The sequence below is a fragment of the Dicentrarchus labrax genome, unplaced genomic scaffold (assembly GCF_905237075.1).
Source record: "Dicentrarchus labrax unplaced genomic scaffold, dlabrax2021, whole genome shotgun sequence".
Taxonomy (NCBI): domain Eukaryota; kingdom Metazoa; phylum Chordata; class Actinopteri; family Moronidae; genus Dicentrarchus; species Dicentrarchus labrax.
In genome coordinates, this window is record NW_026136710.1 from 5,560,162 (window position 1) to 5,674,086 (window position 113,925).

The window sequence follows — 113,925 nt, forward strand, 5'->3', positions numbered from 1 at the left end:
GGAACAATTTCTGCATCCTGCAAGCAATGAATGTGAAAAGGCTTGTGAACTAATGATATATTTGGATGCCATGTTATGCAATGCCTCACAAGTTGCAAGCAGTACTTTGTAATCAACACATTCGTTTATAGGGAGCCACTGGAGAGAGGCCCTAGCAGAGGTTATATGTTATTTTTTTATTAGCAGTCTACTGTGTCATCCAACGGTGTATAAATACAAAGTATTTTGACATTGCTTTACAGTCACTTCTACATTTAAGGCATTGTAGTAATCTTTTTACCACAGATTTTTTTTAAGAAATCTGACCAAATAGTGTTGTAGAAAAGTAATGCTATCAATGATTTGAATTCTAAAATCGACTTGGTTTCGTTTGCAAAGTTGTGCATCATCGACATATTAGTAAAAAAGTAGCAAGACTTAGATTCTATACAGCCATGTTAGCACACTGGGTCAGCATGCTAACATGCTCACAGTGGCAATGCTGAACACAATCACATGCTGGTGTTTTAATGGTATAATGTTTACTGTGGTACAGCTGATACTGATTGGAATATTAGTAGTTTTGCATCATACATTTTTATCATAAACCAAAAAGTACTGGACAAATTATAATGTTTTACCACGATGATGGCACTTTATGAAAAGGTAAGGGATTTTCAAAGTTGTTATAATTCATCCTCTGGAGACCATACGTTAATGTCTGTATAAAGTTTCATGGCAATCCATCCAAAAGCTGTCGGAACCAAATTGGTGGCGTGACCGACATTGCCAACCCTAATGCCACGCTGCTAGCATGGCTATAAATAAAATGAGACTCCGGTTAATATAATCAAGCTAGATGTCTGATGGAAAAAGGAAGGACCCGAAAGAAAATAATGAGGTCTGAGGGAGCCCTCATTCGTCATGCTGATAAGTCAATTATTACTTTGATTTGAGGTGTTTCAGTGCAGCTCTATGCTCTGGTGCACAGACAGTAGAAAGACTTCAGGTGAGCTGCCAGGCCTTAACCTTTTAGAGTGGAATAGAATGGAAAAAGGTCTGAAGAAATGAGTGTAATAGAAACTGGTCTACATTTTTCAGATTCTCCAGGGTTGACTTTGGCCTTCTCTAACAGAAATATGCTTATTTCCACTTTTAAAATGTAGGCACAAGCTTTCAGTTTCATAAACAGCTTGGAGTCTGGCTGGAGTCAAATTCACCATTTACTCTACTGGGTAAATATGTCTTTAAATAATTTTTCATGAGTTTTAAATGTTTACATTTTTCTCACATCTAAAGTAGACAATTACAATTTTTCAAGAGAGCATATATATATATATATATATATATATTTTTTTTTCTATTACACCTATAATAAAGTGAAGTCCAGTTCTAACCTCAGTGGACACAGACTAGCAGCTTGTTTGTGCAGCGTCACTCCTCAGACCTTTGCAATTATTTGACGAGCCGCCTTAAGCAGAGAGAGAAGAACATAACGAATGGGTCTTGTTAAAACAGATGGGTATGAACTGCCTTCCATAATTACAGACACCACTACAAACAGCCGACAGGGCGGAGCTGGGCTCGCAGGGGTGGGGAAGGAGACATGGTTAGTTAATTCTTTAGGCGACAGGCGACAACTGTGGCACTTTTATTCTTGCTGCTTTGGACGACAGATTTAATTTAAGGGACTGTTAGGTCTCTTCACCGGAGAGGGGAACCGGGTATAAACTAAAATCTGAACAGACAATATGTGAAACAGCAGTTTACAAAAAAAAAAACAATTTGCATTCAAAATGTACTACAATGATAGTTTGTACTGATGTTTGTATTCGAGGAAACCAATTATATGTGAAATTTCACCTCTTTACATTGTTCAAGTATAATTTAGTCAGCCGAGAACTAATGGACTTCATAGCATTCATTCACAATGCCAGAGAACCCTAAACTAATTAACATCAAAGCAAATGTAATGACTCAAAGTGTAATTTGTTCAAGTGTTCCCCTAACCCTTCAGAAGAAAACATGTATAGGCTTGCTCTTTTTTTCTCATCATCTTCTTGTTTTGGCAACACAATTACTTCTCTTGTTCATCCTTATGTACTCTATGTGTCAGCGCTCAAGGCTTTATTCATGTAGTTAAACAGTATTAGATTTTTACTTTCACTACTAAATAAACATTTAACACAACCTGGTAGTTCCCAACAATGTAGGAAGTTACCTGACATTCTAGTTATGTCTTTGACACAGTTCTGAAGAAAAATGTCGAATGTGAAGAAGACATGATGATGTCCACAAATCAGTCTCATTTGTGTGTTGTGTTGTGTTGTGGTGTGTCTTGCTAAGAATTACTCCATGCCTAACCGCAAGTATGTCATCGTAATTCATTCTTATATTACAATACAATGAAATTAATTCAAACTTGTCCATGTTACAATCAACAGTCTCTGCATGGAAATGACTGCAATAATTATCTCGTGCCCACGCGTTACTATCTCATGGCCATGCTTTAACGATTTTTTTTTTTATATATTTTTTTATCCAAAGTCAACAGGGGGGCTCCGTACATATCTGTATATCTACTGTATGTATTTTTTATTGTAATTCATATATAATTGACACATTATTATTTGAAACACTTCTTATTTGTACAGTGGTGGAAATTATAGAAAAATAAGGAAATGTTATTATTATCCATGTAATTTTTATTCATGTATTTTAGACATATAAAGTGCATTCAACATTCATTTGTATTTCACTCACCTCAGCACTCCAAAAACTATACAAAAAGTTACCTTCCTCCTTAGGAGATAAATGGATGCTGAATGAGTATCTGGGTTGAAGTACAATAAGGAACCATGAAGATCTGCCATGGACATAAAATGAGCCACAATGCTACAATAAAAAAATATCTAATATGAACTACCTTAACAGTGAGAAATAACTGGCTGACTATAGCATCAGTGAGTTCTCAGAAGCTAACACTTTCGAAGAGTATATGCAGATGTTCTGCATTTCTTGAATAGCACAAGTTGGATCAAGTTCAGCATTGTTAAAACAGGAAGATGGTTGCAGCTCTGTTAAACTCAAGGATCATGGAGGACACAACAGTTTGCCACATTTGTTATATAAAACTCTCCAACAAAATCGCACTGCAGTCTCTGGAACCTTTTGAGGATCAGAACAGTTAACTTTCAGGACAAAATAGGCTCTTTGATGCTATACCTGTTCCACACTCACATTCACAAGCATATTTATGCAGGGCATGCAGTACAAGGCCATGCATGCATGGTTGTCTTATGTGTTTAATTTAGTTAATACCTACAGTGATTGATTCAGGCCTGTCATCAATATTTTTGTTTATTTGTACAAGATGAAATGTAGGCTTGCAAACCTTTTCCAATACTACACATAGAAGAAGAGATGAGCTACAAGTGTGAACATGAGCAGACAGGTAAGACTGACTCATTAAACACCAGCATGTTTTTCTTCTCTGATGATAGACTTTTTTTTGGTCATCATCCCCAGTGTATATGTACTCTTAAGACTTTTTTCTTTCTAGACTTAACAGTGGAGTCTCTTAATGCTTCACAGTTTCCCTTGAGTGTGTTTAGGGAGGTTTGCCATGATACAATCTGGCACAGGATGGAGTCACACATTGTGGAATGGAAAATATGGTGTCCTGCCATGGTTCATCATGCCAAACAGGCCTTAACAATGCATAACAACACCGGCGTGCATCTGGAAGACAAGGCATCAGGTTTGTATTCTGTCAAATGGCTCTCCTGCTTTCTTCAAGATTACAAACACTTAAGCAACGTTTTTTATAGTTGTACAACAGCCTGTTCTGCAAAGCCTTGATAATTTAATAAAGACACCACAAATTGAAAAAACATTGGCAATTCGACCTGCACACATTTGTATTTCATTGCACATTTGTGTTTCATATGGATGTGATGTGAATGAATTTGATCGGAATATGAAAATATAAAACTGGTGTCTCATTCACATTGTCTTTTCTTTTTCTTAAAGAAAAATGTCAGTCCCTGGTTTTCCCACTCTCTGATAGTGCACTTGCCTCCTTTATATCCTGTTGGATTTCTGTGCCAGAAAACACACAGAATCGAGAAGGAAACATGCAAACTTGCACTGGGAAACTGTACTTCAAATACACACTCCTTTTGTTACTCCCAGATTCTTGATCTGCAGCGCAACATCCTACATTGCGTAAAAATCTAATCTGTGTTTGGAGCTGCCAGGAGTTTCTCAGTGCCAGGATCCACGATTTATCTGGTCTTTTGGTGTGCTGTATTTGAGTTTCCTCCTTCTGGCTCCCTAAGAATCTATCATTAAAGTGAAACCACAGAATCAACTCCATACTGTAATTCATCTCCATCACAACACTGGAGAGAGATGTTTTGTTGTAGGGTCTGTGAAAAATTATTGGGTGTCTGGGAAATGATTGAAAAGTTCTAAAAGTCAGGTTTAAATGTGTGTAATTCAGCTTGAACAAAGTTTACGAGTTCTTGACAAATGAAATGCTTTGGTTTACAGGGAACCTGAGGAGGAAGAAGGCGTGCAGATGCAAGCTCCTGTCTGTGTACAGTCTTCTTTACAGTCTTGTCCATACAGATAAAATCTTTTGTGTGTTTTAAGATGCTACCAGCAAAATAAAACTGAAGAACTGAAGAAGTCCATTCAACATTTTAAAATGCAGGTAGAAACTAAGTTTTTGTAAGTTAAAACCTTTAAACTTAAAATAGTTATGACATCAACCAAGTTATGTTGTGTCCTGTTTGATTTTGTCTGGCCTTCTCTCGTGGCTTTTCCAAATTGGGTTCCACTGTTTTTGCACCAATTTGTATGTAAAATCTGTCCTTAGGTCTGACATCTTGGTTTAATAAATCAGGCGACACCATTAAAACTTAATATCTTAGCCAGTAAAGACCAAATTGGTTGCTAGGGAACTAGTCTGACTTTGTCTGTATGTACAAAGGCTTTCTACACAGCTATCTCTATATGAAACTGAGCCTTAGTATGCCTAATGTAAAAAATATATACTGATAGGGCAACGTGAAAATATTTAATTTCTATTATCTTTTTTCTTTTAAAGATATTTTGGGGATACATGTTTTATTTTTTTACTACAGGCCCCATATTTTGGGGATGTAAACAGGAAGTAGGCTATATGTTGCCATGGAGACAGTAGTTGTTTTTTGTTTTTTTTCAGCCTATATTTATATTTTGGCAAATTGGTGCCATAAAAATATCTCAAATTAGCTATTAGCAGGTCCTGCTTGCAATCTACCCAGAGATACAGACATCTTAAAAAACGTGATGATTCTCTGGCAATTTCTGGAATTAACGTTAGTAAATTATGAAGCAATTTACGGCATTTCGGGCGCTAAGGGTTTTAAAGAAGCTAGTTAGCTAATTGTATTAGCTGTCAGAGGCTCTCAGTATACACTAACTAACTTTTCCTACTGTTTTTAGAAGACCCCCATATACCTGTGCCTTTCAATTTGTATTAAACAGCATTTTAATGTCAAACATAACCCCATTTCTTTTACTTTTTTACTGTTTCGTAGCAAGCTCACGTGAGCTTTGTCAGTCGGTTGGTTGCTAGCTAGCTAACTAACTGTCTAAAATGGCAGTTGGGTGTAAATATGTATCTACAACTAATATGGGCTGCACGGATAGCTCACCTGGTGGAGCCGGCGCCCCATGTGCCGGGGCCGGGTCCCTGCTGCAGCGGCCCAGGGTTCGGAACCGACCGGTGTAAATCTCAACAAGTAAACACTTGAAACTAGGCTAAGTTTGACGTGCGTACAGCTTTTGCAACCGAATATTGAAATAACTGTCAAGCAAGAGTTTGGAATTTCTATTGCTTCTGTTTGAGTCTTGCTTTAACGGTGCAGAACAATAAAAAGAGATGGATTGAATTAGGTTGTCTCTGGCTTTCATATCTGACTTAACACACAGTTATGTGGATGTGGAAAATAGGACAAAGAAAGGGGACTGAAGAGCTCTGGAGAGGAAAACTCAAGCACTTAATCACAATTTATTTCTCTGTTTTCAGACTGTATATCTTTTTTTTTTCACTGGGACATACTTTGTGAGGGATTATTCTGTCTGAAAGTCTTCTAATGACGCATAAATGCAAAGGTCCATGTTTTTGGTTAGAAGACACTTTAAGGGAGCAAGTGTAGGTCTTGTACAGGAGCAGTTTGAGAGCCTGGAAATTAGTGTGGTGTAGGTGTAGAGCCACCCTAAATACAGGGCTCAGGCCATAATTTGAACCATATATCTGACCACGTAACCATTATATGGCTAAGTGGTCAGTTTAGAAAGGCTAGGGTATTCCTGATGTAGGCTAAATATCCTCTCCCCTTTGCAGGACAAGCTGTTCATGTGATACAAATCAAAAGAAAGTATATGGCAATCTGGGTTACATGAGGTAAAACTGCTGTGAAGGACAATGATAGGTGATTCCAGGTGTGAATGTGAATGTGAATATGTTGGATTGTTACATAAGGGCCTTTTGAAATGCCTGTATGAACCAGTCATGTTACAGATGCTCTACAGTTGGTGTTCTTTAACTGTATCTTCCAAATTATTTTAACAGATTTAATAAACTAACTAAACAGCGGGATATTAAAGTCCAGGTGAAACGTAAATCGGATCTGCTTCTGCACATTTACATATTTCCTGTAAAACAGGCAGCTAGGGAGTGACTTGTTGCGGTAGCTAATAGCTGTAACGGACCCATTAGTGTACTGGGAGCTACCAGTGAAATGCACATCAGGCCAGAACCAAATACAGCATCTGATGCCGACATAGCTTAAAGTTCAAGATTGATGGTTGAAATCGGTTAGTTCAGGTTTACGTAAGCACACGTCACATTTTGTTTTACAGGAAGATAAAACGATTGGATTTTGATATAAAAATACAAAGAAATTGAGTTTTTGTAAAGTTTTTTTTTACATACATTGTTAAATAGGTGTAGAATATGAGAATGAAGGTTTTTCATTTCACCAGGACTTTAAGGCTTGAAAATAATTAGCATGTTTTAGAGACTTTACAATGACTTGTGTGTATCCACATTCAAACTCATCTTTCACACACCTCACAAAGTGACATAGTGTCAGATGTGGCCACAACCACCATGCTGTTTGTTTACTGTGCTTAAAACCAGCTTTTACTGGGCAGTTAATGGAAGTCTGCCCCCTCACTGGAGCAGCCATGACAGCGTATAAAACACAGCTGCCATTTTTGACTGTTCTTGAGACAACAGCAGCGAGAACTTGTGCTTGAATATCACTGTTGCTTTGAAAAAAGTATTGGTCTTCACTATGTGGGTAATGCACTAGCAATACGCTGTCTGTGATTAGGACACATGTTGGTTGATAAACTTTCCAAAGCTTCCCTTAAATCTTTATTATAGAAAAAGCACAGTGCTTCACGCCATCTCCTTAAGGTACAAAAAAAGTCAATCTGGGCTTATATTTTACATTCTCTAACAAAATAGAAAAAAGTTATTATATGAATATATAATAATAAATAATATTCTGTAGGGAGTAGCAAGTTCTTGGGAGGCCACAATCACAGTTACAGTTTTCTGGATAAAATACATCCTGTTACACCTGATTTGTAATAAAAACTAATTTGGTCTTAGTATCCCTTTACTAAATAGACTGAGGATTCAAATATTCTATGCCAGCCAGTGTTCATGGCATCTACGCATATGTATGTTTGTACTGCTTCTGCATTCCCTTTATAAGGTATAGCTAAACGTTGGATGATAATACAGGCAATGAGTCATGTGTCTCATTTTAAGAGCAAAATGAAAAGTTAGTAATTTTTAAAAATATATTTTGATCATCAGCCTGCCAATGTGGAATTATCAACCAATCATTAACTTACAGGAGCCCCTAGAGCGGTACTCTGATGTGGGTTAACTCAAGTAAAGTCATTTTTATAACTAAAGCCCAAAATCAAAGGGCTCTGCAGCCTGTACAGCGCACAACGCCCTCTATCTTTAAATCCTCCTCTGATTAATTTCAACCATGTGAGCACAATATCAGCTAACAAATGAGTCAAAATACCAAAAACCAATTGACATGCAGTGAACTTTGGACTTTTCCCACTTTTTTATTTTATTTTTAAAATATATAAACCTAATAATACAGTTAAAGTAGGTTATTTCATTAAAAAAAAAAAAAAAAAAACTTACGAAGGAACAGTGAAATAGTGAAGCCGGTCTGATTGGCTGCAACAAATATGAAATAATTGAAATAACTTTTCAGAGTAGGTAATCAAAAAACTGTTCAATGGGATACTGGCTCAAACCTGGTGTGGACTATGGAGTGGAAGTGGTGCCCACCTGTTGATTCATCATGATTTGAATCTCTAATATTCAGAACAAAGTCGTGCATATGAAAATACCATGCCTTTTGTCCACGATTTGTCCCTGCAGCGGTTTTGTTTTTCCCGCTCTGACCTCCTCTGGAAATAGCGGACTCCATGTAAAAGAATTCCGAGCGCAGGAGTTGGAGGCGTGAAACTTTCCCTCAACTTTTCCTCCCACCCACGTCCAATAACAGGGTTGGCTCTAATGAATGGACTCCTCTGATTTGCCCAAGTCTCCTGTCCGCGCAGTGACTGACAGCCTGGGGGGAAAGACCTTTTTTTGTGTGTGTGTGTGTGTGTGTGTGTGCGCGTTGCCCCGTTGGACTTGAAGGGGGCTTTACGTGACGACTGAAGAGGGGGCCACACTTCTGAACGGAGGCGCAGCGGTGCAGGACAGTTCAGAAGAGCAGAGAGGAGAGGAGCTGTGCGGGAGAGACGGGTGTCCATCCGTCAACTAGCTGGAGGAACGCACACTAACAAACCCTTATGGCTGCTTGAGAAATAACGATACACCCCCCCTCCCCCTTTTTTCTCTTTCTCTGGGACTTTTGGCTTTTTAGTATTGTCCTGACCAGAAGTTGTTGCAAGTTTAATTAGTTGCTGCAGGTTGAAAAGTGAATCCACTTGCCGTGGACGTCTCTGGCGGTCATGGATACCCATATAAGATGGAAAGTTAAACGGAGGATAAGGGACGCCCAAATCACTTTAGCGGTGATTCTGCTTTTTGTCACATCGCAAGCAAGTTCAGGTAAGACGCAGCACTGAGATTTGTGGATACAGTTTGGAGCTGCGCTGAAAACTTTTTTTTTTTTTCTCTTTGGTTATAGTGGATCACTGCGATGTCCGCCCCCTCCTCCCAAACTCATCTTTATGCCTTTTACTGGTGCCCTTATGTGTTCAGCGTGGTCTGCCCGAAACTATGGGACTTATCAAAGTATCAAAAGACTGAAAGTTTTTGTGTTTTTTTTTTTTTGAGAGAGAGAGAGAGAGAGAGAGAAAGCGTTTTCTTTTGAGAAAAGGCTGATCTGGAACTGGCCACTTATTCTGTCTGTGATGTGGATATGGAGGAGCTGGTCTGCAAAAAAACATCCAATAGCTGAGAAATATAGACGTAGGCCTGAATGTATAATCTTAATGGCTTGTTGTGGCAAAGCATATATGCATAAGGTAATAAAAGAATATGTCGCTGAAGTGCAAATAAAATGCATTTTTCAGATGTCACTTAATGAATATTATGTTTTGCAGACTTATTTGTTTGCAGTCGTGACTTCGCTGTGCAGTTCGAGAAAGTTAAAATATCATTTTTCTATAGCTTTTTGTCTTTATTGTTTTTTTTTTTTTTTTTACTAATGAGAGAGGGATGAGCATAATTTTCATATGAGGGAGGGGCTGTAGCTAGTCTGAAGTGGCAGGGTGGAGCCGTCTCAAGGACTCAGACATCAGGACGCACAGTTTCTTGAAGCACAGGGCCCTTTGCTGAGGCTCAAAACCCCACACATTTCACTAATGTTACTCTATAAATGATCCTCATACATGTTTGTAACCTCAGCTCAGCTCAGAGCATTAAAGAAAAAAGAAGGTCTTAGAGTTTGTTATGTCAGTCAATCAGTTAAACCCAGTCCTTAGAAGAAGAAGTGATTATCATTAGACACTCTTGTGTGGCACTGTTGTGTCCCATGGGTGTTCAGAGGTCATGCAGTGCTGTGGCATTGCAGCTGGGGACTGGCCTACATGTATTATTAGCCCCTTAAGGCTGCCTGGCATGGTTGGTGGTCTGCTGTGAGGCTCTGACACAGGACTTTGAGGTGAACAGGTGGCTTCTTCTGTCTGCTTCATGGACACTTAGAAAGTGCCCAAAATTGTGCTGATGGTATGAATGTGATGTACTGCCTGACTGAGCCAGACGCTCGATTTAAAGCTCAGTCCAATGTAGACATTTTAAATGATCGTAATAAAAAACAGATGCCATTGAAGTGGTTTTACAAGCTCATATAGGCTATACTGTTAAACATATAAAGGAATTACTGCAGCCTGTTTATTTTCATGTTGCCTATAAACACTGGTTGTTAACTGAGCATAACTGTATAACAGTTGGACCCAGAACTGGTCATTTTTGATGGCAAAGGAGGAGTTGGACTTGAGTTTTGCTTGGTTGTTAGAGAGCATGGGACTGAATCCATTTTGATGCAGCAGGCTGGATTTAATCAGCTCTTAATAACTGACAGTCTTGTAAGTTCTCCTCAAGGGGGCTGGTACAATTCCTGAAACGTGACACTTGACACATGCCGAATGAGCAAGACTGATTGCTAGTAACATGCCAACAACATGGGAGTTTTATGTAAACCAATTATCTTGTTCTTCACGTGTGATATGTTTACTTTTATTCATAATTTTGCTAATTTAAGTTCAGTTGAGCATTAGGTGTAGTATCGGATTATCAATTTTTAGTCACACTAATGTTGGATTATGATAAAATATTACATTTTTGCATGCATCTTCCCCATTATCATAGACAAATGGGAATTACAGACAATTACCCAGTTGGTGAGCCGTAAAAAAGATTCATCTTCACCCACACCTGATGACCTTTTAGCCTCAAGGGGGACCTGGATGTAAATTCATCTGAAAGCTTGCCCAGGCCTGCCCAGACACAATATCACTGGTTATCTATCTACACAGAAGTGCTTGCATAAAAATGCAGGCCTTACAGAAATACTTATACGTGTTAGGCTAAACTGTAAAATCAAAAGGTTGATTTTCCCAGATTGTGAGATTTTTAACATTCCACTGAACTTCAAACAAAAGTAATTGGGCACCTGTAATGACACACAACTGACTGTAAATGGATGGATTGTTGAGGTCCAATAACTAGTTCAACAGTGTATTTGATTCCAGATGCTGAGATCTGCTCATTTCAGAGTGTAACAAATCATATATGAAATAATTCATATAATTTCTAATCATTTAACTAATTAGCATAATTTACCTATGTTTTTTAAATGTAAAAAGTTATATTTAGTTTGAGTTTATAAAGCAGAATAAAGTTTTTCACCACATGGAGGCAGCAGAACAAGCTGAAAGTTATTGTGGCTAATGTGTTAGGCTACCAGTTTACACATCCAGCTAACACAGAGCCACATTCATTTGCATTAGCATTCATTTGGAGTTGTGTTTCTGTCCACCTCAGGTGCAAGGTTTAATATTCCCTTTTCTTTTAGCTCTGCTTTGATCTTCACTGTGGAAAATATTTTTAGCTTGCTAAACGTTCCACTGTGCTAACGAGCTAAGTTGCTAACTTTGTCTGTGTGCTGTTTGGTGCTTTGCTGCCGACAAACAGTACAGCTGGTGTATAGCTTTTCCACTGAAAACCGCTGCCTGCGATTGGCAAGGACAGTGCCAGCCAACATAAAGAATAAAGATGCACGCTGTAAAACTTATCGGAAAGATGCTAAGTGCTCCCTAGGGCTGAGGCAAAACTGCAGCAATGTCACACATAGTCCTTTGTTAACATGAAAAAAAAATGAGTGTAGCTTTAAGTTTGTACCGGTGCACTGAACCTCAAACAGATAAGCCTGCAGTTAAATGTAGCTTAGCTTCTAAGCCTGTTAAATAGTTAGCCTGTTAGCCCGAAATTTTGTTATGGAATAACATTTAATAATATCATGAAATAGTATTTTAGCTACCGACAAACCTATTAGTAAAGAGAGAAAATACTGAGATATGCCTTTAGGTTTGCAGCATATTCTCAAAGTATAGCCTATAAATTGATTTTTCTTTGCACACTACCCAATTGTTTGAAGTCAGCCGCAATCTGAGGTCACAGAGGATCAGTGCACTGAATGTAAGTCAAGCTTTATTAGAAAGAGTGAGTGAAGTCATAGTCCACCGTTCTTAAGAAAGGGCATCCTGCCTTGGCATTAATGAGGTAACCTTCCTTTAAACTCATGTGAAAATTGGTAATAACAGAAGGTCTATAAGACATAGAGGTTAAGAATGAGAAGAGGGGTCAGAGTTCAAAGGTGAAGGTCGGGACTTTGGGATTGCCACTGCTGTCAGGTTTACAGTTTCACTGCCTGAAGGAAGGAATTCTTGCTGTTGAATCTTCACGGCTCCTTATTTCAGTAAATTTTCCTTTGAGTCTTGGAGGTCAAAGAGAAAGAGTGTGTGGTAGCCTAATATATTCTAGGTCAACGTGTAATGCTGTCAGAGTTCAATTTGGACTTTGTGCTCCTTAACTGTCTGACTAAATAACATTCATTCAAATGTAACAGAACTTCCTGACTTCCTAGTGTCGTTTTATTGATGAGCATACCTGCTGTAGACCAAATCCAGAGTTTTCTCCAAATGGTTTCCTTTGTGTTTCTGCTTAGTTTCGTCAATCAATCTTTCAGACACTTTTCACAAGTTTTTGAAAAAACCTGTTTAGACTCTTTTCACTGCGGTTTGTTATCATTAATTAACTAAAAGGCTTTTTGGATGAGAATGCCGGTAACACACATTCACACAGGACCAGAACCTACTTGTGCAGAGTACTTTAGTCATCAAAAATACTGAAATAACATTCTTTGAATACCTTGTGCAAATGAAAACAAGGATGGATTTTGGCCAAAACCACTGATGGTAATAGACTACAGTACTGAAAGGACTAATGGATATGCTAAGGAATCAAGAAATATGGTCATTATTTAAGAATTATGCTATATATTAGGCGCTGATGTTTGTTTTATCCTGATGTACATTTGAAAGGGATAAACAGAAGAAGGCCTCGCTGTTTCACTGAGCGCCTTCACATCTGGAATCGATAAGTTCCATTGTGCTGTCTGCTAAGCCCTCCAAAAAGCCAGAAAAAATGTCTTCCAGATGTTTTCTTCCCATTCGTGGTGGAACAGGGGACCATGAAAAAAAAAAAAAATACTGTTGCATTTTTCAAAAGAAAATACACCATTCTGTGCTGGTTTTAGAGAAAATTCCTAATCGAATAACATCTGCAGCCTTATAGCTGAGTTTGTAAAAATAATAGCAGTGTGCCTTGCGTTTCAGCCAGGTTTGCACATACACATCCAGGGTCATTAAAAGGTTCTTTTTGTTTAAGCAAGCCAACTTTATGATGGGTTAAAGGTCGAATACAGCTGGTCTGCAGCTGTTTTTCATTCACAGTCTCTTTATATCTGGACAACTCCTCTTCTAAAGGAATTTATATGGATAAGTCCATTTTTCCTTTTTGTCACTGTGCATAAAGTTCTAAATGAGGCCAATCAGAAAAGTGCATAGAAGTGATTGAATACATCCAGAATTGGTTAATGGGCTTTATTTGTAAATCTTATACAAAGCTAACAGCCAGTTGCCCTGAAGGATGCTAATAACTAAGGTAATTTGCATTTTGGCAGTTATACCCATTTATATGACTGGAGAAAAGGACAAAGATACAGTTGTACACTTATTTTTCATTTAGAACAGTTGGTTTTGTTGAAATCTGTCAAATTCAAACTTGGTGAGAGGCAGACACAGATGTGCCTTTGCGTTAGCACCATGGCAACCATGAGGCTTTTAGAGTCCAGAGACACTTGCATCACTCGCTTCTGTTATTAATCATCTTCCAGTCAGACAAGTAACTGTAGTTTTTTCGTGGGTGGGTTTAGTGGGTTGTTCTTGCTCACCTTTAAGTGGCAGTCCTGAGGTCGTGTCCAACTCAATCAGATAAGTGGCGGTGAGAAAAAATGGCTTCTTGTGTGTGCTTATTGCCCTGGCGCAGAGGAAGGAATCTGAGTTAGTTGGACTGGAGCGAAGCAGTGACCCTGCAATTGCTTGTGCCACTTCAGTCTGTAAATGCAGGCTTTGTGAAAAGGACTCTGTAAATCAGCTCTAATGCCTGATAACAACATGGGAGATAAAACAAAATATGCAGGACAAGCCTTTGACCCCGTGTCAGAGTTTAGGAGATCCTTTGTGCAGCACAAATAGTGCATTATTTGCCATATTCTAGACAGTATACTGTCTATTCCTTTCCAGACTAATCAAGGGGCAAATAATTGTTGCCGCTCAATGGTCCTCTGTACTAATGACACAGCGTGCTTGATTTGAAGCCAGATACAGACGGTTTTCTCTAAAGGTGTTGTGACTAAAGCTAGTTTCAGCTAAAAACACGTTGACAAAGATGGATCCTTTTAGTTCCAATTGTAACTGAAAGGGACAATGTGTTCTCTACTCCCTGACAGACGAAAGGGAACAAAATGGAGGCAGTGGTGTTTGAAATGTCAACACAAACACATCAATGATGTAAAAGTTGGATGTGCTACCTCATGATGCAACTCCCACTCCTGTATTTGATTTTTAACAGTATGCTTTGTTGCAGCATGTAGTGCATGGCAGAGTGAAAAGTTAAGTCTGGTCCAAGCTCACAAGCTGAGTATTCACTTCAGCTGGGAAACAGTGCTTTTCTCTGTAATAGGGTATTATAATCATTGAGCATGGAAAGCAATGTATGACTCATCCTTTCCAACCCCATTCCCCCTTCCCCAGCCCAAGCTTAGCCACAGCCTGGGCAGTAGAAATACTGAGAGTAAGCATTTCTTTCCTACTAGGGGAAATACAATGGTTTCTGGTCACTCCAGAAACTTCACTGCCGTCAGATGTATTCTATTTTTACTTTATTAGGTGATGAAATTAGTAAGAACTGGAATGAAAGGCGGCATTAAAGTAAAGACAAGTTTTTGCTCATTCAGCAGTTTTTTTCTTTTAATTAAGCCTCAGGCTTAATTAATTTGGTTTTGTTGCAACAAGGGACCACACTAGAGTTTGACCACAAACACTATATGCTGAAGCAAGCTGGAGCACATGTGTTAAGACAAATAAAGAAACCACTCAATACCAACGGAAATAAGAGTTTGAGCAACACTGTCTGGATTATGTTTTCTAACAGCATAATGAGGAAACATTGTTAATGTATCGCAATAGTCGCAGTTTTAGTAAAATGTTCACTGGAAACATATTTTTGGTCTCTATTCAATCACATCATATAAAGCATGATACAACTTAATTATGGTTATGTGTATGCACTCACGCTTGGTTAACTTTAGGGAAATCTGTGGTGTTGGATACATATTGAAAAACAGTGACTTGTAGCATGGGTCACAAGAAGTTTTTGAGTGTATTAACATGTAACCGAAACCACAATCTTCCCCTAACCTTTGCCAAAATGCTTGTGTTGCACAAACCTAACCAAATATGTGTCTCCGGTGGCGAAGTCCTGCACAAAAAAGCAAAAGAAATGTTGCCAGGGAACATAATCCAGTCAATAATTATGATTCCAAGGGCCAAACAAAGTTACTAGTACATAGTTAGTAGTAACTAGTAATTATGGTAAGTTAGTAGTAATTTCTAGGAGACAGGGTTGGTTTGTTAACTCTACATCTGTTTTGTTTTTTCAATTTCCAAAAACATCTCACTTACAGGACCAGTGTGTAGGATTTAGTGGCATCTAGTGGTGAAGTTGCAGATTGCTGCTAACTGAACACAGCTCGCGTCTGTGTGTGATGACCCGGGAATGAGAATGAGCTGAAATATGTGTAGGAGAAACTGTGGTGGCTGTGAAACTCTCTACAGCCAGTGCTGGGATACTGTAGTAAGCTTACAAAAAGAAAATGATTCTTATATTCAGGTGATTATACACTAATAAAAACATACCTACGAATAGTATATTCCATTTCTGCCAGTAGATCCTCCGAAATGTTACACACTGGACCTTTAACTTGGTTCATGAAGTCCGAAGCTGATTTGGTTTATTCATAGTTGATGACTCGGATGAAGTAGCCTGCTGTCAGTCAGGCAGTTTAGTCTCTCAGCAACTTCTGTTCACCCACTTGGTTTTTGTTGCTCAAATATGACACTAGTTAAAGTGTCAGCAGGAGATTGATGGTTGATTTGGCTGTCGCTGCAACTCAGGCAGATTATTTGGCACTACAGATGGCAAATTTTCCTCACCCCAGGCTGCAGTTACATTGTGTGCGTGTTATAACTATAACAAGAACAAAGATTGATAACCTAAACGTTCCTACTGATTTTCCATTTTCCTGTTTCGTCAGTCTTTCCACACCTCACTGAAACTGTGCCCATCTTCTCTCTTTGATTTCCTTTCCCTTTAGAAATTATTGAGACAATTGCTTGTGCATACTGAAATGTCTGGGTTAAATGTATTACTATGTATTACATAGTTCCTCACAAATTGTCAGGATTCGGTAATTGCCCTATTCTAATAAAACATTATTATTCTAAAAGCAGAAACGTAATTGGGAATTTCAATACTTTTAGTTATACATAAAAAATACAAAATCTTATGTAAATCGTTTTCAAAGTTGTGATTTCATCTACTCTTGTTGCTTCATGTTGATGTCCGTATATTGATTATGTTGACTGGGTAAAAACAGTTCTTTGCAAATGTTCATGGGTCATTCAGTTCACACTGATGATAATAAAACTCTTCTTTGTGAGAAAGCACTGTGCATTTGGATCCCTAGCCCATCATTAGTTAAGAGGCACGGCACCTGAATGAAGCGTTGAAATATGTGCCACTTTGGTTTGATAGGCCTTATCTTGTGTGTCAGTGCTGGATAGTCCTTAACAAAGGGAAAAGCTTCACTATTGTGCAGAATTTCGTATTTATTAGATTCAGTTTCATTGTTTTTTGTCAGTGTGTTGGTGCTGGAATAATGGTTATCTGTGAGACTGGGTGAGAGGAAATGGTTCTGTAATGTCAGTGCTGCAGGGCCCTCTTTTATCATAAATTTCTCAGCAGTCAGCTATCAAAACTATATCTGCTGCGGGAGAGACAGAATGAGGAAAAGGCTACAATTCAGTAAAAAGATAAAATAGGCAGAGAGAAATAAAGTTGCTAATGGAGGTTAGAAAATAAAACTGAATGAAGATAATGCCCAAGGAGACAATACTACAGAGGGTGGAATAAGAAGAAGAGATAAAAAGACAGGGACAACTGCCATCGCAAGCCTCAGAAGTACCATTCCTGTAGTTTCTTGCTGTAAAATGAGCATTCAGAGGTGCACTGTGGAATCTTGACTCAGTTTTTCCATCTTAGACTGTGGTGGATGGCAGACAGTGATTTATCTTCACTGCTGTGAGCTGCAGCACGGAGACAGTGAAGTAAACCATCTGGTATTCCCCCTGTTAAAGCAATAAGAGTCCGGCTGAAGCACAGAGATTCAGAGTGCACAAGAGAAGCTCTGGTCAGAAAAACTGTACATTCTCTGGATCATCTTTCAGGTCTTTGTGCTTGCGTTTTTGTGTGTGTGACACTATGTCTGGGGTGAATATGCAGGACTGTGTCTGCCGATTCTGGGTCTGGGACTATGCATGTGTTTCTGTCAGACCTGCTTGTCATTACTTGTGTTCAAAACCCACCTTGTTTGGTGTTATTAGAGGCGGAGGTTAATCTTTGAGTAGCCTGTCTCATGATGAGTTCATCATGGCCAGGGGAATGAAGACATTAGGTGTATAAACAAAAAGATCTCACGCTTCTCATTTCCTCTCTGCCTCTTCCTCCCCGCTGCTGCTTTCACGTGCAGCTCTCAGCCCAGGTCACTGGGTCATTGTCCTGAAAATTCTGGATTAAAGCTGGCTGATGAAATGAAACTTAACTGATGCTGGCATTTGAGGTCATTTGCAGATTTCATTTGGCTCATGCCAATGTGAACACTGTCCTCAGTTGCCTTTGAGACTTGTCACCTAAAAAAAACCCACCTTGTTTTAGTGGCCTACTTTCACCTGACTGGCTGGCATTCATAGTTCATCTTTGTTCAAAACAAAGCAGCTGACAACATGATGATTGCTACTGCTAATGCTAATACGAAAGCATAAAAGTTGTAACTTTTGTTGAACTGCATCCATTGTGGTCAAGACAAGTGGTAACAGAAAAGCCAAAGTAGACACGAGTTGTAAGTTTAAGGCCTCATTCCTGTCAGTTGCACAGCAATATCTATCTAAAGTTTGCAAACATTAACCAACGTTAGCCACCGTAAACTACTGTGCCATACCAAGGAAGGCTGTAGCAGCAAAACCCATGTGTGTATAGAGCTGAGAATGAGTGTGTTTTGTCTTATAAGTTGATTTTTAAGAGGAAGAATCTCCTCACCATCTTGAATCATATTCTTGGTGAGCCTTATTTGCATTAGAATTTTTTCTTTATACTTTTTTTCGATTTATTGTCAATTTGTGTGGTTATGCAGAGAATGTGGTTGTGCCTGCAGTCGTGGTCCTGCATGGATAATATTATTATCATTATTGTTATTGCTGTTATCATTCTTATCATCATCATAATTATTATTATTAGTCATTTTTCTATTACTATAGTTGTAATTATTACTATTATTGTTGGCTTCCCACCTAGAGTTAGGGTCTGCTCGAGGTTTGCTTAAGTTTTTCCTTGCCACTGTCGCCAAGTGCTTGCTCATGGTGGGAATTGTTGGGTTTCTGTAAATAATTTTATAAGGAGTAAGGTCTAGACTTGCTCTATAGAAAGAGTCCTGAGATAATTTCTGTTTTATTCGGTGGTATATTAATACAATTAAATTAATTTGTCATTATTAAATTATTAATATGATATTATTTTTTTATAGCACATTCACATTTACGCCATTCTAGCTATGCTTTTATGTATGTATACTGTGTGTTGTACAAGTTGGTGCAACTTGAACCTTGATTTGAGGTTTTATTTAATATTAACTGCAACTCAACACAACAGTGGTTTGGTAGGTTCAACTAAGCTACGGTGCAGAGGCGAGTGTGATTGCTTGCCAACTTGTTACCTGACATCACCTTCAGGTTGGTGCAGGCATTAGTTTACTTGTGTGTTGCATGTCTGCAGTAGCGTGTGTTTTCTCGCAGGATGTCCATGCAGTGTATGTAATGCGTTCAATCTAGCAAGTGTAATGCCTGCAGTATGATTCCCAGGTCTGGTCACATGAAACCCAGAAGCAACAACTTAAGGTCAATGTTGATGGAAGTATGTCTTAAGGTTTTTTTGTTATCATATTCTTAGACATGATATCTTGATGCTTTAGTATTTGCAGGAGATGTGTGAGATAAAATGTAATTCACGCATAGAGACCATATATTGAATGAGTGTCAGTATTGATGAGCCCTTGTGTCAGGATGTAGGTGGCTTACCATCTCAGCATAACAATTCTGAAATGAGCAAAACCTTTGCAACTACTGTGGCCAAATATGGGTTAATGATTCTTTTTGCATAACAGTAGAAGAAATAAAGAAGAGTCAGTTACACTGTACTATCTGTCTGTAGTTTGCAAATATTGGCTAGCTTTACTCAGCATGAGGTACTGGTTATGTTAAACCAAGTAAATCTGTGGCTGAAAACCCCCTGAATATATTGAACTAAGCACTGTTTTATTGCTTAGGAATTCCACTTTTAATTTATGAGAGGAAGAATGTCTTACTTCTTCTAAACGTTTCATAGTCTCTCTTTAAGTAATTAAAGTCAGGGCCTTAATTGTAACCTGCTGTATTCACAGTGAGGCTCCATCTTCACAACAGTTGGCTTCAGTTAAGGTTTTATAACAGAATCAGGTGAAATAAAAAAAAACTCTTATACCCTCCATGTCTGTGATGCGCTCTAGGAGGGGGAAGTCTCTCATTGGGCTTTCTTGTTTTCGGCTGTGCTGGTTTCCAAGAGAGGCAGGGTCCTCTTTATGGTTGCTAATTACTCCTTGTCCTCAGCGCCAGGTCAAGCATGTGCCTGGAGAGTCAGGCCTCACTTCAAGAAGGGCTGGAGGAGGAGGAGGATAGGGGGCAGGGAAAGAGGGAAGAATGTTAATCCACCCCCCCCCCCCCCCCATGAAAAAGTCCTAATTCACTGGTCCAGCACCCCTCCTCCTGTCAAACGAAATGGTGCCGTCTGGAGTCACTAAGTGTTGTTCCAGAACGTGTGTGTTTATATGTATGTGTGTGTGTGTGCATTTGTGGAAATTGAGGATTGATGGATAGGTTAGGGGAATGGGATCCACCACAGTGTTGGCACTGAGCCGAGAGCAGGATTATGAATCTGGCATTCAAGCTACTGTTCAGAGAAAAAAGAGAGAAAAAAGGTAGAAAGAAAGTGTAGTGAGGTTGGGAGGGGAAGATATTTGCAAAACCACATCATACCCACTTTTCTATGTCACAGTCGGTTGTAATATAGTAAGTTTCACCACACATTTTAAAAATAATTCACACTTTATCTTTTACTGTGCTGCAACCTCATCCAACCCATGTCTGACAAACAAACCCGTAAAAGACGGAAAACAAAGTTGAGCGCTCCTCTTTTAGCACATCTCATCAAAGATACAGCACTGCTTAATAATTTGTACAAGTTTCCACTTACTGTGCGAGTAGAAGAAGATCCCATCCATCTATGAGTTTATCTTTCAGACTTGGACATGAGGGCAAGAAGTTTGAGCTGTTAAGTTAAGGAAGCCAAGTTTTTCAGTTTTCATCAACTAACTAACTAACTAACTTCTACATATACATTAATCCTGTGGGAATGTGTTGAGTTGTTAACCATATGAACAGTATTTCAAACCTCCTTTAACATGATTATATTGTAAATGCATTTACCTGTGGACAGCAGAGGCCCTGTGGCTGATCAGAGTGTTAAATAAATCTGGAACAGTTCCCCAGTGTGTTGACCGAGGCGGTGTATAGATAACACGAGAAGCAAAGGAAAGAAGCTGTTTTTATTTACACATGAAAAAGCTTCCAAAGAGTACTAAGGCTTAAAGGATGCACTGTATTTATAGTACTGCTTTTTATGTGCCATGCTCCTTTGCATGAAAGCAGCAGAAGAGGGTCAGCAGACTGGCAAAGAGCAAATGTACACAAGACCGTGTCATGTAAACAGTTCCTGTGTATGTACGGAGGACCTGCCTCTTGGATGTGAGGGGCTGTGGTCAGAGGGAGAAGTATTTTTAGCATCTAGTGCCAGAGGTGTTGGCCTCTCGGGGGATCTGCCACGCTAAGTGGGTAAACATCTCAGCTTAACAAGGTGGGACTGAGACCCATACCTGCGGCTTAGGATGTGGTCAGGACAGCTTCCGCTGGAAGGTCGACTGCCGGTGACAGAAATTCATGAATGAAGGTGTGTAAGAATATGTCTGACGAAACGGAGCGAAGGAAGTAGAGCTGATAATGTTTGTGATTGTAACAGTGTCTTACTGGCTTTTCTCACAGACTTTTTTGATCTTTTGTGGCATTGCTTTATTGGAAAAGACATTTGCTGTTTCTCGGATGGGTTTTCGATAGGTCTGTTATGTTGTTATTGGTGTTTGGACAGAGATATATTATGCTATCCTTTCACCGTCCTCCTCTTTTCCTGTAAGCTGCTAATTGGCCCCCACCACCTGGCTCACCTCCAGGTGACCCAGCAGAGGCCCTGTGGTTGCTTTTAGATCCATCAGGGAACCTAAAACCTTGGTTAAAAAAAGAATACAAAAGATGTTGCAGGAGGAAAAAGGAAATTTGAAAATGGAAAAGAGAAAGTGGAACAGTTTGATAATATAATGCACTGATTGATGGAAGGAAAAAGTGGTTAACAGGTATGGAATGGAGGGGGGGGGCATCCTGATGACAATTGTTTCCTTTCCAAAAAGCTGCTGATCTCCATGGGATTACTTTGTGTCAGTGTGGATTAGCAAAAGCAACAGCAGGGGTCGTGACATGGTTAGCATCGACTGGATGCTCCCCACAGACTTCCACCCCCTTTTGCTTCTTTCCCTGTGGTGCTGAGTTGGCTGTTGTTATGATGTTGTTATTGTTATTGTGACAGCCATATTGTTATGATGCATTGTGTAGGCTGCTGTTGCCTAAAGGAACTTCTTTGATTCATTGCTTGTGTGTTTTTGTCATATGGAAACTAATAAAATGGCTGTGGCTTGTTGGAAAGATCTGATAAATGGAGATAGCTCGGCATCAGCCACTGCTGATGTTTATCCGTTTGTGTTAAAAGCAAGACCGGCTTTTTCAGCACAAAGACACTGAAATGATAGCGAATGTATTGACAGGGTGATCTTGAGTACTCTGACACCTATATGAGTATTACAGGGAGGGAAATACACTCTTATATTAAAAATTTGAGGTAAAAATATGAAGTGAGTGTTTGTACCTGTCACCACCAGAGTCTCTAGCAGCAGGGCATGTGCAAGGTTATGTCCATTTAAGGAAGTGGGGAGACTTGTTTGTGGTAGGAAGAGGCTACATGAAGATGAAATCAAGAGGAGATGGAAAAGGGAGGCTACGGCTGGCTGGTTGTAACAGTCTGAGAATCACAGACTAACTTCACACGAACATCATCGACTGTTCCGCAGATCCTAAAACTGTAGCTCAGGTTTAATCTGACATGTAAACCCCATCATTCAGACAGTGGTCGCTGTGTTTAACCGTAGGACACTTAGGTTATTTCCATCCCTTGTTTGGACTTCTTCTGTGCAACCGTCAGTGATCGATTGATTTATCTCCCTAGGGATAATGTGCTCTCGGTTGTTGGCAGGTTCGAAGGAATTACTGTAGTGTCAAAGCAGACTGTTGTGGATTTTACAGAGAACATTTGTGGCTGTCTGAGAAAAATGCAAAGTGAGCTTTGCTTGGTAAACCCATGGTCCTTGTTAAAAACGGTATTAAATGAAAATGCTTCATGCACCAGTTTATGTGTCACTCTTATATTAGTGAAGAAACAGTAGCTATGTGTCTGTCTCACTAAAGCTGATTTTGAATTAAATCTAAAATCTGTTTTTAACAAGAAAGTTTGTCTGATAGATGCAAAATGCTAGAGTGCAAAGGTATAGTGAAAGATTTTCCAGTTATTTTTAAATGAACAATGCCCTGTATAATCTTCTGAAGAGTTAGACAGCCATTGTTGAAAACTGTATGGTTACATTGTTCTAACATGTAAGGATTGTTTTCTGTCTCTCAGCTAGAATCAGCCAACTTGACCAAATTATAAACAGGAGCCATAAACCTTTAGCAATTGTTTACAATAAAAAAATTCTAGTCTAGTCTAGTAAAGGTGTTTATTCTTTATTTTTTATTTTGACAGCTATTAACAGTTTATGTTTTGTTGCCATATTTGATGAACAGATTTAAACATTTTGCTAAAATGTAAACATAAATGCTGTAATGTAATCATCTTGCTTCCCTGTGTAAGTGTGCTTTAATGCTGTATCTTCTGACATCATGCTGACACCTTTACTCAACTTTTCAGACGTTTATTGTTGGCATTCTAAGCGCCTCAGTTGCTCAGCAACCAATGTAACAGATTAGCATCATGTGCATCACATTTTTAATATCATATTATCAGTCCCATAATCTCCCACTTCTGGACCAATAAGTGATAACGATGTCAAACACAGCTGACTGACGCATCAGAGCATTTGTAAAAGAACTACATTTCCCATCACATTCTGACACATTATTACACTGTGGCAGAGCGCTCAGAGACGAGCTCATTATATGAAGCTCTGTCATCAGGGTGAATGATAGACATCTTCTGGCTGATGGGTGAGGTTGTGTCTGTCTCTTCATTATGAGCTGATGACAGACAAAGCTGCCTTTTTGTTTAGACCCTTCACCTACTTAGAGGCTCAGTCTTTCGTGGTATGCACTTCCAGGAATATGAACGTAGTACTTTTTGACATGTATAAATGTTGGCCGAGGTGGGTTTTGAAACAGATGGGTGTGGCTCTAGGATTTATATATTTCTCTCAGATGAGCTGCTATTACAGATCCATGTGTGTCTGCCTAATATGCCCCCAAAGCAACGTTCCCTTCTACATATTCGCATGTGTAGAAATACAATTACAGCGTTGCGAATTGGATACTGGACTCCCACCAAGAGAGGAAGAACGGGGTAGCTTTGAAGAGAGATAGAAAGAGTGAGATGAGAGATGATGAGAACATCCGGATTAGGAAATCACTGAGCACCACATTTATCGGACTTGAATCCCACATTTTCTCCTCAAAATGGTCTACACAGACTTTAATGTGTATATTTGTTGGTATAAACAGGTAAAAACTGTTAGAAAGTGTCTTATTTCATTTGTCAACTCAACATCAACTGATGTTTTTGTGATTGCGTTTTGTATTTGTTGTCAGGCAGATGGTTTGTAAATCCAAGAACTTTTGACTAACTCTTGAATACTCTGATTAAGCTTTCTTAAGTTGGTTCTTTGTCTCGTTGATCATAAGATAATGTAGGCAACGTGCAATCAGAGTTATGCTGATGAGGAGGAAGGCTTTTTTGTCGCAATCACTGTACAGCTGCGGACGAACACATGCAGCCAAAGTGTAGTTAAATGGAGACGACTGTTTAAGAATGTTGAGTTTTTTTTTTTAATTGATCTGCCTGTGAGTCATGTGTAATGACAACCAGCTGGAAGTTGTTGCAGGGTAACAGAGAATGCACAAACAGTCTTGCTCTGCCCATTCCCCTTTCCACCTTTCCCAGCATCCCTTTCACTCTTAGATGGATGGGGCTATTGAAAGTTGTTTTTTTTTCCTGAACGGTGTGTGTGGTCTTTGTAGCCTGACACTAGGACTGCTGTACCTGTGTGTGGGTTGCTTTTGACTGTCCACATTCAAATATGCATCCACAGCTTGCTCGCTTTTCTCTTTGTGTTATTTCTTAAACTCCTGTGCAATAAAATCCTTCTGTTCTGTTTCGTTTGCTTCCTCACTTTAGTGTTTGCCCTTCCTTAAAACACCCTGACAGCCCTTGTCCTTATGCAAGTATAAGGTCCCTATAGACATGACCCAGTGTCCTTTTCTGTCCAGATCTTAGCTGGGACATGACTGGAGGCTAATGGGTGTCATTGTCTAGTTTGTTGTGTGTGCATCTGGCTGCAGGAACAGCTGTTTGTCCTGGGTGGTTTTGGCATGTGAGGGTGCGGTTTAGGGTCAAACCCCGTGTCACATTGTTCTGACCCAGTGTAGTTCTGTGGTGGCCTGGTTACAGTCGGGACGACCGGCCTGAAAGTGTGGAAATTGCACGGTTGTGGCCAAAGGGAGGCAGCGGTAGATTTAGCATTGCAGGGAAATGGATGGAAGGATGGGTTTTGCTGCTGTAACCCATGATCATGGTGATCTATAAATGGGCACATCTCTGTTTAGCGCCTAAATGGATAACAGAAATCTTCTCTGAACCACAACAGTGAGATCTCCTGCTGAGTAACTAGAGCTTCTGAGTCAGCAAAAGGCAGAAAATAGAGGCAATGGTCAAAAAATAAGCCATAATCAAGGCTTATTGATATACATAAATTCTGTGTCTTTTAAAAGGTTGTACCTATTTATGGGATTGTACAAACAATATGATATATGGGCTGTAAATTTAGCATGCGTGTGTTCTATGGAAGTCTTGACAAATGTCTAGACAGTCTAAGTGTTATTGCAACCCATTTTTAAATGAATCTAACATTCTTTTTTCTTCATGTTTCTCTTTTTCCTCTCTGTAGTGGAACCAGCAGACCTCTTGAAGATTTTAGATTTTCCCAATTTACCGGAGGGTGTTACAAGAACAACGGGTTTCTGTTCACATAGGCGGTCAACACAAGGACCCGATGTGGCTTACAGAGTATCCAAAGACGCCCAGCTTAGCGCCCCCACCAAACAGCTGTATCCAGGTGAGTATCTGACTCAACACACACAGTATCTCTCTACCTTCAAAGAGCGAATACCAATACAAATGTATCTCTTACATCAAACAAACTAGTTTTTCTTTTCACACTACACTCACAGATGTTGTGCCTTTTCCAAGATCTCATCTTAACTCATCCTAACTCATCTCACAAGTTGTCTCTGCTGCACAGTCTTGCCATCTGGTCAGCTTTATGACCTTTCACCCCACATCATTGTAAACTGGGATTATAACATTTAAATGTGCTGGAAAGCAATTTGCATTTGCTCCCACCTGGCCTGTTCCTTTCCTTCCCCCCAAGGTAGCAGTTTTACTGTCTCCTGTAACTTGATTATTTATGTCAACTCTATCTTTGGTTTATGAGATTTTAGGCAGGGTATGCCTGCTGTTTCTTCTTTCACCCCCTGTAAACTTGTTTACCCCTTACTAAAACAAATACTGCATGTCTGCAGCTTCTACTGTGAGTATTGTACGTGTAAAGAAATGAGAGATGTCTAGCACATCTGGACACTGCTTATTCATTCAAATGTCAAATAGAATCTAGGGATAAATAAAGATAATGCATGCAAATTCCCCCTTTTGAAAACACACACCAGATGCATGAGAAATCCAGCCCTGTAATATTTGATGTTGTAGGAGGAGCCGGACGATGGAAAAGCAGTGAAAATAGGGGTGGCTGAGGGGAGGGAAGTCTGGGGTTCCACTTTTGCCTTGTTCTATTGTGCTGACGTGGCTTTGGGTTACTGCTCTGGAGTAGTACTTTCCTCTCTCTCCTCCCTCTCCGGCAATCTTTCCTCGCTTTTCTCCCTCCTTCTCTCTCTTTATTTTCCCTCAAGCGCCATCATTTTTCCCTCTATCACTTCTCCTAGACTGCTGCTGCGTCGTAGTGTTTTCTCCCTTTGTGTTTCATCTAAACTCTGTCTGGTGAGACATGCTAGGCTCCCTTTTCTGTATACTTACAGGAACAGACTTTCAAAACCATAATTCTGTGACCAGACAACCAGTTTATGAAATGATTGTGATTGGTTTCTCTGCAGCTTAGGATATAAAAAGCCCCCCAAAAAAGAGCAGTCATGTGGTTTAAATGCAGAAAAGAGGGAGAAATAATAACCCTTCCTGTGAGCAAAGCTCCCACAAAGCTTAGATTGGATGACAGCCCCATTCATGGTCCTCTGAGATGTTGAATTGGCCTTAGTGGACCTTTGATCCATGCCATGGCTCTTCTTTGGGGCTTAAAGTAGAGCCACAGGGCTCCTATGGCCTGCATGCCCTATCATGCTCTCCAATCAAACAAATACTGTTCACTTTGAAGCTCTATGACAGCAGAGCCCGTATGAGTCTCTGTTTAGATACACATGCTATAATTATACACATGCTACTCTGGATCATCCAAAATAACAGTCCACATAAAACAAACCGACTTGGAGGAGTTCAGAACAGGCACCACATAGTCTTAAGGTGCAAACAGAATAACTAGCTGTCTGTGGCTTGAAGGCCTTAAAATCTAGTAGCGTCTGTGATGTGGTCCCTCTCTCGCCTTGACATTAAGAGAATATACAGCTAATATATTCCAGAAGGCAGCTAAACTTGTGAGATCATTTTATCCATCTCTTTTTTCCCTTTAAGCAAGTTTGCTACTGAGTTATGACTTTGGCCAGAAGCCTGGAGGTACAATTTGCCTAAATTATCAACACAGCATCCAACCACTTAAAGGTAAAACAACGCCACATATAGAAAACAAAAGCATGCAAACATGCTTGCTTTGTTATGACTGTAATGTTGGCAATAAAAAACCACAGTAGCTGTGATTCAGAACATGCTGCCCTGTGACCCCATAACCACAGACAGTCTGTGATGATGTGTTGGAAAAGAGCAAGTGCAGACATGCAATCATTAGGCAAACATGTGGAAGGGATGATTCATTTGAAACTACTGAGGCACTGAACAGAAGTTCTTTCTTACCTTTATTATGTGAATGAGAAGTGAAGAAACGGGGCAATGAAGCCGTCTGCCCTATTTAACTTTTATACCTCACACTTCCCATGTCTCAATAGTCTGACGTCGTCTAGTAACCCTTTATGTACCCGGATGAATGTATGAGAAATAAATAGAACCTCTGGGTGCATGCAGTATATACAAATTCAAATCGCCATACATCTCTGACTGCAGCTCATCACATTCTTTACCCCCGTCTGTGTTGTTTACCAGCATTAGCACATACAGCAAAGACAGACTGATGCAGTGGCTCTTACGTAGTCTCTGAATGGGGTGAGCTGTCACTTGGCGTTCGTACTTGTGGTCTGGACCGCTGTTGGCACTGGCCGTCCAGTGAGGGCCCTCTGCTGCGAGCCTGCGACAAGTTAAGATCACAAGATGTAAAAGCAAAAATGGTGCTGTTGTTGTTTGCTAACATGGCTCAAGAGTGACATATTCTATTAACTTCATAAAGCCTAGGGCAGTGTTGACTGTTATCTTAGGTGTTTCCCACATGCATAGTATCTTATAATTATATTTTTAAAAAACCTACCTCTATATGTGGTTTATTACTAATCTATTAAGATTGTATATATGAACAGCACCAAAAAGTAAAATGAGATAGGTGGTATTAGAAATCCAGATATTTTATTACAAAACACAAAATGAACAAAAACCCACTTTTACTGTCATTATAGCTGACACAGATGAGATAATAATTCCAGTAGTTTGCTCCTGATGTATAATTTTATATTAATTAAGTAGAGTCTGCACTTATCACTATTGAATTATATCCCATTGCCTCCAGGCAATGCATGGTGAGGACATGACCAGACGCAGAAGTAATCAGAGGTGGATCATAGAGAATAAGTTGCTTCTCATATTGATATTTTTTGCACATAATCCAAGTGAGCTGTTCACAAACAAAAAGGCATATGTATCTCTCCCTCTTTTTAAACCACAGAGCTTTAGTTGCATGATCTTATTCGGGCCTTGAACTTGGCACATTTGTGTCCTGAGTCGTACCTCAGCATTAGAGCCACGTATATTCAGGATCATACACGTCTTATCTTCCTCTCTTTTGCTATCTCTTTGTCCACGTTTCTCCCTTTTTTTTATTTTGCACGCCAACAGACAGGTACACTTGTTGTCCCGGCAGCAATGTGCAATCCCACTGGAATGCTGCTTGTCTCATACAGAAGGAGGGATTTGGACACGGTGATGACTGAATGACCAATTACAGGACACAAGACTTTCTACCCCATTTACCTGCTTGTATGCACACTGACAGATGGTAGAGAGGGTCAGTCAAAGTGCTGGCATAACTCCTGCCCCTCTCTGACTTTTGAGGTATTCTTAGTGATTCTGCAATTCTTTGTAGATGATGAATAATTGAGGTGTAGATGTCAAATGCCAACAGGGTGAAAGTGGAGACAGCAGGCAAACCACTGTCTGTCTCTTTTTACTTGTAAATAAGACCTCTCTTCATCAACTCTAATGCTGCAGTTCTCCCACCATCAAAATAAAAAGTAACTTTAATTGGTAATTTAATCTGGAGGAAATTGTTGGGTTGTGCCTGATTGGCTGGTTGAGATGTCTGGGTTCGTCTTTGAGTCTCCCAGACGTTTTTAGTCACTTGATGGTGGTGCTGCCAGTGTAAACTCCCAGGACTTCTGGCACCACAGCCTTTCCATTCCCACCATGTCCACACATAGACACACTAAATGAGGAATGAGGTATCTCTCATCTGGAGGCCTGAAGTAGCAGTTTGAAAGACACATTCCAGGGAAACCCGAGCTTTTCTGAATGCCCCCCCCACACACACACACACACACACACACACACACACACACACACACACACACACACACAGACACCCTTTTCTATGTCCTGAGGAGAGAGTGAGGATGAAGGGACACCGACACAAGAGAGTGCTCATTTAATCTTTTTCCTCTATTTTTGTTAACGTCCCTCTTTCACCCTCCTCTTCTCAGCGATATGATGGAAGTTCCCTGAGGGCATCTCAGTCCTTGCAGTGATGGCAGGGAGGACGGGACACACTGCATAAACATGAATCCGCAAATGAGGATTCTTTCTGTGTAAATGCTACTTCAGTTCTATTCAGGGACAGTTTAACTCGGCCCTTCAGAAAGAGTACCTTGAATTTGAAAATTAGTCATTCTCATTTTCTTTCATTCCCCACGCTCCCTCTTCGTCTGGTGTCCCTTTCACCCCTCAGCTGACCCTTGACCTGCACACAAACAGCCTGTCCTGAGCCAGCGCTGAGTCATTGTGACTGCGACAGACACGGCTCAAGCAACAGGATGAAGCGACAAACTCTCCTTAATCTGGTTTCTTTTCTTTTCTTTTCCACGTTGCTTTTTTGCATCATAACACCTTTATTCCATAATATTCTGCCCCCTACCGCCTTTTATGTATCTGTCACCAAACTCCTCCATACGAGGTTTTTGAAGGGTTGTCTGTCTCTTCTCTTTCTTTCTTATGTTCTCTCTCTCTCCTGCCGTCTGCTTTACACCATCCTGTCGAAGCATCTGTCAATTAAAGCAATGTTTCTCATATGATGCCAAGCTGAATTCCTGAGGGAGCACACTGCCAAGGCATGTGCTCTCCGCATGATGTGATTTGATGCCTGGCATTAAAGAAGGAATCATAGAAAAAGGCAGGAAGGCAAACAGACACTGAGTCAGATGCTGACTAGGTGAAAGACAATGTAAAAAGTAAAGAGTAGAGAATAAAGAATAAAGTGAATGCATGATGGTGGTAAATCTGGTCCTAGCGCTTCTCTTATATTCTCTTTTCTTCTTTCCTTTTCCACTATCTCTCCCCAACCTCAGGTTTCCACGCGACATTCCCACTGAGGCGTCTTTTTACTCGCAGCTTCTGATTGGCTATTTAAACCCTAGTCACTCGAATTTAGCATTTTCCAGCCTGTCTCCTATTATTCTGAAAATGGAATGGCAGAGTGAGGGGGTTTGATGGCTGCACGAGGTGCTACAAAACCACTGCGGCCACAAACCCTGCCTCTCTTTTCCGGTCGTCTGGAAATCTCCGCTCTGCGCATACTGAACAGCGAGGATCTGCTACTGGAATCCAAGTGGTTTCATTGCTTAAGTTAAAACATAATCCAGATAGCTGGTTACTCATAACAGTACTGGTTTCAATATAGTCGGATTTGCTCTGTTTCTTTCCAAAACTAATAGATCAAAAGTCTCTGTTTGCCTCAAGTGTAGTCCGACCTCTGCATTAGCAAGCTCCTTAGATGGTTGGAAAGGCTGCCCTCTTTCTGGGGTCCTGAGAACACCCCACTAAGGGGAATGTGTCTGACAGATGTGCCTCACACTTCAGCAAAATGGAGGAAATACTTGAGGCCGCACAGTGGAACCAAGCAGATGGAAGCAAACACGTCTTTTTTATGTCTGTTTCTACACCTTTTATGTGTTTGAATACCAAATTATGATTGGTATTTCCATTTCCACACTTATGTGTCTTTAACTCTTTCCCCTGTAAATTTTTTTTTACTCCTATTTCTCCCTTTCCAACCCTCTGCTGGAGCGTTTCAGCGTCTGTTAGATCGATCAGCTGTGGGAGAGGAGAGGAGCAGAGAGGAGGGGTTTGAAGGATAGTTCAACAAAGTCTCCCAGGATCACATGCTTTTGTCATTAAGCTTCTCATCCTGTGTTGCGCTGGAAACGCTCCACTTTGCACTTCTGCTTCTTACTTTTGTTTTTTCCTCTGACCGTCCTCTAGTCTGCCAGCCACCCATTTCAGATTAATCCTATCCTGTTACATTTTGGGCACTACACAAATTGCTGATGTTTCCTTTCAGCTCATCTTCCTAATTCTTCCCATCTAAACTGTCTTTTTCTATTTTTGTAACATTTCTCTGCACTAGGAGCAGCAATAATAACTTTTATATTCCCTCTTGACACAAAAGAGGACAGTCTCCTAAAATAATAATAAGATTACAACATCCTGAACACAAACACAGTCTTTCATTCCTCTTATGATGAATGGTTACTACTACTTATAACTCTCCAAAAACGTTTCTCTCTCTGTCCAACCCACCGTCCATCCTGCCAGGTGATGTGTTCCCGGAGGACTTTTCCATCTTGGCTACAGTGAAGCCGAAGAAGGGCAGCCAGTCCTTCCTGTTGTCTGTGTACAATGAACAGGGCATCCAGCAGCTCGGACTGGAAGTGGGCCGCTCTCCTGTCTTCCTGTACGAGGACCACACAGGCAAACCCAGCCCCGAGGACTACCCCCTCTTCAGAGGGGTCAACCTAGCTGACGGAAAGTAGGTGCACTTGTTGTTTGCTTGATGAACATCCATCAGTCTCTCTCACCAAAATTGTACGATACATTTATGTAAACCCCTATCAGACTCTGCTTTTTGTTTATGCATCTTCCCCTCTAATTAAAGTCCAGGTGGATGTAGGCTTTGATGGTAGTTTAGTTTGTTAAGCAGCACCTGGGCCAGGTGTACCTTTTGCAACGGAACAGTGGCCAGTGTTCATTTGTGATAGTCAACATTTAATCCGTTACACTTAATGTGGATTGCAGTGTCCTGAAATGTGGGTCTTCTGCCTGCGGACAGACTTCTGTTTGTATCACCAAAAAATGGGATTTGAGAAAGAGTAAAATGAGATTCTGTTTCACTCCAGAAAACAGAACGACATATATTTGAATTTGAACGAGAGGGCTAACACAAAAGGGGCTCTTAGCAGTGTGTTACTAGTGTGTAAATGGGCAGCATGTAACCCAGTACGTGTGTGAATTAACTTCACCTCCCCTTTCAGATGGCATCGAGTGGCCATCAGTGTGCACAGGCAGACCATCACCCTCATTCTGGACTGTAAAAAGAAGACCACCCAGAAGCTGCTCCGAAGCCCCAGCCCCATCATCGATACCAAGGGAATTGTAGTGTTTGGAACTAGAATACTTGATGAAGAAGTCTTTGAGGTAGGCACTATACTGTAACTCCTAACCTACATATTTTAAATTGTGTAATTCTATAATGTATTCAATTAGTGGACCATTTAGGTTTGCTCAGTGTCATTTTTACTAGATGCACACAAGTTTTCTACTCAACTGTGTCCATTTGGTACGTTTGTGACTCTGTGAATTGATTGAGGTGATTATAGGTTGGACAACTGACACAATTTTGCATCTCTCATTATATTCTATTTTCAAGGCTGTTCTCAACAAGTCTGCACACCACCAGTCACCAGGCCAACTTTATTTTGATTTAAAGTCCTTTAGCAAATTACATAAAAGCAGATGAGATTCTTCATTTTAACTGCAGTACAAACACATGTGGCTGTGGTGCAAATGATGGCCATCCCCAATCCCCATTCTGTGTGTCATGGTGCACTGATGGGGACTTTGGTAATGGCCACATCCTCTGTAAATGTGTGGATTCAGCTTTTGGAGCCCCCAGCATCTAATCCTTCAACCTCTGCCACCCACCCATGCACATGCACACAGTCGCAAATCAAATTTAATTTAAGGTGTCATATATTCCGCATCTTCCACACGAAAACATAATGTCCCTGAATGCTGTTCTGTTTCCAACTGTGTCACATCTGCTGTTGCTGTTTTGAAGTTTTGCCTCATTGTGGCTACTAAGCAGAACTCAAGTCAAACTGTGATATTTCTGTTTGTGGTTTCATGTCTACATTCTGAATTTGCTGCAACAGTTTTGTTTACAGAGGTTTTTAACAAGCGGTGACAGGTTTTCATAATTCGAATAAGGGCTTTACTTCTTCCTTCCTCCTCTTTTTATGTGTAGAAACTCTTTATGGCTGGAGATGAAAGATTAATGATAATCTGACTAGTGACAGGAAGCCTGTAGGGGTTTATTATACCCAAAGGTACCTGATATGCATCACAACATAAAATACACTTGCTTTCACCTAGTGTGAAGAATCAGAATTAGTTAGGATAGTGCCTAAAACACACACACACACACACACACACACACACACACACACACACACACACACACACACACACACACACACACACACACACACACACACACACACACACACACACACACACACACAAACACACACACAGTGAGGCACAAGGCACAAGGAATAGTGTTGTCTTTGTCTCGTCAGAGTTGTGCTTGTTTAAAGGGGGATTAGTCTGTGAGGCTGAGGCCCTCAATAATAATTAGTAACAGAGGCTGACTGATGTGACTGATGCTGAGCCAGCTGACCTTTAACCTCACTGCTGCTCAGTGAGAACAGACAAAAAGAATGAAATATGACATCACCCCCCCACAATCCCTAAAGTTAGTCTGCCAAGCCATAGGGGAGATAGATATATGATGGGATATAAAACTGAAACTGCACTTGCACTCATTCAAAACCATTCATCATAGCCTCACAACCAAAGCCAGATTATGTATATTTCAAGAAGGACATATAGTATGAACTGTACTGGATGTGTATGGATTTGTTTCCATAAGAATGTTAGATGTGGTATAGGGGAATACAACACTGTTTTACATTACATGGATTATGTTATTTCTAGTTTCTTGTGAAGTTGTTGACTTGAACTACTTAATGAGGCATAAATACAGATGTTTTTAGTGTATGTTCCAGTATGTGTGTTACAGCTATTATTTCCCCTAATGGGCCACTAGTAAATTCCTCCAGTTGCCAACACGATGACTACATTTATGCACTACAGTTGTAATTCTGCTGTAATTTTATTATTGCCCGTAGCATACTCATCATTAGATTAAGGTGATACAGGAACAATTAAAATCTTACCCAGCTATCAGAGTCACAGTAACAGTCCGATGGTTACCGTGGGAACAGACAGAGTTTTTGTGAGAGATGTTAAAAGCCCTCCTGCTGTGTGTCTGCCAGTTGGGAGACAGGACAGGCTCCAGTGCGTGCAGAAAATGGAAAATATGCCACATAGTTTCCAAATTATGCTCAGGCTGCACTCTTTTCCTCCTCTTACTCCCTTCTCCCCTCTGTAGTTTAGTCTGATCCTGTGTTGACTTTTGCCAGAGTCAGTTACCACCAAGAGGTGTTGAGCATGAAAACACAAAAAAACGTATTTGATTTCACCGGCAGGCCAATTAATTCAGTTGACTCCTGCAATTTCTAGTCAGTCACTTTAGAAGCATGTAAAAGCGGAAATAACCTGAAAGAGCAAAAGCACTTTTGTGCTGTCAGTTTGAGAGAGCTGTTTTTGACAGCATTGATTTGATTCCTCAGAAGTTTTCATTTAGAGTCACAGTAGATTTCCATGCATTTATAGGGAAGACTGTTAAGACAGAATTTTCCATTAAAAAAGAGACAATCACTGTTGTGAAGGATTAAAAAGTTTAAAGTTTAAACACATATTTAAATACAGAGTCGAGGAGGAACGGGTAATCTGACTTATAACACCTAATTACAGTGAATGGTTTCTTTTGCCTGCAGTTTTCTTTAGAAGAGTTTGTCTTTTCTGTACATACAGCCCTCAGGAGGCAAGTAGTACTTATGTATGCTGAGGTGGTTTGTGGTTTGGTTTCTGACATGGTTATTGTGGTCACAGAGAGTGTCTACCCTCTATAAGTACCATAATGTTATTTTTTTTCTTAGTAGCTTAGTAGCATAAGAGTGCTGTAGCGTGTGCCAGTAAAGACTATGAAGGCAATTAAGGTGATGATTATATAAGAAGACAGGTATTTTACCTGGTAATCAGTGCTCATCGGTTGCAAATGAAATAGTAATTACTCCTTCATAATGACTGTAATGTACATGGTAAAATCAGCCATTAAGAGCAAGTATCTTTAGCAAAGTCCAGCTGATGACTTTTAGTGGTATTGTTTTTCTTCAGGACTGTAGGGTTATGGATGTGGAGAGCTTGTGTGTATTTTAATCTGTTGTTCAGAAGGTAGGGCCTGCATGACATAGTCCATCTGCAGAATGTGTCCCCTGATTTCCGTGTTCACAGTTGTTTCCCAGTGAGCGGTGCCAAGAAAAACCAGAGATAATTTAATGCCCATCCCTTGGTTCTATGCAGCGTTCAGTGGAATAAATGGTGGTTTGAAGGAGCACAAACAGGACAGATGGACCACTTGGCCTCACTCAGAGGTAATCGGCAGGGGACCTCAAGTGAGTCGAAGTAGCCGAGGTGGAGCCGTGCAAACACAGCAGTTCTTGTCTGGCCTCCATTGTTACAGACAAAGCAAAGCTAAAGCATCCCTGTGCGGTATGAATGTGTGTGATCATACAGTGCTGTTTTTGTCACAGAAAGACGTGCATTTGTCATATTAGAGAGTAGATCAGAAGGAGGTTTTGGTGTCAAGAAAACAAGATGTTCAAAATTGAGAGAGTGTGGAGGAGTGGGGAAGCTGGAGCGGTAGGTTCGGGCAGCGGAGCCAAAACGTTTGGGTCATACTCTGGAAAGAATGAGGAGCTCTCTCCCCACTGATGTCAGTCTTGGAACAGCAACCATACCACATGACATCATCCAGAGGTTTCCTTGGTATCCGCTGATAGGCTGTCTCTGGCTGATGGTCTGAACAAGGGCAGAGAGGTGGGGGTGTATGTGCATGTGTGCGGGTCGGGGGGTGATAAGTTCGAGAGGATAGGTAAGAAAGCGTGATGGGCCTGCGAAGAAGAGGATTTGAGGTTAAGATATATTGAAATAAAGGATTAAAAATGGAATGAGTCAGGGGAGTCATAGGCAATATGAAGAGGAGCAGTGCAAAGGGTTGGGAGGCCTTTAATAAGGCTGGGATAAAGTGAGTTTTGGGGCTCCCATAGTGCAACCAGAGCCAGGAAAAAGTAGTAAAAACATGCGGCACATGAGCTTGATGCTCGTTAAGAGCTTTAATATTGTGATGACATGATGAGTTTTACACATCCTGTTTCCTCATCTTTACCTCAGGACTTTTTTTCGCTCAGCACCCCCTTATTTACAATGTTTGTTTTTTACACATGTTTCAGTCATCTAAGGTAAAGATGTATTTACTTGTAGAGGTGCTCCTGATTTACAACAAAGAGGCCGTGCTGCAGAGAAGTTGACAACGCTTTCCATATTTACAGTAGATTTTCCAAAATCAGAATCCAATTTAAGCCCACTTCGGCCCATTTTCTAAGGTAGTAGTAAAACTGGGTTGACTGATGTTGCCAGGCCTTGACTGGGCTTCTGTTTTTATTATTTATTATTAGCTACACTCAGTTGCTCTTGTAAAGTGTTTGAATCAGAGGCTCCATAGTTCAACACTTTACAAATGCACCTGGACTTTGATTTTTATTGGTGTCAAAAAGGAGTTACAGGTCTACCTTGGATGGTGAGTGGATGGATAATGGCTTCTCTCATGCACCCTTCTTATAGGAGACCTGGCAATTTGAAACCCTGCTTGGGTCTGATGCAGAAATATGAATGCCCTTTTATCTGATATATGAACACTAATGTGTATCTTATTGCAGTACATCTGATCTCAGTGGACAACTCTGAAAAGCGGTGTTAAGTGGTCTTCTGAATGAAGCTGCACATTGTTGAGCATGTATCGAGATTGGATCACTGAAGCCCTATTCAGAGGCGTTACCACAAATTAGTCCTCGACAGCATCGTCAGACCCTTACAACCACTCAAACATGGTTGATTTACATACAGAAAACATTTAGGAACAAGGTTTGGAAGTATGTACCTGAAGCTAGGTACCAAGAATCTATCTCAGTCATCTTACACTCAGTTGCAGGATTATTAGGTATGTAGGTCTATTAGAGGCTTTTCCTTTATTTAGCCTGCTGTCATTGATGCAAATGGAGTGAACAAAAAATGAAACGTCTCAGACTGTTTCAACAAAAACAGAACATTATAACCTTCATGAAGGTAGGATTCATTGCAGGCAACTGAGTGCATTTTGCTGCCTTGTTTTTCTGTCAAATCTAAGTTTTCCCAGAGATAAAATCAACTCAGTGGGGAAGAGATCCATCTGAGATTTATTTGAGAGGCATTCTGACTCCATGTGTGAAATGCAATCTTCCCCAGCTTGATTTTGTCATCCAGTAATCCAGATGTATCTGGGCACATAAGTTTTTGAAGCATTAGTCATCACAGATAATAAGGACTATTACAGATTTAAGTAGAGAATTTACTGTGTGTAGATCACTGTGTAATAATCCATAAACGGACTCTCTACACGGACATTGCTGTAGTCACGTGTGTCTGCATTATCTTGTCCAAGCTATATGTCATGCTTCACTGTCAGAGCACACTACTTCTATAGAATTTAGGAATAGGATGTAGACTTCAGTAGCCCCAGGGAAGATGGAGTTTCCACCATGGATAATTAAGAGAATTTCCCTAACTCATGTCAGATGTTTGTCTTTCGCCCCCTTATTCCCTCTGTTATTCCTCTACTGTGTCAGCAAGGTCTGAAGTGTGCCCTCAGCACTTTTTTTATGTAGATTTCAGCAAATGGCCAAGGCAAACACTCAGAATCTACGGCTATGAGGTGAGGCAAGCCTCTCTGGTTTCCACTACCCCAAAGGAACGGGAAATGGGAATATGGCTGCTCATAGTCCTTAGAGATGTGGAATTTAAATCTTATACAGAAGGGAGTGTGATGTGGGAGGCTGAGGGGTGAAATGATGGAGATGGGATCCAAAAAACAGGACAGCGGCGAGGAGGTGAGGGGATTGTTAAGGTGCTGTACAGTGGATAAGTGAAGAGGCAGACAGACCTGTTGCTCTTGGCAGCTGCTCTGAGCGCTGGGAGTGAGCTACAGTCTGGAGGGGAAAGTGTATGTGGGTGAAAATGTACTTGATGTCTGGTAACGGTTTCATTCTGTAAATTTGTTAGTGTGGAATTTCTCCGGAGGCATATGTGTGTCACGTACGTATGTATATACTATGTAGACAATGTGTGTCTAGTTTGTTTGTGTGTCCATGTGCATTTTTGTGTGTGTGTCCATGCTGATTTATGGCCTCTGTGCGGCGAGCTGACCTCTGCAATGTGTTGTTTGGTTTTTGTGGTCAGGTTGGAGTATGCCCAGGCTCTGGGACTGTCAGTGTGCCGGTGTGGGCTGGCAGTGGGACCCAAGGCCTGGCTCAGAGCTCAGGGCTGACTATGTAAATACGCTGTGAAAGTAGCTCGCCTTAAAATGCAGCCAGAGCTCGGACCTCCCAGAGTCTTATCCTGGTCTGTGGGGCCCTCCTATCCATTTGCCTTTGCTGACAAAAATGATGAGAAACTTGACCTGAGTTTTTCTTCTTCAAGCCGTTGTGTGAGGTGCAAAAAGGTAAACAGGGCCATTATCAGGTGTCCCCGGGGATATGACGATATAATGAGCATTGGTTTGCGCTGTTTATTTCATGCTATGTTGCTCTAAGCCAAGAAAGTGAACATTTCATGGGACGCTGAGCACAGCCTCCCTAAACTGATCAGCAGGGGGTCGCCTGACATCACCAAGACCTTACTCTAATCAAAATAAGTCTTTGTAGTCTTCCCTTCGCCTCATGCTTGAAGTTACGTGTGTATAGAGAAAAAGAAAGAGAAGAAAGGAGAATATATGCGTGCAGTTCATTTTGTTACGCTTTGTATAGCAATAATTGACCCCATTCATTAGCTGTCCGCTGTGATGTGATGATTTTGAAACCACACCAGTATTGCTTTCCATCCCATGCATCACATATTTTTATATAGAAGAGGGAGGGAACACAATGAACTCGGTCCACCCTGCATGATTGTGGGTCAGGTTCAGATGGAGACAAATGTTTGGCTTCATGCTCATTAGAGCACTCTCCTGCCCCCACCTGGACACAACCAGAACCTCCAGAAGGGATATATGTGTGAGGGTGAGGTTCAGGGATTAAAGCCAAAAAGTTGATGTGACATTTTAGTCAATAAAAACAGAAAGAATAGATGCATCTGAAAGCTTTCAAGCATGTTCTTCTTTGTTGTAAGCTGCAGTTCGTTATCACTCGTGGATTCATGTGCATGTTTTGTGTGCCCATGCAAGTGTTTTTTCAACAGTTTCTTTAACATGAAGTATGTGAAGTCAGCACAGCCTTTGCTCACAGCCAAAGGCAATGGCTTTTCCACCAGAGCTCGACATGCAGAGACCATTGGCCAGGAGAAGAGTCGTATTTCAGCTGAGTCCAGGGAGATGCTGACAGCGGCAGCCCTGTTATTGTCTGAAAATTCTGCCTTAAGCACCACTCTGATGTGCCACATGATGCTCCACAGTGAAAAATGTCACTGTCCCCTCTCAAACAGCAAAGATGATTGCATGTATTTTATGGTTCCCCCAGGGGTTTGGGTGTGATTGTATAATTCCAGGTTATTTTTTTCCTTTGGTGTGCTCTGTTTGGGTGTAGGATTGGTGGTGCATGTGTGTCTGTGTTGCTGTATATTAATCATTTTATATATGGCATACTTCAGTCTGCGTTTGTGTCACATATCAGCCTCCGTTGGTGTGACTTTAAGCTTTAATTTCCTGTTCTTTTTTAGTGTTTGGTTAACCAATCACGCTTATCGAATTTTGAATCCCTGACTCCGCACATAGAGTACTTGCAGTGCAGTTTCTTGACATCAAAATATAGAGAGGTGGTCCATATACAGTAATGGGGAAAATATCTCACGCATTAATGGGCTGCTGGACTGAGTTGACCATTCAGCGCCAGAATCCTAAATGAGAATTTTGGCATTAGCATACAGCTGGAGTACAGTATAGGAATATTTACTGCTTCCCTACATCTGTAAAACAGCAGCTTATATAACGTTTGGCAACAGAATCTGTTGAGCGACGTGCGGTGAAAAGAGCAGCTCTGGCTCAAAGAAAAGGAAATCAGAACCAGCTTTAGTGGTTGTCACGGTGGATCAAGACTTTGACAATAGTTTTACTGTGAAGGTGTACAGTTTTCATGGGAACGCGTGTACCGTATGCCTTTTATATCAAGGCAGAGAAAATTTATCCGTAAAGATGGAGGATGAAAAGGACATAAGCAAGCATCTTTTTGTGATGATTTGTCAAATACAAGACCTTTTTGCATGTCGTTGCATTTTAGTTTCCCATTATTCTGTATATCTGAAATAAAGTAAGAAGTTTGCACTTTCAAATAATTGTGTATACTTTAAAATTGTGACTAAAAATTAAAGGGGCACTGCACAGATTTTACACATCAGTCAATATACATGTCATGGAGCATACTACACAGCCTGTAAAAGATGTATATGTCTTCTGTAGTACTGGAGGAGCAAATAAGGAGAAAATGACCCCAGATGATGTCATAGCGATGTCATTAGGGTTGTCTCAGATGGGCTCAGAATTTATACATTTGTAACAGAAGTTTTGCATTACAACCTGGTGTGAGGTTTAATAGGCGGATTTATCAGGCAGAGAGAGTCTAATAAAGAGACGCTAGGAAATTGCATTTTGGGAATTGTAGGATTTTTGGCGCTTAACGTATACCAAGGACTAAAAGTGAGGATACCTCACTCTGCAGTATTGATTTTGGCTTTTCTTTTTTCTTTCGCCATTCTCTAGACTTATTCTAAGCGCAATCTATGTTTTGTTTCTAAAATGTTTGTTTCTAACTCCTCTTTGCCTATCCATCTGCATTTGGTTTAATGCAGTGCTCAGTGCCTGGCTTCTCATTTTATAGTCCAGAACTTTTAACACAGAATAAAACTTCAGATGGCTGGAACTGTTTGTGCTGAATGGTCCAACGCAACTGAGCACAGCTCAGCTCAGGTCCACACTCCCCATCCAGCTTCTTCTCATCCTTTTTTCCCCTCTCACATGCCTTTGGCTGTAGGGTTAGTACAATCGAATGCAGCCATCAGCTTTTCCAGCCTCAATAAAATCCCTATAACAGCACACGTTTCTCTCCAGTCATACACACAGCTCTTTCTTTCTCTGTGTACATGTCACACATCATTAAGCACATTCTGCCACAGTGCTCTCAGGGCTGTGAGGATGTTCTCATTAACACTTAGGTGTATGAATACTTATCATGGTGCAATTAGGATCACACCACTTGTGGTCGGGATCTACCCTGACATTCCTTTGGCAGCTCTGGGAGATGGAGAAAAAGAGAGCAGGGTAAAAAGAAAAAGGAAAGCTAAAGAATGGCATGTGAATAGGAAAGCAGTTGCAATGCTCCAGACGCCAGGGCTGTTTTGTCATACAGAGGGCTTATTCCTTATTGAATGTGACCTCATTTCAAACATTGAACTCCCATCATCCCCTTTCAGTGCAGCTGTGACACACAGTCTTGCCAGGATAAGGGAGAGACGGACTGTCAAATTGATAGCAAGTAAAGACTCCTTACAGATCCTGACTTTGGACAAAGAGCTCAGTAGTAGCCATTTGAAAGTTTCCTGGGAGCTCTGAGTTTATAGCTTAGGGAGCTGTTTAATGGCTCCAGTCTTTCTGTCTTAGAGGAAGTACTAGGATTTGTTTTCTTGCATCCACCATAAACCCCACTGATAGCATAAGCCAAGGACGGAGCAGGAAACATAATTTTGTGGGGTGTTTTGCAAGGGTTATTAAAGGACCCGAGACACGGAGTTCTGTGTGGTATGTTCGAGTGTAGTGGGGGGATTGGTGCTCCTCAGTGAACTGTCACTGGTTAGACCACAAAAGCAATCCATTTATGTTTGTCAGAAAAGAGAACTATCCATGAAGAATTTAAGTTGGAAAGACATGTTGAGGGATTTCAGATTTTTGGCAATCGAACATAATTAAAAACACTTTATCCTCTGTGCTGGTTTGTTCCCATAGTTGCATCGCTTCATGATTCTCATACCCCCTGAAAATATATTTGTTTCAGCAAAGTTGTGTTTGATTGATGTGGAATGACATCACTGGATTTGGAAGTGTGATTAGGACATGTTTGGATTGATACAATACAGCCTTTTGGTGCCATATGCATTCTGTTGAGAAACATGTGGCAAACACACACACACCCAGCTCCCTATGTAGCCTGGGGATCCTTTTGAGCCTTTTTCTTTTTTCCCTCTTGTTCTCTCTTGCTCTTTTTCTACCAATCTCCTCTCTTCTGTCTCTTTCTTGAGTTTTTTCTTTCTTGAAATCCCTGACTTCTGCTGCTGTTCCAACCCTGTTCACCTCAGTGTATGCACACACACCTTTAAGTCAAATGTCTCCCGTCAGATATCTGTAACTGCAGGTCTGCTCATGTTCTCCATGTCGCACATGCTAAGTTGATTCATTTCTTTTGCACAATCAGCTCAAAGGCAAAAATCACTCATGTCCCATTCAGATCTGGTGCAGGGCTTAGGTATGCTGTTCAAAAATCATTCATCTTGTTAAAGAGATTGTGTGTGTGTGTGTGTGTGTGTGTGTGTGTGTGTGTGTGTGTGTGTGTGTGTGTGTGTGTGTGTGTAAGAGAGACTGTGGTTGTGTGTGTTTGTTTGTGTCATCGTCCACAGCATGAAGTCAGTTGTTCCATGTTCTCTTGTAGCTCGGCTCTGTTTGCTGTAAGCTTTTTGTCTCACACTCGACTCTGATGTGAAACGACACTCTTGGACTCCGCACAAAGTTCTTCATCATTTAGTCACCCTTAGATTCCCCTGGCTTGACCTAGTTTCAGGACTGCCTGTTCTGCATGTGGTATTGCTGCACACAGATGTTCTCCCTCATCTTTATTTGTTTATATTCCTTCATTTTTCCTCCACAGGTCACAGAGTGTGAGACCAGCGTCTCTGTCACTGTTGATTGTTTGCTTGTTTATTTACATGCATGACTTGTGTCTGTGTCCAGTGAGTCTCATGACTTCCTGTTTCTTGTGGTTTCCAGGGAGACATCCAGCAGCTAATGATTGTAGCAGACCATCGCGCTGCCTATGACTACTGTGAGCACTACAGCCCCGATTGTGAAGTGCCAGTGCCCGACCAGCCTCAGAACCAGGACCCCAACACAGATGAATACGTGAGTGACAAGACATTTAGGTTTTTATCATATCATATGTTCCTTTTAACTCAGAGCTCACAGTGCAGCGTTGTGAACTCAAGGCCATTACATTGCCCATTACTAGTGGCAAGAGAAGTGTTCTCATGGCTTGACCTTACTCAAGGAAGTTCATTTTCCTTAATCCATAATTGTCTCTAATACTCAAATCAGATCTCGGCTGGATCCTGTGCTGAAAAGAGCCTCTTGGCTTAAGCAGGAGAACTGCACTCTGCCAGAGGAAAGTGCTGACTGGGAAGAACAGGGTTATCAGGCTATGCAGTTAGTTAATAATGTTCAGGAATGATGTGGTGCCTGCCTAAGCCTGCATCCCTGCACCGTGCCGTTTTCTGCAGTGAATACCAATACAGTATATGCATGCTAAATAAAGGTGTGTCAGTGAAGTGTAAAAAGATGGACAGGAAGCTCTTCCTCTCGATCTTTTCTTGGCCCTGGGGCCTGTCAGTATGCCCGCAAGGTATACATAAAATGTACCTGTTTTTTTCTAAGGGTGGGTGACGGATTCATTAGGAAAGCAGTGGAAAAGTAATTTGTCATTCAGTCGTAACAAGTTGCAACTTGGAGATACAGCATGAGGTGTCCGCGTGTAGAAAGCATTCCTGTGTGCTTCTGATCGATGGCCGGTCTGTCGCACATATATCAGCCAAGACCCAGCAGCAACAGAGCAGTAGATCATATTTAAAAATCACGTTTTTAATAATTGATAGTTTTTCTTTCTCTCTCAGCCACACTCTCTCAGTGTCAGTGTAATGTTTCTTTCCTTTTCCTTTCTCCTTTAGAACACAGAGGAGGACAGCTACTATTATGAATACCCTTACTATGAGGACGTGGATGGCAAGCCTTATCAGTCATCGTCTGATACTGAGACAGCCGAAAAAGAAGTCAAGGTAATCTGCCACAAATGGACTTCATATATGAATGTGAAAGTCGCATTCTTTTAAATGCACCTAAGTAAACATCAACTCTATCCTCTAGGTGACAGACGGAGACAGCGTGGTGACCACAGTGGAGAAGGTATTGGGAGGCACTGATCAAGTGTCCATCTCCACTAGCTCAGCTACTGGCACCGGCCAATCCAAACCGAGCTCTTCAGATACTGCCACTGGCGGAGGAGACGCCTACGGAGAGGAGACCAGCCCTTACGACGGCTACGACGGCTACGGTAACTATGAGACCTACTACGACGAGTCCACGGCATCACCTGATGGGGACTCCCCTCGACGCGTCACTATCACCAGCCCCAGCATGGGCATAGGGGGTGAGCTGGATCTGGAAGCAGCGGCAAAGATTCACTTGGATGCAGGGGCGGGAAAGACAGTCATCACCAGCGGAGGAGGAGGAGGAGGAGGAGGAGGAGGAGGAGGAGGAGGAGGAACTTCAATAACCATCACTAGCAATAAGACATCAGTAGGTTGACATTTGTAACACTTACATCCTCGCTTAATCGTTGCTGTGACCTGTAGGTCTAATAGGTATTGCTGAACTGTTAAAAGACATTTTAAATTGAGATAAAAATATAGAGACAAATGCAATGTTATGTGGTTATTTTTCAAGGTTTTTTTGTTTATACAGGAAAGACTTTATTGACAGTTACCTCTAACTGAAACAAGCAATGCTGCAAATTCCAGACCTTAGTTTTGGAGAATGCGAGAAACACTCTTTGCATTACCCCTTGTGTTGTTCCTTACATATACCTAACATTACCTAACTATATATGTGTGTTTTTACAGGTAGGAAGTTCCTATGATGACTACGGTGATGGATACGATTATGGCGTGGACAGCCATTACACCACTGGTGGAGGCGGTGGCAGCAGCAGCAATACAGTTCACATTGGTGGTGGCGGAGGCGGCGGCAGCAGCACTACAGTCCAGATTGGAGTCGGAGGAGGCAGCAGCAGCAGCAGTTCTACCATCACTTCTGGGGGCGGGTCTGCCGGAGGTAGTTCTGTGTCCGTGGGTGGTGGTTCAGTCTCTGTGGGAGGTGGCTCAGTCTCTGCTGGAGGATCTTCCACCGCTGGAGGTGGAACGGCCAGCGCCGGCACCGGAGCAGGGGGGTCCATCGCCACTGGAACGGGCCTGGGCGTGGAAGGCGAGGGCGACTACACAGACCTTGATGGGTTCAAGGAAGAAGAAATCTCCAACTATGGCGATTCAGACTATGACATCTACGAAGACCTGGAATATGACGGGGGCAAAAAAGTGCTGCCTGCTGAGACCAATGAGTATTACGGACAGGTGAAAAATAATGGAAGGACGTACTGGCAAAGACCTGATCTTGAAGATGAGGAGGATAGCATGATGAGGGTGATGAAGAGGAGGGGTGCTGATTATGTTTGTTTCTGTGTGTTTGGCGTGTAGGTTGACGGAGCTCGCGGCGAGAAGGGACAGAAGGGAGAGCCTGCTGTTATTGAGCCTGTGAGTACCACTATTTAAACAACATACTTGAGCAGCAGATGTAGGCTGCATGTGCTTGTGTGCACATGGGTCTATGCGTGGATGTTTATATTTGCGAGTACATAGGATTGATCCACATCTAAACACAATCCACCCCTCACTTCTGAATGAAAATTCAGACCAAACACACTCACTAAGGCCTACCAGATCTTTCACAGAGTATCCTTGGGCGAGTCCTCGCTCCTGGCTGGCCGTCAGGACTACAGCATAAACATTTGGAGAATGGCCATGCAGGGATTGTCAATAATCTCTAAACACAGTGTGGGTAGTGTGTAAACACAGGGGGAAGTAGAGGCAGGGAAGGAGAACAAAAGAGGGTAAGAAACACTTTTCCTGCCTCTCTGCCAAAACCTTTTTAAAAATATAAACAGGTGGAATACATCAGCTCTGATTCACTCACATATCCAGGTAACAGCGAAAATGAGGATGACTCCTTTAGTATGTTTGCAAAGGTACATCAGACACAGACAGATTTTTTATATCTAATACAGCTACAGCTGTTTCACTTCAAACAAATGTCACTGAGCTCTGCTAAATATACATGCCACTTTAACTGAGTGTCTTCATGTTTATATGTGAGAGCAGAAATGAGTGTGTGTCTAAATCCACTTCCAAGATGACCGTTTGTGTATGTGTGTGTATACATGTTCGAGAACTAGTTCGCGTACACATCACCACCCAGTGCGTCTCGTCTCTTCTAAACTTGTAAAAACCTGAAACAGACATTATTACACACAAACATAAAAACGCACACTCACTTTCCCCCCAAGGTCTATCCCTTTTCCCATCACACACACTGCAGGCAAAACACAGGCGTAACCTGGAGAGTGTCAAAGATCAATCGGGTAATTTTAAGGATGAAAATGCTGCGTGGGTACAGCTCGGGGGGTTGATGAAAAAACTATGCTGGGGTCGCATAATAAGTTTGGATATTGTGTGGGTTTCTGTCCTCATAACAAAAGCAGGAAGTCAAAATGTTACCGCAAGAGCAAACAAAACAAAGCAATATCTCCGTAGCCACAGAGCTGCAACGATGCATCTGCAAGTCAGATGCTCGTGAGTCCACACCGAACTGAAATGGCTTGCTGATTTTTCTGTACCGTAAATGTTAGAAATACTCTTTGATAAGTGTAAATTCCCAAAGATGCTATCATTGAAATATATTTCAAAGCGCAGACACATGCATAAACTACTTTTATGTTGCATGCATGATCAGAGATCTGGTCAGTGTCGACAAATTTATTGGACAAATTAATTATCACTTAAGTTTGATCTTCCCTCAGCTTCGTTGGAGAGCCCCTCAGGGCGCCTTTGCCTCTGTGTCTCTGCAGTAATTCACCCTCCTGTTCTCCATGGATTAATTGCGAGCATAACTGAAATGACAGGCAGGAATGTACATTCATTTGAAGACATTGAGATGGAAAGTTGATAGGCAGGTGTGTTGGAACATGTATGCATGTACACTGGCTTTAACCAATGCTTGTGAGTGCATCTGTATTGACTGAGATTTTTGCATACAGACATGTACTTATGAATGAGGCCAGGAGATAGTTGTGGGAACTCTTGTGGTATCTGATGATTTCTGTGCTTGTGTGTTTCAGGGAATGTTGGTGGAGGGTCCGCCTGGGCCTGAAGGGCCAACAGTGAGTAAATCTGTCTCTCTTAAGTCCCTCCCTTTTAACTTCCTATTTTTTTTTCTTGTCTTGCATTATTCTTTGTAATCTTTGTTGATAAATAAAAGCTGATAACAGTTTATGTCACCCATTCCTCTAGTCTCTTTATGCTATGTCCTCTGGATAGGAAAATGCAAGTTTTAGTGCTGTGCTGTGAAAATCCCTGGCTGCCTGATTCCCAGTGCAAAAGGAGTGGCCAAAACAGTCCCCCTGAAGAGATATGGACTTGCCCAGATGTTGAAGAACTAAATTATTTATCTAGGGAGATTTTTTCAGGCACAGTTGCTCTTGACACCCTGCAGATGGAGTCCCATAGAGTTCAGCCATTCAAGCGTTGGGCTATAGACAAATAAAGAGCGCCTCACAAAGGATTTACAACTCAACAAGCTGTCCCATATTGCCTCATGCATTCCTTTCTCCCATGTGTGACCACTTTCCACAATAAAGGCGAGAGCTTTAGTGGAACAAATATGACTGTTTCTTTGTTAGTGTCCGCATTGTGTATGTATGATGAGTGTAAAATGAGATATTTTGCTTGAAATAGGGTCTCCCCGGACCCCCAGGTGCTTCTGGCCCACCAGGCAGTCCTGGAGATTCTGGAGAGAGGGTAAAGATACTTTCTTTATATCCCACTTATTTTTAAATCTCTAAAAATAGAAATTTCTGTCAGTGTGTATGCGCTCATGTCTTTGTAATTTTCCTTCTAAGGGTCCTCCTGGTCGTGCTGGTCTTCCTGGTGCTGATGGTCTGCCAGGACCCCCTGGAACTATCCTGATGCTGCCTGTAAGTACATTATAAGTGTTTAAAAGAGTGTTTAAAATAGACAAATAGGAAACACTGTCTGGTTTCATGTTTACCCCACTTAAAGCGTTAAAACATTTTCCATGTGGCTTTATATCCTAGTTTAGACTTGTTTAAAGCCAAGTATGATGTATCTTTCTTTTTCGTCAAAAACTATGACATGTGGTTTACACAGCTTAGTGGACTGAAGGGGGTTTCCTTTGAAACCATTTTTAATAGACCTGCCCCTTACGAAGAGTTTGTAATATAAATCTGTGCTTTAGCAACCCCTTGTGGTATATTTTGTAAGTTAACCCCCCCCCCATCCACCTGTAGTGCTCACTCTCAGCTCAACTCAAATCTACATATTATAGGTCTTTCTCCACCTACAACGACATTTTTTAGCCAAAATTTAAACTATCCTATCGTGTGTCCTTCCAGGAACTCGTCAAGCTTTAGACAGGAAGCAAAGCAACGCTGTCGGTTCTCTTTGTAGCTTCAGCTGCATTCAGTGCTTCAACTGCGATAGTTACACAGCCAAGCTAATGACTTCCTATGCTGTCTACCTTTTTTTACTTTCTTTCCCTTGTACTTGGAAGATGTCTGAAACTGCTGCTGTTGGACTTGATTAGTTGTACAGATGTGAAGTTGCGGTTTCGGGGGTCCACAGAGCTGTCTGGGTGAGCCATGTGGCAGGCGCTGTCTGGACAGGAACTCAAGTCATTCTGGTGTATCCACTGGCAGAGAGCACAACTTGAAATCTGATCCTTTAGCTCCAAGCCTAATGAGAAACATGCATTGTTGTTTCACTCTTCTTTCACCAGAGGACTCTTTAGTTCAGTGTTGAAATTGTGGAATCAACATGACAAGGTTAAATGGCAAATCTTGACACTTGCTTAAATTGCCAACTTGCATTCATCCAGTAGTAATCATCTTCTTCTTTAAATTCTGTTGACAGCCTGCTCTACCATGAGTTGGTGTTTTGTGAATAAATGATGTAGTTCCCATCTTTCCCAGTGTTTTTCTCTTGCCCTGGCCTTTCCAGTCAACAATGTAATGAAGCAGAACATTTTGTTCAAGGCTCTGTGATGCAGAGAAATGTCAGTAAAGAAATTAATACTGGAGAAGGAAGGACAAAAAGCGCTAAAAAGATGAAGAGAGAAAGAATGAAAGACAGACCAAAGGACAGGCAGACTGGCAGGCATGAAAAAAAAAAATAGCTGCATATATTTGATTGTGACTGAGATAGCGAAGGGAAGGGCCAATATTTAATCAAAGTCAGCAGAAATCTTTTCAGAAGAAGAAACTGTGGGATTTGCACAATAGTTGTGAAAAGTTTGTGCTGTGGAGAAATTTGGTTCATGGTGGGTGAGCTGCAGTAGGTCTGACTCAGCCCTGATGTTCTGAATCAACTGTTTCAATTTTGCTTCTTGGTAACAATGTTTTTTGTGATGGTGAAACCCCGCACAGTATTTCACTGTTGTATTGCTGTGCATCTGTAAACGGACCGACTGTCAGCCTCCTGAGAACTGCGCTACGTAACCCAACCCAAGATGCCTGGCCCAAACAAACCTGTGTTGCACCACAACCTTGGATGTTCACCTACGGTGCAATGTTGGCTTATCACCACCAGATGTCAGTATAATTCGAAGCTCATGGCCTGCAGAGGCAGCCCTTGATGGTGCTGGCTTGGCAGCTGGAGGCTGACGCTTACTGTAGCTCATCATCTGTTACATAGTTTCAAGATGAAGATGCTGTATTAAAGAAATATTGGAGCTATTGTTGGGAACAGCTGTCAGTATTTAAACTAAAGTATTTATTGTGCTGCAAGAATCTTTATCATTCTACATTTCTCATCTATTATTTGTGTGTTTTGCCAGTGCCTACTGAGTGTTGGTATTATTTTTACTGGAGCGAAGTCTCACCAACCTGTGATTCCTTCCATAGTTTAGAATGAGCGCTGGAGGTGACTCTGGACAGAAGGGACCTGCTGTATCAGCACAGGAAGCCCAGATGCAAGCCATCATGCAGCAGGCTAGGGTAACAGTTTACACACAAACACATCAGTAGTCAGTATTATACTGTGCTGTACTTGTTTTTTCTATTTTACAAACTTGCATCTCCTGTTTTAGATTTTTGTTAAGTTAGATTTTATTCCTTTTTTGCCACATTTTCCACAGCAGCTTGAATATAATATTATAATATTTTTTGTTGTATTTTTACAGACACAAAAATTGCACATACACATATGCAAATGGTTAATCAGTGTTATATTTAATCACACATCAGCTAAATGTACTGTGCAACAGCTTTCATTCTTTTATTCTTTCTCTGTTTGTTATTTTTTGATGATATCGCTAATCGTTCCCTTCCTATCTTCAGCTGGCTATGCGTGGCCCTACAGGTCCAATGGGTTTGACTGGCAGGTCCGGCCCTCTGGTATGTATTTCGAATCATGTCACGGCAAACACAGACTCAAAATCAATACAAAGTTTATGTCAAAAATTTGATCAGCAGTTATTGTAGTGCACAGTACACAAAGTGAATATACAAACAGTCTGTAGCTGAGTTGTTATTAGTTTTGTGTCTATCAAATTTTCTTTTCCTTCTCAGGGTCCTCCTGGTGTACCAGGACTGAAGGGAGAGTCTGGAGAGTCAGGTCCTCAGGTATGAGACATAAAAAAGAAGTTTTTATCCAAACAACTAACCTTAACCTGAAAACTTGTTGATTTTAAAACTTGTTTAACTTTAACTTATATATTGTTGAACTATTGCAGTATTTCATTAGTTAGCTAATTATTTTTGTACACTTAAAAGCCTAGTAATGCAATTTTTCTTGCCTCAAAGAAATGCCTCAAGGTTTAATATGAGTGTGTTTGTTTCAGGGACCACGTGGACCTTTGGGATCCCCAGGACCTTCTGGAAAGCCTGGCAGAAGGGTATGCGTGACACAAACAACATATTACTTTCTGATACTCATGAGGAATAATTGATACATTACGGAGTGCTGAATTAAAACCCAGGCATATTCGAGTCTTCACTGTGTAGTGATTCAGCTGATCTGTTGTTATTTTTACAGGGTCGTCCTGGAAGCGACGGTGCCAGGGGCATGCCAGGACAGTCTGGACCCAAGGTACCTTGTCTACCACATTCATAATACACTTCAGTGCACTATATTTCATAATACCAGTTTAAGTTTTTTGTTCAACAAACTTGTACAAGAGGTATGCAACTTGTTTTTTCTTTCCTCTTCAGGGAGACAGAGGGTTTGATGGTCTGGCTGGACTTCCTGGTGAAAAAGGACACAGAGTAAGATGTTTTGTGGTGCTATGAAAAGTGTGCATGTGTGTGTGTGTTTCTTTTGATGTGTGCTACTGTTAAATCTTAATGTTTGTTGTTATAGGGTGAATCTGGACCCTCTGGACCTCCTGGTGCTCCTGGAGAGGATGGAGAGAGGGTAAAAATACCTTTTTTTCCCCTTTATTTTCCCTTGGTTATAACAGCCTATAAGACCAGATAGGAGTAAAGCTTGTGTCTGATGTATGTCATCCCTTAACCACTATTGTTATGTTGCAGAAAGACAGAAATTACTCTGAGCTGAACTTCTTCTTCTTACCAAACTCACCTTTTGTCAGCACCCAAAATTCACTTTCATTTGCTCTCCCTGTCTTCAATTTCTCACTAAATTTTCTCCCTTACATTTTTGATCTCTGCACACCTTTATCTGCTTCTAATCTCTCTCCACCATCCTCATTACCCACAGCTGATGCAACCTGATCCCCTCTTCCCCTGCTTTTTCTTTCTGCCTTCCCATTATCTCTCGACCCTCATAACACACACACACACACACACACACACACACACACACACACACACACACACATCGTCACTTTCTCCTCCATTATCATCCCCCCGTCTTGTTCTAGATTCTGACCCATTCTCTCTCTCTATTTCCCAGGGAGATGATGGAGAGATCGGACCCAGGGGACTTCCTGGTGAACCAGTGAGTGATTACATGTATTCCCATTCAGCCTTACTCTGGGAGATTGTTGATGATAGAACTGAGAGCTCAGGGCCCACTGTCATCATGCCATTGTGTTAGTGAACAATCATATGGCCTGATGATATCATATATATCATCTGCAGACTGCAGCCACTGTTCATATTCATATAAATTTTTTTTTAGCATCATATTGGTGGGAAGTGTGTGATCAGTGGTTTGCTAGTGCTTCATCTGTACAAGAGAATCCTTGGAGGTGGGAAATGCAGGCAGCTCACATCAAGCTTGTTATAATAGCCTCCCACTCTCTCAGGCGGGATATTCCCCACAGAGGGGGAGAAAGACAGTGAAGGAGAAACCATCAGAAAGCCCTTGATATCTGCTGTTATGACCTATTTTGTCCACCAGGGTGTGCTACATTGGTTTGAATTCAAACCACCAGGACAGTACGTCTTGTTAGGTAACTGTAGCTGTGAGGCAAAGCACAGAAATTCAAAGCAATGCTCGATAGGCATGGCTGTGGGGAATTAATGTGTAGTAAAGAAAAAAAAATTGAAGGGGTTTCAGCTTTCCCTCACAATCTGACTCTGTAGACTATCCTCAAGGACATTTGGGAAGTCGGCCAGAAGTATAATTTTGAAACTTGATTTAGCCGAACGTGTTTAATAATTTATCAGACTTCTCACAGGTGTGATATCCTTCTCAATCTAATTTCCCTTCTTGTTTCCTAGGGGCCCCGTGGATTGCTGGGACCAAAAGGACCTCAGGGACCTCCTGGACCCCCTGTGAGTCCCCTCCTTTCACCTTTTCATATTCAAGCTATTACAACAGATTTACTGTTTAGAAAACAGCAGAATCCATTTTTTGCCATCTCATAGGCAAAAAGAACAGAAGACACTGCAAACAACACCCACAGGGAAAAACTCAATATATTTCAGACAGCATACACAAAGAGTAGCATATGTTATTGAGTTTAACTTCAGCATTTCAGACAAATGTCTACAGCGGAGCAAGGCTTAAACCTGATGCTGATATTGTTTCAGCGGATTTAATTTAACATGGACAGTACGCATCAATCAAGTAGCTTATTTTGAACTGATATCCCTGTGCAGGATGTAGAGATCCCAAATACAATAAATCATGTACTCCAATTTATATAGTGCAGATGCAGAATCCAAGGTCTGTGTATAAACATACAACCCATTTGTCCTGAGATTTAAGAGCTAAAAGTGCATCCAAAATGTTAACTTTTTCAGTGTATTACAGATTTGCTGGCCTGCCTTTATATGCACTAAATGTTGTGATTATCTCATCTGATGTAGGGCGTTACTGGAATGGATGGCCACCCTGGACCCAAAGGAAACATAGTAAGTAAAGCTGGAATTGTCTCATTTTCTGCATCAGACATTTGTCAGATAAAACACACAATTGCCCCAGAGTCTAAAAATGCATTTTCATCTCTTTCTCTTTATTTTATCCTCAAATCCATGATATTGCCTCATGAGCCCTCTCTCTTTCTTACATTCACACACACAAACACACAAACACCAGTAGAATCAGAAGATAGTTAGCAGATAATGAAGAATAGACTGGCTGTGTTAAGATCCATTTGAGCAGTCCGCCATGGCCAGTTGTATCATTCCAGGTCAATTTCTGGTAGCGCCTGGCTATAATGAGAGAATACCTAGCTGGAACAGCTTGTCTGTTCTGTTGGGAATGTTCCAACTAGGTTGAGATGGAAGATCAACAGCTTTCCCAGACTCTTGGACTGCAGCAACATAACTGATTGCCAGTTATCTGAGAAGGAAGGTGTTTTGTATTTGCGGTTCAGCAGTGTCTTTCATTAGGTTAGTAGGTGTCAGAATGTGTACTGTGTGTGTTCTACCTCAAGCCAGAGCAAAGTATAAAGTGCTATTTGTCTAAAAGTTATGGCCTGTTTAGGTTTAAGAAGGTAATAATGCAGTGATGTGCTGTTAGACAGCTTCTAATTTATGTCTGTTCAGAGCTACATTTCACTTCTAATGGACCATATGGAGAAACAAATCACTCTTCCCTTCACATGTGACATTTTTACTGAAGTAAATAAAGTAATCAATCTTTGTCTTTATAATGAGTTTTCTAATATTTGCTTCTTTTTTTCAGGGACCTCAAGGAGAGCCAGGACCCCCTGGACAGCAAGGCAACCCAGGTGCCCAGGTCAGTGATGAACAGGTTATCGGACATTACATTATTCTCTCATCCATCACATAAACTGTTCTGAGCATCTTGTATTCTCTCCGCAGGGACTTCCTGGGCCCCAAGGAGCCATCGGACCTCCAGGAGAGAAGGTAAGATATCACATGATGAAACATGCCATTTCTGCAATGCCACAGGAAAAAAAAATGCCAGCTTGATAAAATGTTAATAAACACAGAACCCAAATCTATAAAATTGCAGGAAATTGTCTCATTCATTTGCATGAGCTGAAAGCCAAGTTGCTATCTTATTCAGTTCCAAATGCTTATCACCTTATTATGCAAACGCGTCCCCATCCCCAATGGAGGACCAAATAGTGCCTAGTAGACAGTACAGATAGATTTTAATCCTGATACATTTTAATCCCATTTCAGCTAAATCACATCTGCCAGCTATGGAGGGTATTCAGTTTATTATGGAACAATTAGAATTTAAGAATGAATAGCATAGGTATTATGTCTCTCCTGATTATAAATATAATACTAGAAGGCTGCTGTATTTGATGAAGCTAAATTAGAATGGATTAAAGAACAGATACAAGATCATTTATTTAAACATGTTGGTTCAAAGAAGTAATTGGGAGCCCAGGTTGATCATTAATCATAAAAACACAGACTTACTGGATGATAAAAATTCTCCTCGTAAACAGTCTTATCCAGGATTCAATGTATCACTAAATCTATTGGATGGATCACTAAATTTGGTACATTAAACATTCATGTTCCCCTTTATGTTAATTAATGACCTAATATTTATGAAACTAATGTTCCCATTTGCCCCATCTGTACTTTTAGGATGCTAACACGCTAAAATAAAATGGTGAACATTGTAAACATTTTACCTGCGAAAGATCAGCATACAAGTACAGCCTCACAGAGACGTGAGCGTGGCTGTAGACTTTACTGATGTCTAACTTCTTGTCTTCTATCTAGGGTCCCACTGGAAAGCCTGGCTTGCCAGGAATGCCAGGAGCTGATGGTCCTCCAGTAAGTTAATATACCACACATCCAAAGAAATGTATTCAAGTAAAACAACCTCTCTCTTTGAAAAACCACTTAGCACATTCAAAACAAACTGCGATAATTATTTTGCTGAAACATATGTATGATACAACACATTACCACAGCTGTGTAACAGTGGAACGACCCGCCCACACACAGACATATACATGCAAATACTCTCTTTCCCATCTCTGCACAGGCAGCACAGAAGACACCTGCACTAATAGCAGATGTGCTTTAGAAGGCACCAGGTGGTACCTAAGAGAGTCAGAGACAAGAGGGGCTGTGAAATATGAATGGTGGTAGTGAAAGAAAAAGGGGACGGTGTAAAAAAAAAGAAGAGAAATTTGGTGAGGGAGAAGAAAAAGAGATAGAGGAGAGTCAACACTGCACAATGTCCTCTGGTCCTTTAATGGCTTTCAGAGCAGAGTAGAAATAGCTCTCTGCCATTTACACACTCAGCTTTTTCTATTCATTCGTTGCATCTTCCGTCAGCCACAATATTCTCTCTGTCAACGTCAAGGCTCCCTCCCTGCTCCTCACTTCTGCCCTCTCAAGTATTTATTTCCCTCTCCATCCTCTCTCCCGTTGACCATGAGAGGCTTTGCAGAGCTCTTTTGTCTCACGAGAATGCAATCAATTTCCTTCCAATCTTTCTTATTAGATGTGTGTTTTTGTGTCTACTGTGTTGTGTGTCTGCGTACATGCATGTACATTATGTGTGTGATGTATAGTGAAGTCCCACTAGTCATGGTTTTTAGAGTGCAGTAATAGCCAGTAGTGCCTCTGTAATACTGTGCATTACGGAAGAAAATCCCAAATGAGATTGACTCTAAAGGCGCTTATTCCAATTTTCCAGTTTGGTACGTCCTCCCATAGTTTTACAACTTAATCCCTCAGTTATAGGGGGTGTTGTAGTATTTATGGTGATAATTATCCTGAAATGAGATGCAATAATATTTCCCTTAATAATTCACAGGGTCACCCTGGAAAGGAGGGGCCTCCTGGAGAGAAAGGACACTTGGTAGGTTTTATTTCTTTTGACGCTTCTCTAAGTTTTGGAGCTTGCATTTTTTTCAAAATGTATTTCTGGTTCACTACGTTTCTTTCCCCTCCCTTTGTTCTAGTTCAGACAGTTTTGCATAAAACATTTTGCATTAATGTAGATAACAGTAGCACTGTGTGTGTACTGTAATTGCGTGTGTGCTACAAGGTCTCACCAAACATCCATCTCCCCAGGGCCCTGCTGGTCCTCAAGGACCCATTGGTTATCCTGGCCCACGAGGCGTGAAGGTAAGATGATTATCAACCACTAATAAATTCATTTGTGATATCATCAGCTAGTGGTGCCCTGCAATTAACAACTGTTATGGGCTAATAGTTGCCCATTATCTATCTATCTTAAAATGCCTTTGGAAAAAAAGCCTGTTTTATTATTTCCAAGGTTTGTCCAACAGCTAAGTTTTGTTTTGTAGAAAGTTGTTTAACAAATTAAAAGACCTAGTTTCCTGCTAAATTACCTTCCCTTGAAAGAGGAACTGTGCTGAATGGATCAATGGCCTCTGCTTGTGTCACAGAGACATACAAAGTGATGCAAAGATTAAGACAGGAAAGTCATCCTTTAAAATCTTACATCACTTTGCTCACACAAGGTGGTGCTAAGGTTGGGTACTCAAGGCGCGCAGCCCTTCTCCTTTGCTGTCATCAGTAGCTGATAAAACCAAGACAAAAGAAATCCTATCAAATGAAATCTTGGCAAGGGGGTGTGATTGATCCGATCATTAAAGCTTCCACTGAGAGAAGGGATCACACATGTGGCTTGACTTCTAGCTAACAGTCATGGCTGAAGTGTCTCCCCTCTCTGATGAGATGAACAGTCAAGAAAGGTAGTTGAGAGGATTAATGCTTTTACATTTAACCTACAGACAAAACACAGTTAAATGTATCCATTACATGGTGTGCCCTGCATAGCACCCTTACTAGACACATTTGAAAAATAAAAAAAAACAGTGACAATCAGCTACATCAGATGACTTTTCTGACTTTGCAGCCTTATTTTAGAAAATCTGTCATCATCACATTGGTGGTGAATATCCTCCTGGCTCATGGTGGGAATGAACTCTCTACAATTCAACCGCTCCTGTTTGTCCAATATGCACCCTGTCGGCCTGTAACACCTGTCTGTTCTTGCATCACAGGGAGCCGACGGTGTACGTGGTCTTAAAGGAACCAAGGGTGAAAAGGTAAGAGAGCTCAGACTGTTGGCTCAAAGAAAGCGACTGTGTGAAAGGAACAGACTTTAAACTTGGGAGAAATTGTGGTATTTGTATGAATCATACTGAACCTTAATGGTGATGATGATGGTGGTGGTCTTGCATGAAATGTTTTTTGCCAGTGATAATCTCAGTGGAATCCTGTAAAACTGATCTGAATGTTGCCGGTATAGAAGAAAAAAGACGATCAAGAGTTTCTATGGCAACAGTGGATCTTGCCAAGACTCCTCATCTGTGTGTGTATGCTTGTGATTGTCTTGGAGTGTGTGTCTGTGTGTGAATACAACACAAATGGTTTTCAACATCTGTATTATCCCATTAATTCTTCTTCCTCATCTCTGTGTCTTCTTTATTGTCTTGTCAGGGAGAAGACGGCTTCCCCGGCTTCAAGGGCGATATGGGTATCAAGGGCGACAGGGTAAGGCTTTTGTTTTTTATGTTGTACTCAGTCACATCTTGAGGTTGGAAACACCCTTCAAATGAATGAAACTAATCACTCAAAATTGTTTTTGGGGTTGAGTTTTGTTGGGGATGACCTTCACCTGAACTAAGTGAAAGCACCAACCACTCCTGATATGCTAGTCCCTGATGGCTTAAGCCTCTGTGACTACTGTGGAATTGTGGGTAATGAGCAAACATAAGGTGTTGTTCCTATTGCCAGCTGTTTATGTATTTACGTGAGCAGTTTCCAATTCCTTTTCTGTCCCCCCTCTGCCACTTTCAAGCCAGTCTGAACCTCAACAACTTAAAGAGAAAAAAAAACAAGTTTGACAGTTGTACCCAGGAACAGCTTCCTTCTCCAAACTGCATTAGGGATATACAGTGTCAAGAAGCAGGAAAACAGTCTTTTACAGTGAGAAACATACTTTGCCTTAGCCCGTGCTTCAAACATCAAAACCCAGAGTCCCTGACCAGGCTGTCTATCGCCGAGTACAGAAAGGAAGGAGAAATCAATGGCACTTTAAACCCCTTCAAACCCGAGAGAGAGACATGGGGCTCCAGCCTGTTTTCCTCTGGAGATGTAGCAGATCCAGATGAAAGCAAGGATTTGAGTAGGCCCTCTGCTCTGGAGGAGACACACATGGACCAGAATCTAAATGACTCATTTTTAAGCATGCCTGTGAGAAGTGTGTGTGTGTGTGTGCGCAATTTAAAGTGTTCTCTTTGATGAGCTTGCAAGTGTGAGTCAAGTACAGTTTGCTTGATGCCGTTTAATGTGTACTAGAGTGTGGGTGTGCGCGCGCACTCGCTTGCTTGTGCAACTCCGCACAAGCCTTTAACTAGATACCTTTCACACACCACTGGGTCTCTGCAGCAGCGACTGGTTGTCAGGGCGAGTTTGTACTCTGTCATTTAGTGTGTGTCCCGCTAGAAGTGGAGCACACGTACAGAGAGAAACAATAATAGGATCGCTAACTGCTTTTAGGAGCAGGCAGCAAGGAAAAATAGGCTAGCAACTTAACACTCACAACAGGCGACCTGAATTTATTTTAAAAAATGTATTTAATTGTACTTGACATAAATGAAGTTGTATAAGATTATGAAGGTGCTGCAAAGGAAAGATCTAAAACTGTATGAATCATTTCTTTTTAAATAGGATAAGTTATGACATGACAAGACTGGTCAGGACTATATAAGCAGAAATGAAAGGCAAAGTTATTAAAAAAATGATCTTTCATTATTATAAAGTGTAAAGTTAACTAAACAAAAACTAATCTAATCTGCTTCATCAGGACAGTCTGGGTGTGGTTTTGATCAGACTTCATTTACAGCGTCCTGGCAATATGAGCAAAGGACTCCACAACTGTCATCAGATTTTGAGTCAAATATTGCTAAATCCCGATTGGTGCATTGCATTATTTGACATCTCCTTAGTGAACCAATAAGAAGAGCGCAGAATTAAAAAGTGCATCATGTTTAAGTGTAAGGTGTGTTATGTTTGTGCTTTCTGTACTTTCCAGGGAGAGCTTGGATCATCTGGACCCAGAGGAGAAGATGGTCCCGAGGGACCAAAGGGTCGTTCAGGTCTCCCAGGTGATGCTGGTCCTCTTGGCCCAACTGGTGAGAAGGTAAGCTCATTTTACACTGATATCCCACAGACACTGTGTCAGATGCCTACATTTTACACTGACTGATAAAACAGAGTTAAATAAAATTGGTATTTTGTATCAAAAGTCATGTTTGATCTAGGATGATAGCTCAGCAGGGCTTAACAAGGAAAATTGTTTTTCCGATCGTTCTGTTCTGAATGGCAACTGATTTTTTCATTGCTGCTGCTCTTGAACCAGCTGGGAGCGAGAAATTGATTAACTTCTTTACATTATTTATTGTTAAATTGAAAACTGCGTGAGCTGTTGTTGACAATACTTTTACCATTTTTGTGGTAAAAAACATTATTTTATAGAGGATGCAGCCTCTTAATGATCTTTCACTAAAGACTTAAAAATGAGCTTGAACAGATGTTGACTATTATTGAGACTGTGCTAACAAACTCATGCACAATCTGATTTGGCAAGGCATCAGCCAAAATTGAAGCTGAAAACTGTAGTCATGTTCCACAGTATTATTAGAATATCATTATTATTAGTATTATCCTTAAACCTGAAGTGCTTGTTTTCTGAATCGTTCATACATTTGCAATATGAAGGTAACCCTGCATTATAGATGTAGACACGGGTCTGTATCTGGATAACACATGAGGTAACAGCTGAGTCATTTTCAGATTTAATTAGAGCCTGAAAAGCAGCCAGTATTCAATGTTCAAACACTGAGCTGCTTCTAATAAATGCCGCTGTGTTTAGCAGGTGTTTGTTCATATTTGAATATTGTTTTTACAACTAGAATACGACTACTATTCTATTTGTTTACATTCAAAGCTGTACAAATGTAGTATTATACAGGCTGGGTGCAGTCTGCTTGTCTTGCATTTAGGTTGGCGAGATACTCATTCAATATATATATATGTGGGAATTGAGCAATTTTATACATGAAGTTCAGTTTTCTCATCCGAGTACTACTTAAAAATAGATCTGATGATGTCATCTGGGAATATATGAAGATTAAGCTGTTGAGTTGCATTATGGGAACTGTAGGATCCAGCATTTTTTAAGCTTGATCCATACTAGAGACTAAAAGTCAGTCTGTCTCTTCTGAATCCGTTTTTGAAAGTTTTGTCTCTAATGGATTTACCAACTGCATGAAAGTGCAATACTAAATCACTGGAATATCCTTTCAAGTGAATCTAAAAACAAATTTGGCTTTTTTAATTTACAGGGTAAACTTGGAGTTCCCGGATTGCCAGGATACCCAGGAAGACAAGGACCAAAGGTAATTGCGCACACGTATTACTAAACAACATTGTTATTAGCTTACTGTTTTTAGTGTTGAGTAACTTTAAAACCTTATTGATTAGGAACACAATTTATTTGACAGTGTCTCTACACACACACACGTTTCTGTGTGTATTTGAAAGAGAATTAAAAATGTGTACATGTGCATGTGAGTGCTGCTTTGCTGAACTTTTGATGGCTCATCCTTTAGCCTTTCCGAGCCAAATCCGCAATCTGACAACTGGACATGCTTGAAGCTCCCTGATCAAAGAGCCGGGGATTTGAATATGCCTTTTGGTGTCAGCCCTCGGCCCCTGATACGGCAACAATAAAAAGCTGCTTTTATTTATGGTGCACCAAATCTCCTGTTGCATTTGATATGCGAGGGATATCTCTGGGAATAAACAAGGCGTATAATATTTAAGGTTTGTCTCTCAAATGATTAATTGCTCTCTTTCTCACACACAGGGATCTCAGGGTTTCCAAGGTTTCCCTGGTGCCAATGGAGAGAAAGGAACTCGGGTATGTCAGATTGACTTCTTATTATTCTACTCATTCCTTTAAGGGTTGGATCAATACTGGCGTAGTGCTAGAGACAGGGTTCTGTCCCTGTCTGGATTTATCAACCTAGAGGAAGTTGTATGGCTTTAAAATAAAGATTTTCAGCAAGGACAGAAAGGCAATTGTATTCCTTCTTCATTATCACTTATACAACTCATTTCAAACCACCAGAAGTATTGTTTATCACTTTGTGTTACTTGAGCAATGTTTCATTTTCTTTGTTTAAGGAATGGGCCATTAGCTCGCCGGCAAGAGTAATGGTTTTTCACCACGAGTGGAGCAAGGCACACAAAGCTTTTCATCTTCACAAAACATTTGTGAAGTTTATGAGACCAAGCTCCCACACCGAAAGGGGTAGCAGTGCCATTAACATAGTTTCACAGCACTTGTTTGAAACTTAAAAGCCTCACAAAAGATATAATTGTTTTTCTCATTAAAGTTGTATGCAGCTACTGTGATTATAATGTTGCTTTAAACCCATTATATTGCGCGTTATTGTTCATTAAATGTCCTTTTCTAAGGTGTGATGATAAATATTGATGGTACTTTTGTTTTGAAGTCATTTCTAATTAATGATAAAAGATGATCTCAGAGCTCCTAAATGGCTCAATTCTGTTCAAATGGGTTTGCAAATGTTACTGTCTGCTGGCATTATATTCATTCTTCTAGAGGATGCAGCCTCTTAATGATGCGAGTGCCACTCCTTTGATCATGTTGTGTGTTCTTCGTGTCCACAGGGAACAGCAGGAAAGCCTGGCCCACGCGGACAGAGAGGACCAACGGTTAGTCTTACTCAGCAGACTCCTGCTTATATACAGATGGCGAGCTTGGCACCTGAGTGCAAGTGGAGGTTCAACCTCAGCATGCTTGAGGGGAACCCACACCGATTCAACCATGAAAACATGACATATTCAGGTGACTAATATCCCTTTCTGAGATTTTAATCAATTTGTCTTTTTCTCAAGGGCCCTCGAGGAGAGAGAGGACCAAGAGGACCAACAGGAAAAGCTGGACCAAAGGTTTGTAGGGCATTTTACTACCAACTTCTTGCATATATTGTGGTACGTGTTCCTTTACTCCTTATTTTATCTCTTCAGGGTAACTCAGGAAATGACGGCCCACCCGGACCTCCCGGTGAGAGGGTACGTACCATCACACTGTCATCAAGGCTCATGTTTTTCTCATAACATGTATCAATTTCCATAATGAACAACTGATTATTGATCATTTGTTGTTTGTTTCAGGGTCTGCCAGGCCCTCAGGGACCAACAGGTTTCCCAGGAATAAAGGGCCCTCCTGTAAATCCAAACTCATACAACACACATGACTCTCTATACAAACCCATCATGCCTTTTCTTTTGGCATTCTGTACACTTGCATTCATAGATTTATGTATTTTTCTCAGGGACCTGCAGGGAAAGACGGACTGCCTGGACATCCTGGACAGAGAGGAGAGACTGTGAGTAAACTAGTCTCATTACTCAGCTCTTCATCTGTATTCCCCAGAGTCAGTTGTATGACAAATCTGTTTTATCTTCTGTAATACACAGGGATTCCAAGGCAAGACTGGCCCTCCTGGTCCTCCAGGTGTCGTTGGACCTCAGGTGAGTCACAGCCATGGACCATCTTTCTGTGTTAGTCACATACATCCATTATCAGTTGACTCACCGACTGTTGTTTTGGTTGCACAACCCGTATTGATTGTATTCTTTTGTGCAGAGACCAACATTTCCCGTAAGTGCTGCAAGATGCCAAATTTGTATTCATATTCATCTCAAAGTATTCTTAAAAATGACACCCTTACATTTGCACTTGTACAGTTACTTGAAACGCTTTCAGCAATTTGTCTTTATGACAAAACATAGATTTATCCTCATACCTATATCTCAAAAGTCATGACTTAAGAGTTGTTTATCCTCTTTCATATTAGCAATAGGCTCTTCATCCATTATGCATAAACGTTTAACAGACATTCCCTCCCAGCCGCTCTGCTAATGCCAGCTGAGAACATTGATGATAACGGGGCTGTATGTGGCCTTAATGACTAGTAAGCCTCCCACACAGCAAATGCTCAGCTTCTCCACACCGTGTTTTGCAATAGATGCAGAAATTGTAATATCTTTTTTGTATTAAATTGCTGATTTTGCTCACAGTGTTCCTTCTAATGTGGTTTGTCTTCTTCACACCTCCTCTGCAACTGGGTTTTATGCTGTAGCATCCGTGGTTTTATTTTTGCTTTTGCTTTTTTTATTTTAGGGACCAACAGGTGAGACTGGACCAATGGGAGATCGGGGCCACCCTGGACCCCCAGGCCCACCTGGCGAGCAGGGTCTACCTGGAGCTGCAGGGAAAGAAGGAGCCAAGGTGAATCCTGAAGCTCTTTTTAATATTTGATCTTTTCAGCCAACATAATCAGCATAATTAATACCTATAATTACAATGCTATTTGTTTCCCATTCCATCTAGAACTTTTGTTTTAGTGGATAATTAAAGTGGACAGTAACACCACGTTTACACGTTTAATGGCATTTTGCTTTGACCTACAGGGTGATCCTGGTCCTTCTGGCCCAGCGGGTAAGGATGGCCCTCCTGGGCCAAGAGGTTTCCCTGGAGAGAGAGGTCTTCCTGGCCCTGTGGTTAGTATTGCCTTCTGCTCAGGACAATAGCATCACACAAATTCAATATCTCACAGCTTGGTTATTGCATAATAGTTCTGCAAGACTGTGGTGAACTTCAAGAATCAGACATGATACCAGATCCCTGAGTGGGCTTCAGAAGAACAGTGTGCTCTAGGCTGTTTATTTTTTTAATTTAAATTTTTTTATTCTAACTTGACAAAAGTCATGTAGTGGTAGTTATGCAATTCACACTATTTTCTTACTGAAAAGTTTTTATACAGAAATCAATTGCAGAAACAGCTTTTCGTTTAAATCTAGGATGTAGAAATGATGCCATACACTTTTCCCCTTGTAATGTAAAGGATGTTTGCAGCTTTTTTGGTAAAAATTGTTCTCCCTGTGTGCTCTCAGCCTCCACTTTGTGGACTATAGGAGGTTTTCCATCTCACGCTGAGTCTGTTTGAAGATAGGGAGTCCAGTGTAAGGCAGGAAGTGTGCTTCCCCAACAGATGTGTTTGTTTTCTGAAGCCTTCATTTTATTCTTTTCTGCAGGGGGCTCACGGCCTGAAAGGGAATGAAGGTCCTCACGGCCCACCTGGCCCTGCTGTGAGTACAATTTACTGCATCCGCATCCTGAGTTTGTCACTCTCTCACTTTCACCTTCCGTATTCTGTCTCCATCTCTGGGAATTGTCTTCATAGCAAAGTTCCCACCCTCAGTTGTTCTAGGCGCTTACATAATATAATGATATGCACAGTTTGCTACTTACATAAGAGAGGTCTGACCTATTTGGTAGGATAGATATTGTTATTTTGTTTCAGTGTTATAACTTTGATGTCTTTGATATTTTCGCTCAGTTTCTCTGATTGCTAACATTGCTGTGCGGTGGTGCTGTAGGGTTCTCCTGGTGAGCGTGGTCCTTCTGGCCCAGCCGGACCTACTGGTCTTCCTGGACGCCCTGGCCCCCAGGGACCTCCAGGCCCTGCCGGAGAGAAAGGCGGACCGGTAACAACATCCCATTCTAGAGATTGCTTTGACATACAGATACACAAATAACATGTTTCACAGATTAAGTGTGGCTGACAACATGGTGTTGTATTATGAAACAAATGTTTTAGGGAGAGAAAGGACCTCAAGGCCCAGCTGGAAGAGACGGTATTCAGGGACCTGTTGGTTTGCCAGGACCTGGAGGACCTCCTGGACCACCTGGAGAGGATGGAGACAAGGTGAGTTACTTTAAAATTAAATTTAATAAAAATTCAGTAAAGCTGTAGTGAAGCTTTCAGTTTCTTGGCACTCTGCATCACACACACAAATATACAGTACACTTCCCACCTCACAAAGACACTAAACTTTACAGGTGAGATCTAAGCCAGATATCCTCTCGTCTCTTTCCCTGTGACCTTAAACGCTCTAAGGGGAATTTGTCTGACAGAGTTTGCATCGATTAACAGATCTTTAAAAGGCTAACCTGCCTTGTTTCAGCTTTGTACCCCTCTGTACAAACAGACAGAGGAGAGGGAGAAATGTTGTGGCAGTGACAGAATGTGTGAAAGTGACCCTTTAGTATTCAGAAGCAAGAACAACTCCTCATCCCCTCTAAAAACATTTGCAGGGAGATCAGCCATGGAGATACTCAGAGGATAATCTCTTATCCTTTGAAGAATGCCTCAGTTCTTAACTGGCCTTACAATGGTCCCTGTGGTGCAGACGGACACAGAGAATACAGAGGGTATTTGCCATGCAGATAAAAAGGATCTCACAAGCTAATGTTTACACACATTCAGACACTTTCTCATTATAAGTCCTGTCCACAGGGAATGAACAACTCCAAGGCCTTTTTTTTTTTAAGAGATTAATACTGCCTCACAAAGAGCATTGTTTGACTCAAACCCAAAAGTAAACGCCTTTGGCTTTGGCAGTTATTAACATTATTTCTCTAAACACCCACAGCATGTGGAGGCTTTGAAATAATGGTGCAAGGTTCTTCACTCTGGGAATGCTGGTGCAAACAGGTTGAGATGGGACTAATTATCTATTCTGTTTTGGCTGCTAGTAGCGCCTATGACTCATCACAGTAAGCCCCCCTCAGATGTGAACTATATTTGTCACCAATTGTGAGAGAACGAGACATGTAATTGAAATATCTATAGACAGATCTCAAAGGTGGGATATAGTTGGGTGTAGGTGTCATTGTGCTTTGATGTGTTCTGTGGAGTTTTTGATATTAATTTGTCACTGTTCATTGTCACATTTTATCTCCCTCTCACTTCTGTATTACTTTGAGTTGAGAGTTTTATCTGTCTTCATTTCACACTGTGATCATTTCATTCCACAGGGAGAGATCGGAGAGCCAGGCCAGAAAGGAAGCAAGGGTGACAAAGGAGAACACGTAAGTTGTTGTTTATTTACAGCGTTATTGTGAATATGTTATTTATTATCATTTCACTGCCTGAGATTGTAAGGCTTACAATTGTATTGGATCCATACGATTGGTGATTGTCCTTTTGATTTGTTCCTTCTCTTCTGCAGGGTCCACCTGGTCCTACCGGGCCTCAAGGACCTGTTGGAGCACCCGGTCCTGCTGTAAGTGTCTTGTTCGCGTTGGGTGTTCAGATCATTCAACCCCTTGTCTACTGTATCCGTTGCATCTCCTGACCGTTCATCTGTCGTCGTTGTGCAGGGTGCAGATGGTGAGCCTGGTCCCAGAGGTCAGCAGGGTCTGTTTGGCCAGAAGGGAGACGAAGGATCAAGAGGATTCCCCGGTCCCCCAGGCCCAGTTGGGCTGCAGGTGCGGACTGCAATGAAAAGTACAAACTGTGGTCAAATGTTATCATTAAGAATGAATATGATTAAATCCTCTGCGCTCTCCTTAGGGCTTGCCTGGTCCACCTGGTGAGAAAGGTGAAACTGGAGATGTTGGTCAAATGGTAAGAGCTTGATTGAGTACAAGTTTATACACTATATAAGTGAATGTGTTATTAGTTAAATACATATAATATAATATATAGTCAACTTTGCAGGTCAAGTGTCTTTACTCATTAGACTGTATCCTTCCTCACGTGTAGGGTCCACCCGGCCCCCCTGGTCCCAGAGGCCCCTCAGGACCCCCAGGAGCTGATGGCCCTCAGGGACCTCCTGGTGGTATTGGAAACCCCGGTGCTGTTGGAGAAAAGGTAAAGCCTCTCTCTGCTGTGTCTGCTTTGCTGACTTTTACTGTGCTTGTGCTAGTTCTGTAACACTGTCGCTCTGAGGTGTTTGTGGTGCAGCCAAGGTTGTGTTTAAACACTGCAGGTAGCATTATGCCGTTTTCATGGCTTGGCTTTCATGTTTGTTTGTGTTGTTTTTTTGGCAGGAAATTGTCCCTGTTTTTAAAATAGCTACTTTTTTAGTTGGTGTACATGTAAACACAGACATCAAAGTCACATAAACTGCTTCAGAAAACTTCAGTTACACTGTTTTGTGCCTCTTTTTAGTTGATACTAATTGTATGTATCGTGCAAACAATTAAGTAAATGCACAAATTATTTTAGTAAACAAGAAAGTGGACAGGCAGTAAACATTGAATTGTATTTAAACCACAACACCCTAACCACGTAGATATCACTGACTACCAAAACAATTGTGTGCACATAATCACACACTGATAATAATCAAGTAATAATCACACAAGTAAACAAGATCACACACCCATGCAAATGTTATATTTAGACTGCTGTATAATAATTTTAAAGTGTTGTGATTGGCCATTATGTATGTATTTTTTCAATTGACAACTTACTCATCGTCTTACGGCCTTCCTGTTCCAGATGGCACCCCTGGCCCTGTTCCAAAACAGTGTGATGTCTCTCTAGATGTGCATTTTTACAGTAAAGAATATTCAGTTTTGATGGGTAGACAGCACAACAAAGGTCCCCCAAGTGGGCTCAATGTTACGTATCCTAGACCATATGGCACCTGATTGTGTGGACAGCCTTCATAGTAACCTCCCTATAAGATTGGTGTGATTCCGTTTTTATCCGATTGACTGGTTTTTCTAACATTTAAGAAGAGACAGATTCAATGTGCCAGCAGTTTGTTTGAGTGCTCTGTGGTAAAGACTGAATGATACCCTTTTACAGGGCCTTTGCAGCCATTAATATTCCCCATGCCTATTTATATGATACCCTTTTAAATGGGACATGATCGTTTTTTTCTGCTGCAGAGTGACAGATGCAAAGCAAATCTAATGGACAGGCTGCCATCCCCAACAGTACTGTCGCTGGGTGGAGAGAGTATGAATAAATACTCAAAGGCACTGTACTTGCAATTCTAAGATGATAAATGCATTATTAAAGCAGGCTCTCATAAAATCAGCTCCTGCTCGTGTTTGGTGCTGCTGTTTCATTATGAAAGGCCTGCTTTGGCAACTTTTGCAGTCGCCTGACTGCAGTGTTGCGCACCGTCTCATCACTTTGTGTCCGTAGAGTTGGTGTGATTTGTTTTATCTGGTCCAGTCGATAGAATCACCTTTTGCTCCTTTGTATTCTCCCCTAGGATAGCCTGTCCTTCCCCTGTGCAAACAAACACAGCGCTCTTTGGGCCTAATCGCTCTTTAGCTGATTTGGCATTTTATTAGCCAGCCCAGGGAGCTGGCAAGCAAGTGCTCTTGCTGTAAACGCGTCCCTCATATACGTGTGATGAGCAGCTGTCTTTCATGCTCTCGGTTTTACTGCTCTCAGCAGATTTTACCTTCAGCCCTGTGGTGAACATGAGCAGGTTGTCATGAGGATGGAGTCGAGGCCTGTGCAGGGCTCTTCACATGCAACCTTGCATAAAGTCCTGAGCATGCTCCTAATACAGAAGGATCAGTCATGCTTTTAAACAGGCGTACTGCTTAGAGTGGATTTCTTGACAGCAACAAGAGAGGTTGTGGAAGACAGCCAGACGCTAATTTAGAGTTGATATTCACAATACAGAGTTTTTGTTCATGCTAGATAGAACCTGGATATGCTTATCATAACACATCAGCTAACAGCTGGTCATTGGCTCTACAGAGCTGCGCTATCGATTCGGCTCTCGGCCTCTCAAACATGACATGGGGCTAATATTTTTCCCTGAAACAGGTGTGGCAGACTGTATCTGCAGTAAACCCCAGCAGGGAGGACAGTAGGCTTATGTGACAATGAATAACGACGGCGCCCAGTGTATAGGTGAATCAACAGGGCAACTATCCAATAAGGCAGGAGGAAGAGGACAAGATATATGTGCAGGGTCCAGGGAGAACAGTGAGGTCAGCGCCCTCCTGTGCTCCAGCCACCCAATCTGCCTGCACTTGATGGATTGAAATCTCTTGTGTCATCTCTTTCTATCCGCATTTGGGTGACAAGGGCACCGGGACAGCGAGGGCTGCTGTAAATGATGGGATTTTTAGAACCATGCTGGATCAACAAATCACCTTTCTGATAATGTGTGTCTCTCTCTCACCCTCTAATACCCCCTCCCCCACACCCTCTCTCTCTTTCTTATCAGGGAGATGCTGGTGAAACAGGAGAGCCAGGTCTTCAGGGAGAAGGTGGCCCACCAGTGAGTTATCTATTTTTCTTTCCTCCATTGTTAAATGAATAAGTACCAACAAGGAATGCAAGGACCAACAATAATTTCACCACCAAAGAAAAGGAATCATTGTTGGTCAATAGACTACAAATTAGTTTATCTACAATGATCATAAAGTATAATGAGGCTGTTTTAATTTTCCATTTGTTTTCTACTCCTATCTATCTCAGAATTACTAACATAATCCTAAATATTCCAGGGTCCACGAGGAGAGCGAGGAGAAAAGGGAGAGTCCGGTCCAGCTGGTGCAGCTGGACCTCCTGGCCCAAAGGGTCCCCCTGGAGATGATGGTCCCAAAGGCAGCCCTGTATGTTTTTTTTCCACCTATGGCTTCAGCGAATACATTTTTTTTTATAAAGCAATGTACTCTCACTACTGACTTGACCTTCGACGAATGAGGACTATCGTGACCTTAAAATAAATTCAAAAAAAGTAATGCAACTTTTATTGATTTTCAGGGTCCAAGTGGTTTCCCCGGTGACCCTGGTCCCCCTGGAGAGCCCGGTCCAGCTGTACGTATGGCATAAGTCATCAGATAAGCTGTGAATGAATTGTGCAGATTCTGTGTTTCACAGTTTGTTTTTGTTGCAATGCAGCATGACTGAAGCTCTGTTCAATTCTTATGCAGGGGTTAGACGGTCCAGCTGGTGACAAGGGAGATGATGGAGAGGCTGGTCAGGCTGTGAGTGTTGTGTAGCTCTTGTATTACTTTATCACAATTCTGTATCATTACTAAAAAGGATGTTAGCCCTGAAAAGTGCCATTTAAATCACAAAATGAATACTGTTTGATTTTCATTTCATTAAAATTCGAACTAGGGTTCTCCTGGACCCACTGGAGAGTCTGGTCCCTCCGGACCACCAGGAAAGAGAGTAAGTTCTGTCTCTTGTGCTTGTCTTTGCGAAATGTTATCAATGTCAAAATGCTAAAATGTTCTGTCTTTGTATTCCACAATATTAATCTCTGTCATCTTTTTTTTTTAAACAGGGCCCCCTGGAGTACCAGGACCTGAGGGAAGACAAGGAGAGAAGGGAGCCAAGGTAACCAATCCAACAAATACAGATGTTCTGTTCACTAAGTGCACCAACCATGTCAAGTAAACAGCAAACAAGCAAGAATCAAATGTTTTGTGTGCATCCTGTTTTTGTGTGACAGGGAGAGTCTGGCTTGGAAGGTCCCCAAGGAAAGACAGGTCCCGTTGGTCCTCAAGGATCACCTGGCAAGCCCGGTTCTGAAGGCCTCAGGGGTATCCCTGGCCCAGTTGTAAGTAGTGTCTCTTACCATCACACCAATTTATATCTTCATGTCATATCTTGATGTTGTGTAGTATTGTTAGAACAGCATAAAGAGCAGGTGTACATAAATGGTTTTCATTAACTTGCTGAAGGAGCTGTGGTCTATTTTTTTCTTATGGGGCTAAAATAAACGTTGTGATTGGTATTTCTGTGCAGGGAGAGCAAGGTCTACCTGGTCTTCCAGGCCCAGATGGACCCCCCGGACCTATGGTGAGTAGAAGTGACTCCTGGCCTTTGAGCTGAGGCATCTTGCATAATAATGTGTGCCACTGATCTGAATCCTTATGCTACACTTATCTCCTCTCTAATGTGTCCTCCTTTCTTACAGGGTCCTCCTGGTTTACCCGGTTTGAAAGGAGATTCTGGTGTCAAGGGAGAAAAGGTGAGCCACTCCAGCACTAGCTCAGCTGAATGTTTTGATGTAGAGCATAAGACTAATGGACCTCTTTACTAACAGATTGATTAGATCTGCTGTTTGCCTCCAGCCATCAAATCATTATCCTAATGATTAGAGGGTGTGCCAGATAGATATATATTATATGGCTAATGTTTGTGATGGTGTATTATTGACTGTTGTATTGATAAATTATATGTGTGTTGTTCTCTATCCTCAGGGCCATCCGGGTCTTATTGGTCTTATCGGACCCCCAGGTGAACAGGGAGAAAAGGGTGACAGAGGTCTTCCTGGTCCTGCAGGATCATCCGGCCCCAAAGGAGACAATGTATGTAAACAAAACTACGCTGGAGTCATGTTTAGACCACTGAAATGTATTGATAATTGATAAGTCTTTTTTTAATTTAGCAAAATACATCAGGAACAAACAGTTTTGGAGTGACACTCTCTCTCTTTTCCTTCAGGGTATTGCTGGTCCTTCAGGTCCTCTTGGTCCCCTTGGTCCTCCTGGATTACCTGTAAGCCTACTCTCATCATATGTGTCGTGCTACAGCATGTGTGTAACTGAATAGCGTATCATGTCTGAGCCATTATTGATTACTTGATCATATTTGTGTCTTCAGGGTCCTCCTGGTCCCAAAGGAGCTAAAGGGTCATCGGTAAGTGTTTTGCTGAAAGCTGCATCCCTTCAGAAACAGTAACAAGCATTTATCGTGACACTCACAGAAACAGTTTGTCGATAAAGATCAAGCATTTCTTTCATTTGTTCTGCTCAGGGTCAAACTGGACCAAAGGGAGAGACTGGTACACCTGGACCTCCTGGCCCTCCTGTAAGTCAATACACCAGACTTTTGAAATGTACTCTATCATCTTTTTGTATCTTATCCTTAGTGTGAGTCATTATCTCCTTCATTTTATGGAGATTTACATAATCCCCATCCTTATCTCTGACTGTCATTTGTCTCTCCTCCTTTCATCTCTCCATAACAGGGCCCTCCTGGCGAAGTTATCCACCCACTCCCCATCCATGCTCCCATTAAGGGCAGAAGTCGTAGGAATATCGATGCCAGCCAGATGATGGACGACACAGCTGCGGATGCCAACTACAAGGACTATGACGATGGCATGGAGGAAATCTTCGGCTCGCTCAACTCCCTCAAGTTGGAGATCGAGCAGATGAAGCACCCGCTGGGCACACAGGGCAATCCCGCTCGTACCTGCAAGGACCTGCAGCTCTGCCACCCTGAGTTCCCCGATGGTTTGTATACAGTTCATCTGAAATGAGGCTTGCGGTCTATTGTCTGCCTGTGAATTTGAGCTCTGTTGTGTGGCTGCTAGCCTCACTGTGACACCCCTTTCCAGCCACACCTATGTGACACAAATATACTGCGAATGGTCTACACCCCCAGGTTTATGAACATCACTTTAAAGCCAAGGTTAGGTACAGTAAATGGGAGGTTTGGCATGAATACGCAGGGTTAAAAGGCCAGAGAAACTGTCCTGTTCAGTATCTGACTGGTAAATGCTCATAATGGAATAGTGCTTGGGAATAAACTAGAACTAACTGATTATTCATTATTATTATATAAAAATAATCATCATTTTTGTGTCAGTTTTCAAGCAAAAATATATCTTCAGATTGTAATGTGCCTTTTGGGCTTCAAATAATAGTTTCTGGCAAATGATTGACTGATACATTGAGAAAATAATCATCTGAATTATCTATAATGGAAATAATCATATATTTGCATTGTTTTCAGCCCTAGAATTAACCGTCAATCTTCATTACATGCTGCATTTTTTTCCATCATAGCTGCATGACAGTTGTTTATTTGGAGAGTGCATTTATGTATAATGTTCCATCTCTTGGTAATGATGTTGTGAAACAGCAGGAATCACAAGAGAGCTGTTTGTTTTCTCAAACTGGGTATGACTTTAAATGCTGAATTTACTAGAAAACAGCAACAATTAAGAATGTGTTGTATATTGTGTTTCACAGCATGTAATGTTTAACCTAAGCACAGCTATATCAAACAGTGGTGACCTTTTTCTCTGTACCACAATCCGAATATGATACAGGCAGATTGATAGTGTAGACATGCAAGATACTTTTAGCACAGGCCATGTAATGTCCGATATCACCTTGACCTGAAGGAGTATAGAATAGGCTTCAAATCAAATATGCTGCCCTGTAATTGCTCTCTCTCTCTTTCTCTCTCTCTCTCTCTCTCTCTCTCTGTCTCTGTTTTCTCTCTCTTTCCATTTCTCCAGGCGAGTACTGGATTGATCCAAACCAGGGTTGCTCTCGGGACTCCTTCAAGGTTTACTGCAACTTCACAGCAGGCGGAGAGAGCTGCATCTACCCAGATAAGAAGTCTGAAGGGGTAAGTCTGGTCGCGTGTACACAAACACTTGCATGCACACACACAATGGACAGTGTGAGTATACAGTGAGTAGAAATGTTGGGACTCGGGCTAGCAATATGGTAGTGGTACGAAAAGGAGAAAATAAACTATTTTCACCCTCTGGTTTGTGATGTGCTTGACAGTAAACTAAGCTGAATACTGATAAATTCATCTTTTTTCCCTCACGTCTAGGACTAACAGCTGTGTATACTGTATAAATAACCTGAACATCTCAAGACAGCACTAGTTGCATCAGTAGCACTATTGTACCTACAAATGTACCCATATAATTAGCCTCCATGAGATTAGCTGGTTTGTTGTTACCAAGAAGATGTGGGAGATGACTCAACAGGACCGCATTTCCCATGAGGGCCAAAGTTATTTTTCAATCATGCTAAATCTCGGTTTAGTTCTGGCAGTTTGTAACTGCGGGGAGACAACACACACATTCACTCTTACTCATCCATATTGTTTCAGTGCCATTTTTAGATGCAATGCCATTAAGGACTTTATCACCTGCAAAGCCTTTGGCAGGTGACAGGCACACTGAGAAGATTTTTGGTTCATTATGCATGAGTGTGTAGAGAGTAGCAGAGTTGTGAAACATTGGGAACACTGTCTTTGACAAGTCGGGGGTTGTGTAATAGCACAGTGCTACAGCCATTTTAATGATCCCACTCACCAAGCCTCAGAGGAGCAGGAGTTTGCTTAAGCTTAGAATAATGAAGCAGACTTTTTTATAGCGTGCTGGTGATGGGCTGCTTTCATTTGTGTCGGGGGTGAAAAGAAAAGCCTGTGCTGTCAGTCTTTGCATAGAGACTGCAAACACTCCCACGTGCGTTACGATTGGCGCAGTTATTATGGGTAAGTTATACTGTCCACGTACTGTACAGAATCACAGCCAGACATCCTATCACGAATTCTAGAAAAAGAGAAAGTCATAGCAAGGACATATATTTCCTCCTCCGCTCAGTTCACTCCTGTGAAAACAGCTGAAGGTCACCTTCAAGGCAGCATGGGTCTAATGTATGCCATCTCCCTGCGACAAGCAATCTCCGGCTCATCATTCATTAACGCATTAAGCTATTGATGACAGTTCCACATCAAACCCTGCTATTTAATTATGGAGAAATTCATCATTGTCATAGCTGAGACCATTAGAGCTGTGCCCTGTTGGCCAATTCACAGCTTTTAATGGCATAACAAAGTCAGTGCACTATGGCTGCACAGCGCTAACACTGAACAGCAGGGATAGAGGCCAGTGTATAAGAGCTCCTTGCAGGCGATCATTTCTTAATTAATCACTGTGTACTCATGAATTTTTCAGCAGCAATTAGCTGCCAGCTACAGTTTGTACTGTACAAAATGGCATAATGGCTTACTAAAATTTTCTGCCCTGGACCCGGTTGGTCTGGTTGATCTCACTGAATGCTGTTTCAGGTCTGGAAGACTCCTCAGAGGACAAACAGAAGGGGAGATACAAAAAGCAGAGAGGGGATGTGTTTCTGTCAGATCTGTTTCTTTTCTTTAACACTGCTGTTTTTTCCTCCTCCTCCTCTGCCTCTCTGTCAATCCATGCCCCCAGGCTAGGCTCACATCCTGGGTAAAGGAGAATCCCGGCTCCTGGTTCAGTGAATTCAAACGTGGTAAACTGGTAAGCCAGACTTCCGACTTTCCCAAGTCCTTTTCCCTTCCCTGAATGCCTCTTATATTTTACAGAGCAAAATGGCAAAATGGCCCAAAGACTCGCCAGGCACATGGTATAGTCACTACAAGAGAGGTTCCCTGGTAAGTGGCCCTGCCTGTGGTCCCAGAGTCCGGGCTGAGGCCTGGACTCTGTGTGCCTGAGGCTATGCATGGTTCTGGTTCTTCCTACAAAGTATGTATATGCACTGGCACCTTGCTTGTTGGTTGTTACATTATTGTTGTGCATGATTCAGCACAAGTTGTACTCACCTTCAGTCCAAAGACATAGGTAATGCTCTTACAAGGAAATGGAGGAGAGGTTTGTGGACCATACGGGCAAGAATTGCAATATATTTGGCATCTAATGGAGTTTAACAAATAGAAAACAACATACTGCTGTTTCACTATTTAAATTCTTGACTGTATATCCACTCTGCCACACCTGCTACATTAAGAGAGCATCTCCTAAGAGTGACTGCGTGCCTTGACACTCCAATGACTCAAGAAGCAACAGCATACCCATACATAGTTGATTTAATGGTGTGGACAAAAACACCAGCAAGTGAATACATCACTTTACACTTTTCTTCCATACACATTACATTTGTTTTAGTTGTGGATCTCAACAATTTTCTGCCTCAGCAGGTCATCCATCCTTCACAAGGGGTGGGAAATAAGTGTAATTTCCTTTCAACTGCAGCCATTCAGCTGCACTCACATTCCCAGTGTCTCCCTTAAATACTACTTAGATCTGGCGGAGTAGCTCTGAGTCAAACAGGTCAGGCACTCAGTCACCACCCAGGGGCTTCTGGGTACTCAGTCACTGTTGACTTGCGGCTGTGATGATAAAGAGGTAATGTTTCTCTGGCGATGTTGGGCTGGATCCACACGCTGCGCGGGGCAGGGGGAGGGAGGGGGTGAAGAGTGGCGGGGTAAATGGGAGAAGCATGGGACTACCCAGCCACTCTGAGGGTGAAAACATCACAACGGTTTTCACTTTGAGCCACAGTGCCAACACTCGCAGACAAATTGCAGAACAAAGTCTTCAGTGTTTATATCTTGTGATGAATTAGCTAATTAAACCAATCATCTGCACTAAATTATTGCAAAAATAGATGGAGAAGATGATTAGCTCTCTCTGTTAATGTCAAGTTTGAGTGTTGGTACTCTGGGCTGCATGATGTGTGTGTGTGTGTGTGTGTGTGAGAGAGAGAGAGAGAACAAGTCAAGAAGGAACACATCCAGACTCACAGATGGTTTGCTGCTCTGGCTGCATGGCACTGGTGCTGCATGCGCTCTACTCTCAGTAAGTCCTGTTTGTCTGAAAGACGAAGCGACCATGTGGATCTCCTGATGGTTGGTATGCAGGAAGTCACTTACGGACATAAACTGAACCGTGACTGGTTCCAAACCTGCTATCTTATCAGTCAAGATTACAAAGCATTTAATAAGCTTAACGGGTTATACGTCAGTTTTCTGTAACATGAGCTCCAAAAGCAAAATTCTAGGTTAATTCTAGGTTAATTACCAGGCAATTAACATATGATTACTGCAACATATTTCCTGTTAAGATAATTACATTTTCATGTACTTAGCATAATTTGCTGATATTGGATATATATTTTACATAATTACATAATCAAGATTTAAATTGGGTGTTTAGTTATGCCTATTTTTTGTACTTTGAAGGCAGATTTTTCCACATTAAGACCCACGTTAGTACAGCTTCCAGGCATTAGACCTTGGGAATATTCTGCACCCTTCCCCCTCATCTATATGGCATCATCACATTTATTCATTTAAGAAATGTGGATTTTATATAGCGAGTAATATTTTTTTATTGTCAACAAATCCCCATGAAATGACCAAAACCAACAATGACTAACAAGTACGGTCTGTGTATCCAAAGCCTGATATATCTGCCTGATATATCTTATTCCTCTAAAAAACACATGAGTACACTGACTGACATGCTGCTTCATCACAATGAACACACACACCGTAGTTTATTTTGAGTCAATTCCACATACACCATTTTATTGAAAATAGTCCCCAACAAATGCACCTTTTTACTCTTCAGTGAAGTGAAGAAAAACTACACTGCCCAGTTGTTTTAGGAAATTAGTCTTTATTAAAAAAAGAAAGATAACTATATATTTGTGACGCGTTTTCAAAGATGAATATCTCCAGCAGGAATGAATAGCTTGTGGCTGTGTGCCCAGACCAGGGCAGGTAAGTCAGAGACACACATGCTGGTGTTGGTCTTTTAATGGGATTTGTTGACAGTAAGAAAAATACAGAATATTACCAGACTTATCCTTTCATGACTAAGTCAATATGCTGTCCTGTATAATATAAGAATTGGTAAATAAAGTTATTTGTTGTTTTGTCTCTGCTCTCACAGAGCATGGTAGTATATTAACTCTGACTCTTTGGATGACAGCTACTTTTTAATAAGAAACATGTCCTATAAATCCAGACACAGCAGTAAAACAGGAATACAAATTACTAGTCATAAATTAAATCAGAATGACTCCAAAGAGACAAAAACACTGCACAGTATAGACATAACAGTGTATTCAGTCTCTTTAGGATCTTGAGGATACTCTTCCTCCCGGCACACTCGTCCTTTACACTGGTCCCTTCTCCTGGTGTTATGTTTTTGATGCCCAACTCTGTCTGTGTTCCTCTCTGCAGCTCTCCTACGTGGATGCGGAGGGAAACCCCATCGGCGTGGTCCAGATGACTTTCTTGCGGTTGCTGAGCGCGGCAGCCAGACAGAACATGACATACAACTGCTACCAGTCGGTGGCCTGGCACAACCAGGACCAGGACAACTACGACAAGGCCATCCGCTTCCTGGGCTCCAACGATGAGGAGATGTCTTACGATAACAACCCCTACATCCGTGCCCTGGTCGATGGCTGTGCGGTAAGTCAAAGAGAATTGTGTGTGTGTGTGTGTGTGTGTGTGTGTGTGTGTGTGTGTGTGTGTGTGTTTGTGTAGGCGGTTGGCAGGGTTCCTTTGATGAACACTGTCAGAAAATGATTTTCTTGTTGTCTTTGTAGTGGCTCAGTCAATAAGAGCCTTACAAAATCTTCTGTGATGTTTTTATTTCTGAAGAATATTTTTTTCACACACTAATTTTCACTCCTGCTGTGTCTCTGCTCTTCAACAGTTGAAAAAGGGTTATGAAAAGACAGTACTTGAGATCAACACACCAAAGGTGGAACAGGTGCCATTTGTGGACATCATGTTCAACGACTTTGGCGGCTCCACGCAGAAGTTTGGATTCGAAGTGGGCCCTGTCTGTTTCATCGGCTAAGACTGTTTACTGAGCAAATGGAGAAAAAAAAGCATATATTTGTTTTCTCAGAAAAAAAAAAACAATTGAAAAAGAATAGGACAATTCTATTTGTAAAAAAGTAACTTTTTTTTCCATAAAGCAACAAGTATGAGTAAAATGAAATCAAGTTGAGAATACAGTGAAATTCTATAGGAACAGAGGAAAACGAAATAACCTTGAAACCTCAGTGTGCCTTCTCCATCACATGCAAGTTTTGAAACTGGATGTCAGAATCCTGCCTCCTACACAACACACTCGCACGCACACACAACTCTAGCCCCATGTCATCACACTTGATTTAGTCCTTTTTGACCCAAAACATCGAAGGCGACCCTGAGAGCTGCAGCCGTTCCAGACGGTCGCAGTATTTGCCATGGACTCCATCTGATTTGGCTCTCTTCTTTAGTTTTCATGTTTTCTCTCATCTCCCTGGCTTTTTCCACTTGTCTTTTGTTGGTTTGTTTGCTCATTCACTACGGGAGCTTTGTTTGTGCATAATTGTCTCCCCATTCTCTTGGAATGGATCTTATATATATAAATATATATAAATAATTTTTATGTTTGTAAGTACATTCTGTATATTTTTCCTGGTAATGTTTATTGCTTCTGGCTTCAAAACATGCATGTGACTTTAATAATTGTGAGGTAGGAGACGATGAATACAGGGATAACATCGAAATTGTAGAAATATATCGAAAAGTGAGGAAATTTGACTTGTAAATTGAAAAACGAAGAAAAAATAGAAAATTGGGAAGTCCTGTCTTGTTGCAGTTGTGGAGCACACCTTGTTGTAATTTAAGAGCAGAATGGAAATAAAAGACGAAAACAAGCTCTGTGATATTATGTGACAGTTTGATTTGCATAAGAAACGAAAATAATACATTCCTCCTTTTGCGCTCTCTGAACAAAACACCTATCTTGGTGGCAATATCATTAACTTAATAAACAGCTTTTGTTTTCTTTCCTCAAATACTCATCTATCTGACTATGCAATGGGAGATGATGTCACGTTTTAATGAAAACACAAAGAAATCAAAACCTAGGTGCTATTTTCTCTCTTCTGTGGTGCTATGTATTTTTCTAGTTTTTGTTGTTTGAATGAAAGGAAATTTGTGGTGATAATATTCCATCGCCAGCAGCCCCTTTGACTCTCTTAACCACCACGTCTGACGCAGGTGGATCTTTGCTGCATCCATTTTGTTTTTTATTTTATTTTTAATGTTCAGCGGTGGGGTTTGCATGCCATTTCTCTACAGCCACTCACAGATCAGTGCAGCATGGCGGCGTAACGTTATCTCCTGCTTCAGCGGACCGCACAGATAAGAAACTTGTACCAAATGTTGGAATAACGAGAGGAAGCTAAGGTGGTGCTGTTGGCTTTGCATATCAGTGCTCTTAAGACGCTGCATTATGGCTCTTGCTGTTGGATCATCATCAAACTGATGGAGTTGAGACGTGGACATGTGATTGGGCCAGTGCTTCCAAAGGGATATGGTCCAAAATGTTGCTTGGTGTATGAAACCCTTCCACCAAAGGTTGTCACGTATATATTTAGCTTTAAGGGCCATAGAGGCTTGAAAACATTTTTTTTTTTTGTATGGGAAACAACTTGAAAAGTATTTCTTTTTGATTTAACCACAGTAGAAGCAGGTCACCAAATTAGCCAGATGAAAGAGTTTGCTCATGCAGCGTCAAAAATTGCTTGTTGGTCTACTATTTTTGCCCTTATTGTAATTATGCTCTTTGTTCAAACTATGCACTCTCTATGCTTATGACCACTAGTATCTACCACAGAATTTTTACAGCCCTTCATACATAGGTTTGTTTATTTTCTCCTTTTTTTTTTTAAATCTTCAAGTATGTGACTTGAACCATTTCTGTTAAGATAACTCGATATGCTTGTAGATCTTTGGCTTTATCTTTCATTGTGATGCAGTACACCCAAATTTAACACTTTGCTCTCAATAGAAAAGGACAAACAAATTTTTGTAAATTTCCAGAACCAGCAGTGATGCTGCCATTGTCTTGTTTTCAGTTTTTGTTTTATTTTGTAGATTTCCATTTGTCTGTCTTGTTTGTTTGTTTTCACAGTCTTGTCAAACCTGTGTAAGGATAAGAGGATAGAAGTTATATTGGTTTTTATGTCAATAAATTCAAGTTTACTGTGGCCATCCACTCTTGTATGTCTTTTGAAGCATTAAAACCTATCTGTATGCATGAAATTGTAAAGTTTTTTCTCTTGTTATAATTTGTAGAGTGACATGATCTCCAGTCCACGTTTTATTCTTCAGGATACGTCAGTTTTTCAATGGTCATGTCCACAATTGTGAAGTGGAGAGAAAATGATGAACTTGTAACTCTACCAAAGCCAATGTTCGTTTGTAGTATATTTATTGTATTATTTAAAATAAAAAAATAAATGTTAAATGATACCATAGTGTAAGTGTAAGAGGCCCCCTCTTTACATGCACACAGGTAAACAAAAGGTGAAAAGGTTATTAATTTACCACATGCTATTTTACACAAGCTGGAAATGGCTCCGTTTAATGGAGCCTTGCAGAATGCGTTTGGCCACAACCATTTAAACAGATCGTTCTGTCTTCATGTTAACCACTGGGCTGTATGTGTGTGTGTGTGTGTGTGTGTGTGTGTGTGTGTGTGTGTGTGTGTGTGTGTGTGTGTGTGTGTGTGTGTGAGAGAGAGATTGTGTTGAAGGTCAACTGCTAAATGAATGAATGGATGTCTGTTGAAGCTGCTGGACAGGCTTAAACTATTAATTAGACTGTTTTATTAGTGTTAAACAATTCTTGCTCCACAGATATTCCATAAGAAAGACGTTCTCGTGATCTGACATGCAGTCATCAGTTGATTGTGCTCTGCTGATGCCTCCAGCAAAGACTGCTTAAAGAATCTTCCTGGCTAGGGATTTTTGGACAGATAATGTATGTACTTCCATTGATTCAATCTAATATTTCTATACAGCCTGCAGTGCATTATAATAAGCAAGGAAATATGTGTATTATGTGTATGATAACTCCTCCACTGTATGGATTTCATGCAAACCCTCCTCAGTGATCATTAAAATAAAAGTCTTCTTGTTAACTCTCCCATGCACCACTAATTTCAATAATCTGTTTGATCAAATTGGTGGTGCTGAAGATGACTTGCAGCACTTCAAGTGTCTCATTAGCAGCAAACCTTGCACAGTGCACATTAAGCCTTGCACAGCAAAACAAAAAAAACTTCTCGAGCATGATGCCATGATCAATATTTAATGCAGTGTTTACAGGATGGATTGAGGATGATCCGAATGCATGGATTCTACTGAGGCAGCATCCTGGGTGAGTGAAGCAGAAACCAAAGCAAAAAAGCTAATTCCTCATCTAAGCACACAACTACTCACATTGCAGGGGTGAGAAGTGGGGCATCAAAGTGGGTTGAGGATGGTAAGGGGGAAAAAAACACAGCAGGTAGGGATTCAGCTCTTTCCAATTATGGCAACAGGTGATGTGTCAAAAGACTACAACAGCACCCAAGTGTAATAAGCTTGTGAAACATTATAGAAGAGCCGATTCAGGATGTGTGAAGAGGTCACTTTGGGACATGCAAATGTGAGTGGAGCAAAGCAGTACTCTAGGAAATTTATAGTGGAGCAAATGTATCACCATACAATGAAGTGTGCCAGGTAATAGACTGGGCTGCTCAGGTCGAACAGAAATACTACTATTTTCCCTAGCAATACTATGATGTAAAATACCTTATTACAAGTAAAAATCCTGCATTCAGAATTTTTGTGTACTATAATTGTCAAAAGTAAAAGTACTGTTTCTGCAGAGACCCCTGTGACTGATGTATTATTTACTGTCTGTCAGATCCTGTTGAAATGGAGCTTGTTTTTATTATTTTAGGTTGTTTAATTCAGAGGTCCCCATCTGAGGGGATAAAAAGAAGTATAAACCTGAGGGGTCAGGAGATGATTAATGGGAGAGGAAAGGTGAAAAAAACAAATAACTGCTACACACATCTGTATTCATATTCTGACCTAAATCTTTGCTTTTTTTTTTACATTTTTTGGATAATTTGACCTCTTTTGGCCTCAAAGAGTTCATTAAATGAAACCATCTGAGGAGCCCAGAAGGGGAAATCACTCTTTGGTGGAACTAATAAACAACTCATAAATATCAGAAGATCATTTCTTTTTCTAAAGGGTTACAGACAAGCTAAACAGCATTAACAACAATTTATTGTATGTTACAAGCTTATCAAGTCACTAATTGCCATAGCTGTCAGATAAGAGAGTAATTAGTATGGTATTTGCTTCTGAAATGTAGTGGTGGAAGTATATTTATAAAATGGTAATGCTCCAGTGCACTACAAGTTTTTCAAAATAAGTAAAACATTTGACTTATTGTACTCCACTTTCCATCACTGCCTTTAAGTGTTAGAATTGTTCGGTTTAAAACTCTTTTCCACCCCAAATGTGTCTTGAGTGTAGCATATCAAATACTTACCACCTTTAGGCTGGAAGAAAGGTGGCTGTACTACAGTAGTTTGTAGTTTTGTCTTTTACAAAGAGCAGCAGCTTTGTGAGGACTCACTTTCAGACAGATATAGGAGACTTTAGAAAATGCAGCCAGAGCAGCAAATTGAGAGATTGAGAAGTTCAGTTCAGTCAGCAGAAAACTTTGTGGAGGATTGTGACCTGTTAAAGAAATGATGAATGGAGAATACGACCAGAGGACACCAGTTAAAATTAACTGTAAATGTCTTGTTGTGACGGCAAACTTTTCCCAGCTGCTACCTTGTGTTATTTGATGGCCATTCCTGCTTCAATCTACATGTTGTGATTACTTGGAAAGTCAGGACCTTTTTATATATAAGCATTATATTATAAATCCATTCACACTGTTCATACAATACACGGAAGTCAAATTATTAAATGTTAGAGAGTAATGTTAATGTGTGGTCTGGGCTGGTTAGGGAAGAGCTGAAGGGTCAAGCGGCAGGCGTTAAAAGGGAAATTTGGGACAGAGCCCCATGTTAATGTGTAATTGCTTTGAGCCTGTGGATCTTCGGCTAACAGAGCCCATTCATAGCCAGACCCCGGCACCACTGACCTACTTACATACGAATCAGATAGCAGAGAGAGAGAGAGAGAGAGAGAGAGAGAGAGAGAGAGAGAGAGAGAGAGAGAGAGAGAGAGAGAGATAGTGTTACAACACAGGGACTGTCATATTGGGATATTAATAACAGGCTTTTCCGCTCTAATAGACTTTGAGATTGAGGAGTGGCTAGAGTTCAAGATGTTGGTTTTCTAATATGATTAGGGCCGGCCACCCAAGCATTACACATGGCTGCATCTCTCCAATATGCTGCTGTATTTAGTTTAGTTTGAGCCTTTTACATTGAAGATCAAAAATGACTTCTCTATTCCTTGACCCTAACAAAAATGGTATTTGATGGTTAGCAGCTATGATATCTGGCTGCCATCTTAATTTGGATCAAGGAATGACGATGCACCTTTGCGAATCAGATTGCAATTTAACACGTGTGATTGACGTAAGGAACTCAATCACCTCCTTGTGTCAGCTATAATCGGATGTCGGATGCATCTAACCATACCGACTGAAGACGTAGTCTGCGCTCATAAAAACTGACCCTAGAGCTGCAATTCCTTTTGCCATTTTTTATTAGCAAAGATGGAATGAAAACTGCAAAAACATTCCAGCCTCAAGCTATCCTTAGCGTGCTGTAATGTCTTAGTAGCCTAGATTTTTATGATGGACCCCACCCATCATTTCACAGCTGCAGGCCCTCAGTCATTATCCCTCATGATCCCATTGGATGGTACGAAAGTTATAAAGATCAGCAAAAATCTACTACAACCTCAAACTAAGTTATCATGAATGTTAAACAAGAGACAGTTTGCTCTGAAGTTCATCCAGTGAAGCAAACCATCAAATAACAAGCACCCTTTTTATATACGTGGGCATACACAAACCCAGTCTCACCCAATGGCGTACAAATAACACAGGTTTAAATTAAATAAATATGTGTGCAATATATATTCAGTTAACTTGACATTAATGGTTATATTGTCTGTACATTTTATTTCTTAATGCAAAGGCCTAAAAGCTAGTTTCAAAGCCTTCTCCACACTGCTAAATTCTGCTGGCCATGTAGGCTGCGGTTCAGGTTTGAATCCTACCTGCAGCCCTTTGCTGCATGTCATCTCCCCTCAATATTGACCTGTCCGATTATATAAAGGCATAAAAAGACCCCAAAATATCTGTAGATCTATATTTAAAGAAAAGATATGAAAACTAGTGAAATTTAAATAGATTGAGATTTATCAAGGTTTCATGCTAGCAGCTCTGTGAGGCTGCTTTCAGCTAAATGATATCATCAGCATGCTAATATGTTCACAATAACAACATTTACATGCTGATGTTAGCAGGTATAATGTTTACCATGTTCACCGTCGTAGCATGCTTACATTACATATTATATATAACACCAAAGAAGTGCAGATAATGCTGATGGGAACGTCATTAGTTTTGTTGGTATTCAACAAAGTTGGAGTCATAAACCAAATCATCATCAGGGTACATAAATGTCTGGACACAAATTTGTGCCAATACATTTTTTATATGTTAAAATACAATATTACAAGAGATAAGTGAACATTTCGACATGTTGGTGGTGCTAGAGGAAAAGTCAGGGGTTCATCAAAGTCTGTAGAATCCATCCTCTGGTGACCATGAATGTCATGGCAACCCATCTGCTATTTGTTGAGATATTTTAGTCTGGACCAAAGTGGTAAACAAACTTCCAACATTGCCTATAGAGCAATACTGCTAGCATGACTAAAGCATACTGGAATCATCCTATAAATAAGTGGAATTTCTTATATTGTTAAGCAGGGTGCGAACTACGGGGGAGCAAGGGGGTCTCAGCCCCCCTTAATGAGACATGAGCTCCCCTGAAAACATGATTTGTGAAATTTTGGGGGGGTCTCTAAAATATTGGCAAAATGCTGTTTTTTCCCAATCAATTCCTTTCTTTGTATGTATGTTTAATGTATGTTTGTATCTATCTATCTATCTATCTATCTATCTATCTATCTATCTATCTATCTATCTATCTATCTAAGAACATGACCTCAGTGGCAGTGAAATCTCTGAAGTTAATGTGGTTTTAGAGCAATAAAATTATAGTGCTTTTGTTACTGGTTTTTTGACATTTAGAGCTTTGACACCTCAAGACTGCCACCCTTCCCCAGCTATCCCGCAAGTTGGTGAAGGTGTGCCAGGACTCCAGTTGCAGACAAACATACTACGATCCAAATAGAGTCCATTATAAAAAGGAATTTACAGCTATCTGTTGCTGCATACATCAGACTGGAGCCATAAATACTTGTACAAGAAAATCAGAGCCCGAAGTTGTAGTTCAGAAGGAAATAGCTTTTTTTGCATGCCAGATTAGGGGGAGGCTTTGATTATTATGATTATTATGGACATGTTTTTTCAAAGTGTTTCAGTTATTCTGGCTGACTAGATCCATTTTCAGTGGGTGAACCCATTCTTGGTATTCTCTGAGGACACAAAAAAGCACTTGAAAACAAATACGCTTTCCTGTTATTAAAGGATCTCAAAGGTGGAACAAAAATGCCAGGAGAGTTGGGCACATGTCAATCAAGCACAGTCTGTACACGCCCACACTGTGCTGAGAGGTCTAATCAGCTAAATGACAACACCTGTGTGGGTGTGCAGAGGCTTAAAATGAGCTACCACAGTCTTCAAAATTTCATTTATTTTTGTAAACGCTTGCTCATTAGCACGCCTAAAGTATTCAAGCTTACCTCAGTCATTATTAACTGCAGCTGTGTCTGTTCATGACGCCCCTGTTCTTTAATTCTACAACCGCTTGCATACATTCAATTTTCAAGCAGCGGAGCATAACAAATGTAATGAATTATATACTATGGTCTGATTTTAAGATTATGATTGTAAGATTAATAAGACAATGATCATAAGATAAGACTGTCCTTTGAGAGGAGGTAAAACCGGAGATAAGAGCAGACAGGAACGGATTGGAAGAAAACTAGAAGACAAAAAAAAAAAAGGAAAGCAGTCATGGGGAAGCGAGGGAGATGTTTGATGTGTAAATACACCACGCACAGCCGGTGATGTTTTCCCAGCAGAAATGCAGGTAAATAACACATGAGTTCGGTTCATATTTAGAATAATATTCAAATAAGTGTCAGCAGATATCATTTGCATGCAGGGAATGAATTAGTCACATCGTCCTGTGCATCTTCTTTGTTCCTCGCGGCTATTGTCATGAGGGATACAAACATCTGGGACGTTGTTAAATTCAGTTCCTCAGAAGATATGAGATTCTCATGGGTGAAAAAGCTCAGATATCTCCAGAAAAGAAAAAAAAGGATAAAGTAATGAAATTAAAAAGATTAAAGTTTTCTAGATTAACATAAATCACACATTTTCCATACTGTATGTCAGTGTAGGTGGATGAGAACTTAAAATGCAATATTGCTTTAAGGAATAATCTTTGGCACCGAACTGATGTGATGAATTCTGTGCCAAAAAGAAATAGCTAACAATATGACTTTGAACCTTCTCTCAGCAGGAGAAGCTTTGTCCCACTCATGTAGAACTTAGCACTTGATTTAATTAGATCATCTTGTTTCACGGCCAGAAGGAAGAGCATATGGTCCTGCACTTTTTTCTCCCCCTTCACTCACATGCAGTAGCTCTGTTCTATTTTCAGGATCCCAGAGTATCAGCTTTGAAGCTGCGGGCCTCTCCTCCACACTTTGGTGCTCCCCTGTAGAGAGACAGGGTCAAAGAGACCTGTGTGGTACAGGACCCAAACAGCAGCCAAGGACGGGACCGAATTAACAGCATTAATTACTTCTCCTAGACACAGTGTGAGTGCAGCTTTTTTCCCCTTGATGTCATTCAAGAGAGACAAACAAGGACAGAGTAAATTATGCACTTAAAGGATTTGCTTGTCGGCTCTGCCGTTGGTCTATTATACAATGTGTCTATGTTGTGTCTTTAAATATTTCTTGCAGCCTTCTCTACTTCTGCCTTAAGACTGCTTTTTTTGTCCATTTGTGTGGAAAATGTGCTGAAATCCTTGAGATTTAAAACTGATATAAAATTGTGCCCAAATACTAAAACCTTGCCTCCTGGCTGCAGGATAAACAGTCTCATGTGATCTTCCATTAGTAGGTTGTACATTTAAATCCCATGACAATTTTCAAATCTTGAGTATTTCTCTTTATCGTTGAATATTTATGACTAAATAAGCAACAACCAAAGTTAAAGTTGAGAGAACACATAAAGTTGTTAATTAAGATTTTAACATTCACATTAAAAACTTGATTGGCATTTAGATTCAAATGTTGCTGAACTCGTATTGGCAACATTGGAGTCACACCAGCTTCGGACCAGAGAGAAAACCTTGGGCAAAACCACAACTACAGAACTGTCTCATGTAAAATAACCAAACCTGGGTTCATGTAGGGCCACATCGTAAGAAGATGATTGAGAAAATTGGTTTTCAGGGTCTTAAAGTTACCTCTGTCCAATAAAGCCACCAGGAAAAAATAGGAAATTCACTTAACCTTTTACACCAGCAAATCGTTATTCATCTGGGAAGATGGCGAGACAATACGTGCCTGCTGATATGACTCCAATGGAAATGATCCTGTATTTATGGCGGACTTATCATGTTATTCTTTCCTGAGATATACTCTCCAGTGCACAGACAGAAAGGTTTGGTGGTGGACAGGCGGGAAGAGATGGAGGTCTTTTATGGCTTGACATTTAGAGACACAAAAAAAACCTTCATATAGTGAAGAGGGCTTACTAGGTCGATGAACACAGAAACCAATATTGTTTGCTCTCAGATTCAATTGGGAGATTCTTTATATGTAGCTCTGTTAGCTGTCAACAAACAATTTCTCATAATATTTCTTAGGCTGTTTTGTTCACTGTCCTCCTCTACACTCCTCTCCTTGCAGATTGTGTCCATCTTTGCGATGGTTAAGCACAGGTGGCAAAGAAATGGGGAGTTGTTAATGGAATCGGGAGAGGTGAAAAGCAGACCTGGACAGTGTTGACATTGTGCAGTTGTTTAAAAGGCAAGTGCATTCTCTGTGTTGTGTGCATTAGTAGCTCAAGGAATCAGCCAGGTTTGGGACAGTGTATGAACATGTTCTTTCTCATTATTTCTTTTATGGGCCTATTATTTTGGCTTATAAACACATAGAATGATGTATAATATATTCTGTTTTCAAATCGGGATTTAATAGGAATTATATTTTATTCACTAAGTACCCATTATTAGAAGATATCAACTATACATGTGTTCTTAGTTCTCCATTTCCTCAAATGTCTATTAAGACATACTGTACATGTCAAATAGCACCTATTGCATACCATTTATTAGCAATTTTCAAGGATAAGAGGAAAGATATTATTAGGAATATGTCAGTTTGATTCAGTCATCAGTTCTACCCCATTTTCTCGGGTGGGAGACCACGTCTCTCAACTCTCCATCCGCATATGTCGAACAGATTCAAATGAATCAGGTGATAAAATAATTTCAGGGCACTCAACTGAATATTTCATGATGCTGGCAAATGCTATCGACATCTCACATTCCTCTTCTGTGCCTTTATTTGCTATTAAATTATTGGCGAAATTGCAAAATAGAATCCAGGCTGGGTCATTTGCAGATGCAAATTCAGCCACTAAAATACATGCATGAATTAGCATAGAGAAACGTGTACATGCATACCCCTGCATGTATACACTGATTACAAATACTGGCTTTATATATCACAATGCCACATATTTTGTGGTATGTTCTATATATCAAAATACAAAGAGAACACCAGTGCCCTTCTCTGTAGCTCCCTCTGTTCTCTGCAGACTGAGGCACTGAGCCTAATAACCACTAAAATAGCAACTGGTTGGCTCCTTGGACTAGCCTTGACCACATTCAATACCTGTGATAGTTCAGTCTGTGGCATACAAATGGCATTCTAAATGATTTGTAACTCTGTTTCTACAACACAGGGTTTGCATTGATGTGTATGTGCATCTGTATCTTGACGTCTGATTCTTTCTGTATCACCTGAAGGTGTTGTTTTTCTTCTTTTTTGTTCCTGGGAATTGATTGTGACAACTTCTTCTTTTTTGGGGGGTTTAAATTTTGAAAAATGCCAGGGATCCGACTCGCCCAAACTTGATTTTGTATTGATTACAGTCACCTAGAATCATCCACCTCCACTGCATCCTGCCAAAAAAGATACAAGTTTAAAAAAGAGAAGATTAAATTATGAAGGTGCGAATGTACCACCTGAGGTCACAGCACATGGAGGTAATTCATCACTGTCATTTCAACATCAACACCTTTCCAGCAGGTCAAAAAGCTTCCTCTGATTAAACATCAAGTGGAGACAGTGATGCCAAGGAGAATCAAACCAGTGAAGCATATTTGGCCTGCAGGATACTCTTTTTGCAGTCTGCTAAGCAAGACAGATCTCCAACCAGTCCTAGAAACATTTAATTATAATGAGGTTATATTGCTCACGGCAATTTAACATAATTTTTGTGAGTGCTTTGTTTACTACAAAAATACAACCTTGCGGATAATTTTTTTTACTTTTTTTGAACCCTTGGTCTACGGTAACCTTATGAAATGATACATTCCCATACAAAAATGCCAAAAACAGCGGCCTCAACAATTACATTTGAGTTTAATCAGCACCTCTATCTCAATGAAATTTGATCATTATGCTTTGCAAAGCAAATACTTCTCATATTGAATTGCATTAGATTATGTCAACCCCAATTACATGCCTATTCCCATAACATTACATAGTTTGAATAATAATAATAATAAGTAGTGAAACATGAGGGTGTGTTCCTGTGGAGGTAGAGCTCGATAAAGGCATATGAAATTATCTTTACAGTCGACACAAAATAACTGAATATGGAATTTACTTAGCTTGGTTGCTAGATGGGTAATAGGTTTGCACAGTTAATTCAAAAGTGGATGGTGCAACAAAGCTAAACAACTATGATTGCTTCCTCCATTTTGGACACTGTCTCTGTTCCCAAGTTGAACTGAAATGCTGATGGGACTGGACCATTACTGGGACATTTAAAAAGAAGACAACCATCCTTAACTTTATTAGTTATGCCTGGCCTTCTCATGCTACAATATGTCAAAATGTCTTTTGTGAAAAAGGCATATAGCTGACTAAAAAATGACAAATAGTGCTATTGGAACGATATCAGTAATCCACTGAGAGGGCTGGAGACACTGGACTGGCTGGACTACTGCTTGTCAAGCTTGTGCTACTGTCCAGAGCCAGACTGACTGATGGGGAGAATAATTCATCTAATGGTATTAAGTTGACACTGCTCACTGCTGTCATCACTCGTCTCCCCTGGTACCAGTGGAAGCCCAGACTGCTGGCTCTACCTGTGTTTACACACACTCCAACATCCAGGCAAACAAGAACTATATTAGGAGAAAAAACTGCACCAACGTCAACTATCCTACATCTCCCAACTGGTTTCTCCCCTGGTTTCTCTCACTCACGTTCACTCCTTCACCTACCTTTCTCCTAGTGTCTGAAACAGTGAATCTATTGAGCACAATATGTTTCATATCATGTGACAAATGAGAGAAAACGCCGTAAATGGTCCTTAACAAAAAGACAACCTCTGTTTGGTCTCAAACTGAGTGTTGGAGCTTAAAAACATCGCTACCTGTTGTGCCTCAGCAGCACGGCTCTTATCACCCGTTGATTTAGTCAAACTGATTCTGTTTAAGGGTTGACTTCACATTACTTTTGTCTGTGCGAGGTGTCATTAACCGTTACCTAAAATGACAGCTGGATTAGGGAATGGCAAGCACACGGCGTTAGAAGTACAACAAAGATGTTTCATCATCAAAACCCAGCTGGATCAAATAAACTTGGGTGATGCATCTTTAATGGTGCCTAGGCAGGCATCAGGAAGCATTAACTTTTTAAGGAATAATCCACCCTCAGGTATTCTTACACTGGTAGTTATCATCAATCTGTGACACTACTGTGATGAGTATTTGTAGGGTGCTTCTACGATGCACCCACTTTACCTCAACCACCTAAGACTTCTATTTTAATTCGTGATTTCTTGTTCCCCTAAGAGGCTTTCAACAAACCAAGAGAATAGGCTTTTATTCAAAGGTATAACAGCGTATAAATATAGCAAGCTTGCCAATTAGTAGATGCACATTGGTGCTTGTCTGTCATTGCTTTAATGACTTTTATTCAAAAGAAGTGTGTCTTGCACAGGTACCTTTTGTGTTTTAGTCTACTGTAGCTACTGTGAGTGAAGAAACAGTATCTCTATTTGTTCTTCCTGTATGGTTGCTGATTATTCCATCCATCCATTTTCAAATGCTGATTCAGGTCCAGGTTGCAATGAGAGCAGGCTAAACGGGATTGCCCAGATGTCTTTCCCAAGCCAGAATCCCAGGGCCTTGTCTCAGTAGGACACAAAGGAAGATATCCAACAGCCATCCCTATCAGATGCCTGAACCACCGCAACTAACTCTTTTTCCTCTAAGTTCCTCTAAATGTCTGAGCTCCTTAACTTTTCTTTTTGGGTTGAACCATTCTGCTAAGGACATTCTTCTCGGCAATGTGTATCAACAATCTCCTTCTTTTGGTCACTGCCCAGAGCTCATGACAATAGGTGAGGGTTGGAAAGTAGATCAAATGGTAAATCAAGCCTTTAGACTTCTTCACCACGATAGTCCAGTACAACGCCTGCATTACTGCTGATGCACCAATCCACCTAATCTGTTGCAGCTAACGCCTTTCCCATATGTCTGACCATTTTCAGTGTTCTTGTTGTATGCATGTTAATCCCCTGGATTCAAATGCCAATCCCACTTCCTCGTATTTTGGGGACTGAGAAGCTACGGTTGGACAGCTTAACAGTCAACTCATTATTGTTTTGTATTGTTAGATGTAAATTGTTGTTCCAACTCTGTGAAACTAATACTAAGGTACTCTTTAATTACCTGGCACTGGGTCAGGTTTTTAGTACATACACTGAGTTCCTTTGTTAAGAAACACTTGGAGCAGAATGAGCTGTTTTGATTGTTTTTGTTTAAATAAGGTCATAATGAAGTTTTATTTTTATAATAGGAAACCAAAAATGAAAATAAAACCTCACATTAAACCTTGTAGCTCTTTTGGTTAGATTTATTTAATTTGATTTGAACAGCAACCACAGGCACTTTTTCCTTCGTAGTTTGCCTAATGTATTTTGGTTTGTTTCTTTCGTATAAATAACTTTATTTTTAACCAAACACACCTGGTTTTATGTTGCTTCTCCTTCCCCTTGCAAGCTGGGTCGTAACAAAGACCCTGAGATATCAGAGAGGCCCAGAGTTAGCAGTTCACAGTTTTCCAGTACTATGGCCTCGGACTTGGAGGTACTGACTCTACGCTTCATAAACTGCCCCAGTGCACTGCAGATCACAAGCCCTTCATCATTTCAGTTTTGTGCTTGTATGCTGTATATTTCTAAATGAATGTGCTGAATCATATTAGCATTCAGCAAATCTGAGGCCGGCATGCATACTGTACACTGAACATAAAATAGACGGGATGGGGCACACTACGATCTCATATTTACCCCCAGGCCCTCGAGCAGATTAGTTATGCTCCTCAGGAAGTGTCATGATGTGATGTCATGTTGTGTACTTTCACTCAGTAATCAATGGGACCAATTTGGCACCAAACAACAACATGGGCCCAGCTATGCAACGCACATAGTCAACAGCTGGACAATATGGCGAAAGCAGAAGCACACATGCTGTTTAACATGATTTATTACATTCATCAAAGCACTGGTATGTTGTTGTGACAAGTGCTTTAACATATTTTTGAAAACAATGTGGGTCTATGACTTCCAGCAGATGACTCACACCCGCAACAGACAGTTGCGATTCTCTGTGGGGAATAAATCATGGGTTTAGAATCTTAGTACACCTATGATATACTTTAAAGTAATTTAAGGTAAGATGCCAGAGGATTTGGCTATCATCTACTGAGTTTAGATGGAAATAAGATAAAAGCTCCTCTAGACAGTGAGATTCAGATTCTTTAATGCACTTCTTTGCACTAAATTGATTTGGTTCCAATTTCATTCTTTCATTCTTTTCCTTTCGGTTCAGTCTCCTGCTCTTACCTTTTACCTTCTACCTTAATTTACAACATTCTCAATCCTGCCTTATTAATTAAGGTATGTCTATTCTACAAATAGCTGTTCTCTTTCTGTCTGTCTTTCCTGTCTGTGTTTCTTTTTCTCTTTGGCTTTCTTGCTCACACATATCCAAAATTCGCAGTCTTATTGAATACATTTATTCCATTATTGATAAATCAAGAAGATGGATTTTTGTCCTTTTAATTTTTTCTTTTTTGCTCTAGTGCAAATACACCCACACAAATATTCACTTCCTCGACTTTTCTTCTTAACTCCTTTGTGAGATAAGAGGGGATAAGAATCATCAGCGTATGCTATTCCTTAACTAATTAAAGCGCTAAACATTAAATTAGGAACCCGGTCGACCACTTGTTTGTCAAAAAGTGGCAGGCTGTCACCCGAACCCAGACGCTTCTCTATGTCTCTCCATCTCTCCTTACCATTTGTTGTTGTCACTAACTGTTCAATTCAGGCGCTTTTCAGAGGAGGGTGCAGCCGTGCCTGTCTGACACATAGATGCTGCTGAACGCCAGCACAGGTGTGCAGTTGGCAACTACACTTTCACGCAGAAACAGCTCTGACAGCTGAAAACTTTAGCAGTCTCACTAACCACTTCAAAACACAAACATCCTTCTACTGAATTGTAATAGCAATGTTTTATGAAGTAGAAAATATGTACAGGGCCATTATGTGAGCTACACAGGGAAGGTAATTCTAGTGAGGATACAGCATGAATTTGGAGTTTCTAGAACAAGGGAAATGTGATTCATGGCCTCTGAGGACCAAAAAACAAAGCAGATTGTCCGTTGTGAATACTAATTACAGAGTGGCCCAGTTTGGAGGAAAATTTGGGGACAAAATGTTAACCTACACCCAGATGCCTGGAAAAGAATGACGCTCTCCTCATGCCAATTTGCAGGATTCCACCTGTCTGAGAATTGCTATTTGGGGTTCACAAACAGTCTGGATACATAGCATCATGTTCATTCACAGCTGTCAAGCCTTCTCTACAGCCTGCGTCCATCTTCAGCAGGGGCCATTCTGTATTAGCTTTGATGAGAGCAAAACCCTGCAGCAGTTGGGGGGATCATTATGGGAGCCACGTCTCCCGCAGTAGCTGGTAGCTACAGCCCTCGCTGTGGTGCAACTGCTGACAGGATGGAATTAAACCCAGTTTGAGCTCTGAGAGTGAAGGCCGTGACCAAGAGAAAATTTTACGGTAGGCTCTCAGACATCACAGCGGTCCATCATGAGGCCCGTCCTCAGCAAAGCGTCCAGCGTAGCATGAACTATCAAAGGAGTACGAGAGTTGCAAGAATTGGTAAGAAATTGCAGAACATCCAGTGTAAAAATGTGCTCAATAATTGAGAATATGTATTGCCTTTTTGCCTGTGTGTGGGAGAGTTTAGCGGTGAGGTTACATTTTGGGTAAGAAAGACATTTTTTGCTAAATGAAAGTTACCAAATGTATTATATTTCACACACAGTGAGTCTCTGGTGGTTGCCTGACAAGAGTCCAACACATAATCCCTCTGTTAAACCACAGCTTGTCATTTTTACACTTCAGTTTTTGTGTGGGATAAACAAACAAGATATGACATGTTAATTGGTAATCTTCAGTGGTGCTGCTATGTAGATTTTCTTCATCAGAGGCAGCTTTCACCCACTTCAAATGAAGCTATGCTAAGACAACAATGTCCTGGCTGTAGTTTCACATTAAAAGGGCAGACTTAAGAGTGGTATCAATCTTCTCAATGCAGTCTGTGCAAGAAAGCAATAAGTGCATTTTTGAAAATGTTGAACTATTGCTTATAAAACAACGTACAAATTCAGAGAAAAAAATCAACGTGTGTGAACAATACACAGTCAAGGAAGTGCTTCTTCTTGTGCCCTGGGGGAGTTTTTTATTGCCCACAAAATATACAAATGTGATAAAATTATGTTTGAATGAAGACCACATCTTTGTTTTAAATTGTTTGTATGTGGACATAAAATTATTAAAACATGTATGTGTGCACTGTGCCTGTAGGTTACATATAGCTTGTGTAGAATATGTCTAACTCAGTAAACAAATGTGGAAAAAAGAGGGAGGGTCAAAGGTGATTCATTCACTACTGCAATTGGAGTATACAGAAATAATAATAGCAGAACAAGTCTGTTCTGCAATTTATGCATGACCCTAGAAATAGGCATGTCTTTCCGCCATCTGTTAGTCATTTCTTGTCTCCCATATACCCACTTCTGCCTTTCGTCCTCTTTTTCTTATTCACCATTTCTCCTAGATGATGTCCACAGTGCCTGATGCAATGTGCTGGCATCCACACATTAATGCCAAAGTCAATGGGAAGACGAAAGGGGTGAACTGATTTGCACAGGGCTGTGGGCTGTTAGTTACACAGCAGTGTGATACCCTGGGGTTACATAGGAAGGAAATTAGATCTAGAGGGAATGAGAGTAGGCTGTGTGATGTCATATATTACAATACATCAGAGGTGGGGTATTACTCATTAGAGGGAGCAGTGAACGCAGCTGAGCTGCTGTGTAACATGACAACTGGTTGCAGGAGCTATAAAAACTCCAACACAGTCTTATATGTAGGTGGCAGTAACTAACTGAGCAGCGTACTGTGTGGGCGTGATTCACTGCCAGAAGTATGAATCTGCATTAAGGATGAGCTTGTAAAAAGGCAAGATGGTCCTCATATTGTTGTCAGCATCTGTATTCTTTCTGGGTTTGTCTGCGTGACCTCTTTTAGTTTCGGTTATTTATCATCTCATGCATCCCTGTGAGAGCGGCACCAGTAGGCAAACAAAACATCGAAGGCTGATAACGGCTGTGTGGTCTCCATTTTTGCTGCAAATAAAAGACAAATCAGTGTATTTGCTTTGACACAAAAATAGCTTGGCCCACATGGTTCTCTCAGTCAATGCATTATTAATGATGTTGTGCTGCGATAACACTGCCAGTGTCCAGTACAGGATAGGCTGGGACACAAAAAGAAAAACTGTATTTGGCACCATGATGCTCAGGCAGCTAGGCTTTATGATCACAGTCTAATACTCATATTATTGTGTTAATTATTTAATAGCTGAACAGCTGTTTGAGCCCCCACAGAGCACCACCTCACATTTCATTCATTACCGATGGAAACAAATGCATCTACAAAAGAAAAAGGGAGCAAATTGAGGACAAAAGATTGTAGTTTTGGTTCAGTAGTAACAGTAGAAGTTTGCAGTGTTATCAGTCTGACACACTCCTTAGTTCCAGGATGCAAATTGGACCTGCACAGCTCACTGCCAGTATCCTTGTCATTTCAATTGGGCTCATTTAGGCATAAACTGGCCTCAGAGAGAGAATGAGGCTGGGGAACACAGAATTAGCTGGAAGCCAAGTCACAAAGCATTCAGCACCTGATTCTCAGCTAGGACAGATGGCGGAATTGCAGCACGATGGCACAAAACATGCACGAAGGAAGAGGGAGAGGCAGAACACCACACACACACACACACACACACACACACACACACACACACACACACACACACACACACACACACACACACACACACAGCCGTGTCTCAGTGTTCCCTTAGGCGTGTGGCCAACAAACTCAATGTTTCATAAGGATTAAAGTCTCAGTGTGAAACCTGTGACTGAACATGAGACATTGGATCATGAGACATTGCCAAAACAGCTGTCGGGGGCTAGTCACGGCACCGGCAGTGAGTCACAGTTCCTGTCCACAGGCCCTTTATTTTGTCATGATGTGACGATGCGAAGGAGATTTTCAATTCAGCGACCATCACGCTTAGCCCACCATGTTCCAAATCCTCCTCCACCCAAACGTCATGGTCTTCTGAGTTGTTGGACTTCCTGTGTTGATGGCTTTCACACAGCTGACGTCCAGGAGCTGGTTACTGTAGTTTGAGGATCATTATGGCTTTCCCATCATGCCCAGATTTGTGTGTCGGTATTAACTGTACCCAGCTTAAGCTCCCTGGTTTCTCAGGGCCAGTGTTAATCCATCAATACTTAGATCTGTTTCCCCACTCTTCCATGATCCAAGATGACGGGCAGAGCTAATAAAAGCATGGGCAGACAGAAGCTGGCGATAACACATTATCCTTGCCATCTAATCCTCCCTCTAATTAGAGATGCTGACTTAGATCAAGAAAAAACAACAAACCATGGAAAAATGAAAAGACAACGCCAGACCCCCAGTAAGCTTTCTTATTGTATGAAGTAGTCAATTAAAGGACCATACTGGCAGATTTGTATGTTTAAGACGATTAAGTACACATCACACGCTTAACATTACTGTCGACCGTATTCCAAAGAATACCAGAAGTTTGTGGACTGATTTCATTCCTTCCAGACAGTCATTTCCTTCCAGCCATTGGTTTCATTTCAGTATTTCATAAATCTTCATTCACTTACAGAGAAAATAAAAAAAATGCTCGTAATAGGTAATCCATCACAGTGAATTTAAAATAATCCTTTTTTGGGTATGAGGTACTGTATGTTATCAGCTAGGACTGCTTTGAAAAGTCTCTTTGTTAGAGTATTCATTGACACTGACATCCAAGTGTTCAGGTGTGGCTAACTTTTAAAGCTACACTTATCAATTTTTTGCATTTGCTCAATGGCAACCCTATAGAGAATTATTACCCAACTCAGCAGCTCTACAGAGCCTTTTAGCCTGGTTTAGCTCATTGCTTTGGTTGTCCAGCACACAAACTCTGCTCTCATCAACCTTTTTTCCAGCTGTAGCAGTCAGCTTTTCAGCAAAAAGTTCTGATAAAACCCCCATTGTGCAATCTGCCCAGCACCAATCAATAGACGGCAGAAGTTAGCAACTAGCTGGTTACCATAGTGGATATCTTTCTCAGGAGCTGGTGGAGACAAAAACAGAGCTACAAGAATTAATTGGTATTTTTCTTGTCAGATGGGGACAACACATGACCCTATATGAATGCTAATGTTGTCTGCTTGACAAGGCTGGACAAATGACTTGAGCTTGAGAATCAATTATTGCATCTTGAATAAAGGAAGAAAACAAAAACTCATAGAAATAAATGGTATCCTCCATTGTTTTTAGTCTTGGTTTAAGGCAATATTGGACTATTCTGCACTTCACAATTTAATTCCAATAATATAAATATAAATTCATAACTGAAAGGCAATTTCAATCTGTCACCTTTATTATTATTTTATAAACCTGGTAATAAGGAGGAGGCTGTTTTTGTTTTTACTGTCACCACTTCCCTCTTGATTTCATCAGTCTCTGTATTGACTTTGGCATGAAGGTGGCATCATCTGTGTATTTGTGTGTGTGTTTGTGTGCATATCTGTCACCTTTTGAGAATGAGTGGGGAAAGGTAGAAAGATGCTCCCGGTGACACCATCTACTCCTGTCATTCACCTCTCCTCCCCATTATGTTTGCACAGTCACTCCCTCCCCCACCACTTTCTCTGGCTCTCCTATTTTGTCTTTCAATGAACATTTATTGCTCTGCTGAATTTAAACTCCCCTCTTTCCTCTTGCACTGCATATTCTCCACCTCCCTCTGACTCTTTGTTTACTTTCCCTATTTTACACCAACCACCAATTTTCTCTCACTCCTCTTTTATATTCCATCACTCACTGTGATTGTCTGCTGCTTCTCATCATTCCTCTGTGTGTGGTTGGACACCATTGTTGTTCTTTCCTCTTCCTTTACACAGGCGAGCAAGATTCTTTTTTTTATGTCTCAGGGGGCCGAAATGTAAATGATGCTTTAGTAAGTCCTTACTATACAAGTCCTTAGTAAAAGAGACACAAAAGAGAGGCATTGCAGAATAAAAAGTTAAAACTGGCTTTATATCTTTCTGAAGGATAGATATAATCTTAGGGTGCAAAATGCCACACGAACTGGGTGGACAAATTGTGGACTAAATAAATTGCATTCTAGTGAACTGGAAAAGCATGGCAGCTGCATTTCAAAAAAGAAGCTACTTTGAGAGTTTCGCAAGTTAACTTGCCCAAGCTGCTGATGTTGTGCAGATACTTTGCTGAGGCCTGAGAATAGACTGGAGATAGTAAGCCTATAGTCAAGGCTGATACTCTAGCATCTTTCTCTCTGAGCATGTGTCCTCTTTCTCTCCAAGGGATATATTGAAGCACATTTACTTGGACAAGTCCTTCTCAAACCCTGGCTGACGCCCAGTGTCAAGAGTTATAAAAGTTTAAGAGAGCTATGAAAGGAGTGATCTCTAATTGGCTCAGCATGGTTTGCAGTAAATGCACTCTCAGTGACTTTTATAACTTATGGGTGGTAATAGGAAACACAGATCAGAGATGTCAAAAAGTAAAAGGGTAGCAGGCGAGGAGGTGCTCTAAAGGCTATATCCAATAATCCAAAATTGGTATTTTTGTATCATCACTGTTTATCTTTTCCCATATCCTGGCCATCACCCCACCCAGTCCTCCCCCAAAACTGAGACCACTAACCATTTGTTTATTATTTTTCCGCTGCTGATGGAGTCGGTGAGAAAGCCAGACAGGCCCAGAGGGTGGTGATGTCAGACCTATCATCCTCTACTGATACACAGCACTACAACCATACCAACTGCAGGTAGTAGTTCAATAATACACATCCATAAGACAGCAAAAAACCTATCCTCCATGTTGATATACACAGAGTATCTTCTACATCACAAGTTATATATCTCCCAGGCAGCATTTTGTGTGAACTCTTTGGCAGTATAATGTAATGTGTCTATATTAGCCAGCTGAGAGCAGCATTAGCAGATAGTATAACTTAATGAAGGCAGTGTATTCTCTTGTGGGGAAATGTAGCTTCCTTTCTACAGCAGAGGGAAATCTCAAGTTACCCAGAGGCGGAGAGGAGTCTGTCCACTCTCACTCCAGGCAAATTTTCATCTGCTCTCCCTCCGCTCACCAAACGCCCCATTGTCTGGGTGAATGCTGTCTTTGTTGATTTATTTTCATATTCAGCCAGTGTAGGTGTGTCTTTTTGCGTGTGTGATGGTAAATGTGTTGTAAAGTAGCGGGGAAAATGGGTGGCATGTTGAGTATTTGGCTAGAAACTCATAATTAAGTAACTACTGTTATTTCTGCGTTTGTAAGATGCATATTAACGGTTGGACCTTATACAACTGAGCGCTGGCAAAACCTCTCCCTCGAACAGCAATTGTCCACAGCTTAGCACCATAACCAAGGCCCAGCAGGCCTGTCAAGCTTTGGATATATTGGCATGATGAAGCGGTGTGCACTCAGCATCTAAAGAGTTTGGATGACTGTGTACTTTCTTTTAGCTTTTCCAAAACCAAACACATGAAAATGCAATCGTAATGAAGGATCAGGTGTGGGACAGGTGTATTTATGTAGCAGTTGTGTACTTTCTCTTGCATTGTGAGATGAATGAGGCACAAACCAACATTTTTGGCTCCAACCAGCAGTTTATTCTGGTAACAACAGAATAATATTAGGTCTCCCACAGCCAGCTTTGTGAACAAGCTCCAGAAAATACACAGGGTAGACTCAGTAGACTGATATTGATTTTACATGTAAACAAAAGAAAATGAGAGTACATAAGCATACCTGGTAACATCAGAATGATATTCATGGTAATAAGCTTCACAAAATACTAAACTGCCACCATAAGCTGCGTAGATGCTAGAGTGGAACAAGTAGGCAAGGATCAATTACATGGAACGGGAGCCACTTGAACATTAGTATTACTGTATTTATTAAAATGAATTATTCACAGGCTGAAATGAGATCAAGAAAAGAAAAGCCATCTTGGTTGTCATAGAAGTTATTGCATTTTCTCTTGCCTGCAGAGTTTGAGGGGGAAAGGCACTTTTTGTCTCATCAATAAAAGGAGCAACACTCTCACTGTCTAAAGATTCGTAAAGGCTGCTAATGATGCCCAATGTGATGCAAATTACTCATTCATAGCTGCAGCCTGGCTTCGGCCAGAATAGATGGGGAAAAACTCAGACCTAATGATGTTTGGATGGAATCTCTGTTCTGCATTACGGCTCAAATTCATTTGCAAACACAATATCTTTTTTTATACCACTGCAACTAAATCAAACACTGAAAGGAATCCCTGTTGAAGCCTGCAGATGCTTGTTCAAATTACATTAGAAATTCTATTTCAAAATGAGCAGTCTACAGTGCCCGGCGTGCTCATCATCACACTGACAATTTACCTCCCCTGCCTTTTTGAAGGAGCTGAAGCAGCTGAGCGTATGGTGTCAGATTCATTCAGAGAAGTGGTGGTGCAGTTTAATATTACATGCTTTGGGCAGCAAGTTAGGGTTGAGCTGTGTACGCACATCAACACTGTGCCATCAAAATCAATTCCGCACTGCCTTGTTCTAATACACACCAAATAAACAATCACACACAAAAGAGAATAGTGAGATGTTTTTGGCAAGATAAAGTAGGATTCATTTACTCAGTGTCCAGTTGGAGCAATAGATATTAAAAACATCTATCTGTTCTCTGCCAGCTGCACATCCGCGCACTCTTACATGATGTGGATCTGTCAACACAAATCTGACTCAGGCAGGCACTCTGTTCACAGACAGCACTGATATATGAAAATGTCAGTAAGAGACCCACAACTTCCTCCTGTAAAATGAAAAAAATATGTCTTGTCAAAAGGCAGCTCTGCAGGGTTATGTTGATTTACTCTGTTCACTGTGCAGCCTCCTGAAATAATAGAGAGGCCCTGACTTTATAGAGTAATGGCAACAGTTTGACGCCTCAAGTTAGATGGCAGAATATCTGCTGGCATGTTGCATTGATGCTGAATTAAGATCCTTTTTTTATTTTGTTTACAAAACAGCGCCTTTAGTATAAGAAGGGCAAACTGAGAAAGCGCTGAGCAATCAGTTGATTCAGTTAATCACTCTGTGCCTGGTGTATAACTGTGTGTAGGAGCTAGGGCTGGGCAATAAAACAATCTTGATACGCAATCAAATTTATATCTTTTGTACTTGGATCTATGGATAGATCTAACAACCTATCACCAGGGAAATAAACGTGACAGCAGCCAGTCTGCAGTTTTTAGTTTGCAAGTCAGAGTACACGCTCATCCCCTACTGCAAAGCACAGTTTTAATTATTGGTGAAGAAAGTGGATGTCCTCCAAAAAGGAAGAAAAAATAAGTAGAAAACAGAGGGGCACAAAAGTGAAGATGAGAGTGAACTTTTATTTTTTAAATGTAGCCTTTATTTACCCAGGTTTGTCACACTGAGATCAAGGATCTCTTTTGCAAGGAAGACCTTGCCAAGAGTAGCACCAACACAGAGTTTTAACAATAAATTAACAGACAAACAGAGATTTTTCCTAGTAGGAGCTGCACAAAAGGCATTAAAATGTGCTAACAAATTAAAGAAATATGTCCTTTTATTTGCCCCCAAAAAGCCGAAATTTAGTATTTGGACTCTCTTTATGTGACAAATTACTGCCATAAATCTTCATTGCTGACAATAGCTTGTCAGCTATTGTGTTAGTGTTACTGAAAATAGACAAGATTGTCTGCACGCAGAAATGGTGCCAATGACATTTGTTAGTGAAAAATAAATTATTTACAAGCTAATCCATGTTCTAAATGGCATATACTGGACACAAAAGATTATTGTTCTGTGGTCTTGATTTAGCGTACAACACTGTTGAACAGCAGCCTCTTGTTTGCGAGATAGCATCCCAAATCTGTAAATCTGTAGAGAGGACAGCCACCTGACTGGGTTAGCCTACAGGAATGGGGGAGGGGTAAATGAAACTGATGTGTCTTGACTGTACTGGAGCAACACGATGAAGGGGTTAATGCTCTTGTGTGTATGCCAACTAGCAAGATGGATGCTTGCTGTTACACAGGTGTAATTGGATCATGCACCTGCCTCTGGTGTAGTCATTGATCTCTTCCCCTGTGGGGCCCAATATTAGGGTAGGGGGAGCGGGAGACTGAGCTCCTATTGATTTTAACCTCAAACTGATCATGGGTCTTTGGACACATACACTCAACATTAATCTGTGGTGCTGTATGATGGACTAGCTAACAAGGGCTCGGCCAGTCCCGTCAATGGGTCCTCACTCAGTGCAGAAGCAACCCTAAATGAGATATTCATAAGTGAAGTTAAGCAGCTCAACAGTTTATATGAAATCAATGAAATTGTCTGTTGACATTTCAGTTGATTAGCCTATTGACATGTCAGGGCTGATGATCAATGATGCAACACAACGACTGAGAGGAAATGGGACAGAATCTGGAATCATAAAGGGTCAGACATGTAATTTTAGTCTCAACCTAGGATGAATTATAATGAAAAAATAAACATTTGCTTTTGGGAGTGACCTATCTCATTTTTAGAACCACCAAACAACAATTTATTTACATTAAATTCAGAATTCATTACAGTGCCACCAATTAAAAATGTCACTCTCCATCATTTGACTGCTGACTGTGTGATGAGTCTCAAAATAATGGTGTGCTAAGAGAAGGAGCTCAGCAAAGCTTCACAGCCACACTATATTCATACTTCACTCATATACTACCCAGGTTCAGAAAATACTGTTTCTCTGTTAGATATCACTCAATGTAATGATGTATTAATGACAGTAACTGTCAAACTAAACTATCCCTATCAGCAAGTACAATAATTGTACCATACCCTAACATATTCTAATATTCTATTCTAATATTCGTGTGTTGCTACAAAATAATAATACTACAAACAATATAGAGGAAAATAGGGTCACTCAAAGGAACTGGAATGCACATTGTGACATCTGTTTCATGATTATATTTGTAATGCATTTATTATAAAACATAAAAATACACAATGAGGCAGCCATTTTGAACCACGGGTGATTTGCCCCCGTAGATGACATTTACTTGGCTTTAATGGCATTCACACAAACCCAGAGGACTGCACTGCCTGGGGGGAATCTGCAAAGCAAACTGTTAAACAGCATCATTATCATCCATAGAGCCAGCAAACTCATTCCATTGTTAATGTATAAAGGTGTGTCTCTGTTAGTGTGTGGCACAAAGGCAAACAAGTCAAAGGAAAATACATTTAGATAGCCAAGCTCATGGCTTTGTGTGTGTATGTGACCATAGTTCACGTGTGTTCAATGTGTTTTGGAATTTATGTGATGAACATGTATGTGGCAAAATTAATGATCTGCAATAATTACAATTTAGGCCCACATGGACAAAATATATGAACACAAATGCATGTGTGTGAAGAACAACGTATGGTGTCTTGAAAAAAGTGATTTATACTGAGATTGTGTGTATCCTACATGCATGCTTGTGCATACATCTGCTCACAGTAGCTCGACAATATTGGAGTCATTTTACTGCACGAGGGTTTAGTTGTAATATGCATGCCTTCATTTTTATATGCTTGAAAAATGGAGGGAAAAAACAACACAGTAAGTAGTTCCTGACTGTTTGATATGCTATGTTTGTGCGCTGGACCTCTCCTCCAGCCAAAACAGTATTCCTGAATAGTCATTGCTTTCATATCTGGGAGTTCCACCAGATACTGCTTGATTTTACTCTTTTCAATGATGCTCTTTGACCGGCTGCAGAACTTGCCTCAGGCACCCAAAGCAGAAATATTACAACCATGATGAATATCGAAAAAATGCAGTGTGGGGTTTTTAACAAGTGCTTATACACGGTATATTAGGATGATGAATTCCCCTGCCTGGGCACCCTCCAGATACAGCACGGAAAGATGAAAACTATGTCACACACAGAGAAAGAGAGAGAGGGGAGACATAGATATAAAACGAGGGAAAATACTGGGGCTTCTGCACAGCGTCTGAACTTGATTAAGGATGCACTGTCAGGAGAGGTGGGCAAAATATTGGGTGCAGTTTATAATACACGGCAATGCATTATAACACCACAAACAGCCTCAAGAATTACAATAGAGTCACATCAACATCTCTCTGACACAGTCTCCCAACAAAAGCCACACATCATAAGCTCCACAGAGGTGCATTTAGGTTGTACAGGTGTTTATGAGATTGTAACCACCCCCTGCAGGTCCAGCTGACATCAACTGTCTGTGAATAATAAGAGTTCACAAATAAAAGTCAGACCTCTTTTAGATGTTTGAAAGATTATGCTTACACAACACACTGAGGATGTTCAACTCTGTCTGATTTATGGGCTGTCTTCATTGCTACACAGAGGGATTTTTTTCTTTGGGTTTCTATGGCACCCTGGTGTTCAAGCCAATGGAACTTGCAGTCGCCACTTTGAAGTTGTAACAGTCACACTGTGATGTCTCAAAGTTGCAAATACATCACTATAATCCGAATGCTCCCTTTGATGGGCTTTGAAAAAGTGTTTAACTGAACTCCACAGCGCTAGTGTATAATGTTCATGTAAGAATCCTGAGCTGCATTCAAATCACTATTAAACTGAGAGGGCAGTTTTTGCTCTCAAGAACAAATCACACATATTCGCCCTCATAAATCACCGCAAGCAGCTTGTAAAAGTTTCTGTGGACCAACTTTGAATACTAAGTCACTTTTCTTGTCTACTCATCGCGTTCATTTTCTTGTGGGCTGTTCAACCAATTTCACTCGTGATGTATAATTGAACAATTTATGTATGAAACAGTTGCACAGTGTCAGACTTGCAAATCCAATTTGCAGACAATAATAACTAGATATAATATGCTGAGAGAGATCAACCAAATCTTGTGTACTGATTGAGTTTCAATCAAAGAGACACACACTTCATATAGCCTATACTGTTGTGGAAATATTACAGTAACCGAATGAATACATACTTAACCTGTTTTGATTAAACCTGCACTACCCGATTTGTTGGCCAATTGGGAACAGTGGAATTGACACATTATTATCTTTTGTGTTGGCTAACGTGTAGGCCATTAGAGTAATAAATTACCGCCATGACTTGACTGAGACAAATGACAGACTGGATCCTGACCAGTCATAGTTTGCCGTGTTTCATGATATGTGTGAGGTGCTATAGAATTTAAAACAAATGCCTTAAGTGGTGTGTATGATTTTGGAAAAGTCTAAAAAAAAAGGTCATTGTTCCACCTCACAGCACCAACAACATCATTCCTCTTTGCTTCGCTATGTTTACCAAAAGGCGTTTTTCTGTGCTCCTATTGGTCAATGTTGTTCCACGCTAGTCTTTTAGAGGACCCAGATGTGGTGTCGGTGTTTGTCCACTATGACACACTACACAGAATAAAACAATTAATTGTTGCGCCCAATGCCGAGTTTGGCTATTATCATGGTAATATTGTGGTGTATTTTATGCAAATATTCTGTTGTGATCTTTATTATATGCAATTACTTTTATGCGACAATAGGATCCTTTAAGTTTTGTTTCAGCTCTGTGTCTTTTTTGCACAACAGTGTTGTATAACATCTGCATGCACTGGCCAAAGAACACTGTGTGCCCTGTTATGTTCTTGATTTTTGGTCACCAAGTTTGCAGGCACAGGTCAATGCCTACCTGAATCAGTGTGAAAACTGCCTTAAAAACAACATCAAAAGAAGGCATAGTTCATATAGCAATACCAGAATGGCCATATAAACACATAACATTGGACTTTGTAGACATGATCAAACCAGTGCAGGGAAAGAGCTACATGTTGGTAGTGGAAGACTTGGACGTGGTAATACAGTTCCTGTGTAGTTACGTAATTTCTAGATTTGGGATCCCCTCAATGATTAGTTTAGACAATGGGAAGGCCTTTGTGGATAAAGCTGTCAAAATGAGGCAAGGGCTACAGTGTGTATACTCACAAGGAATGTTTGAGTTTGAGTGAATGGTACACTGAAAGCCAAGTTTAATACAGTCTGTGCTACTACAAAGCTAAACTGGGTAGATGCTTTTCCGCTTGCATGAAATTGCTTACGGGACGTCCAATGCCTGCTCCAATATATAGACACATATAGGACCACAGCAGCAAGGAACCAGAGCTGGACAGGATCCAGCCAAGTGACCTGGTCTTTAAGACAAAGTGGAACACCCCCCATGGCGTGAAGGACTTTACAGGTGAGGTCATGAGGCACGGCACTCCAGATTGAAGGATTGCCCCTGAGATATGATCACAACCACTGTCTGCTACTTGGTGCTGGGCAGATAGCATATTTCTCAGAGTATCTTTGCTGAAACAGTCTAGTAATGATGCTGATGAGAGCAGTGAGAGAGAACAAAATGTGATGAAACATTCTTAAGAACTAAGGGGAACTGCAGAGTCAGGGGCAAATGATCTGTGTGTTTGTCACTACAAGCAACACATTTTACATTTTACATGTGTAATCATTTGATCCATCGTTAGTCTAACAATATTGTTTCAGCAGTTTTCAACACTACATAACTAGTAATGACATGCAGCAATTGCAACAAAAGTACAAACAAAAATCAATGACTTAATTTAATTTGATTCTCTTTGCTTCACTTTGGTTATTAGGTTTTTGTTTGGTTCAACAAAACAGTGCATGCTTTGGAAGCTGTATTCTACACAACTACAGTAACAAGCATTTAGATGAATGCGACACTGCGCTGACCTTCAAGGCAAACATAGCGAAGAAATCTGGAGCCGAGCGACGCTATTATTTGAGGACATGCAGAAGGTGAGGCATTGCTGCGAGCTTATACCGCGTAATTAAGACATTCACAAATCTGGCAACCCAGTAGGGTGGAAAGCACATTGCTGAGATGCAGTTCCGTCCTCTAACTACTGATCTGGCAACTGGCGGCATCGTCCTGTAATTAGCTCTGACATGAATACAAGAACCACACAGAGACGCAGTGTGTGATGAGCAAACAAAGGATGGTACCTCATGACAGAAATACTAACATCAAGAGCTCTCCTCCTCTTTTCTCTCCACCATCTTGCTTTGCTCTTCCATCAGTCCGTCTCCGGCTGCATTTCTCTTGACAATTTTTTTTCTCTGCATCCATGATGGCCTCGAGTCTGTTCAGCCTCTCCTTGTCTCCCATTGTCTGTCAGTGTCCCTGTGTGCATGTCTGCAGCATCATTCTTTCCTGACCTACATAACCTCTGGTCATCAATTTTGTATATAGCTGATGCACTATGATGCATGAATCTCGATGGCAGAAAGGTCCCTCCAGGGGCTGTGAGCTGCGCCATGTCACTCAAACACATGCACGCACGCACACACTCACACGCAAGCATAAATCAGAGCCGTAGCAGTCGTTCTCTGACATAAGCCCCCCAGCAACAACACACACAAACAGCACTGCAGCCTATTCAGGGGCAGAGAAACATGGAGAAAGACAGCACAGTCAGAGCGGGGATGATAATATCTCGGCACAGACATTGGATGTAGCGAATAAAGAAATAAATGGAACGGATAATTAAGAAATGAAGGGAGAAATACACAAACCTTAGTGTTAATAGAGGGCTGACGCAGCTAACTGATGGATACACTAGAAAATAAATAGGCTAATATAGACACATTGAAACCTTCCAAACCCATACAGTCACTCAACTGTAAAGATGTTTGACAGTGTGGTTGTGTGCAGCACATACCATCAGTGACTCAAACTACTAAATAAAAGAGCATCTACAGTAAGCATGGGACACAGTGAATGTGTCTGGATCTTTGTGGAAGGGACGCGTTTACGGGTGAATGTGTACACATGGGATGCATAATATTTGTCAATTTAGGATTTTGTGCTGTTTCTGTTAATGCGTGCATTAGTCAAATCACAGTGCTTAGTCACTGAATCAAAGACGGGGCCTGAGGGGTGGCCTGTAGGCTTATCTACCCAGGGCATAGAGTTGCCTCTGTTTACTGTAGCAAACTGTGTGGGTTCGGCAACACTCGCCTATGCCACCTACAGAACAATCAGCTCAAATAAATGGACCATTGCTGTTTGGCTGGCTTTAGTAAGTCGTTGCAGAAATGTCTAAAAAGGTTTCATTGTTAAAAGTCCTCAGCTGTATTTAGTGAGATATTAGTCCACCCTTAAAGAAGAAAATCCTCTAATTCTTTGATGAACGACGTTAGGTCATGGAGGTTATATCTTAACGATCTAATTCATCTCTGTGATTCCGAACTTCCCATAAAGGTTTAATGATTTTGGATGTGGTGATTGGAAAGGTCGTATTATAATGTGTTTGACTTCATCCCGACGTCAATGAAATCACTCTTTATTTGCTCTAGCAGTGTTTCTGGTGATATTACTATCCTGCAGTATGACAGCACCATGAGGGAAAAAGTATTTGTCTCACTGTGTGCACCTGATGCTGTAAACACAGTCTAATATCCCTCAGCTGGTACACAATCATGTAGGGCAATCATTGGATCTAATGTTTTGCAGTAGATGGATGTCTATTGCACTCCAGACCTAAAATCATGTTTAACATCTGGCACCTTATACTGATCGTCAAAGGCCTGTTTTTTTTTTTCAATTTCACACAAATCTGTCCGGATGCAGATAAATGAGTAGAAAATGATTAATCAGACTACACTTTTTCAAATGCAGGAATCCAGATATCTTTGTCAAATGGCCTTCCAGTGTCTGGCAGCCACATGAAACTCAATAAGTGAAATTTAATGTTTCACAGAGGTGTTGGTTCTATTCAGAAGTAATCTTTAAAGTGATAACTGTATGAATCTCTTCTAAAACTGCCTAACTCTACTGCTTCTCATTTCTCTTGATAGATAAACAGACAGATGTTTTTTTATCTCCATTCCTCTTACTTCAATTCTCTGACACTCTCTTGCTTTTTTTCATTTCCTCTTGTCCTTCCTCTTCCCCTCCCCTTTTCTTTCTCGTTCTTTATACAGCACTTCATCCTTTATTCTCCCAAGGTCTAAAGGCTGAATGCTGATAGAGTGATTATCAAATGCATTAATACTGACTCACGATCAACACACAGGGTGATGTTAAATCATACTTTTATGGATCTCTACCTGTAAGCACAGACCCGGTCAGGGTCCTGGACCCATGCACACCAGGTCTGTTGCACACTAAATTCACAAAGCATTACTGATACCTAATAGAGGCCTGAAACATATAGCATGAATAGCTATCTGTAGCATCAACCCTGCAGAGAGCAAAGGGAGCAAAGTGATGAAAGGGGGGAGTAATGGCAGCGTGCCTGAAAGGAAAGACACAAATTCTATTAGGACCTAAATTTAAACTGGAGCTCTTCTGCTCACTTTCGCTCTCTCTTTCTGTCTCTTGCTCCCACTCGCTTTCACACACTCTACTCGCAAAACTGGGAAGAAGAAAAGAACTCATCTGGTTAAAGAAGTGGACCTTTCCCAAATGAGGACAAATTTTGGAAGGTTAATCAATTTTTTCTTCTGTGAAACTTGGATGGCAAGTCTTAGCTTTTTAGTTAATTCTGTATTCACAAAAAGAACTGAGAGAAACATTGGGTGTGTGTGAGCGTTAATGCAGCTCATGCATTTTACTGACATCCGCTCCAATGCACCTGTAATAAAGACATTTTACATACATCTGCATGCAAACAAGACAATTTGCATTTTGAGCTCAATGGGTAGGAAATAAATCTTGAGCAGAAATATCCATACGAGCAGCCACATTAAATCCATTTCCCCGTTATGCTTTTCTCTGTTTGAACAGCTTTTTCATCGAATTCTTCCAAATCACAGCGGTGCTCCATCATCTCCTATTTCCTGCGTTGACATCCAGAATCTTTGACTGTTTTTCCATTCATCACTTGTTCACCACTGTCGCCATCACAATCCTCTTTCTGGCATCAGCAGACTAGCAAGTGAGGAGACACATTATCTTGTCCACACTTCACACTAACTAGCGTGTGCAGAATAATCAAACCTGTCACCATAATTGGATTTTTATTTTTGCAAAAACTGCAAGGTAAAAGTATGCCAGGAACCGCTGTGTGTTAATTAATCTAATTCGAGCTGGGTGTCTTCTCTCACACATAAGACCTACAGTAAACATCCAAACAAACACATGCAGTGTATTTCCTGTTCTCCTTTGCAACTCTTAATAACAGAATATTTCATCAGGCATGATTAAAGGATCTACTGTGCTTAGTGGTATCTGCTGTGGCTTCATGCTTCCGAGATAAACTTTAATATTGGCCAGTGAGATGTGTCCCCTGCTGTCCAGTGTGTGGGCTGAGTACTACCATGCAGGGAAGGGCTCCTGACGCCAAACAAATGTTCCTCTTTCTGTCTGGAGCATTCCACTTTCATTACTCACCAATCTCATTTCCTTGCCCCATAATCAAATCCTCATTGAGTGAGCTAAAACTCACTTAGCAGAACTGCTAGTAGCATGCAAAAACATGTGTGCATGTGCACATGCCTGCACCATAGACTGCATCCATAGCCTGCACACATTTAACTTACAAATCTGAGAGCATCATGGAATCTCCAAATTCAATCAGAGTCACAGGAAGCAGGTGTCGTGCACTTTAACTCACTATCCTGAAAATCATTATCCTACTGTTAGAACTTAAACCTCTTCTCAGTCTGCCCTTGTATTCAGGTGCACAGATGTAGCAGCCAAAATCTGCTAACAGACAAATGAGAGTCCCCATTAGAGAATACAGATATGAACTTGCCCTGATGTCATTACCAAGGTGATTTATGTATCTTAGTGCCACCAAAAGAGAATTCATTTCAGCTAGAGAGTCTATCTACAGGCCGCTGAGCCATTAGGGTATAATGTGGCTCAGACAGTCACAGGCAGGCAGAAACAGAACAGTTCCAGAACCACATGACCGCCCAATTAAGAGCCTATTGTTGACATTCACAATGGCATGAGTACTGTACTGCCCACACAGAAACAGAGTGCCTAAGTATCAAAGTAGCATTCTACATAGCTCTAGGCATAAAGGATACTGATCAACCGACACACACACACACACACACACACACACACACACA

The 113,925-nt window shown here is 40.9% G+C and overlaps 1 protein-coding gene across 1 annotated transcript; it reads left to right on the forward strand.

Moving 5' to 3' along the window:
* The first annotated feature begins 8,704 nt into the window (after positions 1-8,704).
* col5a1 (procollagen, type V, alpha 1) lies at positions 8,705-82,105 on the forward strand. The gene is made up of 66 exons (XM_051411749.1): positions 8,705-9,136; positions 25,890-26,057; positions 32,147-32,360; positions 32,863-33,025; positions 43,851-43,982; positions 44,801-44,908; positions 44,997-45,428; positions 45,752-46,258; positions 46,382-46,438; positions 48,079-48,120; positions 48,695-48,757; positions 48,859-48,933; positions 50,878-50,970; positions 51,313-51,369; positions 51,544-51,597; positions 51,816-51,869; positions 52,010-52,063; positions 52,186-52,239; positions 52,334-52,387; positions 52,889-52,933; positions 53,662-53,715; positions 54,253-54,297; positions 55,073-55,126; positions 55,213-55,257; positions 56,098-56,151; positions 57,146-57,190; positions 57,406-57,459; positions 58,365-58,409; positions 58,804-58,857; positions 60,401-60,508; positions 61,713-61,766; positions 62,237-62,290; positions 63,067-63,111; positions 63,295-63,348; positions 63,427-63,471; positions 63,574-63,627; positions 63,735-63,788; positions 63,880-63,933; positions 64,586-64,693; positions 64,876-64,965; positions 65,500-65,553; positions 65,845-65,952; positions 66,066-66,173; positions 67,286-67,339; positions 67,480-67,533; positions 67,631-67,738; positions 67,824-67,877; positions 68,016-68,123; positions 70,459-70,512; positions 70,742-70,849; positions 71,001-71,054; positions 71,171-71,224; positions 71,361-71,418; positions 71,530-71,582; positions 71,698-71,805; positions 71,994-72,047; positions 72,166-72,219; positions 72,452-72,559; positions 72,696-72,749; positions 72,855-72,890; positions 73,008-73,061; positions 73,222-73,489; positions 74,503-74,615; positions 76,222-76,290; positions 79,020-79,253; positions 79,501-82,105. Exons 1-66 carry the CDS (start codon positions 9,037-9,039, stop codon positions 79,645-79,647), a joined length of 6,024 nt encoding a protein of 2,007 aa, XP_051267709.1. The 5' UTR covers positions 8,705-9,036; the 3' UTR covers positions 79,648-82,105.
* The last annotated feature ends 31,820 nt before the right edge of the window (positions 82,106-113,925 follow it).

What these genes read in the sequence shown, in the direction of transcription:
- col5a1 (XM_051411749.1), top strand. Translation starts at nt 9,037, where the DNA reads ATGGATACCCATATAAGATGGAAAGTTAAACGGAGGATAAGGGACGCC. An exon ending in AAGGAGAGAAGGGAGCCAAG is followed by an intron (nt 71,583 to 71,697) that starts GTAACCAATCCA and finishes TTTGTGTGACAG; the next exon opens with GGAGAGTCTGGCTTGGAAGG. An exon ending in ATGGACCCCCCGGACCTATG is followed by an intron (nt 72,048 to 72,165) that starts GTGAGTAGAAGT and finishes CCTTTCTTACAG; the next exon opens with GGTCCTCCTGGTTTACCCGG.